This window comes from Daucus carota, chromosome 5 (assembly GCF_001625215.2).
Source record: "Daucus carota subsp. sativus chromosome 5, DH1 v3.0, whole genome shotgun sequence".
In the NCBI taxonomy this organism is placed as follows: domain Eukaryota; kingdom Viridiplantae; phylum Streptophyta; class Magnoliopsida; order Apiales; family Apiaceae; genus Daucus; species Daucus carota.
The window spans coordinates 39126010-39252330 of NC_030385.2; the positions used below are offsets into that span (position 1 = coordinate 39126010).

At 34.4% G+C, this 126321-nt stretch overlaps 17 protein-coding genes across 24 annotated transcripts in view; 10 read left to right on the forward strand and 7 right to left on the reverse strand.

The window, feature by feature from the left end:
* The first annotated feature begins 2678 nt into the window (after window positions 1-2678).
* Window positions 2679-9322, forward strand: LOC108220858 (mitochondrial hydrolase YKR070W). 2 transcript variants are annotated; one of them, XM_017394737.2, is made up of 12 exons: window positions 2679-2841; window positions 2982-3091; window positions 3793-3828; window positions 4102-4175; window positions 5331-5371; window positions 6996-7067; window positions 7159-7336; window positions 7587-7682; window positions 7773-7840; window positions 8186-8393; window positions 8480-8563; window positions 8873-9322. In XM_017394737.2, exons 1-12 carry the CDS (start codon window positions 2699-2701, stop codon window positions 8930-8932), a joined length of 1170 nt encoding a protein of 389 aa, XP_017250226.1. In that variant the 5' UTR covers window positions 2679-2698; the 3' UTR covers window positions 8933-9322. The 2 variants fall into 2 exon arrangements, with proteins under 2 accessions (XP_017250226.1, XP_063950893.1); XM_064094823.1 differs by lacking the exons at window positions 2679-2841; window positions 4102-4175 and having other exon boundaries at window positions 3011-3091; window positions 8873-9065.
* A 1170-nt stretch (window positions 9323-10492) lies between these two features.
* Window positions 10493-14635, forward strand: LOC108220124 (probable serine/threonine-protein kinase PBL7). The gene is made up of 5 exons (XM_017393802.2): window positions 10493-10849; window positions 11815-12104; window positions 12277-12466; window positions 12649-13034; window positions 14086-14635. The coding sequence occupies exons 1-5, from the start codon at window positions 10750-10752 to the stop codon at window positions 14329-14331; spliced, it is 1212 nt and encodes a 403-aa protein (XP_017249291.1). The 5' UTR covers window positions 10493-10749; the 3' UTR covers window positions 14332-14635.
* A 3085-nt stretch (window positions 14636-17720) lies between these two features.
* On the reverse strand, window positions 17721-19771 carry LOC108222629 (uncharacterized). Its single transcript, XM_017396516.2, has 3 exons — window positions 18774-19771; window positions 18148-18690; window positions 17721-18013 (listed from the first exon to the last, which is right to left on the reverse strand). Exons 1-3 carry the CDS (start codon window positions 19677-19679, stop codon window positions 17912-17914), a joined length of 1551 nt encoding a protein of 516 aa, XP_017252005.2. The 5' UTR covers window positions 19680-19771; the 3' UTR covers window positions 17721-17911.
* A 1680-nt stretch (window positions 19772-21451) lies between these two features.
* Window positions 21452-25737, reverse strand: LOC108221739 (putative respiratory burst oxidase homolog protein H). The gene is given in 13 exon segments (XM_064094437.1): window positions 21452-21642; window positions 21716-21794; window positions 21894-22022; window positions 22121-22249; window positions 22542-22701; window positions 22783-23033; window positions 23036-23219; window positions 23318-23433; window positions 23511-24506; window positions 24622-24735; window positions 24818-24866; window positions 24955-25117; window positions 25260-25737. Coding segments are annotated over 13 exon segments (2841 nt in total). The 5' UTR covers window positions 25621-25737; the 3' UTR covers window positions 21452-21532.
* A 4205-nt stretch (window positions 25738-29942) lies between these two features.
* On the forward strand, window positions 29943-35251 carry LOC108221994 (uncharacterized). 2 transcript variants are annotated; one of them, XM_064094282.1, is made up of 2 exons: window positions 29943-30129; window positions 30640-35251. In XM_064094282.1, exon 2 carries the CDS (start codon window positions 30683-30685, stop codon window positions 35006-35008), a length of 4326 nt encoding a protein of 1441 aa, XP_063950352.1. In that variant the 5' UTR covers window positions 29943-30129; window positions 30640-30682; the 3' UTR covers window positions 35009-35251. The 2 variants fall into 2 exon arrangements, with proteins under 2 accessions (XP_063950352.1, XP_063950353.1); XM_064094283.1 differs by having other exon boundaries at window positions 29949-30097.
* A 2758-nt stretch (window positions 35252-38009) lies between these two features.
* LOC135152910 (uncharacterized) lies at window positions 38010-43595 on the forward strand. 2 transcript variants are annotated; one of them, XM_064094096.1, is made up of 2 exons: window positions 38010-38408; window positions 39001-43595. In XM_064094096.1, exon 2 carries the CDS (start codon window positions 39040-39042, stop codon window positions 43351-43353), a length of 4314 nt encoding a protein of 1437 aa, XP_063950166.1. In that variant the 5' UTR covers window positions 38010-38408; window positions 39001-39039; the 3' UTR covers window positions 43354-43595. The 2 variants fall into 2 exon arrangements, with proteins under 2 accessions (XP_063950166.1, XP_063950167.1); XM_064094097.1 differs by lacking the exon at window positions 38010-38408 and adding an exon at window positions 38825-38847.
* A 140-nt stretch (window positions 43596-43735) lies between these two features.
* On the forward strand, window positions 43736-45996 carry LOC108221995 (chitinase 2). Of its 2 annotated transcripts, none has more exons than XM_017395869.2 (2): window positions 43736-44792; window positions 44901-45996. In XM_017395869.2, the coding sequence occupies exons 1-2, from the start codon at window positions 44732-44734 to the stop codon at window positions 45743-45745; spliced, it is 906 nt and encodes a 301-aa protein (XP_017251358.1). In that variant the 5' UTR covers window positions 43736-44731; the 3' UTR covers window positions 45746-45996. The 2 variants fall into 2 exon arrangements, with proteins under 2 accessions (XP_017251358.1, XP_063950169.1); XM_064094099.1 differs by having other exon boundaries at window positions 44904-45996.
* A 491-nt stretch (window positions 45997-46487) lies between these two features.
* On the forward strand, window positions 46488-47573 carry LOC108222447 (chitinase 2). The gene has a single exon (XM_017396366.2). The coding sequence runs from the start codon at window positions 46520-46522 to the stop codon at window positions 47492-47494; it is 975 nt and encodes a 324-aa protein (XP_017251855.1). The 5' UTR covers window positions 46488-46519; the 3' UTR covers window positions 47495-47573.
* Window positions 47574-48562: 989 nt separating this feature from the next.
* On the forward strand, window positions 48563-49714 carry LOC108222093 (chitinase 2). The gene has a single exon (XM_017395987.2). It carries the CDS (start codon window positions 48687-48689, stop codon window positions 49605-49607), a length of 921 nt encoding a protein of 306 aa, XP_017251476.1. The 5' UTR covers window positions 48563-48686; the 3' UTR covers window positions 49608-49714.
* Window positions 49715-50378: 664 nt separating this feature from the next.
* On the forward strand, window positions 50379-51163 carry LOC108219856 (histone H4). The gene is made up of 2 exons (XM_017393406.2): window positions 50379-50517; window positions 50652-51163. Exon 2 carries the CDS (start codon window positions 50680-50682, stop codon window positions 50989-50991), a length of 312 nt encoding a protein of 103 aa, XP_017248895.1. The 5' UTR covers window positions 50379-50517; window positions 50652-50679; the 3' UTR covers window positions 50992-51163.
* A 1828-nt stretch (window positions 51164-52991) lies between these two features.
* Window positions 52992-59531, reverse strand: LOC108223191 (calcium-transporting ATPase 4, endoplasmic reticulum-type). Its single transcript, XM_017397312.2, has 9 exons — window positions 59278-59531; window positions 57599-59027; window positions 57365-57437; window positions 57148-57269; window positions 56447-56728; window positions 55972-56349; window positions 55191-55300; window positions 53963-54191; window positions 52992-53865 (listed from the first exon to the last, which is right to left on the reverse strand). The coding sequence occupies exons 2-9, from the start codon at window positions 59012-59014 to the stop codon at window positions 53284-53286; spliced, it is 3192 nt and encodes a 1063-aa protein (XP_017252801.1). The 5' UTR covers window positions 59015-59027; window positions 59278-59531; the 3' UTR covers window positions 52992-53283.
* A 5197-nt stretch (window positions 59532-64728) lies between these two features.
* Window positions 64729-72790, reverse strand: LOC108221740 (uncharacterized). The gene is made up of 3 exons (XM_017395596.2): window positions 72318-72790; window positions 68955-69488; window positions 64729-68878 (listed from the first exon to the last, which is right to left on the reverse strand). The coding sequence occupies exons 1-3, from the start codon at window positions 72788-72790 to the stop codon at window positions 64729-64731; spliced, it is 5157 nt and encodes a 1718-aa protein (XP_017251085.2).
* A 3630-nt stretch (window positions 72791-76420) lies between these two features.
* On the reverse strand, window positions 76421-79569 carry LOC108223605 (receptor-like protein kinase HERK 1). The gene has a single exon (XM_017397943.2). The coding sequence runs from the start codon at window positions 79250-79252 to the stop codon at window positions 76748-76750; it is 2505 nt and encodes an 834-aa protein (XP_017253432.1). The 5' UTR covers window positions 79253-79569; the 3' UTR covers window positions 76421-76747.
* Window positions 79570-81509: 1940 nt separating this feature from the next.
* LOC135152685 (uncharacterized) lies at window positions 81510-83040 on the reverse strand. Its single transcript, XM_064093399.1, has one exon. The coding sequence runs from the start codon at window positions 82847-82849 to the stop codon at window positions 81632-81634; it is 1218 nt and encodes a 405-aa protein (XP_063949469.1). The 5' UTR covers window positions 82850-83040; the 3' UTR covers window positions 81510-81631.
* Window positions 83041-90645: 7605 nt separating this feature from the next.
* On the forward strand, window positions 90646-111298 carry LOC108223094 (DNA-directed RNA polymerase III subunit 1). 3 transcript variants are annotated; one of them, XR_001807146.2, is made up of 29 exons: window positions 90646-90784; window positions 91192-91283; window positions 91384-91513; window positions 92071-92220; window positions 93438-93612; window positions 94763-94938; window positions 95100-95212; window positions 96196-96295; window positions 96982-97197; window positions 97271-97419; window positions 97502-97643; window positions 97733-97873; window positions 99617-99805; window positions 100233-100425; window positions 101709-101802; window positions 102298-102532; window positions 103701-103892; window positions 104517-104615; window positions 105623-105826; window positions 105911-106183; window positions 106331-106478; window positions 106567-106718; window positions 107141-107296; window positions 107392-107505; window positions 107669-107745; window positions 109200-109398; window positions 109503-109705; window positions 110018-110157; window positions 111098-111298. XR_001807146.2 is itself a non-coding variant. In XM_017397164.2 (28 exons), exons 2-28 carry the CDS (start codon window positions 91210-91212, stop codon window positions 110064-110066), a joined length of 4143 nt encoding a protein of 1380 aa, XP_017252653.1. In that variant the 5' UTR covers window positions 90646-90784; window positions 91192-91209; the 3' UTR covers window positions 110067-110287. The 3 variants fall into 3 exon arrangements, 1 of the variants encoding a protein (XP_017252653.1); XR_010292066.1 differs by lacking the exon at window positions 111098-111298 and adding an exon at window positions 110620-110723; XM_017397164.2 differs by lacking the exon at window positions 111098-111298 and having other exon boundaries at window positions 110018-110287.
* A 2996-nt stretch (window positions 111299-114294) lies between these two features.
* On the forward strand, window positions 114295-115678 carry LOC108220908 (protein SODIUM POTASSIUM ROOT DEFECTIVE 2). Its single transcript, XM_017394797.2, has 3 exons — window positions 114295-115031; window positions 115218-115293; window positions 115406-115678. The coding sequence occupies exons 1-3, from the start codon at window positions 114405-114407 to the stop codon at window positions 115546-115548; spliced, it is 846 nt and encodes a 281-aa protein (XP_017250286.1). The 5' UTR covers window positions 114295-114404; the 3' UTR covers window positions 115549-115678.
* A 2387-nt stretch (window positions 115679-118065) lies between these two features.
* LOC108220608 (replication factor C subunit 2) overlaps window positions 118066-126321 on the reverse strand; it is a 9001-nt gene continuing 745 nt past the window's right edge. Inside the window, exons 4-13 of one of the 2 annotated variants that reach the window (XM_017394416.2) lie at window positions 124181-124300; window positions 124017-124086; window positions 123849-123922; window positions 123184-123304; window positions 123046-123108; window positions 122228-122287; window positions 119353-119478; window positions 119185-119268; window positions 118778-118906; window positions 118066-118483 (exon numbers count right to left, since the gene is read on the reverse strand). In XM_017394416.2, coding sequence (XP_017249905.1) covers window positions 118802-118906; window positions 119185-119268; window positions 119353-119478; window positions 122228-122287; window positions 123046-123108; window positions 123184-123304; window positions 123849-123922; window positions 124017-124086; window positions 124181-124300 — 823 coding nt within the window. In that variant the 3' untranslated portion in view covers window positions 118066-118483; window positions 118778-118801. Of the gene's footprint in view, window positions 118484-118601; window positions 118907-119184; window positions 119269-119352; window positions 119479-122227; window positions 122288-123045; window positions 123109-123183; window positions 123305-123848; window positions 123923-124016; window positions 124087-124180; window positions 124301-126321 lie in introns of those variants that run through there. The other variant, XM_017394415.2, reaches the window with a different exon arrangement.

A 126321-nucleotide genomic window follows, 5' to 3' on the forward strand; every position in this document is an offset into this window, starting at 1 on the left:
GCGGACTTTATGGAACTTAACTTTAACAGTATGTTTTATTTTAGTAAAATTCTTATGTTGTTTGATGATTTTTAAATTGTTAAAATAATATTCAAGATCAACACATATAAGTTCGTTTATAGCGTCTTTAAAATTGAATAAAAATTTAAAATTTTAAGTCGCAATTATTTTATTCATTTAATAGGCAACTATTATATATAATTTTAGTTGGAGTTTTTGTAGATCTAACCCTAGTGTTGTAGTTGTTTGATAAACTAATATTGTAATTTGACAAAATTAATTAACTTTTCAAAACTAATTTGATATCAAATATTTTGACGTATGTCTTGTGTTTCGGTTCTTTTATTATACGTTGCAATATGGACAATGACTTCATTTTTTTTGAGTTTCTATTTGTCAAGTCAGTGTTACCACCGGCTTATTCGTCTTTATCGCAATCTTCTGAAGAGCACTGAATGACAATCATTATTATTAAAAAATATATGACTAAGTTTTTTGGTGCTTTGGTATCAATATTGAATCTTGTTTATTTTAATTCTGAAATATGATAGAAATTTTATAGATTTGTTTCGTAAATTAAATTGTATGAGTTTTAAAAATTAAAACGAATAATTTCGTTGACATTAATATTCTATTGGTAGGATATTATTTTATTATAAAATCTATAATAGTATAATTATTATTACTGCCGAATAAAAAAATTATATGATGATAATCAAATTAAAGTTATTTTATAAAATAAATTATTTGAGTTTTAAAATTTAAAATGAGTAGCTTTGTTGACTGAAATTTTGTTGGTGTGATAATCATTATATTACAAAAATTCTGATCAAACATGGAAGTATTCTCATAGTTATATGATAATAATAATTATTATTATTAAGAATTATATGATAATAACCAAATTTTGGTTCTTTGATATTAAGTATTTTGATGATATTGATTCCGCTTATCGATAAAAACTATATATGGATATTATATTAGTATCAATATGAACTCCTTATTTGAACTCTGAAGCATGATAAAAGATTTACAGATTTGTTCCGTATATTAAATTATTTGAGTTTTAAAAAATTAAACCAATAATTTTGTTGATAATATATTTTTATTAGTGAGATAATTGTTATAATTTTTAAATAAAAAATAATATGATGATAGCCAAATTTTGATATGAATTTTATATTAGGGAGATAATTGTTAAATAAAAAATAATATGATGATAGCCAAATTTTGATATGAATTTTATAGAACTGCTTCATAGGTTAAATCCAATTTAACTGTGCGGATAGGATAGATGTTATATTACAAAACCCTAAATACTATAGAAGTCTTTTTATAGAATTAAATATTAATTATAAAATCTTAACCAATATTGAAATATTAATAATAAAATCCGAATCAATATAGTAATAATCTTTATAAAATCCTAAAAATGTATAATAGTAACTATAAAATCTTAACGATATGAAAATCTTTTCATAATTCTATAATGATTATTGTTATTAATCAATATTGAAATCTTTAATAATAAAATTCTAATCAATACAGAAGTCTTTCATTGTCCTAATGAATATCGAAGTCTTTAATGATAAAATTCTATTAAGTCTTTTGTAGTAGTATAATAATGATTATAAAATCCTAATCAATATGAAAGTGACCAAATTTTGGTACTTTTGGTACCGATGTTCCACCGAAATGTGGTTTCGCTTATTAATAAAGAATCAATATTGAAATCTTTAATAATAAAATTCTAATCAATACAGAAGTCTTTCATTGTCCTAATGAATATCGAAGTCTTTAATGATAAAATTCTATTAAGTCTTTTGTAGTAGTATAATAATGATTATAAAATCCTAATCAATATGAAAGTGACCAAATTTTGGTACTTTTGGTACCGATGTTCCACCGAAATGTGGTTTCGCTTATTAATAAAGGGTATTGATGTGGTGTCTATTAGGGGTGTACACGGATCCGTGAAACCGACCGAACCAACCCAAACCGATCATATTTCACCCGAACCAATCCGAACTTTTTTGACCCGATTGATAATTGGATTAAAAAATGAGTAACCCGATTTAATTGGGTTGGACACGGGTTTCGGTTTTTTTTAACCGATCCAACCCAACCCGATTAAAAAATATTAAATTACATATAAAAATCATTCACCCCACCCTAGTAGCCCATAATATGTTAGCATAGTCCATTTAACTGATCTATTGATTTGTTATACTTTGCTAATTGTTGATTTGTTGTGCTTTACTAATTGTTTCTGTTCAACTTAATTTTTAAATTTATTGCTATAATTTTGAAACTTCTGGTATCGAGCTTAACATGGTATCGAGCTTTAATTGTTTTGATAAGTAGTGCACGTTTTTTAAGATGTTATAGTGCTTAACTCATTTTGTATACACTGGGTATTTCACCTTGCTATAGTACATTCAGTTAAAGTTTTATTTTTTGATGTGTCGAAATTTGGTTTTGCTAGATCATGGAAACGAAATTATTTTATATTTCATAACCCGATCAAACCGATCCGAACCGATCCGAACCGAAGTAATACAAATTGGTTTGGGTTATGAATATAATTTTTATGGACTGGGTTGACAATTTAAAAACCCGATTTAATTGGATTGGGTCTTTAAATTTCTTTAACCCGCCCAACCCAAACCGTGTACACCTCAGGTGTCTATAATCAGACATGGAAAGTGAAAACAAGGTTTTTGTCGAATCCAAGAAAAGAATGAGGTTTCTGAAAGTGATATCCAACGGGTGTTCTCAGAATCGCAGGAGCAAAGTTTCAGCGTTTCCACAGCTTCATCGTCTTCATTCACTTTCCCAACCGTATGTACATTGATTTGTATCCGCATAAATATAATCGTATTACTATTATTATTATGTTCTTGACAGCAAAAAAAAAAAACAAAACATTATAACCCAGAAGTGAAATTTGTGATTTGATTGTAATGTAAATGTTTACACAGGGCGGTGCCCAGTTTTGGAATTGCTTTCGACATTGATGGTGTCATTCTTCGAGGCCACTCTCCCATTGGTGGATCTCCACAAGCTCTCTCTCGACTTTATAATCATCTTGGTATTCATTCAGTGTGTGTGTGTGTGTTTACTAATTTCCTAATGCTATGTTTTTGTTTGCGTATATGCTCTATATTTTGCTGTAACAACCTAGCAGACAATCCTCACTCTTGGTTGGGTTGGTAACAAGAGGTTGTGAGTTCGAGTCACTAGGAGTCATGAATGACATTGCTCGACAAATTGATTATTACCTAGGAGGAGGCGTGATTTATTTATTTGATGTAAATAACTAAAACAAGATTTTACGCATTTCTTTAAAGTTGAATTACTTTTTTGTATTGAAAGAATGGATAAAATAACAATTAGTAGGAATAACGACATAACGTGAGTTCCTGTAATACATCCTATGAGATGAGTAGAGGGTTTACTCGGAGTACTAGAAAACTTCGAATAAAAATTGGGGGTCCTAAATAATGCACTAGGTAATTGTTGATTATATAGTTATATTAATGCACCAAGAGGAAGCCAATGGTTGTGCTGAATTTGATAGAGCTATTGCTATATTTTAGTACCAAAAAGTGATTTTTGGTGATCTAACTAAATTGTTTCAAATAGTCACTATAAATTCACTGTTTGTAACTTCATCTTGATGTACTAATAGTCAGATGTATGTATTCGCTTTTCTGTGGCTATCCCCTCAATTTGATTGGCATGAACTAGACTTTCCTTCATCTTGATGTATTCATAAATACTTTTATGCAGGTAGCTTGAAAGTTCCTTATGTTTTCTTGACAAATGGTGAGTTGCATCTTTCATTTATTATTACAGATAGAATTACATTAACAGTGTTAAGCAGATTCCAACTGAATCAGATGTTTACCCCCTCTTGTATGTATGGGGTATATCTACTCTGGTATATGCTTTTAAACGCAGCAGGTGCAATAATCTTCTTGCTTCGCAGCTTTTCGAATAGATATTTGAATGATAAAATGGGAAAATATAGTTGCTTAGTAGTATGGTATGTGTTGAAAGCATATGAAATTTTTTTAACTAAAATAAACAAACAAACAGGTGGTGGTGTACCTGAATCGAAAAGAGCTTCTGAGTTAAGTAAACAGCTGGGTGTCAATATTCAACCCCAACAGGTACTTAACTTATTATGTTAAGATTTGCCTAGCAAAGCTCCATATTTTAGACAAAACCTGTTTCAGTACCTATAGCTTTGGAATTTAGAGCGACCAAAGAAAAGTAATTAACTAAACCGTCTTATTGGACTATAAAGTGTATCTGCCTGATTTCTAGCATTATTAATTCGGCTAGCCATTCTTGAGAAATACACAAGTTATATTAATAATATTCTACTAGTCCGTACACCGCATTAAGTTTTTATATTGCACCTTTGTAATGTGATGAAATTGTGCCTTCTTCTGGTAATATACTTGCTTCTAATAATATACTGTATCTCTAATATGTGCATCACAACCCTATTATAATTGACTTTGTGCGTTATATATTGATTATATATTGACTTTAGCACCTATGAATTTATTCTCTTTTATATTTTATTTTAAGCTAGTATAAAGTGTAAATAAATCTTAAAGTGTATCATAAATGACATTTGTGATTATCTAATTACTACATTCAATTAAAATATTAAAATCTCTTGTATTCACATCAATATCACTGATTATAATATTCCAAATTGACATATCATCAATATCATCTCATCTTTGATATCCAGTTTGATGTCTCCATCATTATTCTCGTATCAGTGTTTTAAAAAAAAAAAAAAATTAATTACATAATAACTCACAGATTCATTTAAAAGAATAAATTATCTAAAACAACAATATTATTTCATTTATTTTATTTCTCATCTCCAAAATATTATAATCCCCATATAAATCACTTTTTAAAATAAGATTTAATAATATAACTATATGCAGAATTAATTACTATATTATTTGATACATTATCTGTTCCCTTATCTATCTTTAATAAGTTTTTTTAGTTATTATAAATAAAATAAAACTTTTTTAATAGAATTCTAAAATCGGATTGGATCTGGATCCGAATTTATATAAAAAAAATCTGGATCAGATATCAGGTCCGGTTTCCGGATCAAATATCCGGATTTTTGAATTTCTTAAAAACGGATGCCGAACCGGAATTTCGATAATCTGATTTTTTGGATTTTTTTGCTCACCCCTGCTAATAAGTTTATTTTTAATACCTCCCACCTAGATCATATCTTTAACATTTTGGTACTAACGTTCCATTTCTTCAATACTGTAATGCAGGTTATCCACGGCCATTCACCTTTTAAACAGCTGGTAAATAGGTATAGTATCATACTCATTTAGTTGCTACCACAACCAGGATGCTTATATTTCAATTAAATAAGCTTAATTTATGTTTCAATTGACCTGTAATATAATTTAGTATTGTCAACCATTGCCGCAGCCTCCAGACATAGAGGTTGTTTACTTTATGTAGTGGTGTTGATATTGTAAAATAGTAAAAAAGAGGAATTTGATGTGCAACGCAATATACTGGAATATCACTTTAGATTGAGCTTGACATAATGTAAAAAAGTCAATTGAATAAAATAATGGCCTATAAAGTTGTTTCCTGCACAATTTTTCTCTTTGTTAGATGTACTTGTGTACTTAAATTTTATAATGAAAATTATAGAAAAAATTATTTATCTTACTTGTGTTCCCATCAAAAAAAATAAAATATATCTATATCTATATCTATATCTATATATATATATATATATATATGCCAACATTCCAGAGAGGGACTCTTTATATAGAGTTACATAGTGCGCTACTATAAATCATCAATTTTATTATAAATTCTGTTATAGAATACATATAAAACGTGTTTCTAATATAGAATACTATAAAATAAATCTATTTTAAGTAATTTAACACTTAATATTTGATTAATAAAAGTATATTTTCGAAACTGATTCTATAACAGAATAATTCTGGATGATTATTATTATGTTATAGAATCATGTTGAGATATTGCGTAATTTTAGATGATCTTTGGAATAAAAAAATTGTATAACTTCGTTTTCGGTTTAATAATCAAAATTTGCAATTATATTTCATAAAAGATATAATAGAATATATATTATGTATATATTTATAATGGTGTGCTACGTAACTCCATATAAGAGGGTATGCTATGGAGTGCTACCCTATATATATATATATATAATATGAGTTAAGTTCTATGGAGACCGCTACTTCATCGGAGACCGTGGAGAACATTTATGTTATGTGAAGAAAACATTACAAATGTATTATCTAATGATATATATATATATATATATATATATATATATATATATATATATATATTATATTTTAGGAAGACCACTATTGCATTAAATATTTTGAAAATTATGTAAGTTTTGCAAGCAAAATATTGCAAAACGGATTTTTCTGCAAAATATGTTTTACAAGTTACAATACATGTTATACTTTTAGAACATACATAATTTTTATGATTTTCAATGAAATAGTGGTCTTTATATAACATGTCTAGCAAAAGATTGCATTTCACAATATTTTAATCGAAAAACATATATGCTCTCCGGGGTTTCTAATGATACTTGGTCTCTATAGAACTTTTAAGATTTTAATGCATCAATAAAATATAGTTCTGCAACTTATTTTTAAGATTTTCTTTTTCTGTATAAAAATATAACATTCATATTTTTACACAAAAGAAGAAAATTTTAAAAATGAGTTCTAGAACAATATTTTATAAGAGTCTTAAAATGCGTGCCGAGCAGTGAAAAACAAAAGTATACAATTGAATGGGACGGAGAGAGTAATTTACAAGAGCTTTCTGGTAAATATCCATTTCTAAAAGACTGCAAGGTTTTGAAATTAGAAGTGGTGTATTTCCATAGCTCCGTCCCAGTTTAACAGTATTTTCGTATACAGATATGAGAAGGAGCTAATAGTTGCTGTTGGTAAAGGGGAACCTGCTGATGTGATGACTGAATATGGTTTTAAGTAAGATGCGCCCTTGTTTATAAATGAAATATCTTAATTGGTCTATGTTTTCTTTTTTATAATTTTTTCTGCTCCCTTAAATTTATTTCAGAAATGTTGTCTCCATGGATGAATATGCATCATGCTTTGACAGCATTGATCCCTTGGAACAATATAAGAATTGGAGATTGGATAGCCAGAAAAGCTCTTCCAAGACCAGCATTTCCTCACAAAGAGTGAAGGCAGCATTCATCGTTAGTGATCCTATTGATTGGGGAAGAGACATTCAGGTTAGTTTCATTATTTTTAACTGCATTTTTTCAATTTATTTTGCCAGTGTTTGATTGTATAATCTCATGAACAACACTATTTATTAAAATCCTTGTATTTTGTGCATTGTTAGATTGTCACTTCTTGACTTTTTTGCTTATTTCGAAATATGTTGGATTCATTATAGTCACTCCTGAGCTCTTAGTTCCTCAAATCCCCTATTTTCTTACTTTTACTAAGTATTTAGGCTGTGTTATCCTCTGCTCTTAGGTTCTTTGTGACATATTACGAACTGGAGGTCTCCCTGGAACAGAAATTGCACATCAGCCACATCTTTATTTTGCCAATGACGACATCGACTACCAGGTTGGTTACAAATTCGATTGTAGGTCAATTAAATTGATTCACTGGTTACAAAAATTTGATAAGATACTGATGAAATGCTACCTTAGATAGGCTGTGTTTCCGTCGGAAAGGCTTGGTATGGCTGCTTTCAGGATTGCATTAGAGTCGATATTTAACAGGTAAAGTTGAACACACCTTTCTGAATGTAGCGCCAGCTGCATAGTATTAATTTTTAAATGCTATGTTCTCTTTGTTCTGGAGTTCAAATTTAACATTCTTGCACAACATTTTCCTGCTTTATTTCCATTGGTTGTAGTTTGGATCCAACTGCAATGTAATAAGACTAGTATAATTTCTCTACTCTAGCGCCATTTACACATAATGTGATAATCAGTTATCAGGATGGATAAATGAGGGCAGTTTGCTAGTGGCTTCTCTGTTGACTGATAATAATAGAAATCATCTTTAACTCTATATTCCTGAATATGTGTTATCTAATTATTTCTAGAATTTGTAATATGCAGAATTCATCCAAAACCGCTGGAGTATACATCGTTTGGGAAGCCCAAACCGTTCGTTTTTCGAAATGCTGAGATAGTACTTAAGGACCTCTTGCCATTACTTGTTCATGACCCTCAGGATGCAAAACCTGGGAATATTGATAATCATTGTTTCAAGACCTTGTACATGATAGGGGATAATCCTGCCATTGACATTAATGGTGCACGTCAGGTTTGTTTACATTGGGCCAGTTTATTTGATGTTGATTTAATGCTTTGAGGTTAATGTGCAAGTTGTATATGTATGTCATATTTCAGGCGGGACAACCTTGGTTTTCCATTTTAACGAGAACAGGGGTATTCAAGGGAAAAGAAAATCATGCAGAGCACCCGGCAGATTTGGTATGTTTAATCCCTGTATTGTATGTTTAAGTTGCATGTTTAAGTTGCTCCACTTTTACGTACCCGAACCTGGTTTCAGAAAAAGATACCTTGACCTGATTTCAAAGGTCAGAAATGTGAAATGCCTACACATTATTAGACATGCACCACAACCTTTTAAACTCTCAACATCCACTGTCAAAGGGCTAAATAAGAAAGATCCTTGAGAAACCTATCTACATACCCATTGTTGAGGCTTTCTGGGGTATGTGATAATAGTTTTCCTTTATGGTAAAGGCTTTGATATAATCGCCTATATTATTTGTGCAGGTCGTTGATACCGTGGAAGAGGCAGTAGACTATATATTAAAAAGGGAGTGCATCTTGTAAGGTTTACTCCTTTTGCTGGGTGAGTTGTAGGATTTAGTACTCAACTTATTGGAGGAGTTCAGCAATCTTACCACAGAATGCTCTTAATGAGATATATACGGTAGCCACTAAGAATCTAGTTGATAGATTCAGCAGAGTGGAGAAAGGAAGTGCCCCTTGCAAATTCTATTTGATAACTTAGGCTTATATGCCTTACAAATTAGTATCTGTTCTAATACTTTTCGGGTGAGCCAGAGTCGAACCCGGGTCTCCGGGGACAACAGAGGATAAACCCACCACTTGGGACATTTAAATACCCTTGATGCATTTAAATATCCTTGATGCATGATTATGATTTCCAACCTTTATTATATGTGTGTATTTTGGGTTAATCTTATTTTGTTTATTGTACGGGTATTTTTCATGAAGTCGTTGGAAGTTGAAAGTTAGAATTATCCTGAAAGGCCGGAAGGCCCGAAGATGATATTTGCCCATACAATGCTGTCGTACACTTGGACTGGTGTGGATAATAAAGAATCCGACCCACTACCTTGATCTAGAAGACAAGAAAAGTTGTCATATAAAATTAGCATGGGCAAGATATATACCTAAGGAAATTTACTTATTTATATACTCTGATCAAATATTTTAGTCAAAATAAACAGGCTTGAAATTGGTGATCAAATTATTACAGCAACTGGTTCACTTCACTAAATTATTACTTACTCGGTCCCACCCAAATTTTATAGAATATTTTTACATTGATGGACTTGAAATATATTTTAAGGATTTTAAAAATATGTACCCATTTTTTATAGAATTTTTTACATTGGTGAACTTGAAATATATTTTAAGGATTCTAAAAAATATGTGTGCTGAACTATCAATCTCAAACATGCACAATTCGGTGGAATTGAGGAGTACAATGATGATTCAAATAATTATTTTTTTTTGTTTTCTATAACAAATCAATTAGACCAGGAAAAGGAAAAAAAATATGAGGGGCTACGGTCTTATAGTAAAATTATAACTCAAATTTTCTCGTATGAAATATTTCAAGAACTCGAGGCTGATGTCAGTGAGAAAAGTAAGAGATAATTTCCTGGGGGTGCTTGATAAAACTTGCTTTTTTAGTTTCAGTAATATGCATACAAATACTTTTTGTAATAACATCTAATTACGATATATAAGAATTTTATTTATTTATGATTTTAATTTTCCAAAATTTTTCTATATAAATTTCATATAAATATCTGCAATATACGATCCTTTTTTAAATTAGTATCGAAAATCAATTGTAGCTAAATTTTGTATGAATATAAAACTGATCCAAACTAATTTAAACCGATCTCAAATAAATAGAATTAGATCACGAATTTTTTTCTTAGCAAGATTGGATCAAAATTTTCGAACCAACTTAACTAAATGGAATTGAAATTGCTAAATCAGTCTAACCAAACCCATATAAAACATTTCAGTATTAGTCGAAGAAATTGGAGTAGTGTATAAAAAATAAATTTCCAAGAAATTGGGGTGACAAGAAAAAGACAAAAGCAGGGGCATAATGAGTTTGCCAAAAATACTCGGGAAATGAATCGTAGTGTGTGCATCTTTCTCTTTTAAAGCTATCACTTTTTCATCCTCCCTATGTGAATCCCAGTTCTTTCTCTTCTGGGTTTTGGCTGTTAGAAGAGAAAGAATATTTTTATTATTATTCTATTCTACACACACAACAACGTTCACACGCCATCTTAATTCTATTATTACATATACACATACACATTAGTGTCTGAAAATTACTTGGGACGAGGAGGAGGAGGAGGAAGACAAAGAAAGGCATGAATTGTTTTCCATGGGCCAAAGATTCTGCCAAAAAATCTAAGAACAATAAGATGAAATACAAGTCCCTGGATCAAGATCAGCCTAAATCACTATTAGGTATCTTTTTAATCTCTTTTTTTTATGGGTTTTTTCATGCACTTGTGTTTTTATAGAATTAAGTGTTTTTATGTGCCTGGTCTTTAATTTCTTTACGTGGGCCTTTCTTGAATTTCTTAATGATTTTGCATCCTCTGGAATATTTTTAATTTTGTTGTTTTGATCAACTTTTATTGTTTATGTGTAGATGGGCAGGGGCAATTCATACTGTAGCCATGTTTCTTGTGTTTTTATTTGATTTCTAGTAATGTGTAGCAGATGGGTCTTCAGGACATACAGATTTTAGATTGTTAGAATCAGCACAAATGGAGATTTGGAGTAGTTGTGCAATTCACTTTTGTCGGTGTTGTTTAAAATCTTTATTTGTAGAGGGAAAAATTAAGTTTTTCTAGTGTTTATGTAAAGCCGGGTTCTTTCTGGATTAGGTCAGGGGTAGAGGTAAGGTGTGTGTACTAATACCATCGTGCTCTACTGCTCTTCGAGCTGGATACATTAGTAAAGGCAAATATTAAGTCTTTTTTGATAGTATTAATATAAAGCCGTTGAACAGCCTATGAATGTTATTAGGTCATATTACCCTCCTGACATCCTTCTCTTTGAGCGTATGCTTTGTTTCGGATTTATTGCTTCTGTAATATCCTTAATTCAAACCTTTGTGTTAAAACATCATTTAGTGACATTAGACTACCTTATATTTTTGACATTATTCAACCAATGTTTTGACAAAGATTTTTTTGTTATTTTTTATTTTCATTGTTAATTCTGTGTGCCACTAAATCATTAGTGGCTTTTAATGTATTATTGTGGTTTTGTTTAAGTCAACTCCATTAAAATCATGCTGATATGGTGGAATAAATGTAGATGATTTGAGTCTGGATCTCTCTGTGCGTTATGTGTCTAGTTTTCTTTTTTCTTTTTCCAAATGCTTTACTCAATGTAGTCTACTTTTTTACTTTTTGGCTCAGATGCATTGAAAGTTGCTCCGGTTAAGAATGATGCGAAAGAAGATACACAGAAAGTTGCCCCAGCTAAGATTGATATGAAAGAAGATGCCAAGGATGCTGAACAATCTGCAGTTACTAATGATTTGGAGGTTGTTGAAGGGGTGGGTGGCGATCATAAAGAGAAGGGGAAGTCAAGGTCATTCAAATTAAGTGAATTGATTGATGCCACTGATGATTTCAATATGGAAAATTATCTTGGCGAAGGTGGATTTGGCAAAGTTTTTAAAGGAAAGTTAAAGGATACTGGCGAGGTCTGTAGAAAGCAAATTGTTTTTCTTGTGTTCTCAACGTGCATATGATCCTTTTCTTTTTTGTTTTCAACAAGATCTGTCCAGGGCAGCTTTTGAATCTTATTTAAAATTGAAGATTTGATTATAGATATGCGTTTTGATGCTTTTATTTATTATATAATTTGCTGGACAGCTTGTAGCTATCAAACAACTGGACTCTGATGGCACGCAAGGTGTTAGGGAATTCGTTATTGAAATGATGACTTTAAGTTTAGTCGATCATCCGAATCTTGTAAAACTAGTTGGATATTCTGTCGAGGGAGGCCAGAAGTTGTTGGTGTATGAGTACATGTCATTGGGTTCTCTGGAGAAGTATTTGTACGGTAATATTACATTTCTATGACCTTTGTCTTCCTTTACCTCTCCTGTAAGCATGAAATCGGATGTGTAGTTATGTTACCACCTTTTTGCATACTATAACACAAGTATAAATATATAATTCTTCCTTTGTTATTACATGCTGTCTTGTATATATTAGCCATCTTAATATTGTCTTGCTGCGTAGGCCATAAACGTAAAACACTTGATTGGAATACTAGAATGAAGATTGCAGCTGGTGCAGCAAGAGGATTAGAATATCTGCATGATAAGTTGAATCCCCCGATAATATACCGTGATTTAAAATCCTCTAACCTTCTGCTTGGGGAGGATTTTCATCCCAAGCTATCGGATTTCGGCTTAGCCAAAGTGGGACCTACCGGAACTAATACCCATGTGTCAACCAGAGTGATGGGAACAGAAGGTTATTGTGCACCAGAATATGCAATGACTGGCCAGCTGACTTTTAAGTCGGACATTTACAGCTTTGGGGTTTTTCTTTTGGAGATCCTTACAGGAAGGAAAGCCATAGATTCCAAAAGACCCTCCAAGGAACAAAATCTGGTTGATTGGGTAAGACATCTTCTTTCACTATTTAACAAACCATATTTTAATATATTTATATAGGTAACTCATACACTATTAAGTTTTCATACTGAATTATAAGTAATGTGTTGTACAAGTAAAAATTAGGCTAGCTCCTCCTTGTTGCTAGGGAGTGCTAAAGCACTTGCCTGATTGCACAAGAAAATTATTTGAATAAATTTTGTTTGTTTAGCAGTAATTTTGTCGTGCCTTGTAAAAGGAGTAATCTGTAAAGAAAATATTCCTTTTGTGTTAGGTTAGTCTGATTATAATCGGAGCAGAATGGTGGGAGATCTAAACTAATGCTATCCCCATTTGTACATAAACCATCATCTCTCTCATTTATTAAACTAACTAAACGTTCAAATCCTTCAAATCTGGACCTTGATTGAGTGTTCTGTGGTATCTCGTACTCGCTCAAATTACCTATCACTGCTCTTCCATTGGTAACTTTCTTCGTATACACCACCATTCTATTCTAATCAACTGGAAGCTACCAAGGTTGTGTCAACTTGGAAGGGTTGGATTGGTGGGAGATTGTAGTGAGATTTAGTCAAGAAAATAAGGTTCAAGAGAAGGATTTAGGGGCAAGCATCATCATAATACTAGAAGGATGGAGGTGAACACAAGCTTCCAGTATACCGACTCAATTTGTAAAATATTTGGCAGAGCAAGCAGGTACTAGATCGTCAAGCAGACATGGCCCGGTGCTTGTAGCATTGTGGTGACGACTATTATAATAACAGGCTGAGCACATTACTTTGGTGTTTAAGCACATCAGAGATCCTAAATAGCCACATTCAAGATTGCATTCTATATTGCAAAACTATTGTAGCATTTTACCTGTCATATAATAATGATTTAATAATACATCAACCACAACACTAACATTTTTTACTCATTACTTTTATGTGATTGGATTTTAATGTTAAAGCGGTTACATCCTAATAATAGCTGAAGTAGTTTTGGTTTCAATACTAAAATTGATTACGGATGACCATTGAGCTGATTAAATGAAATCATTGTATTGTGTTTACAGGCTCGTCCTCTTTTAAGAGACAGGAAGAACATATATCATATGGTTGATCCTGAACTCCGAGGCCAGTATCCACCAAAACAGTTATATAAAGCTTTTGCAACTGCCCTAATCTGTGTCCAGGAGCAACCTTCCACCCGGCCTCGTGTGTCCGAAGTAGCTAAAGCTTTAGATCACATTGTGTCTCAACTATATACACCACAAAGTCCTCCTGCTCAGACCACTCCGGAAATCCCTGTCATCTCATAGCTTCCGTGGGAAAATTCAGTGTCCTTGTATATTCAAAACTGTTCCAGAGGTGTTTGTATCCTAGCGTAAGCCTGATTATCAAGTTTTGTATCAGAGTCATGATGACAGGTTCTCAGTTTTGGAAACATTATCTTGATAGGCAGAACGTATCCCTCAAATTCTTTTTTGCAATGTAAGCTGCAGGAACTATAGCAACTGGAATTGCCTCCGACTCTGAAAATTGAATAACCCGTAGTCGGCTTCTTTTAAGAGAAGATCATTCAGTTCTGTTCTGTTGGTTCTTGGAATAATTTTTTTTGTATCAGATCTCTAGCGTCCGCAATTTTAACCAAAGAACGTCTGAACTCAATCGCTTGCTACTTCAGCTTCTGTTTTTATCTGTGATATTAGCCTCAAGTAACCTAAACTTATTATGTAAAGCAGTATCCATTTTATACAAAATCTACAACGATGAGAGTTAACACTCGGCGAAGCGTAAAGGATGGCTCTGCACACACTCTTTAAAAGCGTTATATTCAAGAGGGAAATTATGACTATATTTGATTGATATACATATCTGAATTTTAGCATAATATTAAAAAAAAAAAAAAGTATATTATACTTAGGGCCTGTTTGTTTACCAGAAGCAAAAGCTACTTCTGACTTCTGCTTTTTTTGACCCGTTTGTGTAAAGAAACATAAGCACTTTTAAGAAGCTGAGATTCCTAACTTCTCTCTCACAGCTTCTCCTTCTTTTCCAAACATTTTATTCACTTATTTACTTCTCACTTCTGCTCCACTTCTCTAGTTTAAGTAAGAAGTCACTTTATTTTTTTTTGACAAAGAAGTCACTTTATTTAAGTTTGCCCAAATGACCCCTTAATCTGCAAAAGAAAGGGAAAAAGAAATTATACTAAATTCAAATCAATCACGTGACTGTCACGTGCAATATATACACACCCCACACTAGTAATATATACTCTGATTTGCGCGCCTAAAACCGTTGGAAAGAATCCAACTCCAAACCGCCTATAGTAACAAACCAGAGAGGAAACGCACACATCCCTCTCTCTCTCTCTCTCTCTCTCTCTCTCTCTCTCTCTCTCTCTCTCTCTCTCTCTCTCTCTCTCTCTCTCTCTCTCTCTCTCTCTCTCTCTCTCTCTCTCTCTCCCTCCCTCCCTCTCTCTCTCTGTGCAAGTCAATGCAGCGGCTGAGTACTACATCACGAGTTCCGAAGGACCATCACTCAATTGATCTAGAGAAGCAGGGGGAAGAGGAGGAAGTTATGGAAAAGCCGCCGCGCTGGTTCTCTTCGCGCTGCAAATCATCTTCTTACAAAACGTCGCCGGCGTCGCTCAAGCTGATTCATATCCTTCCGCTCATTGTCTTGCTCTGTCTCTTCATCCTCTGGTACTTCTCCTATCCAGGTAAATACATTCATCATTCTCAATTTCTTATATATGTATATTTGTTTGTTAATTTTACTGCTAATATGAGGAAGTTGCTTGATTATGTAATTCCATGTAGTTCCTAACCGTAACATTCGAGAATTGAAATTGAGATCGCTTCAATTGAGATATCAGTTGATGAGTAGTAAGATCTCTCTTTATTGCATATATTGTGTCGACATATAGGTATAACGTATGTTTGTGCTACTATGTTAGGTCTTCTGCTAATTTGGAAATTTTGATTGATTTTGTGATTTTAGAATTGAATCTACTGAAAAAGTTGATGAGTGCTAAAATCCGTAAGATCTCTGTTTGCCGCATATAGACGTCCGAGTTTTTTTTATTTTTTTTTATTTTGCTTCTTTCGCTGATTTTATAGAGTTGCTTGATTATGATATGAGAATTGATTTAAGGTTGTTTTGATTGAAGTATTTATTTTCGAATTCTGTGTTTATGTACCTTGAGCTTTGTTTGGACTTTTGTATATGGACTTGTGGCTTGTAATAAACTATGATTCAGTGCATAACATGCGGATGAGTATTCATTTCTTTAGCCTTGTGTCCGTTTGCATATGTAGTCTATAAAATTTTACATTCTGAACAACAAGAATTTTTAAGTTGTTGGTTTGCGATTGTGATTCTTGGATGTTTTTGTAATATATGTTTTCTTCCTAAATCATTCGCCTTGTAAATACGCAGCTGTTGAAATTGTCATAAATAGTGCAGCAACTTCTTGACCTTGTCGTGAGTAAGTATCTTAAATACAATTTAAGAAGACTACATGTGCCTCAAAATCTCATCTAGGCTTATATCGTATAATGAGAAACAATAGCTGTTTGTGGCTCTTAAAATGTTTAAGTCTTAAATTGTTGCATAATGAAGTTGTGTGAGTGTGTTCACTTTAGTGTGATGTGCCCTTTATGCGTAGAGGGATGTCCATGTTCTATGAACATCATTCTATATATGTTTTAATGTTTATGTTCATGCTTTATGTTTCCAGTTTGTAATTTCTGCTTGCTATTTGTATTCTAGAATTTAATAGTTCTAATTACTGCAATCACAGGAATCTATAGCCAGACTTGCTCAAGTATTTAAATTTTGAATCTTATTGCCATCTTCGTGGATCATCTATTTATATACACAAATTTAGAACTATTTAAATACCACAGGGGACCTAAAAGATAGTATATATAAATATTCCCCAAAAGATTTTTTGTTGAGAAACGTGCCAATGGAAACATTGATCTCCATATACTCATAGTTATGAAAAACTGAGAATCTGATGTTAGGAAAGATGTATACTTGCTCAAACATGTAGGAAACCCTGTAATTTGTACTTGTGCACATTAATTTATTCTTCCACTGTTTGTCTTTCATGAATTGTTTTTAAAATAATTTCCAGTTTCCATTTACTGTTTCTTTTTTTTTGTGCTTGTAGTTCTTTCATCCCCGTTTAGCTATATACATGCAAGTAAGCAATATGTGAATTGGATGACGCCTTACAGTTCTGATTGTTGAAAACTCAAGTTCATATCAGTTATATTTGATTTTGCTTCACTCTTCTGATAGTTTTTTGGTTTTAAGCATCATGGTAGAATATTTGCAGATCATTTCTTTCTCTATCTTGCTCCCTCTCTATCATAACTTAAATGTTCATGTCAAAATAGTGAACCTGGAAATCAAAGATGGGAGGCTAACAAGGATTAAACCCGTTGTCATGTCACGTTCTTTGAATGAGTCTCGTGTTGATCTGACCATCTTGGCAAAAGCTGCTTCACCAAATGTCTCAGTTTCAGATATGCTGATAGCTTATACTGCAACTGCCCCACAGCCAAGAATCGGAACAGACTAAATTGCTGGAACAGCATCCTTCCGCTACATTACAGAAGTTTAGATGAAATTACACTACTCTCAGCCTCAGACAAGGTATATGTAAAAATATCTCAATTGTGCTGTAGTTTCTGGGGAAAAAACAAGTGATTTCTGAGTATAAAGTTACATACATACAAAGTTTGTATTACATTGGTACAAATGTATACACAATAGTGGCCGTTCTGCCTTTTGTAAAGTCCTAACTTCTTAAAAATCAAATCATCTGTAGCTTGGTTTACTCTGTACATGATCTTTGCAATGATTTCACCTTTCCTGTTACAGCTATAATTCGCTAATTTCCCCTTGTCTGCATTTGCCAACCCATATGTACATGCTTGAGTTTTTACCAGATGGCATAACCCTACAACAATCCCTCCTTGGTGACTGTAACACAGATTAATTTCTTTAATTAGGTTTGTCATAGTACGATGAAAGTTGATGAATGAAAAGATTCTGTTACATAGAAACTAAATCTCTTTGAATGCATCAGAAAAGTGAAATACTGGTAGGTGCTGTACCTTTTGCCAACGATCATTATCCGGCTTTTTCATGACGATGACATCATCAATTTCTTCAGGTGAGTCCATTTGCCATCTACAATTAGGGTAGCTATCTTTATTAAGAGAATGGAATGCAACGATTTGTCTCCTTTTCTCATCATATCTCATAGAAGTCATGTAATAAACATAGGGCTTCTGGCAGGGTTGCCTTGCGAACGGCCTAGTATTAAATGCATAGGCAGTGTAATCAGCCTTCTTGTACCAATTGAGGAACGTTCTTGTTGGCATTTCTAGCTCTCTGGGCGATAGTACTCCTCTTATGATCTGAACAACGTATCCCCATGAAACTGAGATAGACCATTCACGGTTCCTGTCGTAGCAGATGGACTGCTGTGCTATACTGGCACTATCATACTTGGCAGCTTCAAATAGGTGATGAATTGCCTGCACTCTTGTCATTTTTGGATATACTGGATCCAATACATCGAGGTGGTGTAGCGAAACCAGAGGAGTTACAGGATGAGCTCCCAAAAGTCCTAATAGATTCCCATACACGTCATACTGCAGAGAACATTAGTTAAATTTCTCTTTTAAGATACACAACTGGAATATTGTACAATTCAAGATATATTACATTGATTCACCTGATGAAATCCATGTTCCCTAGTGAGTGGCACACCTAGTTCTGCCATGCAAGCCTGCATTCTATCATCACTTCCATACAGTCCCGGATATCGTTGAATGCATCGATCGTGAATCCTCTCCAACTCCTTTGCCAATGGATAGCTTAGCGCAAATCCACCTCCACCAAATGCCATTGCATAGGAGAAAACTATGTTCTGAACATGACTCTCTGATATACACCCGATGTAGTAAAGCTCATTATGGTCATACTTAGACAATACTCTTACCACATTCTCAACCATAAACACGGTGTCATCATCTCCCATGACAAACCATCTAATATCTTTCATTCCCAGCCTCAATGTCTCAGAAACTACCCTTGCAATCCTCAATGCTGATCGGTCACCCTGCGTGTTGGTGTACTTAAACTGCGAAGTGTCACCAGAAATCCTTATTTCCGGCAACCCTTCATTCCTGTCCGTGCTTACATTCTTATCCAACCAAACAACCCCTCTAGTTTCCCCTGGCCTCCACCATTGTTTGATGTACTCTTTCCTATTCTCCCAAAAAAACTCTGATGCAGCAATTCCAAAAGCAATGTGTTTGATCTTGGTATCAAATCGTTGAATAGATGGTGGTGGTGGTGGTGGTGGTGGTGTTGTTGTTTGAGGAAGCATAAGGCTAGTACTATTATGATCCTCATCTGGAGACGTCGTGAGCGACGAATTGCTCAAATGTTCAACTGTTTGAAGAGCTTCTCTGGGGTTAAGAAGTTCAGAAGGTAAAGAACAGTTGGCTTTATCATTGTACAGAGCGACATTGGATGAATAAAGAAGATAAAGGATTAGGACGCTAATAAAGAACCAAGTGATGGGGTTTCGGAGAGCGCTCACAAAAGGCGGCAGGCGATGGTGAGGAGAGGGCATAATGCTGCTTGATTTTTATTACACAAGTATAATTTTGGTAAAAAGGTAAGTTTCATTAGCATGGTTGCAAGAAGATCAGAGCTCCAACAACACTGAGTGCAGGGAAGGAGGAATGTGTGATGGAGAGAAATGGTTGGACTGAGTGATGTTCGGATCATTAGATCAGACAAGAGGTTCATTTTTGTTATGTATTCACGACAATTAAGGCTCGTCTTATCTTGCATTCCTATGTCACGAGGTGAGGTGATTAGAGTAGCAGATTTTGTTGGATGCATGTTATGTTTTGTAATACTACAAGCATATGCATGCATGCACTACATGTGGCAAAAAAGGATTTTTTAAATTTTATTATGGCCATGTTTGGAAGTTAGAGGTTTGAAGCAAAATTAGAGGTTTGGCTTGAGTTAGAGGTTTGACCACTAGAATCCGCTAATACAAGTGTTTGGTAGTCAGCGGATTGAAATATAGGTTTGGACCCAAAAAGCTAATTTTGAAAAAGCTACTTTGAGGAGTTTTTTGGGTTAGAGGTTTTAGTTTGTGTCAGAAAAAGCTAATCAGCCAGCTATTAACCAAACAGTTTTACGAGAAACATCTAATTCAATCCGCTAGTCAAAACATCTATTTCAATCCGCTAGTCAAAACATCTAATTCAATCCGCTAACAGCTAACCGCTAACAGCTAATCCCCAAACAGGGCCTATATATGTGAATATATAGTATAATTACAGTGAATATACACAAAAATATTGGAGTATCAGTCATATGTCATAATATTTTAGTTTAATCATAACTAATATCTTTGATTATTCAAATTTATATATAATTTATCATTTATAAGTAGTCTTAAACTACTTACGATTTGTTGGTGCAATTTGTAGTAATACTTATGCTTATAAACTCAACTAAAGTCGGCACACTCCTCGATGGGGCTGAGGTGTTACATGTATGTCTTCAAATTATATGGGATATAAAATCCACACTTTTTTCCAACTGATTATAATCTTAGAGTATATCCATTGTTTGTGCTAAAATAGATGGAGATTACCATAATTTAGTATCAAAAGTGATTCTTGGTGTTAAAATAGTATCATGTCTCTAATAATTGATTTCAAATATTATTTTAATTTTAAACAATTTTTAAATACACCCTACTTTTAAATATAAATTTACACACGCATGTCGCTAATGATCCTAAAACTCGAATTTATTCTATACTAATGATTCCTATTTATTATCTTGTTAACTTTTGATGCATGTTATGATGCCAAATACTATTACATATGTTGATAGTTGATCTTTTTTCGTAATTGTCAAATAAATGATTTGATGAATCTGTTTAGATTATCCTGATCTAAGAAACAAGATAAGACATGTTTCAAGATTCATGATTTTGTAGAAGTTGTCAAATCAACTTTTCATATGATTGTATATAAATTTGAATATTTGTGGAGTGGATATATGCAAATTTACTGGCTATTAAATTTGCATCATCAAACCTGATTTATTCTCCAATTCTATCCGTCCAGTTCTATGTTACTTCATTAGGATGTATCATCATAATCAAAGTGATTGTATATTTCCTCAGCATATCCATATATGATGATTTTTGCTTTGTGTCCACCTTAAAATTATTAGATCTAGTCTTTTTATAAAATTGCTCTTGCTTTATAATACAACTAGACAACAATGATGGTTGGTAAACAAAATATTTTAATTAATCATACAAAATTAAGCTAAACTATTACTTGAATATTCAAAAGTATGTTGTGTGTTTACAAATATTATCTAAAAAAACTATCAAATTGAAGGTGAAAAGGATTGTTAGATCTATGTGTTAGACGTTGTCTTTGTGATTCAAAAGTTTTCCTTGTGAAACTCAAAACGAGTTGATGTTTCCAAGGTAAATTCTTCGCAAAGATCCCTCAGTGGTTTCGTAAGTGTGGCACTTCCACAGTAGAACACGCCTAAAAATTTAGTTAATGTCAAGTATGGGACAATAAAAAGTATCATATAAGCTACTAAAAATGAAATGTTTACCTATGCAATGTTTGTTATGACGTTGTGATAATTCTTCGAACACCTTTCTCCAATTAGGTCTGGCAAAATGAGTTATTATCTGTTGTGTTTATATATTATTAGAAACAATTAAGTTGCAAAAAAAAGTCCATATGAATACAAAGTAGACAGATTAAGTGAAGAATAAGATAGATAATACCTTACTATTTGAAACAATGTCAACACCTTTTTTAGCGCGTTCTAAGGACTGAACCATGGTTATGAGTGCTGATCGTGCATCACCTTCTTCATATACACTAGTCAGATAATTATGCATTTCAATTATATGCTGCAATATATAGCACAATATTGCTTATTAGTTCTAAGAGCCAAGGAAATATAGTACAGAAAGTAAAATTGAGGAGTTGTAGCATTTCATAAACATACATTAAAATCATGTTCTGCAACATCGTCCATCACGCCTTTGAACCATTCAAATGAGGCTTGTTCTCTTGTTATCCAATAAAAGTATGCTCGTTCTGGAACTTTACCGCGAAAGCTGCCTTCATTCGAACCCTGCATTAATACTTGATCTCTTAATAATAATTTCTTTTTTTTAATCTTTTTCTCACTCTCGATAGTTAAACAGTTTGTCTAGTGTGTGCTAATGGGTACATGCTAAGAACTAAATCCTATGCATTTAGTTTTTTTTATTTGGTGTGGCTGTTGTATATGCAGGGGTCCATCATTATTAAGTGGTAGCCAATCAAAATGAGTTAAATGTATACAATTTAGTTGTTAGCATATGCCCACGGACACGCCATAAAAAAACTCATAGTTAAAAATTATCATCATGCACTTGACTTACCAAATCAATGTAAGATGGCGTAATGTGGTTTAAAAGATCTTTTAGGATGCTGATAAATGGAGTTGCTCCTATTCCTAAACCAATGAGTAAAAGAATATCGTATTCTTTATAGTCTTGAGCTGGTGCTCCGTAGGGTCCTTTGATGAAAATTTTTGGAAAACTGCATCGAATATTATAAATTATCAACAGTGAAATAAAATATAGCTTAATTTATGTATAGCTTAATTCATATATAACTTACATTGGTTCTGGCAAGTCTGGTTGTTCATGAATTGATCTTGAGTTTTGAATGACATCTGAGATTGATGCGACTGAGAGTCGCTCTACATTTGAACTTCTTTCATTAAATGTTGCGTTTGACATTCTTGCAAGAGGAGCTACACTTGAAATTCTTCCCAGAGGAGTTACATTTGAAGTTCTTGCGTTTGTTCTAGTTTCAAGTCTAACAAGATTTCCTTCTCTTGGTTTCGCGTCTTGGACTTCACAGATCTGCAATTCGCATATGCTAAAGGCCATAATCGAGAAACTAGAGATGATTTGAACAAGTCAATAGCAAAGAAATGAGTATGTATTACCCTCTCAAATCTGTCTTTAAGTTCATTAGTCCAATCTCCCAGAGCACGAATATGAATACTTAAATAGTCATCTCCCGGTGCTGAAGTGATTGAAAAGGGATGCCTGTTTTTGTGGTTAGCGAATGAATGCTTGATGAAACGTATCATATGTGTGTGTGCGCGCGCATAATACATATGTTGTCGAATGATTATAATACTGACCATTCATAATTTGATAAATCTGGGCACTTAACGAAAAGGTACATCCCACTCTTGTACTTGAATGGTGGAGGTCTGCTCATGTATAATGCTAGCACATTTCCTGTGTAGATAACAGCCTGCATTGCCTATGTAGTTACTTCTGTTGGTGTTATTATAATAGTAAATAAAGTGAATGAGATGTGTTAATCCTAACCTTAATGATGTGGACTTCATAATTAAGATCATACATAACCAACAATCTTTCAGTTGAGTAACACAATACAGGAATCGTGATGTACATCCATGTCTGCATAGAGAGTAAATCATCATCAGTGATATAAGCTTCATTAATGATTATGATATATCGAGTTTCAGGCAAGATACTAATGAACATTACCGTCTTCTGCTTGCCAATGATCAACATGGTGCCGTGAATGTAGAAGAGGATATAGATTACAATCAGAAGATGATGTGAATACCAGAAGGCATTAAAGCCCGCTAAGCGGTCAAATTTCCATGGTAATTTCACTACTTTTCTCCTGAACGAATGTGTCGCGAGAGTGAATGAAAATACCATAATGCAAAGCATAATCACACCAGTTATACCGGGAACAGTCATTACAATGTCCATATATGATGGCTGCTTGTAGTCGAAAGAACTCCCAAGAGTACTCATGAACAGTGGCTTCGGACAAGTTGATATTCTCACAAGATTGCAAGTAAGATGAAACACTGTATGTAGAAGAACCCCTATTGCAATCCCCAATGCAATGATTTTGTGGAAGTTTATGTTGTCATCAAAAGGCACAAAGGCCCCAAGAAATGTTTCACGAAGTTTAGTAAGTGTTCTTCTGCATACAGGAAACAGAATGAGAGCCATGTTCAACTTAAGTGTCTCGGCTGCCCCCTTGGCAATACAAACACAATAGCCACACACTTGAAAACCCGGCATCGTTTCATATTGTTTAAACTTCCAAGTAAAGAGGATAGCATTCAAGAGCAACCACAAGGACATTACCCATATTTGCCTCCAATTTTCATATGCTTTTTCCTTAGCCAAGTTTCCATATTTACCAAATTTACCTCTATATCTCGTCGGTATCATAGTTCTTGTAAGTGATTGTGATTTCTGCATAGATGAGCTCACTGAGCTGTTTCCTCCTCCAGATGTGTGACCTATCCCTCTTAATAGTGCTTCAAGTTGCCACATCTGTGTGCACATTAATATAACAAGAGCTTTTAGGAGATTGAGAACACATTCCCTAAGACCATCACTCTGAGGCCTAATTAACTATATGATTCTTCTATATCAATATATGTGCTACCTCAATATATCCTAACTGATCTGGGTCTAGTTCTTCCATGATGAGAGCTGCATAGTGTCCCGCATGTTTCTTAAAGTTTCCAAGTTTGTTAGCCGCGGCACTTATCAGCAGTATCTTGTTAATGACAATAATCAGATAATTTCCTTAAGATTGAGAACATGAATAGAAAGAGAAGGCAAAAGAAGAGAATCCTCACCTCTTTTACTTCGTCCACGGATAATTTTCCATCCCCATTCCTGTCACACCTGAAACACTACCATGATCACTTTTAGTCCATAGATCATGCCACACTTTTAAGGGAGACATATATTTGGTTACAGAAGAGTTCCTTACATATCGAAGAATATATGAAGCCTTGTATCACTATCTTGAAGTGCAATGTCTTCCCAGAACATCTTAAATTGTTCGATATCTATGCCATTCTCTATATCTAGATTCCTACGCCTCACTAAGGCATCAAACAACTCAGCTGCAAATTCGCTGTTATCTTGTATTCCTTGTAAAACCAAAAATGAAGGCAAAAATTAAAACATACATCACAACAAACAAGGAATCTAACCAACACTGTGACAAATATGTAACAAAAGAAAAGAACCATTTTATATTTTATCATAATTATAAATATATATTGGTAATACCAACACAAATTCCAAATTTATCTCTCTTGAGCTTTCCATTAACTGCCATTTGATGAAAACGATGTTCTGCATCTTTCCAACCATCTTTATTTATTTTTTTCTTATCGATAAATTTTACGCTCTTAAGCCCTCTAAACGCTCCCGATTTCGCTCCAGGGGCTCTCCTTGGACCATAGCCTTTAAGTCCCTTGGTGGAGGCTTTAAATTTACTTCCAAGCCTACTAAAAGTACTTTTGCTTGTGCTTGGGGGCAATGTAGAAGGCCCATGATCTCCAGATGATCCTGAATCGTCTTTATGAATCTTGACGCTCTCAAGATTGACATGCATATTACTTGATCCTTTAAGCAGTTGTTTTTCCATGTTGATTCTATATTGATTTGAATATTAAATTTCGGATTTCGACCAGAACAAAAGAGAGTTTCCAGTTGCAGGTGTAATGTGAAATGATAGAGGTGAAAACAGAGAGAAGAGAAAGGAGGAAACATCGCTCAGACAATGAAGAAAAAATTCATCCAGGTATAGTGTTGGCTTAGTTAACATCTTGTCCAAAGATAGAGAGTAAATAACGAAAATTCTGCATTTGCAAACATGTACTTTAATGTTGTCAACATTTTGCATGTAGATTTGGTTCTATAAATTCTAGTATTACGTGGGTCAGCTGTAACTTGTATAGAGGTTTGTGTCGGGTTAATTATTACACATAATTCAAATTTACATAAATATAAATAATTGTCATAAAGTTTTTATAAATTATGATTTAATTATCAATATATGATTATTTATAATGCATTACCGTCCATCCGATTATGTGAAAAAACCCTAAAATGAGCTACACTTGCTAAAAACGAGGATGGGTAAAAATACAACTTTATCACTTATTTTTGTTACTCAATGTAAAATACTGTGATTTTATTTATTTATTTAAATATTTCTATATAATTAGTATTGTTATTATGAGTTAGATTTGAGATTTAAAATTTGTTTGTATTTATATTATTAGATGTTAGCATTAATTGGAAGCTTCTAGAATTATTTTGTGTTAGTTATTTGAATAATAAAATAGATAGAATTCTTTATTAATGGAAAGAAGCGTAGAATTATTTTAGAAAATCGAAATCTTTGTGAGAAAACCTTATATTTGGAAATTGGTTTATGAGGTGGAGAAAATTTTGACCCAAGTTTGGAAATTCCTATTTTTGATTAGGTTTTATGTGCTATATAAGAATCCCTTTAGATACCGAATAAGTCGTTCAACAATTTACGTGGACGGGTATGTTTTCTTCGTCTTCGATCCTTGCAAGTATATATTGACTTGATATATTGATTTGTTGTTCCTTGTCATGTGTATTTGATGTGAGTATATCTTGTTTGCCTGTTTGTTTATGCTGAAATTCGTATATAGTATTTTCTGTGAATCAGTTGGGTTGTAAAAATCGTAGTAAATTGAAAATTGATCGGATTTTGTTGATTCTGGACATTCTGAAAAGCTCTCTTCGATACCTACAACTTTTGTCTCAGGACTTATTTCGAAATTAGCAGTGTATCTATGCTTAAAATGATATTCTTTGTAACCCTTCAGTTCTTAGTCGCGAAACTTTTTTTCCATGTTCAAAAATTCGCTATAAATTGATCATATGTCGAAAATTTACTCCTGATACCAATCTGAAAAGCTTGAGATATAATCTTTAGTTATCAGTCATACCCATAAGTTGTTTAAATTGATTTAATTGTCTAAACTGACTTACAAAGATTCAGGGCTGTTTATACTTTTCTGCTGAGTTGTTCCGTGTTTAAAAATTCATATCTCCCTCGTTATTTGCCATAAAATTGTGATATTTACCAATTAGGAAACCTCTGAGAATGCTCTTTAAGTGTTTAGTTATAGTCTAGTTGAGATCAGTTTGTTTGCTTCGTCAAAATCTGCTTTGAATGTAAACTGCTACTGAGTAAAATTCTGCTCTGTTACTTGAACTTCTAAAATTCATAACTAATTCGTTATCTGTCCGTTGGTTATGAACCTGGTCATTCTGAAATCCTTGTTGAATTTACTTTAATTCTCTAGTTGATTATTTTCTCATATTCAGAAGTTATCTTTAGTTAATATTGAAATTTGTAACAGCATGCATGTTATTTATCTTATTCGATAAATGAAATTATGTTAATTGTTATTAGTTGTTAAAGTTTGTATTTTGTTAAGACTTGTTATGTGCCTTGCTCTTGATTGTTTAAGAAGTGTTATGTGTTAATTATGTTTTGTTTATTAATTAAATGTATAGGCTTCGTTCGTGTTATTAATTTCGGATTTTAAGTGTCGACTTTGAGGTAAGTACTTTTTGACTTACTTTTATTTTCGAAAAGATATTTTGATTTTGTGAATTTCAGATTTTTGTTATGAGATATAAGAAAATTTTGTTTCGAGATTTATAAGAATAAGAATTTTGTTTCGAAATTTATATGATATAAGATATGAGAATCTTTGAAGATCCAGTCTCTACGTTTCGTACCCGTTCGTAATCTACGCTATAGTTCCGGAACTAGCCTTAGATACCCTTAGTAGGCGCACAAGTGTGCAACTTCAGATACCTATTAAGGGCGCGTGATTATTGAACTTTAGATCCCGGTCACTGGGTAAGTGTGGCAAAAGAATAAGAATAAGATCCCGGTCATTGGGAAAGTGTGGCCGTAGAGTAAGACTGTGGTATCTATAAGATTTTTATTTCTGTTTTGTTTTAAATTCTGTTTGCTTTTAAAATATAAACTGTGGGTTGGATTTGCTTTTACAAGTGTTTTAAAAATTATTATTGTTTTGAGGTACAAGGTTTTATAAAAACACCTACTGATTTCGAGATTAATTGTTAGTCAAATTGTTGCTTGCTGAGCTGTGTAGCTCATCCGATTTTCCATATTTCAGGTTCTATCATGTGGAAGGATTTTGAGAATAAGATTGAGGACTTTTGGATTTTATGCTTTGTGAATATTTGCATTAGTGAATAAAGACTTAGTGTTTATTAAGAATAATTTGATGAATTTATTAGTTATTGGTTTTGGATTATGGAGCTGCGTCTCCAAGTTTATGACTTTTGATTATTGGGTTTGACCGCTGCTTTGACTTATATATTATTTGAGGATTTTGATTTAAGTAATGATATTATTTATGTCGTGAAATTAGTTTTTTAATATTCCGAAAATTCGGGATGTTACACTCTATCTCATTTATGTGTTCTATTTTGACTATTAAGAGATCAATTTGACCAAATTTTGACCATTGATTAAAGAAAATTTATTAATTATTTTAAAAATCTGAAAAATGGATATTGAAGGGGATTAGATATACTTTCTAATAAAACAACTTTTTTAATATATAGTATTTGTAATTTGTGATTAAAGTGTAGCCAAATTGACTCTTCAATAGTCAACATAAGACACATAATATGAGATGGAGAGAGTACATTTTATTAGAAAAAACTGTTAGTTTCCTTTTTCCTTATTGTTTCTCAACACCAACAAACAATTAAATTATAAAGAGGTTAATTATGATCTATTTTTTCAGATTTTCTTTATATCATAAGAATAGGAAAATAATCAAAATTTAAATAAATTGACCGAAATTTAAGAATTTTTTTTTAAGAAAATTAGGTTATTTGTTGTGCTCATGTGTGGTTTATATATTTTTGAAAATAATCTCTAATAAAAATATTTACATATCTGCTTAGTTTCATTAATAAATTGATTACCATTATAATTGTTATTTTATAATCTTGCCCAAACATTTTAAGCACAATCATTTTTGTTTCATAAAAGAAAACAATACTACGCTTGGTTTTCTATATCTCATATTTGTAACACACACTGATACAAGATTTTTTTTTTTTTTTGTAAAATTTAATTTGAACACAAAGCTTTAAAAATCTTATCAAAAATTCATTTTATCAGGATATACATATTTGTAGATCAATTATATTAAAATATAATAATTTGTATCAATAAAATTCTTTCACTTGAAAATTTTAATATTTAAAAAAAAAGAGCATATAAAAATCACCACCTGCCGCACCACACCCTAATCGTATCTCAAGTATAGCTTCTACCACACGTTCGTGAAGTCGCTGTTTACAGACGGTTTGGAAAAAAAACATCTTCCCTTACAATTACTCGACTGAGTCCGAATCTGTCTCTATTTGAATCATCATCTGATTCGGTGAGTTCACTCGCCCTCTCTTCTTCTTCTTTCTCGAAACTACTAAGAGCAAGTCTAATCGTGGTGTTACGGTATGTGCTATTGTTATAATATAGCACCAAAACAAAAAACTCAACTTCAATGACGTGCTAAACCTGAATATAAAATAACAAAATGCTATACTTGATATTAAATATAGAATTAAGTATAAATGATGTTATAATTATCACATTAGCATTCAAGTGAAAAAATATATTAATAAAGTAAGAGTGTCAAATATAGTTATGTACTCTAAAATTGTGTAATTAAAATATAACTTCATTTAATTATATTTGGTTCTATTTTATATTTACAGATCATAAATTTTATTTTAACATCAAAAATCACTTTTTAATTTTAAATTACAACAACAACTATATATCTATTTTAACATCGACTTATCACGTCGTCAAACCAACCCACTCAGTTTGTCTTCCCATCTTAAAACAAAACAAACATATTTCTCAATCCGCGTGTGCCCTTTTCCGTCATTTCGCACCCTCCCTCAGCAATTACACACTGCTCATCATCGTCTTCCTCATACACGCATATATAGACACGCATATTATCTGTGTATTATTATCGATTATTCGGCTTCTCCAAACCCTAGCTTTCGCCGAGGTGATTTCTCATCCATTTTTCGATTTTGAATGGTATGTAGCTGTATGCCTTACTTGATATTCTGTTGTGATTCAATTCGTTACTTGTTAATTTGTTATGAATCAGTTAGTTGTTTATCTCACTGTTTTAATTAGCTTTTAATTTGGTCTTATATTTGTGTGAGAGAGAGAGAGACAGACAGGGAGGTAGAGGGGGGAGAGAGAGAGAGAGGGAGGGGGGAGGGTAGGGATGGCAGATTTATCCGACCCGATGGATATCCGCCCAGTTCCGAACCGATTGGATCTGGATCTTAAGTATTCTGAACCGAGACCCGACCCGAAACCCGATAAAAACCCGATACAAAATATTCATGTCTTTGAATTCGGTTTTTTACTTGTATATTCATGTCTATGTAAGTGTTTGCATTGCTTGATCATCTGTTTTTTAATCAATTAATTTTTATAGTCTTTTTTTTTTTGATAGGGTTTTGAATTAGGTTTTTATTTGTTGTGTGTTATTATTTTTATATGTTTTGACAACTGAAAATGTGTTATTTTTTACAGGTAGGTTGATATTTGTATGACGAGTGGTGATTTGTTATGTTGAATGGTGATTGAGACACGTAGAGTAAACTGTTTAAGATTTGATTCCGAGATGTCCTCTAAGAATAGGGAGAGTATGTCGACTGATGAAGATGAGTTTTTGGATGATGTTTTTTCGGATGAGGAGGATGACGATGATGATGAATTTAATGATTGTGATTCTGGCGCGGGTTCTGATGACTTTGATTTGTTAGAATTGGGGGAAACTGGAGCAGAGTATGTACAAGTTGGGGATCAGACTTGTAGTATTCCGTTGGAGTTGTATGATCTTTCCGGGTTTGGTGATATTTTGTCTATGGATGTGTGGAATGATGTTTTGACAGAGGAAGAAAGGTTTGATCTGACAAAGTTTCTACCAGATATGGATCAAGAGATGTTTATGCGGACGTTGAAGGAGCTGTTTACAGGTTGTAATATGCATTTTGGTAATCCCCTTGATAAGCTTTTTAAATTGTTTAAAGGTGGGCTATGTGAACCACGGGTTGCACTTTATAGGCAGGGTTCGATTTTCTTTCAGAACTGCAACCATTATCATCATCTCCAGAAGTATCAGAACTCGATGGTCACTAATTTTCATCAGATAAAGGATGCTTGGGCGAATTGCAAGGGATACAGCATTGAAGAGAAGATCCGAGTGTTGAATATTATGAAAAGTCAAAAGAGCTTAATGCATGAAGATATGGAAGACTTGGAAACTGACTCGGAAAGGGAAGAATCGGTAGATGGCATTTGGAATAGGAGGCTGATGAACCAGAAAGTAGGACAGAAAATAAGTCATTATTCTGAGGAAAAGCTGAGTTCAGCCTTTGGTTACTCTTCTCGAGAGAAGCAGGTGGCACTTGATACAGCACATTATGAAAGGCAAAATCCAAAAGGGACCTTGAAAGTAACTGGGTCGAAGAAATCTGCTTCAAAAGAATCAGCAGGTTGTTACTCTGCTGGTCGTCAGGGCATGAAAATGAGGTCAAGCCCTTATGGTTTTGCATCAACTTCTTCAAGATATGACATGGCTTCTGGAAACAATTCACACGCTGCTTTCAGGATGAGAAATCGGGTACCAGATGATAATACTGACGGAGAAGCATTGTATAAAGTAGCTGTCCAGAGCAATCGGAGTTTCCTAAGCACTAGTCGAAAGGATGATCCTGCTAACTCTAAAGTTTCGGAGAAGTATGAAAATTACGGAGGTGATAAATATTCTGATATCTTCACAGGCTTACCTTTGTCTTCAAAAAAGGATTTTTCTGCCTACAATAGGAACAGAACTGTGAATCAGTTATCAGATATTGAGTTGTTAACAACAAAGCCATCTAAATCTGTGTTTTCTCATGAATACGTCAACAATCTTGAATCCCCTGATAACATGCAGCACTTAAATGTTGGTGAGAGAGTGAAGTTTGAGAAAGGGCACTCTTCAAATTTATTGTTGAAAGGAAATCGGGCTGAGTTATCAGATAGAGGTGATCCCTTTCGGCATGGGATAGCTAAAGAAGAGCATTTCTCAACTGATTTATCACCTAAATATGGTAATTTAAATGTTAAAAGCAAGTCCAAGTTTGAAAAGAACTCTCCTGATATTAAAGTGAATGATAGATCTGGTTCAGGGTATAGAGAGAATCCAAAACATGAGGACAGGGGCGCGATATCTAATCAGGATGGACGACGAGTTGTGCCAAATGTAAAGCGCCGAAGAACTTTCACTTCAGATTCAGACTCATCTGAGCAATATGAGGATGACAATCCTTTGATGAGGAGCAAGTGGGCTTATCCCGGTGGTGCCTCAGGTATGAAATCTGTTTCATATCCAAAGCAGGCTAAATTTGTCAAAGGGGATGAAAAGATTGGTGGATGTGGTGATGAAATTTCCAACATCCAGAAGAAGATGGGTTTCCATGGTACACATTCATATATTTCAGAAGACATTTTCAGCATGAAAGCAAAACAAAAGAATAAGATGGATGATATGGGCAGAAATTTTCCTGGACCAGGTAGGAGCACTGGTTATAATTACAATGATGATTGGGGAGAGTGGTCCAAGTTTGGAAGGAATGGTCATGTACAGGATGAACAGAGCGAAAGGATTTCAATGGCATCCATGCGTCCTTACAATGTTGGCAGGATGGAGAAAATAGAAACCATGCCTGGCTACTCAATGGCTGACAATGAAGATGATTCACTTAAAAGTATATTAGCAAAGCATAAAAACACTTCTGGTAAGATGCAAAATAAAGGTAAAGATATTGGAGCAAGGGACCGACATTTTGAAAGATCTGACATGCAGCTATTAGAATGCAATTCTTCAATGAAAAAAAGGAAAGTTAAGGATGATATGATGATAAACGTACCTGAGCCAAATGAAATTGGTACTCCTGAAAAAGGAGTTTCTGATCTATCTTCTACTGTAGTGTTAGCTGGAGATGATGTCGAAAGCAAATCAGTAAAGAAGCAATTTACATTGATCACTCCTACTGTTGATGCTGAATTTTCATTCTCAATCATTCATCTTCTTTCAGCTGTTCGTATGGCAATGACAACCATACTTCCTGATGATCCTGTGGACATGGGAAAGCATAATGGCAACAATAATGGAGTGCTGAAAGATGATGAGGAGGAGAGTAAGCAGGAGGGCATTGGTGGGGAACTATCTCACCTAAACAGGGATATAAAGAACACTGCGAGAACTACCGAGCTGAATCTTCCATCTCTTACTGTTCAGGATATTGTTAACCGTGTAAAATCAAATCCAGGAGATCCTTGTATTCTTGAGACTCAAGAGCCACTTCAGGATTTGGTCAGAGGTGTTCTTAAATTATTATCATCTAAATCACCTCCTTTAGGAGCAAAAGGTTGGAAAGCAGTTTTGAAATATGAAAAATCTACAAAATCCTGGTCCTGGATTGGTCCACGGAGTCCTTCAGATCAGGAAACTATCGAGGAGGTGACATCTCCTGAAGCTTGGGGTCTTCCACGCAAAATGCTAGTGAAGCTAGTTGACTCATTTGCAAATTGGTTGAAAAGTAGTCAAGAGACCCTCCGACTAATTGGAAGTCTTCCTGCCCCTCCGTTGACATTGATGCAGCTTAACATTGACGAGAAAGAAAGGTTTAAGGACTTGAGAGCTCAAAAGAGTCTAAACACCATAAGCCAAAGCTGTGATGAGGTAAGAAGTTATTTTCGCAAGGAAGAAGTTCTCAGATATGCAATACCTGACAGGGCCTTCTGCTACACTGCTGCTGATGGTAAAAAATCCTTTGTAGCTCCCTTAAGAAAGTGTGGTGGTAAACTAACATCAAAAGCCCGAGAGCACTTTTTGTTGAAGCAGGATCGGCCGCCGCATGTTACAATTCTTTGCCTTGTCAGAGATGCAGCTGCTAGATTGCCTGGCAGTATTGGAACAAGGGCAGATGTCTGTACTTTAATTAGAGATTCCCAGTATGTAGTGGAAGAGGTCTCTGATGCACAAGTCAATCAAGTTGTTAGTGGGGCCTTGGATCGTCTGCATTATGAACGTGATCCTTGTGTTCAATTTGATGGTGAGAGGAAATTATGGATGTATCTGCATAGAGACAGAGAAGAGGAAGATTTTGAGGATGATGGGACGTCATCTACTAAAAAGTGGAAGAGGCCAAAAAAAGAAGCTCCTGAGTCATCTGAACGGGGATTGGTGACTGTGGCTAATAATGTGAGTATAGAAGGGGGCCAAACTCAGATTGAACCAAGCTCTAATCTTATTGTTGACCCTACATGCATGGATGAAGATAAAAGGGCGGATCATCTGTATTATAATGATGGGCAGAATGAAGTCAACCTTGAGGGTCTTGACCAGCCTGGGATACATTATAGCTCTGATCTTATTGTTGACCCTTCAAGCATGGTTGACCATAAAATGGTAGATCATTTGCATTATGATGATAGACATATGGAAGTCAACATTGGGGGTCTTGACATAATTGGGATTCCTTCAGGCTCTGGTCTTAATGTTGATCCTTCATGTATGGATGATGGAAGAAGGGTGGATCATTTGCATTATAGTGATAAACATATGGAAGTTAGCATTGAGGGTCTTGACCAAACTGGGATTCAATTAAGCTCTGAAGTTCGTGTTGACCCTTTATGCATAGCTGATAATAAAAGAATGGATCATTTGAATTACAATGACAGAGAAATGGAAGTTAACATTGATGGTCTCGAACCTAAGCAAGGGATCATGGACCAAGGTCCTCCAATGGTGTGGCAGGCTCATGGCCTAAATTCCATCCAGGAGAACAGCTTGTTATGCATAGAAAATTCCAGACCCGGTGATTTTGACAATGGGAATTTGGGCAGATGAAACCAGCTTATGTTAGGAACATGCTCGTCCTGAATAATGCTCAAAGTGAGCTAGTGTTTCTCAGCCCCTACTCCAAATCAGCTGGTCGTAGATTTAGTTGGATTTGGCTGTTGGTATTTTTGTGAACCATCTTATCTTTAGTGTCATCCATTTTGCCTTTTTATGTGATATATACTATGTAATGGAAGCAAGCAGCAATAATATCTCTGGTGGTAATAAATAAAAGAAGAACTTTTACACCAAGTTTGTTATGTCGCATATTGCAAAATTTTAATTTCCAGCTTTGAACAATTCTCTTTTGGTGAGCCTCAGTTTCTAGCTGTTGGCTTTCAAAATAATTCGAAAAATCTGATATTGAATGATTGCATTAACGGTATGGCTTTCAAAATAATTCGAAAAATCTGATATTCATTCGAAATATTTGTATCTTATTCGAAAAAAAATGGAAATTATCCGTATTTGACTTGAGGCGGATATTATCCGTATTTGAATCCGAGTATTTCGGATACGGATATGGCACATCCGAATCCGCAAATACAATACGGATTTAGGTGTTAATGAGTAAATCCGGTGTCGTCTCTCTTATAAATTCGTTTTTTTGAAACATCTTATAAATTCGTTTTACTTAAATTGTTGAACATGCATCATAGCACCATATGAAAACAGGCAGCACATAAGACAAGAGATGACTCAACATATTATTCTGGAGCTAAATAGTATCGCTTGCATGTAACATATATATTCTTTCGAAACTAAATAGTATCATCTTGCATGTAAAATTGTCTAGTCAATGAAACAAATACCTATATATATTCTTTCGAAGCTAAATAGTATCACCTTGCATGTAAAACTGTCTAGTCAATAAAACAAATACTATTTATCACAGCACATACATTGACAGCGTAGAGAATCCATGTCAAGCAGTTGTTTTTATTCGCATAATATGTACTCCCTCCGTCCCCCTTTAGCTATATACGTTGGAGGACGGGGACGCGGCACGGATTTTAATGCTCCGGTAAAGTATAGCTCTATAACTTATTTTTAAGATTTTTTTTAATAAAAATTTGGATGTTATATTTTTATTCAGAAAAAGAAAATTTTAAAAATAAGTTATAGATCTATATTTTATAAAATCATTGAAGTGCGTGTCGAGCAGTGAAAAAGAAACGTATAGAATTAAATGGGACGGAGGGAGTATATGATTTTCTGTTTTTTAAAATAATGCAAGAGTGCCTTATGATCCTTGGTCAAGATATAGTCAATTTGACCAATAAAAATAGAAATATAACAATTAAAAAAAACGGAGGGAGTATTATTTTAAATCGATATTAAGAGGTTGTTTGGTAGACAGGAAATTAGTCAGGTATTTAAAATACCTGGGAAGTGCTCACATATGCAGTTGTTTGGTATACCTAAAATACAGGAAGTTGAAATCACCAGGAAATTACATTAGCAGTAGAACGTAGGAATTTACTTACCCACTCCCCCCTCGGTTAATATAACATAAAAATATATAATCCACTCTAAAATAATATACTAATACATATAATATTAATAATAATTAATTAAATTTAAAAATTATAATTTTTATTTATTTATCATGTGTAACTCAAATTATTATTTTGGAATAAACATAAATTTAATTTTTAAATAATATACCGGGGAAAAACATAAAATATTCTAAAATAATATATTAATACATATAATAGTTGAAATAATTAGTAAAATTTTGAAAAATTATAAGATTGTTATTATTATTTTTTTATTTTATGTAGCTCAAAATATTATTGTTGGATTATATTTCTTAATTAACAAAATTCTAGAATATGTTCATTTAATTTAATAAAAGAATAAAAAAATGACAAGATATTAATAATATTATTTTGTCAGAACTTTATAAATATCAAAAGTCGGGAATAAATTTGAATACTTAATTTGTTTAATAAATTAATATATAAATATTTATATAAAATATATCTTAGGTCAAGTTTATGATAAGGAAGAATAATATATAAAAAATATTGATCAATAAATTTTTATAATAAATTAACGAATAAAAGTATTATTCAAAATTATTAATAATAAATTTATAATTTAGTTAAACAAAATAATGAACATAATTAGAATTCAATTATCGACCAAACATGTTTATTACACTTCCCATATAATTTTGTCAACCAAACATGTTTATTAAATTTCCCAGGTAGTTTTTATGGAAGGGAAGTATAAATCTCTCAGGGAAGTTACTTCCCACATCCAACCAAACGAGCACTAAGATGATTCAAAACAGTATTTATATACTTAATTTGTCCATGAATTTTGCTCACCCGTCACCACCACATGCCGCACCAGGCCCTGATCATATCTCAAGTATAACTTCTCGCAGACGGCCGATCGCCAGAAAAAGTCTAACTGTCACAAACCGAATTGGCGTTGAACACAAAATGCAATTTTGATTGATGTTTTAATCTTTTTTAATGTCAACTTAAAATTGTGTTTCGAATATTATTTTGTTTAATTTTTCAAGATTAATTTTTTAATCTGTTTATTCGGCTTTAGGGTCTCACGGAACCAAAATCTCGAATTAATTAGGGTATAGTTCCTAAACCTTCTGTCATAGACCCTAACCGCCCGTCAATTTAATTTCAAGTATAAAGAGTTTTAAAATTCAAATGTGAACCCTAAAATGTTAATTATTAATTTACATTCCAATATCAACATTACCACACCGTTTCTTCACACAGCCCTAAAATCTCAAATTAATTAGGGTTCAGGACAACTCTCGAGTTTAAATCCTAACCGTCAGTTTTAATTTCAAATATTAAAAAATTATTTTAAAACCCAAACACGAAACCTAAAAATGTTAAAACTGTTAATTTCAAATATTTTTTATAAATAAATACCTAAAACATAATATTGTGTTAAATTTATGCTTATTTCGTATTACATTTTAGCGAAGATTGTAAAATTCAAAAAGTTAGTAGTCATTTTCGTGCACGGTGACATTTGAGGCATTATTAGTTATTACTCGTGGCTCTCGGATCGTTTATGTCGTCGGTTTATAGGCCGTTTAAACAAAAAATGGAATCGTCTTCCTTTGCAATTACTCGACTGAGTCCGACTCGGTCTCTGTTTGATTCCATCATTTGACTCGGTGAGTCCACACGCCCTCTCTTCTTCCTTCTCGAAATTATTAACGTCGTCAAACCAACCCGCTCAGTTTGTCAACAAACATATTTCTCAATCCGTGTGTGCCCTTTTCCGTCATTTCACACCCTCCCTCAGCAATTACACACTGCTCATCATCTTCTTCCTCATACACGCATATATAGACACACATATTTATATCTGTGTATTGTTATCGATGATTCGGCTTCTCCAAACCCTAGCTTTCCCCGAGGTAATTTCTCATCCATTTTTCGATTTTGAATCGTATGTAGCTGTATGCCTTACTTGATATTCTGTTGTGATTCAACTCGTTACTTGTTAATCTGTTATGAATCAGTTAGTTGTTTCTCTCACTGTTTTAATCAGCTTTTAATTTGGTCTTATATGTGTGTGTGTGTGAGAGAGAGAGAGGTAGAGCGGGGGAGGGAGAGAGAGAGGGGGGGGGGGATATGGGGATGACATATTTATCCGACCCGATGGATACCCGACCGGTTCCAAACCGATTGCATCTACCCAAACCCGATTTTTTTGGATTTGGATCTAATTTTTAGATCCGAAAAGTTTGGATCTGGGTCTGGATCTTAAGTATTCCTAACTGAGGTAGAGGGGAGGGTGGGAGAGAGGGAGAGAGAAGGAGGGAGGGAGCTCAAGACTTGTATATTCATGTCCATGTAAGTGTTTGTATTGCTTGAACGTCTGTTTTTTTAATCAATTAATGTTTATAGTCTTTTTTTTGCTAGGGTTTTAATTTAGGTTTTTACTTGATGTGTGTTGTTATTTTTATATGTTTTGACAACTGAAGATGTGTTACTTTTTACGGATAGGTTGATATTTGATTGACAAGTGGTGATTTGTTATGTTGAATGGTGATTGAGAAACGTAAAGTAAACGGTTTAGGATTTGATTCCGAGATGTCCTCTAAGAGTAGGGAGAGTATGTCGACTGATGAAGATGAGTTTTTGGATGATGTTTTTTCGGATGAGGAGGATGACGATGATGATGAATTTAATGATTGTGATTCTGGCGCGGGGTCTTTGTTAGAATTGGGGGAAACTGGAGCAGAGTATGTACAAGTTGGGGATCAGACTTGTAGTATTCCGTTGGAGTTGTATGATCTTTCCAGGTTTGGTGATATTCTGTCTATGGATGTGTGGAATGATGTTTTGACAGAGGAAGAAAGGTTTGATCTGACAAAGTATCTACCGGATATGGATCAAGAGATGTTTATGCGGACATTGAAGGAGCTGTTTACAGGTTGTAATATGCATTTTGGTAATCCCGTTGATAAGCTTTTTAAATTGTTTAAAGGTGGGCTATGTGAACCACGGGTCGCGCTTTATAGGCAGGGTTCGATTTTCTTTCAGAACTGCAACCATTATCATCATCTGCAGAAGTATCAGAACTCGATGGTCACTAATTTTCATCAGATAAAGGATGCTTGGGCGAATTGCAAGGGATACAGCATTGAAGAGAAGATCCGAGTGTTGAATATTATGGAAAGTCAAAAGAGCTTAATGCATGAAGATATGGAAGACTTGGACACTGACTCAGAAAGGGAAGAATCGGTAGATGGCATGTGGAATAGGAGGCTGATGAACCAGAAAGTAGGACAGAAAATAAGTCATTATTCTGAGGAAAAGCTGAGTTCAGCCTTTGGTTACTCTTCTCGAGAGAAGCAGGTGGCACTTGATACAGCACATTATGAAAGGCAAAATCCAAAAGGGACCTTGAAAGTAACTGGGTCAAAGAAATCTGCATCAAAAGAATCAGCAGGTTGTTACTCTGCTGGTCGTCAGGGCATGAAAATGAAGTCAAGCCCTTATGGTCTTGCATCAATTTCTTCAAGATATGACATGGCATCTGGAAACAATTCACACGCTGCTGTCAGAATGAGAAATCGGGTACCAGATGATAATACTGACGGAGAAGCATTGTATAAAGTTGCTGTCCAGAGCAATCGGAGTTTCCCAAACACTAGTCGGAAGGATGATCCTGCTAACTCTAAAGTTTTAGAGAAGTATGAAAATTACAGGGGTGAGAAATATTCTGATATCTTCACAGGCTTACCTTTGTCTTCAAAAAAGGATTTTTCTGCCTACAATAGGAACAGAACTGTGAATCAGTTATCAGATATTGAGTTGTTAACAGCAAATCCATCTAAATCTGTGTTTTCTCATGAATACGTCAACAATCTTGAATCCCCTGATAACATGCAGCACTTAAATGTTGGGCAGAGAGTGAAGTTTGAGAAAGGGCACTCTTCAAATTTATCGTTGAAAGGAAATCGCGCTGAGTTATCAGATAGAGGTTATCCCTTTCGGCATGGGACAGCTGAAGACGAGCATTTCTCAACTGATTTATCACCTACTTATGGTGATTTAAATGTTAAAAGCAAGTCCAAGTTTGAAAAGAACTCTCCTGATATTAAAGTGAATGATAGATCTGGTTCAGGGTATAGAGAGAATTCAAAACATGAGAACAGGGGCGCGATAGCTAATCAGGATGGACGACGAGTTGTGCCAAATGTAAAGCGCCGAAAAACTTTCACTTCAGATTCAGACTCATCTGAGCAATATGAGGATGATAATCCTTTGATGAGGAGCAAGTGGGCTTATCCCGGTGGTGCCTCAGGTATGAAATCTGTTTCATTTCCTAAGCAGGCTAAATTTGTCAAAGGGGATGAAAAGATTGATGGATGTGGTGATGAAATTTCCAACATCCAGAAGAAGATGGGTTTCCATGGTACACATTCATATATTTCAGAAGACAATTTCAGCATGAAAGCAAAACAAAAGAATAAGATGGATGATATTGGCAGAAATTTTCCTGGACCAGGTAGGATGACTGGTTATAATTACGATGATGATTGGGGAGAGTGGTCCAAGTTTGGTAGGAATGGTCATGTACAAAATGAACAGAGCGAAAGGATTTTAATGGCATCCGTGCCTCCTTACAATGTTGGCAGGATGGAGAAAATAGAGACCATGCATGGCTACTCAATGGCTGACAATGAAGATGATTCACTTAAAAGTATATTGGCAAAGCATAACAACACTTCTGGTAAGATGCAAAATAAAGGTAAAGATATTGGAGCAAGGGACCGACATTTTGAAAGATCTGACATGCAGTTATTAGAATGCAATTCTTCGATGAAAAAGCGGAAAGTTAAGGATGATATGATGATAAACGTAACTGAGCCAAATGAAATTGGTACTCCTGAAAAAGGAGTTTCTGATCTATCTTCTACTGTAGTGTTAGCTGGAGAAGATGTCGAAAGCAAATCAGTGAAGAAGCAATTTACATTGATTACTCCTACTGTTGATGCTGAATTTTCGTTCTCAATCATTCATCTTCTGTCAGCTGTTCGCATGGCAATGACAACCATACTTCCTGATGATCCCGTGGACATGGGAAAGCATAATGGCAACAATAATGGAGTGCTGAAAGATGATGATGAGGAGAGTAAGCAGGAGGGCATTGGTGGGGAACTATCTCACCTAAACAGGGATATAATGAACACTGAGCGAACAACCGAGCTGAATCTTCCATCTCTTACTGTTCAGGATATTGTTAACCGTGTAAAATCAAATCCAGGAGATCCTTGTATTCTTGAGACTCAAGAGCCACTTCAGGATTTGGTCATAGGTGTTCTTAAATTATTATCATCTAAATCACCTCCTTTAGGAGCAAAAGGTTGGAAAGCAGTCTTGAAATATGAAAAATCTACAAAATCCTGGTCCTGGATTGGTCCACGGAGTCCTTCAGATCAGGAAACTACCGAGGAGGTGACATCTCCTGAAGCTTGGGGTCTCCCACGGAAAATGCTAGTTAAGCTAGTCGACTCATTTGCAAATTGGTTGGAAAGTAGTCAAGAGACCCTCCGACTAATTGGAAGTCTTCCTGCCCCTCCGTTGACATTAATGCAGCTTAACATTGATGAGAAAGAAAGGTTTAAGGACTTGAGAGCTCAGAAGAGTCTAAACACCATAAGCCAAAGCTGTGACGAGGTAAGAAGTTATTTTCGCAAGGAGGAAGTTCTCAGATACGCAATACCTGACAGGGCCTTCTGCTACACTGCTGCTGATGGTAAAAAATCCTTTGTAGCTCCCTTAAGAAGGTGTGGTGGTAAACTAACATCAAAAGCCCGAGAGCACTTTTTGTTGAAGCAGGATCGCCCGCCGCATGTTACAATTCTTTGCCTTGTCAGAGATGCAGCTGCTAGGTTGCCTGGAAGTATTGGAACAAGGGCTGATGTCTGTACTTTAATTAGAGATTCCCAGTATGTAGTGGAAGATGTCTCTGATGCACAAGTCAATCAAGTTGTTAGTGGGGCCTTGGATCGTCTGCATTATGAACGTGATCCTTGTGTTCAATTTGATGGTGAGAGGAAATTATGGATGTATTTGCATAGAGACAGAGAAGAGGAAGATTTTGAGGATGATGGGACGTCATCTACTAAAAAGTGGAAGAGGCCAAAAAAAGAAGCTCCTGACTCATCTGAACGGGGATTGGTGACTGTGGCTAATAATGCGAGTATAGAAGGGGGCCAAACTCAGATTGAACCAAGCTCTAATCTTATTGTTGACTCTACATGCATGGATGAAGATAAAAGGGTGGATCATCTGTATTATAATGATGGGCAGAATGAAGTCAACCTTGAGGGTCTTGACCAGCCTGGGATACATTATAGCTCTGATCTTATTGTTGACCCTTCCGGCATGGTTGACCATAAAATGGTAGATCATTTGCATTATGATGATAGACATATGGAAGTCAACATTGGGGGTCTTGGCCTAATTGGGATTCGTTCAGGCTCTGGTCTTAATGTTGATACTTCATGTATGGATGATGGTAGAAGGGTGGATCATTTGCAGTATAGTGATAAACATATGGAAGTTAGCATTGAGTGTCTTGACCAAACTGGGATTCATTTAAGCTCTGAAGTTCGTGTTGACCCTTTATGCATAGCTGATAATAAAAGAATGGATCATTTGAATTACAATGATAGAGAAATGGAAGTTAACATTGATGGTCTCGAATCTAAGCAAGGGATCATGGACCAAGGTCCTCCAATGGTGTGGCAGGCTCATGGCTTAAATTCCATCCAGGAGAACAGCTTGTTATGCATAGAAAATTCCAGACCCGGTGATTTTGACAATAGGAATTTGGGCAGATGAAACCAGCTTATGTTAGGAAGAAGCTCATCCGGAATAATGCTCAAGGTGAGCTAGTGTTTCTCAGCCCCTACTCCAAATCAGCTGGTCATAGATTTAGTTGGATTTGGCTGTTGGTATTTTTGTGAACTATCTTATCTGTAGTGTCAATTATTTTGCCTTTTTAAGTGATACTGTGTAGTGGAAGCAAGCAGCAATAATAATATCTCTGGTGGTAATAAATAAAAATAGAACTTTAAGACCAAGTTCATTATGTTGCAGCTTGCAGATTGCAAAATTTTAATATCCAGTTTTGAACATTTCTCTTTTGGTGAGCCTCAATTTTTATCTGTTATATATATTAGATGATTGCAATAATGTAGAGAGGAAAAATGAACCAACACATAAATGCTGTCTCCCTTTTATCTGCTTAAAGAGCAACATATAGTTCATAGTTTGAAGATAAGAATCTTGTCATAGATTCTGTTTCTGCATGAATAATTGAATATCCAGATTCTACAATTCACATTATTCCATCTTGATTAAAATCATCATATACGGTGAGAGTAATGATTATTTTTATAGATGAATAATTTTTGTCAAGCCTCGTTCCTTTCAAGGGGTGCTTCTACTCTTATGTGTGATCCATATTTTCCCACGAAACCAATGGAATCACATTAGTCCTTACTTGATTGTCACTTTGCTAAGATAGGGTGACAATTTATTTATTTTTGCGTTGTTCATTGAATATACAAAATACATGGAACAGTAAAATGACAAGATAAGTCTCAATTAACACAGCTATTATACACTTTGTTGTGGATTTTTGTACTATGCTGTTCTTGTTCATAAACATCAAGACATGTTAGAGAGAGTTATTCGTTCGGCTACGGATTCCATAGCATCTGTGTTATATTTTCTACTCGATAGATTTATGTAATGACAAAAGATTCAACACGTGTTTGCCCGTATTGCACTTAGTAAAAGATCTCGAAGTAGAACAAGAAGAATCCTAACTCACTTGTGTAAATTTACTCTCTCGAAATCTTTAGGTCTTAAATGAGTCTCTCAAAATCTTTAGATGTTAATGAGTAAACCGATATATCGTCTCTTTTATAAATTCGTTTTACTTATATTGTTGATCCCAAAATTTATTCGTTCTTGTTATTCATAACTTTTTAAAGTCGTTTGACTCATAGTGGTGTCGGAAATTTGTTCGTTCCTTATTATCTATAGTTTTGAAATTGTGGTTCTGATATCATTTTAACTCTATGGAATATTTAGGCATCCGGGTGTATGTTGTTAATCTAATAGACAAGGTATCTAAATTTTCTTATAAATATGTTGGTTCTATTACTAGTACATATACAAATTTTAGCTCACTAAAGAAGTCGGAGTAGCTATGAAGGCCTGGAACATACTGTTGTTCACTATCTGTTTTCTATATGTCCCTTCAAGCCATGGTAAGACCATATGTTTCTTTCTCTGGTTGAACAATTATTACAGTGTTTCTTGATATACTTAACCTTATAAACTTACTCCATGTTTCTTGTTTTAATATCGATTAACAGCAGCAAATTCAAATCTTTTCCGGGAGTACATTGGAGCAGAATCTGACTCTGTCAAGCTGTCCGACTTGCCTATAAACTCTGACGTCGAATTTCACTTCATCCTCGCATTTGCCATAGATTACACTACTGATAGTCTTGCACCTACTGACGGTGTTTTCAATGTTTTCTGGGAAACAAAAAATCTGGGTCCTCATGACATCGCTTCGATAAAAGATAAGCACTCAAACGTCAGAGTTGCAGTTAGCTTGGGAGGAGATACTGTTGGAAGTGGTCATAAACATGCAAAATTTACGCCAAAGTCTATAAACTCTTGGGTCAAGAATGCAGTTTCTTCTCTGACCACGATCATAAAACAGTACAACCTTGATGGTATCGACATCGATTATGAGCATTATGATTCAAATTCGAATACAGACATGTTTGCAGAATGCATTGGACAACTGATAACTAAACTTAAGGACGATAAAGTCATCTCATTCGCCTCCATTGCGCCTTTTGATGATGGCGGAGAAGTTCAGAGTCATTACTTGGCCTTATGGAGGAAATACGGGCATGTCATCGACTATGTTAATTTTCAGTTCTATGCATATGATAAGCTGAGTGTTCCGCAGTTTCTGCAGTACTATAACCAACAGCTTCATAACTATGAAGGTGGTCAGCTTTTAGCTAGCTTTATCATTGATGGTAATATTGGCTTGAAGCCCGACGACGGGTTTTTTGAGGCTTGTAAAGAATTGAAAGGACAGGGAAAGCTTGGGGGAATATATGTATGGTGCGCTGATGAATCTAAGAACAACGGGTTCAAATACGAGAAGAAATCTCAAGCATTGTTGGCGTCGTCTTGATCAGAATGCACAGAAGCAGAATAATGAAGATATTACGTGTGATGACTAATGCAAGTAAATAATTTGTCTCGGCCAAGTTTGCAGATGTTCTGATTTAAGCCAGGGGTTGTCTAATAATCTATTTGTTCATCCTGTAATCCCCAACTCTCCAGATACCGAAACTTTTACATAATATCAGGAGAAAGATCTGTTATATATGTCTACTGTTATGTGTTGGTTGTTTTTGTTATTTATTTGGCCTTGTTTGTTGATTTCATGCTATAATTCTGATGGATCACTTGATCCAAAAATGCCTGATGTACCTGAGGGGAGAAGTTGTCTTAATAATAGAAAAAAATATAATGAAACAGACAAAACTGTTTTCTGTGAAAAATATAACAGGCTGCAGGGAGACAGCTAGGAGTTCAAGATGCAAGAACCTCAAAGTTCCGCTTGTTTGGCAGAAACCAAGAAAGATAAGATGTACGCAGACCTTACATCTGCCTCCAGACATAAAGAATTTTTGACAGGGTAGGAGAAAGGGGCAGATCAAAAACATGAATCATAGCACCATATGAAAACAGGCAGCATATAAGACAATATATAGATGACTCAAAATTATTGTTTGAAAGCTAAATAGTATCACCTTGCATATAAATTTGTCTAGTCAATGAACGATAAAATTAACCACTGCAACAACGTACGTGTGTTAATAGCGTACAGAATCCATGTCAAGCAGTTGTCTTTATTCCCATAATCTGTGAATTTTGCATCTCTGAATTACTATATATATGGATGCTCACTGAGTTGAGTTCATCAAGCCTTCAACATAATATCATTTACTTACACATAATGGAGTTCTTCAAGATTGTCTTCGCACTTTTCTCTCTTCAAGCTCTCCTAATCGCCTCAGCAACACAGTTAGCTTCCGCGCCAACCTCAGACATCTTCCGCGAATACATAGGTGCAGAGTTTAACAACATAAGATTCTCAGACGTACCAATAAACCCGAATGTTGAGTTTCATTTCATCCTTGCTTTTGCAATAGACTATACCACTTCATCGTCTCCTTCCCCTACCAATGGAAAATTCAACATATTTTGGGACAATGACAATCTCAGCGCTTCTCAAGTCTCTGCAATCAAGAACAAGCATTCAAATGTTAAAGTAGCACTGAGCCTAGGAGGCGATAGTGTGGGAGATGGAAGCGCCTACTTCAGCCCATCTTCAGTAGATTCATGGGTTTCTAATGCTGTATCTTCGCTCACAAATATCATCCAAGAATACAACTTGGATGGCATTGATATTGATTATGAGCATTTTCATGGAGATCCTGAAACATTTGCAGAATGTATCGGACAACTTATAAAAGCCCTTAAGAATAACGGAGTCATTTCATTTGCTTCAATAGCTCCATTTGACGACGATCAAGTCCAGAGTCATTACTTGGCTCTCTGGAAGAGTTATGGTCATCTCATAGACTATGTCAACTTCCAATTCTATGCATATGATGCAGGGACTACCGTTTCACAGTTTATGAACTATTTCGAGACTCAGACAGCCAACTACAAAGGTGGTAAGGTCTTGGCTAGCTTTAGTACTGATGGAAGTGGTGGTCTGTCTCCAGAAAATGGCTTCTTCACTGCATGTCATAGGCTCAAAAGCAAGAAGGAACTTCATGGCATCTTTATTTGGTCTGCTGATGATTCGATGTCGAGAGGATTTCCCTATGAGAAGCAATCACAAGCATTGTTAGCCATATCTCATTAGTCTTGTGTTATCCTAAATTGCCAGCTCCAGTATATGTAATTGATCTTTTTATATATAATTATTATTTGTAAGAAAGTAACATGTGTGCTTGTTTCAGATAAACTTATATAATGCTTATTCATTTTTCATTCCAACATTAACTTAAATAATAATGAAAAATGGAAGGAAAAGAAGTAACAAATCTAGGACAGAGCCACTCTGTTATAGTTAACAGTTAACACCAGTGTACTTCCCCAGGTTCAGTGAAAGTGAGAAGAAGATGAGAATAATTAGATTAATTTTCATTTAAATTATATAAATTTTTCATTTGAGTATTTGCATATACGGGCTATTTATCAAATAAAAGTCACTAAATACAAATCTTAAATACAAATGAAGAGAAACTAGGCTTAGATGTCATCATCTACCCGAGTGTCATCCTCGATCCTACTCAATCCATCTCGGGTCCACTAGAACCTCACTATGACTCCGGATAGCCCCAGATGACCTCGAGACAAGCTCAAGTGCCAACACTTGACTCCACTCCCGTCCCATTGACCCCACCCCTGTCCCATTAGACCCCAACCCCACCCACTAGGCCCCACCTAAGCCTTGACAAGTCTCAGCTCGAACCACAAATCTCCTCGTTATCTTGCATCTCAGTTTTGTACTAGAGTAAGATTTTGTCAATATATATCTAAAGAGATTCTCCTCTTTTATTGGCCAAAACCCTGTCAGGGCACGCGTTTACCAGTAAACGATTCAGAGCTGAAATACGTTTATAGCTAGTCGTAAGTGGCAGGCATTGCTGAATGCTGAGCATTGATTTATCAAAAAGGATCAAGCACACTCTAAAGCAAGTGTGTCAAACAATAACCAATGTGACCACTGCCCATAACATGTTGTTCTGATAAGTCTCTCCTTCTAGATGGTAGCCACACAATAACCAACTTGAGCACTACCTCTGCTCCTGTGGGCTTCATAGTTTTCCAATGAAACAAATGACTCTCTACCTACTCCATTCACTTAGTGATACTCTACATAGTTTATATAAACATCAGAACTTCTTAGAGTCAAGTAACATTTATATAATCTCACAGAAACAAAATTTTCCTAAAAACTCTGCGTAAATACAGGTTCACAACTGCTAGTGGCCTGCTATATCCAGCCAATTTATATATTGACACTCGAACCAACTAAGAGAAACAGATCCATGATCCATCATTCATCAATGATAATGAAAATCCCCGATATGCTTCTCACCCTTACCATGATTCTTGCTCTAGTCTTGTACAATGTTGACGCGGTGAACTCAAATCTTTTCAGGGAATACATTGGAGCTGAGTTCAAAACTGTCAAATTCTCTGATGTCCCCATAAACAGAACCACCAACTTCCATTTCATTCTCTCATTTGCCATTGATTACACAACCTCATCAACTCCCTCTCCGACTAATGGAAAATTTAACGTCTTCTGGGACACTGATAATCTATCTCCAGCAGAAGTTTCTTCCATCAAGAAATCCCACCCGAATGTCAAAGTTGCGCTGAGCCTGGGAGGTGACACTGTGGGGGCTAAATTTGCTTACTTCAAACCTTCTTCAGTAGACTCATGGGTCTCCAATGCTGTTTCTTCACTCACCAGCATCATCAAACAGTATCATTTAGATGGTATTGACATCGACTATGAGCACTTCAAGGCCGATCCAAGTACATTTGCCGCGTGCATTGGGAGGCTCATAATGACACTGAAGAAGAACAAAGTTATCTCTTTTGCTTCAATAGCTCCTTTTGATGATGATCAAGTTCAGCAACATTATATGGTTCTCTGGAGGCGATACGCGCACCTAATAGACTATGTCAACTTTCAATTTTATGCTTATGATCAACAAACAAATGTGTCTCAATTTCTGAGTTATTTTAAGACTCAAATGTCGAATTATAAGGGAGGTAGGATTTTAGTGAGTTTAACAAGTGGTGGTAGTGGAGGATTATCGCCAGAAAATGGTTTCTTTACTGCATGCAAGATGCTAAAAGCTCGAAAACAACTCCATGGAATCTTTATTTGGTCTGCAGATGATTCAAAGTCTCAAGGATTCAAGTACGAGAAACAGTCACAAGCTTTGTTGGCATGATCACACTAGTATGTAGTATTATTATGTAAAAACTTGAACTCATGATCCTTTTTGTTCTGAGTCACTTACAAAATAAATCAAACCAAACTTTAACAGGGTTAGATCAAGTTTTACAAGGGACCGACAACAATACAGCGAATTGTTATTGTTAATGATGGCCTAGCAAGTGTAGTGTATACTGTGCGTGCTCGGATAAAACTACTACTGGCTTAACTTAAAACTACTTCTAGCTTAACTTTTAATAAGAAGTACAAGAATTGTTATTTTTTGTTTCAAAATTTTTGATTTTTATCTCAAACAGTTTAATTAAAATTATTGATAGAAACTGACCTGAAAATCAAAACCAAAATTGTACAACTAAAAATAGACCGAGAGAGTATTTGATTATTATACAAATTATTAATTGGTTTGACTAATTTTATTCATTGAAATAATAATAAAAATACACGACTCTATATATAAGATAAAGCAGATTAATTAATTAATTAAGTCCTCACTTTTTATCATAAATTATCTTTTTTCAGAAATCATTTTAAACAAAGCAGCCAACCCCAGTATTTTTTATTATTTTTTTTTTTTTGAAACTAGCCAACCCCAGTATTGTTCATTAATTCCTCCAAACGAAATCTAAAAATAAAGTTTCACTTTAACCCTCCCGCGCGCGCTTTTCCAATACACCAAACCAAAAATTTCGACAATTTTAGGCAAACAAAAACAGCCAGGTCACCTATCCGTGCGCCTCCTCCTCTCTAATCCTCACTGTCCATGTATACCCATCAACGGCCCTGAATCACTTTCACAACACACACGGATCGAGTACCAAACCTATCATTCTATATATTCACATCCCCAGATCCCCTGCTTTCTCATTCTTCTTCACTCACTCACAAATCTCCAACTTAATTTTAAGGTCTGCATTTATTTCAAAACTTTCTTGAATTTACTGTTAATCATTGCTGTGTGTGTGTGAATTTACATTAAAATCGTGTTGTTTTTTGTTTTGTATTTGAATCTCCTCAATCTGTTTGATAAAATGTCCCGCAGAAATCAAAACTAGCTAAGAAGCAACACAATGTCAGGAAGAGGCAAGGGAGGCAAGGGTCTGGGAAAGGGTGGAGCCAAACGACATCGTAAAGTCCTCCGAGACAACATCCAGGGTATCACCAAGCCTGCTATTCGAAGATTGGCAAGAAGAGGTGGTGTGAAGCGTATAAGTGGACTGATCTATGAAGAAACTCGTGGGGTTCTCAAGATATTTTTGGAGAATGTGATTCGTGATGCGGTCACTTACACCGAGCACGCCAGGAGGAAGACGGTGACTGCCATGGACGTTGTGTATGCTCTCAAGAGGCAAGGAAGGACCCTTTATGGTTTCGGTGGTTAGGGTTAGTTTGATTGGGGTTTAAAGGTCTTGCTGTCAAGAAATCAATGTGGGCTGCTGTTTGTTATGTGTAGTGTTTAACTTTTAGGTTGTAGTTTGTGAAAGGTTGATATTGAAAAGTTGTATGGTGTTGAAATGGTTTATGGAATGAATGATATGGTCCTTTTGCAACTTATTTGAATGCTTTTGGTTGTGAATTATTTGCTTAGTTTTCATAGCTATATTGTGCTTGTTTAGAGCAACCTCAAGATTATTTGTTCCGATCATAGGTGTTGTTCATAGTCCATAGATTTCAAGTGAAATCCATTTGTTGCGTGAAGAGAGATGATGTTATAAAATGTTTTTTGATTTTTGAAACCTGTTGATTATGAGGTTTTTAATAATTGGATCATGACTTTGTACTGTTGGGAACTTGTTAATGCCATATATGTATTTGAGAACCATATTTGCATATAGCTATGTTGCCTAGGTTCGAAATAAACCATGTCCATGTATATGTGATTGTGCATTAGAGCGGAGTGTAGTGCTAAAAGTTAGGGAAGTTAAAAAAACAAAAAGAATCTAAAAACAAATGAAATCTAAACAAGAACCAATCTCTCTAGCAACAACTTCCTCCCACCACCAATCTCTCCCCAGCATCTCCCACCACTTTTTCTCCGATCTTGACACTGAATCTGCCGCTCCTTCTTCACCGATCGCAGCACCTCTCTCGGCACTCTGATGGGCGTCTCCGCCTTCTGTCCCATCATCTTCTCCACCCCTTCTCACAACCGGAACGCCGCGCTGCCGGTGAACAACCCCGGCAAATCGAAAGAGATAAATAGTTTCTCGAGGTCGAGCGGTGGTTCAGTGACGGCATGATTTTTTCAGTGGATGAGATGGGATGGAGGTGGGGGGCTATAATTAGGGGGTTAATGGTGATGAGAGGGTTTTGTTTGCGGATAGGGGAGGATTGTTCGGTGGCAATGGGTTGTGTATATTCTCTGTTTGTTTGCCTGGGATCTGCAATCAAGGGAGTAGAGGATAAGATGGGGGAAGAAAATAATGGATTTTTAATCAGAAAAAGCTAGAATAAATGTTAACTGACGTTTTTTTAACGGAATTTGACGGGAATAGTATGACATAGAATGTTAGAATAGCATAAGTATACCAACCGGAAGTCAAAATTATTTTGCATACCATCTGGAAAAGCCAAAACCACAGATGTACCATTTAGAATTTCCCAAAGTTAAAATGGTTGTAAGCATAGTTACAATTTCAGATCAAAAAACAGTTTTTGATTTTAAAATGTAATATTTTTTTTGATGAAATTTTAAATTGTAATTAATGTTTAAATACACAGTTCTAAAATGAGACTGAAGTTTTCCGTATAATTTGATTATGAATTTTTCCTGTTTTTCAATTTTTCACTGAATAACCTGAATTCATTTTTTCTCCTTTATTGACACAGTGATCCTCGTTTGTATTTCACATCGGTATTGCGAAAACTAGTTCAATTTATAAATATAAATACTGCTACTAATTGAGATCATGATTTGTTGATGCAGACCGGGTAAAATAATGAAATCAATTCGATTCTTAAATTTATTCAATATTTCGATTATTTTAATATTCACTATTTCAGATTGTTTATTATCAAACAATCATGCATCTATCACAAAAATTATTATACTTGTAAATATAATTATTATACTTATAAATTTTTTTTATCTGCCAAGGTTTCACGAGACCTTCAGATACATATGCATCAATTATCTAAATTTTTTTATCTGCCAAGGTTTCACGAGACCTTCATATACATATGCATCAATTATCTAAAAAAGAAACATAAAATGATGCCTATCTTAAATATAAAGACACTAAGAAATGAATATCAAGATCATCAAAATTAATACTAAAATTCAGCACAAAATTCAAACACCTGCACATAAATTATGAGTTTAACATGAATTGCATCCAGGTAGTGATATTTACACAATCAAGCTATGAAAACAAAAACCAAATAACAAATGAAGCAACATATTAATTCAATTGCCCAAATATTTGAAAAACAAACTTAATGTCTGAAAGGTTCCATTGAATGTAAAGAGATCTTTAATAAACTAATATCTAGTTAATCCTGTCACTAGTTCTACAAATATGTTCTTATCAATTAATTATCTCGTCGTGGTCTAAGTAACCCTTGCTGTTGTTAACATAAGGGTTAAAGGACCAAGATAACAAAGTTCAATTAGACTTGTTGGTGTTTTTATAAGTAAATAACAACCTTCCTTGCCTAGTATCTTACCTACAACCTTACTCTGCCTTGTGCTTCAATGAACTCTTTGACCGTGACCGAGCCCCACTTGTACACCTTCCCACAAACTTGAGAACCTCATCAATTAAAATCACAGGGAAAGCAACGGCCACTACCAACAACCACTCGTTCAGGCTTAGTGGAACAATGCCAAATATTTGAGCAAGGAATGGCACATAAAGGATCAAGAAATGCAGTCCAAAGGAAACTGACATTGCCAGGAGGAGCCATGGGTTGACCCAAGGAGGCATACTCAAAAGACTCACATCCTCGGAGAGGGCATTAAGGGAATTGAACATCTCAATGGCAACCAATACAGACAGCGAGAGAGTCATAGCTTTGATCTTTCCAGTCTGAAAATAGTCACATGGATTAGCATCAAAATTGAATACTTGCGATCCGGCAGTAAAAGGTGAAGCAGAGAAATTCCCCCAGGACGTGCATTGATCCCAGTTAGCAAGTTGAGAATAGGAGACAAGACTGTGGCCATCTTTGCTTAGGTCAATTCCTAAGAAAGATTCTTGCGTGAACCAGATAATGAATACACCTACAGTAGCTATTCCTACATAGAGTCCAATAACCTACATTGAAAATATCAAGGAAATGTGAGCAACACACCAACACAAATAATACATCTGAAGTGTTTCTATCAAGGAGAAGGTACCAAAATATAAATACCAGATATCGAAACAATATCCATGCACTGATAAGAGAGTCGTCACTTCTGCGAGGAGGATTCTTCATTATGTACTTGTCAGGTGGATTAAATCCTAAAGCTGTTGCTGGGGGTCCATCGGTAACCAGATTGACCCACAAAAGCTGAACAGGAATAAGACCCTCTGGTATACCTAGAGCAGCTGTGAGAAATATAGAGGCAACCTCTCCAATATTTGAGGAAATCATATACCTGAAAATATCAGATGAAACCAAGTTCGCATGATTAATAAAGTTGCCATTCAGAAATTATGATACTTCATAGAATCAGAACTAATTTGCAGACAAGAAAGCGCACAAGCTTTAATACTCTGTTGGCCAGAATGGACATGAATGGAGAATTGAGAACAATATTAAAGTAGAAAAAAGGAGGAAAGAGTAAAAAAAAAAGAGACTGCATTTGCAAGGAAAAAGAGTAAAGATGAAGAATGAAGCATTGCTTTTTATATTAGTGGGTTTGAGTTTTAGATAATTTAGATAATTGTCAGGGACAGAATGAAGGAGAGAATGAAAATCTTTGGCATTAACCATAAACTAGTAAACATTCAGTTCCATTCACCCTAACCAAACACAAGTAGACAACAGAGATATTTCTGCTCAGAATGTAATATTTAAGTTTCTTCCGAAAAAACAGGGTTAATTAACCTCCGTTGTAATTATATTTCAACAACCAGAGCCAGTCTATCCTGCATTCAAGATTTAAGAGAAGATACTTCTATTAAAGGTTCTTTTTAAAGGAAAAGTGAACAGTAGAAGCTAGCTGCATAATATACCCCTACCAAGACCACATTCATTATCCTTGTTGATAAATTTTACATCATTGTTGTTTTCTAATAACAGAAGGAAACAAGAAAGAAAAAGGTGAGAGCCCATGGTCTGAGTGTATCTTACAACCTAGTAATTCCAACAGAGTACTTTTGTTTGACAGGGATAATAACATATGTTGCTAATGAGGTTATGCGTATTGACGTAAACAATTATTATGATAATAATATATATATGAGTAATCAGAAAGTGAGTCAGTGAAAACAAATTTCCAACAAGAAATGAGGAAGAAGAGAAGCGGTCGAAATGGCTAGTGATTCTGACTGATACATCAAAATTGTGTCCTCATAAAACATACGTGTAATCAAATATATTAATTTGCTGCATACAGGTTAAGAAACAGTGAAGCAGTAAAGAATATATTCACCTAATAAATGCCTTCATGTTGTTATAGATAGACCTGCCTTCCCCAACAGCAGCAACGATTGTACTAAAGTTGTCATCTGCTAACACCATATCTGACGCTTCTTTGGCAACCTGAAACAGATAATGTTGTATATCAGAGGGTAGGACAGACATACAGATAAAGTAAAATACCTGATATGACTTGTGACGAAATAGGTCATAACCCTTTTGCTAATATATTTATACCTAGCAGCATCGCTAAACAGTGAATCAATTGATTGTTACTTATGACGTATATTCCGATCAGGAGAATGCAGACTCAACATAACCCAGAGGCCAGAAGTAAAAGTGGAGCACTAAATAAGAATACCAAGTTGCTTAATTATAATTCAATAAAAAAAATTTATGAATAACAAATAATTAATTATATTTAATTTAACTTCTGGGATCCTGTTATATTTAATATTTAATTATTCAGCCACTGCCATTGCTTGTAAAAATATATTACACATAAGTTCCTTTCTAAATTTTAAATTTAGAGGCATGACCGTAATTGAATAAATAGTGGGCCCTGCAATTTATCTCCATACTTTACACTCTACGCATCTTTTTTTAATTATTTTCTTCCCGGCCTTCCACCTAAAACTTCTTTCAAACTGTTATGAAACAAATATTCTACTCTGACAGAATGTTTAGAATTTGAGGAAGATGACGTCAACTATGTGAGTTTAAGGGGAGCAAGGAAGTAGAACTCTTTTATGCATGGAATGTTTCTATGATAGAGAAAAAGAGATGAGATGTACCTCTGTACCCGCAATGCCCATTGCAATACCAATGTCGGCCAATTTCAGGGCAGGAGCATCATTCACTCCATCTCCAGTCATTGCAACTACTTCACCATTTTCTTTAAGTAGCCTTACTATCTCTTGTTTATGCCTCGGCTCTGCCCTAGAAAAGAGGAGCCCTCCGCTCTGCCTTAAGTGATTTTTCTTGTTACGATGATCCATGAACTCTCTCCCTGTTAAGCTCTTCGAACTGATGTCCTCATTCGGTTCGAAGACCCCTATTTCACGACAAATAGCTTCGGCAGTGTTCTTGTTATCTCCAGTAATAACCATGACCTGAATACCAGCTATTCTGCAGTCCTCAATAGCTTGGCGAACTTCTTTTCGAGGTGGATCCTGTGAGAAGCATTTTTTATTAAAGCATCAGTTGGGGAATTAAGATGAAAAACCCATTTGTAGGTTTAACAATATTTGAAATAACTTTTTAACTTACTCTTAACCCAGCCAAACCAGCAAACACAAGTTTACTCTCAATAGATGAGTAGTTAGATGGATTGAGTAAAAGCTCATGAGCTGGATGGTCTTCATCACCAGTATATGTTGCAAACTCCGCTAGATCATCCTTGTATGCAAAACCCAATACACGTAATGCACTTGATGACATTTCATGAAGGCTTTCTAAGATAGCTTTCCTGGACTTTTGGTCAAGCTCTACTACAGAACCATCTTCTAATTGAATGAAAGAGCTTCTTTCCAACAAGTTTTCTACTGCACCCTGTCAAAAATATCATAGACATCAGAATACTTTCACAGAGGCATTACGCTATATAGATGAAAGCATTAAAAATAGCACAAAACCAGAGCATTCTGATCTAATTAAGTTGTATGCAATAATCAAGTGTTTCATAGAACATGTAATTTATGGACATCATGGATAGGCATAGGATATATAAAAACCTCGACAATTCCTGAAATACTGACATACAGAAAAACTGTTCAGCATATAATAATCCATTAAATATGTGTAGAATAATTAACTGACAGGAAACTGAAAAAATAGAGGGTGAAGGGAAGAGATAAAGGTCATGTGTCTAAACATTTAAGTGTACTGCTATTATTGTGTAAATCAGTAAATGGTATCTTTAGTTTTAGTTTCCAATAGCACAACTTGAAGGGATGGAGTGAAATAGGTACCTTTACGAATATTGAATTTTTCCCAGAGCTAGAACTAACAATAACTCCCATTGACTTCCTATCACGATCAAACTCGAGTGTGCCGATTCGACGTTCAACGTCACACCATCTTCGGCAACAACCTTAAAGTGTAGAGGTGAAATTATGTTGTTACTAACAAAGAGAAAATGTAAATGCAAACAATAGTGCATAAGCAAACACTTCAATAATGACATACGTTGTGCATCACTACCAGTTGTGGACAAACTTGTATCTAGTCCATCAGGAAGCCCCATTTTCTCGACAAGAACCTGAAACAAATTACAATGTGTTTGTAAAATGAAATTAAGTCAATGTCTTATACAGTTCAAGATAAGCTAAATGAAATTGGGCAAAATGTTTCTACTAGTGGTGACATTAAATCTGAAAGTTAGACAGAATGCAGATACGCTTATATTATGTTACCACTTACCTTCAATGCTGCTTCAGTAGGCATCCCACTAGCAACATAATGACTTCCATTGTGTTCAATACCAGCATCGTTGCAGACAGCAGCAATCTTTGCAATTGTTTGAAGGTTAGTATCCAACTGACCAATGGGCCAACTTTGTATTTTTCCATCAAAAGGATTGTATGTAGTGCCATCAACACTAAAGGATCGGAGAGCATGTCCTTGGAGACCCACAGCGACAAGCTTAGTCACTGCCATCTGATTAGTAGTCAGAGTACCAGTTTTATCAGAACATATGACAGTTGTACAACCAAGAGTTTCAACACTTGGAAGCTTGCGTACAAGGGCATTCTTCTGAGCCATCTTACGTGTACCAAGGGCCAAGCATGTTGTAATAACCGCAGGTAAGCCTTCTGGAATGGCAGCGACTGCTAATGCAACAGCAATTTCGAAGTAATATGTGCATTTTTCAAATGAGAACTGAAAATTCGTTGGCCACCCATCAATGTACTCCCAAGATAGAAAATATTTCACATTAATAAGCCACACTAGGGCACAAATTAAACCAATTAACAAAGTCAGAACCTCTCCAAACTCATTCAGTTTCTTTTTCAATGGCGTATCTTCCTCATGTTGGGATGCTTCATGAATTTGTGAATGCACCTTTCCTATCTCTGTATTCATACCAGTTTGAGTGACCAAACAGATACAATTTCCATTGACAACAGTCGTTCCAGCAAAAACCATACATTTCTTCCCCTGAATTTCACAATCTTCTGGGACAGGCTTTACTGTCTTGCTAACAGCCTCACTCTCGCCCGTCAATGAACCTTGCTCAAGCCTTAGAGTAGAGCTAATCAAACTCAGAACCCTCATATCTGCAGGCACTTTATCCCCAACCCTAAGCTCAACAATATCTCCTGGAACAAGCTCTTTCGCAGGCAAATTTGAATTCTTCTGCCCATCACGAATCACCGTCGCATGTTCCGACTGAATTTCCTTAAGAGCCTCTAATGCTTTCTCCGCATTACTCTCTTGCCAAACCCCAACAATCGCATTCACAATCAAGATCAAAAATATAACCAAAGGCTCAACAAACGCCGTGATCTCCATTTCCCCACCTTCGTCCCCATCATACCACGCCAAAACAAACGAAACAACAGCAGCAACAAGTAAAATCCTAACTAAAGTATCGTTAAACTGATCCAAAACCAATCTAAATATCGATTGCCCTTGGTGCTTCTCCAACTCATTCCATCCATAAATCTGTCTCCTCTTCTCAACTTCCTCTACCGGTAATCCACAATCTCGCCTCACCTTCAACTCCTCTTCACATTCATGAGCATCTTTCGCCCACGCCGCGAAAAAAACTTGATTCGACGTGCTATCAGTCCCTGAATCCTCTCCCCTTCCTTCATTCTGCCCTCCTCTACCCATAAATCTCAACAATCTAATCCAAAACCACAAAAATTTCACAAAGCACATAAATCAGATATCACAACAATCAAAATTCAATAAACCTAACAATCTGATCCAAAAATACACAAATAAATCATCACACACGACCTAAAATCTAAACAATAAATCAGATCAACAGGACGCATGTGTGTGTAGGTTTGTGTGTATACAACAGTAAACAACGTGTACATATGTATGTAAAACAGTTATAATTAAAAAAAAACAGCGTGTAATGAGATTACCAGGGAAAGGTAATGGAGACAAAGGAGTGAGAGTGAGAGTGGGGAGCTTGATGTGGTTTCTCTCTCTAGAATGACGATTCTCTCTCTGAAATGAAGAGAGAGAGCTGCGGTTCCGTTGGGGTTATAACGGGGAAAGAAGATGAAGAAAACAAAGGGAGCTGAGCTATTCAATCTCTTGCCTTCCTCCCACTTTCCTCTTTTTATTCTCTCTCGATCTCTCTCTCTCGCTATCTCTCTCGTTAATAAACGTCAGTGTCAAATCTTGTTTGTTGTTTCAAAATATATATTATCCAAATAGTGTAGTGTGTGATAAGGAAACTACATATTTATTTACAAATTTGGGAAAAAATGACCCATGCTTTTTATTAATTTTTTTCCTAAATTAAATTTTCGATTATATATTTTTATTTTACAAAAATAAATAAAAATAACATTTTTAAGTAGCTGATCAAAATACTTAAAAGGTGTGTCAGAGAATCAAACGTCAGATAGGCAAACCGAAAGATATAGACTATGATCTAACAATCTAAGAAATTTAATACTGGAAGTCTGAAAACTGATTACAAACTATTAATTTCAGAAATGGGGAAAATGATTCTAGACTATTAAACAAAATTTAAACGAGATATTAATATGGATATGGCGCTATCAACTAATAGATTAATCTCCTAAGAGCAAGTCCAATGCAATGTTATAAGTGGTGCCATTTCTATAATTTGAAATCAAATGCTAAAAATCTCAACTCCAATGGGGTTCTATACTTGGATGCAAATATGCATATATGCATCCTTGGTTCTAAATTTGAAACCAAGGATGCATTTATGCATCCATGCCACATCATCAACTAACTATAATTGGTATATATAGTGGTGAACTTTAAACAAAGTTTAGGAGAGAGGGACTAAAGTTACTTAATTTTGGAATTATTTGGATGGAAAATGCATCTAGCATTGGAGTTGAAGTTCTATTTTAGCAACAAAAAACACTTTTTGGTGCTAAATTATAACAATAGCTATAGCTATTTTGCATCTTGCATTGGACTTGCTCTAACAAATGCTGAACTCCCCGCACAATAATTCAAGTTCGACACAAACAAATTATACTTAAGAGAATAGTACTTCCGTGGATGTTGTTAGCTGCTGATTTGTTTTTATATAAATTGTTTAAAATAGGTCATGTGAATGTGATTAGAGAGGGATCAGAAGTCATATAGTGATGTAATTAAATATTTCTGATAATTATTTTCATGCAGATGAACTTCTCCGGGAGAACATTAGAAAAGAGGTGGTCGAAGACAGCATATTCTGATATTTGTACCTGTGTCTCCTGCATTTTTTATCCTTTTTAATTTTAATTTACCTTTAATGCATGCATGTGAATTTATATGATATATTTCTTTCGCTTCTTCTCCCTGTGATGTCTTTGTCACAAATACGACAGTTCTGTTCACAGATATAAAATTCAAATTGAATTCTCATCATAATTTGAAAAACTTATGACATTCCATATTTCAAATGACCAGAGATAGTTTTCTGGTTTGAAACGTTTTACCAATTACATAGATAAAGAAAATTGTGACTAATACTTAAATTCAGCATAAAATACATATTTATTTTAATTTTTCTTTTGAAACCTGTTAAAATACGTTTCATACACATTTGTTGAGATCTTACTTATACCTTTGATCTGAAAAAATAAAATATTTATACTGCATGAAAAAAATTCCCTTCCAAAACAATGAACTAATGATTGTCCAATTTGGTTTGTTCGAAGTTCGAACATAAAGTCTCGTTTAGAAAATGATTTGATTCTTTTACTAAATAAAAATTGTTTTATTTTTAATTCACGAAATAAAAAAGACTTTGAATACCATATATTAATATTATAGAGTATATTTTGGACTGCATAGGAGTATAAAGCAAGCTTGTGACTTCTGCGTCAAAAGTTAGAATTGTGACAAGTAGGGTAGCAGTGCTGCGTCAAACAACAGCCTCCACCGTAGACTCCTCTTGTTTTTATATGTTTTATAAATAGCCTTGTCTTTTACACCTTTGATATGATAATAAAATTAATTTTATCACTAATATTTAAAATATGATATTTTACATCATCATTTATATTTTATCACTTTATATTTAAAAGAGTTATATGCAATTGACACCCTTTATGTTTGGACATAATGCACATTGCACCTAATAATTTTGGAAAATACACTTTGCAGCCCCAGACTTTTAACCCGTAGACACTTTGCACCCTTTCCGTTAATTTATACCGTTACTGTTAACTTTTGCAGGGGCATTTTGGGAAATTTAATTATATTTAATTAAAATCAGACTTTTATTTAAATTTTTTAACCATCTAAACGATATTTTTCGGAAAAACTTAAAGAAGGAAAGTTGTAGAGAATAAAAAGATGTTTTTAGAACAATAAAGTCCAAAATTTAAATAATTATTTAAAAACGATTGTTCATTTTTACAAGATTTCTAATTTTTGAATTTTTTTTGAATAATTATAAAAAGAATTAAGAAAATTTTGAACCTTAAAGTTTTAAGAAGATTTTTTTATTCTCTACAACTTTCGTTCTTTAAGTTTTTCCGAAAAATATCGTTTAGATGGTCAGAAAATTTAAATAAAAGTGTGATATTAATTAAATATAATTAAATTTCCCAAAATGCCACTGCAAAAATTAACGGTAACGGCAGAAATTAACGGAAAGGGTGCAAAGTGTCTACGGGTTAAAATTCTGGGGATATAAAGTGTATTTTCCAAAACTATTAGGTGCAACGTGCATTATGTCCAAATGTAAGGAGTGCCAATTGCATATAATTCTATTTAAAATATAATATGATCATGACTTTTTGAAAAATGATCATTTGATATAATATTAAAGCTCATCTTATACGAGTTAACTTTATGCAAGGTCCAATATTATTACTAAAATTTGCAAGATGGGAAGAGAATTGATACTAGAATTTGTAAGATAGGAAAAGAAATGTTTTCATCAGTTGTTAGTCTCCTACTGAGTGTTTTAAGAGTAAAAATTGTCAACAACGTTGTGCTGTATCTGGCTTACTCAATCATTGTACTACAGTGTGCTTTCAATTCTAGAGCATGACAGCCTCCTAGTTGGCTCCTAAATATAATATAAAAAATATGAATTTTAGTAATTTAGTGTAAAGTTAAGAGCATGAACTCTAACAATACTCTTTATATTTCTTTTCTATATCATATTTTATTCATGTTGGGCTCCAATAAAACAAAGTTTCAAATTCAAAAGTAATAATGAATTGGTGAAAAGAATTTTTTATTGACAAAAATAAGTTAAGAGCCAGGTTGTGACTCTTAAAAAAAGAGAAAATGAACTCTTAGCTTTTTGGAGAGTGAAGAGCTTCTTGAAGATGCGCTCTCCAAGAGGATAAAGTGATATTTTAGTGTTGGACGTATTTTGATACAGTATTGATGTTCTCCTATTCCGACTCATTCTGATTACGTACAAATTTGTCACTGGTGCACTGGAGTCAACGGCTTCTAGACAGTAACGCTTCCAAACACCCGTGGGATCAAACAAAAATAGCAGGGCACCATAAAGTTGGGAACTGAGGTGTTTGGCAAAAACTTACTCTTCTTCTAATGTGCAGGCCATAGTCAATTTATTCAAACCTCGTAAAAAAGAAAATCTTAATTTCTCTTTTGAGGCAACTTTTTAATAATTTAATTTAACAAAATTATATAGAATCATTTTAGTAGATGATTCATAATATTTAATTATTCTTTTAATAATTTTTTATCTAATGAACTATAAATGTAACAAATCTAAACATATAAATTGAAAATTAATAAATTATAAATATATAAAAGTCATGACACATAAATCAAATATTATTTAAAATTACTTTTAGTCTTATGCCTCACTCCTTCAACCAACAACTGTATCAAGTAGTATAAGATAATACAGTACCAATTATTGACTAACTTCATTCTTCAAGAAATTTTTTAGAAACTTTTCATTTATTATATATCTCAATTTATAATAGTCTCTCCCGTCCAATCTTATGAGACGGTTAATATATTTTTTATTTTAAAAAATGTGTTTAACTCTTACATTTGCACAAATGAGATCAAGGAGGTAAGATAACCGATGTGTGATCTTAATAAATTTAAATTACTTTAATAAATAATAACTTTATGTTCAGATATTTAAGAAAATGTACTCCTTAGTCCCAATGAATAAGTATACTGTTTCGTTTTTAGAATGTTTGTATACATTCCAAAAATATTAAATTTTTATAATGTAAAACATTATTACACCAATTATTTTCTTCCGCTAACTTCATTTTATAATAATATAAACATCATTATATCCACTATTTTTCTCCACTATCTAAAATCTATTATTAAATATAAACGGATCCCACCACTATACCATTTTTCATCTAATTTTATTTATTTTTTATCTAATTTTTTGATCTCCGTCTCCAGACCATTTATATACAAATGACTGGGACGGAGGAAGTATGAAATAAGATGCACATCGGAGGGCCTAATTTTTACAGAAGCAGATGCATACATCAGGCCTGAAGTTGTGTGTGAAAATACAGACATGTACACACCAAATCCGCATCGGGAGACGAAATATAGTGAAAATCAAACAACGTACATCAATCTGCATCGGGATTCCAAAATAGAGTTGTTGTCCAGAAACTTCCCAGCAACTGTGTAAGGAAAATTGAAAAATGAAAATACTAAAGAAACTTCCTCGTAGGTTACCTAGCTAGCAAGGGCTCCGTCCCACCAGGTTCTTTCTTTAGAGTTTCTTTTTTGGGATGTTCCATCCAATTCTTTACATTCCAAAACTTACTAAATATAGTCAATGGGTCCCACCACTTCCCAACTTTTCCTTCCTTTTCACACTACTTTTACTCCCTTTTCACACTACTTTTACTCCACTATCTCTCTTTTATTCATTAAAAATTGATGGGTCCCACCATTTCACCCACTTTTCTTCATTTTTTCCACTACTTTATACATATTTCTTAACCTCCGTGCCCAAACCAAACGTAAAGAATTGGCTGGGACGGAAGGAGTAGCATTTACGATGGTGGAACAATACTTATCGTGCTTGACCAGACAGTGTAGTACAGTTGCTACCATATTCTTTTCTTCCAACACTCACTCTCACTGTATTATATATTTTTTTTTTTTTGAAAAGCAAAGGAAATTTCATTAAAGTCTCAGAGTATCTTACAATGCACCAAAAGGATGGATCAAAAAACATGAACCATCGAAACCTACCCTGAAGCCTATTACAAAGGAACTTTAACTTCACCAAAAGAGGAACTAATCCCTAGCATGGAAGAGAGACTGAGACCCTGAAACTAACACCACAGAACACTAAACTCGACGCTGAGCTGAAGTAGAAGCGGGTCCAACGTTCTCTGAGATGGAAATAGTTAAACAGATTCTAGAGAGCTAGGTCCTGCAGAGAGAGATACATGAAGATCTTCTCTAGATATGGAAGACCCCACAACCTTCTGGAGCAAATTAGACCTGTGAATACCCTTTTTTGCCAACTCATCTGCCCGTTCATTAAGATTCCTAGGGACAAATTGAATAAATATTGACGAATTTATTTTCATTTGGTGACTAAAATCCAAAGCTTGAACAGGAAATTTAACTGAAATTCCTTCATTGAATGCATTCACCACCACAGAAGAGTCAGAGCAAATAACTGCTCTCTTAAAATCGAGATTTAAATTAATCATCCAGTTTATAAGAAACAAGATGGCCTCCACCTCCGTATCTTGAGCACTAATGGAATTTACAGGACCCGAAAAAATGAGGACCAGCTTCCCAGAAGAGTCTTGAAGATATCCACCAATACCGCCTTTGTAGCTAAAATCGTCCGCCAAGCCCCAAGCACCATCAACAGCAGCTACATAATCAAACTGATCCCTTTTAAATCTCCAAAACGTGTTCAGAATTTTGTGATGTCTTATAGCAACAGCACCTGACGGGTTAACCCGCCATAGAGGATCAGCCCCGAAGTCCATGAGGCCCGCAGCACTTCCCCATTTATCTATTCGAATGTGAATGATATTCACAAAGCACTTCTCTTGAATTTTATGTTTACCAAAAATCAGATCGTTTCTAGCCAGCCAAATGGTCCATAATACAGCTGCCACTATTAACTTCCAGATTTCTTTCAAGCTTGCTTGAGCGAACAAATTTAGAAGCTTTGACAGAGAAAAAATTCCCCTCCGATGAACAAGGCCAGAGATATTCCACCATTTCCCCAAATAGTTCCATCCCCATTGAGCCAACGTACATTCCCAGAATATATGATGAATTGATTCACAACCATCCTCGCACCAGGGACAAATACTCGAAACTCCAGGAATTCTATAACTGATAAACAATCTAGTGGGAAGAATATTCCACTGAAGTTTCCATAGAAAAGCTAAAATCTTCGGGGGGGCCTTGATTTTCCAAATCATTCGCCAGATATAACTCTGACTTCTATCAGCAGAATTTGATGATTTAATCAAATCAAGACACACTTTCGATGAAAACGTAGCTTTTCCAGGAAGCCATACCAACACATCTGATCCTATAGAGAGGGAGACAGAATCCAGGAGTTGGACTAGGACAAAGAACTCATGTTGCGAAGACAAATTATTGTTGTCCACCCATAATATCGCATTTAAACAGTTGACTTGCCATGCAGACATGAAATTTTTTACCTTTATGTGTTTGCATCTTACCTTTGCATAAAGAGATGGCAGGAGAGATTGTAACGTGCCATTACCCACCCACCAATCCTCCCAAAAATAAACCGTAGCACCATCTCTAACGTACCATTTGAAGTTGTCTCTAGTTAGATATGCACCGATTGTTTGATCTGAGATTAGGCTCACAATTTGGCGAACAACAGGAGAACACTTCTTCGATTCCAAAAGAGATAGGTCATAATTCCAAGCTTTACCATATCGCATTGATAGACAATTGTTCAACATACTACCCCTGTCTGCATATGCTTTCCAAATCCATTTCGCTAGAATTGCCAAATTCTTTAATCGAATTGAAGTGATACCCAGACCACCAATATCCTTAGGAGTACAAATTTTGTCCCAACACAAAAGATGCAGTTTGTTCCCCCCATCCTTATTCCGACCCCATAGAAACGATCTTCTATTTTGATCCAACTTGTTTGCGACCGTAGCAGGAATTTTGAATAAAGAGAACCAATATAAAGGAGTGCTGTCAATCGCAGCACGGAGCAGGACCATCTTCCCTGCCAACGAGATCTTTTCAGCCTCGTATGAATTTAATTTGTTGATGAACTTTGATACCAACGGATCCCAGAAACGAACGTTTCTTGGATTAGCACCAAGGACAGCCCCTAAGTAATTTATTGGACCCTTATCAACCTTGCATCCTAAGATTTCAGCCCACTCCTTAAGATGAATTCTTGAATTGCCAAAAGCATATAAAGAACTCTTCTGGAAGTTTATTTTAAATCCCGACAGAATCTGAAAACATTGGAGAACCCTTTTAATACCTATGATAGAATGAAAATCATCCTGAATGAAGAGGATCACATCATCTGCGAATTGCAGATGAGTGATTGGGTTTGTGGAGTTTGGAAGAAGAACTCCATTTGTCAATCTCAGAAGAGAGGCCTTTTTCAAAAGAGCTGCTAGGGTTTCTCCCACCAGATTAAATAACAAAGGGGAAAGCGGGTCTCCTTGCCGCAGTCCACGTGTCGGAGCGAATTCCTCACCCGGGCTTCCGTTTACCAAGACAGAGATTTTAGAAGAACAAAATAGTTCTCTAACCCAACTAATCCACCGGCTGTCAAAGTTCATGATCCTTAACACCTCGTAAACATATTCCCAACTTACGCGATCGAATGCCTTTTCAAAATCAATTTTCAAAACTATTCCTTTGGATTTCCCATCTTGTAATGCAGAAACCACTTCATTAGCTAACATTATGCTATCTGTGATTTGCCGGCCCCTGATAAAAGCAGACTGAACCTGGCTTACCACCATTGGCATAACCAATTTCAAACGCCTAGAAAGAACTTTTGTTAATAACTTCATGGCTGAATTCATTAGACTTATCGGCCGATAGTCCCCTGGTAATGAAGCATTTATCTTTTTCGGAATCAGAGCTATGAACGACGAGTTGTAGCCTTTCGGGACCTGTTTAAGGTCGTAGAAATCCTGAAAAAACTGCATAACATCTATTTTGATAGTGTCCCAAAGTGCCTTTAAGACGCCCGCATTCATCCCGTCTGGACCCGGAGCTTTATTAGGATCAGAATCTTTTAAAGCTTCATAAACCTCATGTTCTGAGAATAAATTTACCAACAAGCTACTGTTATGAAGAGATAAAGTGGAGAGAAAACCTACCGGGAGACCAAAGACTGCTTGAGCCTTCTTTGGGGCCAGGATGCCCTTGAAGTGATGTAGAAAAGTGTTTTTGATCTCCTGTATTGAAGTGATGACTGAATCCCCCGAACATAGACTAAGAATGTTATTTGATTTCCTTCTCTTGGCCAAAGCTTTGTGGAAAAATCTGGTATTTCTTTCACCATGAAGTTGCCAATCAACTCTTGCCTTTTGGCAAAGCATGCTTGATTTAATTGTGTAAAGCTTTTCCAGATTGACCATTATCTCGGCCCTTCCCGAAGACACTAAGCCCCCTTCATCCAAAGTGTTTTGATCTTTTTCTAGAGCCTCAATTCTGCTGTTTATATTTCCATACTTTTTGTTGTTCCAGCACCTTGCTGCTTCTCTCAGCTCTCTAAATTTCCCTATCATATTATGCGAGGCAGACTGAGACCATGACCTCTGTAGAGAAGCAATCAACTCCACTTCTTTCAGTCCGAAATTGAAAAATTTAAACGGCTTCGGGCCCCAATCATTTTTGGCAGACTTGAGAATTAAAGGCCTGTGATCCGAGGTTTTCCTATGTTCCGCATATACCATCCAGTCGGCTTCTAGCAACCATTCAGATGAGAGAAAAAATCTGTCAAGTTTGCTGGATCTTGCATCCGGTCCATACCACGTGAAATCTGAATTAATCAAATTTACCTCACACAATCCAGTGGAGGAGATGAATTGATTGAAAGCATTAGCATCTGCTTGTCGAAAAGAACCATTCGATCTCTCTTCTTTAGACCTCACTGCGTTAAAGTCCCCAACCAACATTATATATTTTTCATCCAGAGAGCTTATTAGAGAAACTAAAGTCTCCCACACCTCCTTTTTAGCTGAAATTGATTGAGGGGCATAAACGTTAATCAGCACCATCCCCCCAGGCATACCAGTAGAAGAACCCCGTACCATAATCCAGTTTCTAGAACTTTGATACGAGCTTAACTCAAAAACCTCATCTTTCCACACTGTAAGAATTCCCCCTGATAGACCTCTCGGAGGTTCCTCCACCCAACTGACATTTGCACCCAAACCCAGACTTAAAATTGACGGTCTATCCCACCCCGAACACTTAGTTTCCTGGATGAAGATCACCGATGGATTCACCTTATTGACCAACTGCCTAATCAAGAACCTACTAGTAGAACTAGACGCACCCCTAATATTCCAAGACAAGTAATTTTGTACTAACATAAAAAAGAAGACAAATGAGTTCTGAAAGTTAGGAATCTTACAACAGGTTTTCCTTGATTAGTTTTAGCGAATCCGCTTTTGAATGGAGAGGTAGCAAACCCATCATAACCCCGGTTTCAAAGATCGCCTCTGATTCATCGAAATTTGAGTTAAGGAAGAAATGGGAAGCTTGTTGGAGACCTTCACCCTTTGCCTTCTTTTTCCTAGGCAGTTTGAAATGCTTATTGAGATGCTTTGGATTTGCCTTCCTAGGACGACCTCTCTTTGATTGAACTTTAAGATTTTTCAGACCCTTCAGAATGCTTGGGTTGGAATGACACAAGTCAGAGAGATCATCTTGAGGATTGCAATCGGAAGCTGAATTCTCCTGATCTGAAAACTGATTGTCAAAGGAAATGGACGAATCTTTCTCCCTAGGCTTCCAGTTTGCAGTTTGAAAGACCTGTACCTCCTCTATAATCTCACAACTTTTAGATTTTTGAGGCGAGGATGTAACAGGACGAGGGGTGGGAGGATTCAATAGCGAGTTCTCCACTTCAACATCAGAGACATCATTAACTTCACTTACTCGATCACTTGCTATATCAGTTTTATGAGAATCATATATATTCCTACTTTCTTTTCAATATTTATCTGAAAAATGTTTGTGGGTTAAGGCCTAAGGGTTTGGTTCTTCCACAATAACTTAGAACTACTCCCATCCCTCTGAATGCTTTATATATTTTTTTACATTGTTTAATATGTATTTTAAGATGTATATAAAATATATTTTGTAATTTTTTTATAAAAATTTAGATAGTAAAGATTTATTCCGTTTTTTTAAAAAAATAATTTATCAAATTATATTTTATGAGAGTATTAGAATGCTTGCGGAGCTCCCGTCTCTCAAAGTAAACAATTGAGGCGGATGAAGAAAGTAATAAATTCATTTTTACATTCAACGCATTTTTTGAACTATGACAGTCCAACATAAAAACACATTTTTGTGTTTCTAAATAATTTTAAAGAAAATACTCTATATTATTTCTGGATTTAAAATTTCGGGTTGCTGGCTGTACCCACCCATCTTCCAAGAGAATCGATCAAGATTCGATTGTCAGGTTTCAAAAAAAAAAAAAAAATGATTCGATTGTCATTTACGCGCAACAACTGTACCAAGTACCAACCTGTGTATCAAAAATTTGTTGGGCCTTATATTGGGCAAAGCTCTTTTAATAATTCCAGATTTTCGTTGGACCTTATCTTGTTTTTTTTTTTTTTGCAAGGGACCTTATCTTGTTTAATCCATTAGTTTTGGATAAAAGCCTATCACAACTTGCATATTAGTATCAAAATTAATTTCCATGAACACAATAAATTAGTTAATAACTAAAATAAATAGATATCAACATATCAATTGAAATGAAAATTTATAAAAAATTATACAGAGAAAGAAAAACTATGAGATAATAGTAGTTAAATACGAGTATATTTAAAGCATCATCATTTATCCTAATTTCATAAACTACACGGACTAGAAGTACTTCAAAAATCACAGAGACATGCACATATTTTAAAAGTAACATTAATATACTACTCGGCAAAAATAGAAAATGTGGGCCGAAGTTTACAAACATGTCCATAACAGCTCCTGACAAAAAAGAGTCCATCACAACTACAAACAGGCTTAGCTAAATAACAACACCTTAAAAACAAAACTGGCCGGCTGGCCTCTGAATGTTTCTTTAGCATAAACTTTCCCGCGAAAGCCCAGAAGAAACTAGAAGGGAGATTTCGTAAGCACAGAATCTGTCAAGATGCAAATAGCAAATCTACCTATATGAATTGATATAATAATTATATATACAATAAAGAATTAGTTTCAATATATATATATATATATATATACAATAAAGAATAATAGAAATTTGCATACATTTCAAATTATATTATCTAGAAATTATTTTTTTCCCGTGAATCAAAATTTTGATTATATATTTTTTTAAGAAATTTTTTTAAAAATATTTTTTAAATAATCAGTTAAAATACTTAAAAGTGTATATAAAAATTAAAGTGTCAAATGAGAAAAAACAGAAGAAGTACGTCGAATTGGTCCCGAAATAATTTTGCCGGTTGCTCTCTATGCCATGGGTTGAAATATTCTGTTTGCCGTTAAGAACTGCTATTATTTAATACTCTCTCCGTCTCCATCATTGGTATACATTTTGAGGTTCTAATAAAATATGATTTTATAATGTTTTTATAAATTTTTTTATCAAAAATTTAAACATTAAATTTTTATTCAAACAAAAAAACTTTTAAAATAGCATTATAAAAATATACTTTAAAAAAATCTTAAAAAACGTGCCAAAAATAAAAATTAAGGGGACAATCAAACGTGCTTCTAATTTATTTTTCTTCCTCGAACCATATAATCATTGTACAAACATGTTCAAACAAGACGAAAAGGACATGGAGCTATTTAATATTATATATTTATATTTATATAAATCATATATGTATATGTTTCTTTTTGCACTTTGATCTTATGGAAACATGGCCTCCTCTTCTTTCTTTATCCTTAAAAAAATAGGTAATCAACTCTACCTAAACGTAAATAAGAAATATCTCCAAACTAAGCTAACATCAAATCGATTCATTCGAAATTTTAAAATAATAAAGTAGATGGTAATCGGCTACCCATGAGGAGATGGATTATAGTACCGTATTAGCAACCTTTAAGTGTCTTTCTGGTGTACAGCCGACCTGCCGAAAGACCCCTTGACTTTTCATATTTTAACCGGAAAATCAAGGTCTGTTTACAGGATTGCACTTCACCTAGGCTATGCAGCACTTTTTCTTTCCTACGTTTTCATATATCCACGCATTCATTTTATTATACTGATGATGCTATTTTTTACTTTTACAAAACTAACTAAATCACACAGGACAAATTAGAATTATATGAAACATGATCCTTATCACATATAATTGAATTATATTAAACTGTGAGATATTTCCACTTACAAATTATTTAAACATGTGAAATGACTTTACATACGTATGGATTTATTCATGTATATATTGAGGGGGGGGAATATCCAATTAAACTTTATATTGAAAATATATACGGGGTAAAATAATTCTAATAAAAGATCGAATCTTAGGATAAATCTTCTTCTTAATTCATGAAATGTAAATTTATTTTAGCTATATAAATACGAGTCAAAAAAAAAATAGTATGATGATAGTTACAACCTCGCATTTATCTTAACAATAATTACAGAGAAAAACGAGAGGTGAGATGATTATTACTTTGCACCTCCTCATGTATGTAAATCAATATAAACATAAACCAAGAACAAATCAAAACAGAGAGGACGAGAAAATGAAATATTATGACTATAAATTATACAAAAAATTACCCTACCACGTCAACTTTCGTGGTGCAAGACAACAACCGCCGGAAAACCACATTCATGGCGGCGCAAGAGACCTCCTTGGCCCTTCTGATGACCACAATGCTGCCGTGAGCCTCACCGGAAGCTTTCCTCGGCCGTCCACGAGACGAGACTCTTTCTTTAATACGGCAAGCACATTTTCTTGCCTTTTGAGGCATGCTTTCTTTTCTCGAGAAAGTGTAGCTTCTCAAGTAAATTTGCCTGCATGACATGCTATCCACAACCCTAGGGTGACTAGGGCCATCCAACAGCCCATTCGTACTCATTGATCTCGTAAATGGCCGCGACGACGGATCATTATCCGTCGCACGGCCATTACTACTAACCGATCTGACGAATTCCGCGTCGGATTCGGGCCACTTGTAGAGGTTTTCGTAGGTGGCACGGACCGGAATCCAGCCATCATCGAGGCAATTGGGAATGCATGTTGATGCCATATGTTATGGCTTTTTTGGTTGGGGAAATAGGTTTATATGTGAAATGTTAGTGGGGGTCTTTATATGATGGAAAGGAGAGCTTAGAATGCAAGAAAAGGGAGGGAAAATAATGGTGTGTGTCTATGAGGATTGAATAAATGTGTGTGGAGGGTTGTGGAAGGGAGTAGTATTCAATGGCATCAAGTGAGGATAAAAAAGAATGGCACATGATTAGTGCCACCATGTGGATTATTGGAGTTTACAAGTTTAGCCAATTTTAAAGGGGGTAATTTTGGGTCCATTCAAGTTGGTGCTTTCAACACATTTCCCTAGAGTATACACATACAACCACTATTTGACCTTTTTCTAATATTGAGCGTAGGTTTGATTAGGTTTACAAATTCATGAATATCAGCTTATTTCTCCCGTAAAGTTATAAGTTTACATTAGAAAAATCTGAGCAAGTTAAAATTTTCAATTTATTTGATTGATTTATGTATATATAATTTTGAAACTATAACAACATAATATTTATTTTAGAAATAATTTATAATATTTATTATATTAATAATTTTTATACCTAAACAAGTTATAAATATCAAAAAAAATCAAAATATATAAACTAAAAATAAATTTCGCTTATGAAGTTATATTTTTTTAAGTTTAAAAGCCAAACTGCCGCTTAAATATAGTTTATGTAACTTATATACGTGTTATCAGATGTTTAGTAAATTACATGTGCCATGTAAAAATGTATGATGCTATGCTTAAATTTATTTTTGTCAATAAGAATGAATTGTGTTCTTGTTCAAGACAAGAAAAGAAATTAGGATTCTAGAATCTAGTTGAATGAGTGAGTAAAATTATAGACGGACAAATGCATAACTATCTGTCACTAGCTACCACAACCGTATAGAGTAAAGAAAAACTCAAAAGTATCAATGACGCTTAGCATCTCCAAGGGTTAGAGAACTGTTAGCTAAAAATCTTATGTGTCATCCTATGTGTCATCTGTGTCATCTAGTTGGTCCTTTTAGATAATATGTAAAAAAAGTTGCACTCCAACCATCACCTTTTAGCAAAAAAATTATAGATAACAAAGTATCATTCAATAAATTTGTTGATCCAAAAATGCTATTTGGTATAATTTTAGCTTATAGTAATTATAGATAACACTATTGGAGTGAAAATCTTTACTGTTAGCAAAAAATTTGTATAATCCATTTAGATAAGCATTATAGATAATGAGTTTAGATATTACCTTGGAGATGCTCTTAGCCGTACCAATATAAAAAGTGTAGAAGTCATCGTAAAATCCAAATGAATAATAACAAATTAGCAAATTTCACATAGCAACTCCTATCCATCTGTTTTGTAAAATTGAAAAGCGGTTATATTTTTATTGTTGAACGTTTCTTATTCACAATATAAAATTCATTTGATTGAGTATAAAATTATGATTTATAATTAAAATGATTTAATATGATAAACTAAAAATTTAAAATATCATCTTAGGTTTTTATTTATTAATTATTTATGAGTTATTAAAAGCAAAATAAAAAAATAATTTAAGACTAACTTATAACTTGCAACTAATAACTTTTATTAAAAAGAAAGTTTAAAATTTCCAATTCACAAAAACAATTAATAGTTTTATTCTAACTTATTTAAACTTAAAACAATTTTAATCCCTGAACTTGAAACTAAACAAACAGGCTCATAAACGATTCTTGTGTATATAAAAATGATATTCTTGGATGACAGTTAATATATAGCAATAAGTTGACGGCTAAATTCAACCATTTTTGGTTAAAAATATAAATTCGACCAGAAACGGTCGCAAATATGCATTTCGCCTAAAGTCAATTGAATTTGTATTTTTCAACCGATTCTGGTCGAATTTATATTTTCAACCAAAAACATTCTCAAAAAGTTTCAAATGCAGAAGTTCGGCAAAATTTCTGCCACCAATTAATTTCGACCGGAGCTTATTTTCGACCAAACATGTGGACGGGAAAAACTGAGACACGGAGTCAAAAAGAGGCGGTCGAAAATAAATTTATTTTCGTCCGGCCTTTTTCGACTAAAACTTTTTCAACCGGAGTTATTTTCAATCAAAAACAGTCGAAAATACCGATTGAAAATAACCGCTTTTCTGTAATATTTTGAAAATGTAATATTGAAAATATAATTATTGTTTCAATCATAAAACCTACAACCTCTGCATCTTTTGGCGCACTTACTCTGGCTAAACGTTGAATTTAAGAGCACACTTGGTACTAATAATATGCAATTATGCTTTAAACTTTTATCATTCTGTCTCAGTTTCTCCTTGCACACTAACAGCTGCAGGCCTGCAGCAATTGTATTTTACAAATTGTATTCAATGAACAAAATCTGCATATTCAATCCCTGTAGAAATCTACATGAATAAATGAAAATGTACAAAAGAATCCTGATTTAAATTCATCGTGCATTACTCAAATTTTGATCACCATAAATTTGGTGATAAAAGATTGTTGTACATATCTTAAAATATTTCGATAATGATATTTAAAGAAGGAGCTCCAGCTCAGAGAATTCGGATCAAGTTGGTAAAGATTATTACTGCACTAATTTATTATAATTTTGATTAATAATTCACATGTAGAGCATCCGCATACAAAATGGATGTATTGCCACTTTGTGAGTGTGATCGTATAGAATTCAAGTTGCATGTAGGTAGATAAACACGGAACTTCCAAGTCTAGTATGTATTGTTTCCATCGTCAGACTGCATTTGTCTTTGATGAAAAAAGAATATAAAGACAGATTAATATCAAGGATGAAATATACACGCACGTAAACACACTTTAGTGTATACGGGGACAGCACTCTGCTTGATAGACTAATACATTTGCTCTGATTATGATCTCCACTTATCAAGATTGGGAGGGACCAGTTATGGATTAATGCTTCTTTTCTTGTGTTTTACTAAGACGGTGTTTGGCAACCACTTTTAAGCCGGGCTTCTCGATTTATAAGTTAGAAGCACTTATTCGTACCGTTTGTGTAAAAAGTCGAGAAACACCTATAAAAAGCTAGGAATGCTAGCTTTTGTTTCAGAGTTTCTACTTATTTCTCAAACACTTTAATCATTTATAAATCTTATTTTGCTTCTAACTTCTACTCCACTTATTTATTTTAAGATCACCCAAACGGCCCCTAAGTTATGGCTTAATACAATTTGAGTTGCACTCTACTTTGACATGAAACATATGCGACCCATATGTACAACTAAATTTGAGAAGTAATCATAAATTCGACTAAGATTCGATTTAGATTTAATTTTTTGAATCTGTGTCACCGTAGGAATTTATTTTTGATTCAATTTCACCCTAGGATTTCACACGAGTCCTCTCCTCTACCAAATCTTTTGTTTCAAATTTCTTGGACATTCAAAACCATGTTTTTACCCTGAAAAGAAAATATATTTTTGCGAGATCCTTTTTGTCAGGTATTTTTACGAAGATTTGTGGTCGAGTCTGCCCGATAATTGCTTAGAAACAGTCTAAACAGATGGAGAAGTAGAGTCAAGATATTTGAAAGACCACAGTGTAATGTTGTTGCAGGTTCTCAAGTTCTGTTTTTGGTTTATGTAAAACATCAGTATGAAAGTTTAATCACATAGCTAAATATATTGTATCACAAATTCACAATACAAGTTTACCCAGTTGAAAGACCATCAGGTCTCTATGTCTAAAACACCTCACTGCAAGAAACAACTCTGCGCTCAGGGTCAGGGACAATGTAATGCAATGACATTATTTCACCGCAGAGCATCAGCCATTCCGACAAGGCTGGAATGCATCAGCGGAACTCGTATCTGCTATAGTGTCCTAAGCTCTATATCAAGACAGCTGATAGTGCTATACTTTACAATACCACAAAAATTTAAGTGCTTAAAATCGGCCTGTATTGCATATCATCGTCAAGAAGTTACCTCCCCTCGGACTTTATTAGTTGAGAGAACACTTTGCTCATCGAAACATCTGAAAGATCATCATCCGTGACTGACATTTCGTGTTGCCTAGCTGATGTGGTGGAGTCAATATGACTGAAGTTATTGACCTGAGGAGAGAGGTCACTGATGATATTGGTACTGTTTTCTTCAGGGTCGTTATGAAGAACTGCCTCCTGAAGTTGAAGTGCATACTCAAGATTCCAAAGGACATCTCCCATTGAGGGCCTATCAACACCATAATCAGCTAAACATTTTTCTGCTGTTTCAGCAAACTTTCGAAGAGAATCTGGTTTGATTTTCCCTTCAAGACTAGGATCTATAATCTGGTCCAATTGTCCTCGCTTCTGCCACTTCATTGCCCATTCAGCCAAGTTGACCATCTCCCGAGGGAGAGATGGATCTATAACAGGCCTCGCACAGAGAACTTCAAACAGAACAACACCGAACGAGTACACGTCTGATTTTTCAGTGAGCTGTTGCCTTCTAAAATACTCGGGATCAAGGTACCCAAAACTACCTTTCACTGCTGTACTCACGTGGGTTTGATCAATCTCGGGTCCAGTTTTTGATAGCCCAAAATCAGCAACCTTAGCCAAAAATGTCTCATCAAGCAATATGTTTGCAGATTTTACATCACGATGAATAACTGCTTTGGCATATCCAGTGTGAAGGTAGTGAAGTCCTCTAGCCGATCCGATGCATATCTCGAGCCTCTCTTTCCAGCCCAAGCTAGGAAGACCAGAGCCATAAAGATGACTCTTAAGAGTTCCATTTTCCATGTACTCGTATATCAAAATCATCTCACTTTTTTCATCACAGTACCCAATTAAGGAAACAAGATGACGATGACGGAATTGAGATAGCATTTCAATTTCAGTTCGGAATTCTGTGAAACCTTGCTGGGATTTGGAATTACCCCTTTTAACTGCAACTTTTGTGCCATCACTGAACTCTCCCTTGTAAACCTTTCCGAAACCACCAACCCCAATAACCCAACTTTCGTCAAAATTATTTGTTGCCTCTTGAACTGCTGCAAATGGACACCTAAAGCCAATGTCAGAGCCCGCACTAGCAGTTGTTTTGTGGGAGTCTTTGCTTCCCATTGTGTAGGAAGCATTTTGAGATATAGGGACCCATGTTTTAGAATGATGAAGTTGTTCCAGTCTTCTTTTCCTGCGAATATAAAATAGGAGTCCGACAATCAACAAAATAATTGCAACCCCTATTATTACACCAACAATTACTCCGACTTTTGACTTTGATCCTGATCCTGAAGAAGATGGTAAAGTGGCCATCCCACCAAGGTTTCCCAAGGAATTATTCATTTTCATTATCTCTAGTCCATTAAGGATTGCATCAGGATAAGCATCATTTACAGGAGATGGACCAATACTAACACGAAGCTTGCTGCTCGATATGGATGAAGTAACGAAATCCATATATATAGCAGTTGCCAGAAAATTGAGATTTCTAGTGGTCAGATCTAAGTCGGGCAAAACATTCGATGAATCAAGGAAAACATTGAAGTAGATCTTAGAAGGAGCATCACTTACAATATCGCAAAAATGAAACCGTACAACATACCGGAACCCCGGATCAACAGGGAAAACCCATGTAACATTAAAATTGCTGTTGGGGTTATCTTCAGATTTCATCTTTGTTGCAGTGCCATAAACAGTTTTTGGAGCAATATCGTCCGTAGCTCCTCCAGGAGGGTACCTGACAGAATTAATCTTTGAGACACTTTCAGCAAGATTTTGTTCCAAAAGAAATTTTGTGTCAGGAACCCAAGTTCGTCCCAACGTATCATTTTTAGAAGTGACAGTTGGTCCTCCCATATTTACCCTTGCAACGGTCTCCAAGGCCTGCGTCAACAGACCATTAAACTTCACCGCAGGATTGACACTTTGGGCATCATCTGATATTAGAATATCTGGGGCAGAAACAACTTCTAGTGCATTCAAGAACGCAAAGGAATTCTCTGAAGGCGACAGAGTTATTACAAGTGAACCGGAAGTCACATTCACCAAGAATTCTTTCCTAACAGCTTCACTAGCTTTAAAATTACTAAGCAACATGTGGTTCGGTATCGAAACTGAAAAGGCTGCTGAATTGGGATTGTAACTGTCATAAACAAATGGTGAAAGATAAAGCCGAATCCAAACCCTCCCCTTTCGGCTAATCGGAAACGTGTACTTGGACTCTTTAGTAAAAATTCTAGCATTCTTATAAAGACCAGACTCATCTGACTGTGGAATAGAATTCGAACTGGTAGTGCCTAAGATATTATCGGGACTAGAAAGGTATTTCGAAGCTAATTTATCACCAAGAAAAACCTGACTACCAATAGTAACACTTGTAGATGATCCACAATTTATATAATACTGATCAGCAGGGTCAAAACCCCAAGAAAAGCAAGCCAAATAGAACAATATGCAAGAACCCCATATGAAAAACTTAAACATACAACTATCCATCATTTTAAGAGTTAAGGAGCTAAAAAGATGAGATCTTTAAGCTAATACAGTGTAAAGCCAAGATTTTGATCCAAGAATTAGCAACAATCAAGCACAAACACTGAAATTGAAAATACCCATTAGAGAATACTAGATAAAGAAGAGAAAGATTGCACCTTTTGGATCATCTGAGGCCAGATAGAGAGGAGTGAGTGAAGCTTAGGTATGAAACAGTCAAGAAAAAATAAAGGGGTTTCAATACTGAGAATAAATGCGTTATGAATATGATGTCTCAGTAATCAATAGCCGAAGCAGAGTGCTGAGTGTACAACTAAAATAAAGACCGACTACCAGACTGAGTTTTAAACTATAAATTCGTGTGTTAAGGTGGTAGGTCAAATGATCAACCAGATTGTAAAATTTTAACTAGTTAAAATTTTAATAAAATATGGAGTGCAGTGATGTTGTAATATAATTAGGTAAAATTAATATGTAAAGACTTCTATAGAAATAGTCAATAAAATCGAGTATAGTACTATAGTTATTAGGTACGGTAAAGTTGGAATGCTACCTAAACAAAATGGTAAAGTTGGAATGCTATAACATAAACAAAATATAAACAAAATAGTGACACGCAAAATTGATACGAGGTAAAAAGATATTATAATTAAAATTGTGGATATTATATAAAATATTTTATTTCAACATCTGTGTCTATGAGTAAATTCAATTATATAAATTCTTAGCTAAAATTAAATAAAATATATTATAAATAAAAATTATAAAACAGTTAATTTTAGACTATATTCGTCCATCTCTAGGCTTGCAGGGTGATAGGTACCATATTTACATACGAGTAACATATTTTATTTATAATTTAAAATAATAAAATAATATTATTACTCAAACCTACCCAAGTTCCAGATATTAAACTTATAAAGAAAAATAAATTCGAATAATATATACTAGAGTAAAACAGGCGGTTGATCAGCTTAAGTTAATGAAGATTAATTTGGCGGGGCTTATATACCTGATTTTTAAGTTATTTTTGATTTTAAATTAAATATTTATTTATGTAATAAATCAAAATTCTTTAAAATTATGCTGAAAATAGACTTAAAATCAAAAATTAACATGATATATTTTTTCATTGGACTTATTTTTTTTATACTTCTTAGAGAAAACTTATTTTCTTTTATAATTTGAAAAATTAGTTTCAATATTAAAATAATTAATTTTTTAAATTTATTTTATTTTAATAACTCATAAATCATTTATAATATAAAATTATACAAACATACCATTTAACCTGAAGACTTAGGGTCTGTTTGGGGGTGCTGTTAAAAATTGCTGTGCTGTCAGAAAAAGTGCTGGTAAAATAAGTGCTGTCGTAGAAATCAGATAACTGTTTGGTAATTTTTTGATATTTACTTATTTTGAGTTATAATATAAAAAATAATAATGATTTTGGTGAGGTTTTATAATGAAATCTATAACAGCATTCTGCAAAAGCTGAAAAGCAGCTTTTTCTAAAAGCATGGGAGGACCTGCTTTTTCTAACAGCAGCTTTTCAGCTAAAAACTGCTGTTCGGGAAAGCTGCTTTTAGATTTACCAAACAGTTTTTCACCTGCTTTTCAGCAAAAAGCTGCTGTTGGTGTCAGCAACAGCAACCCCAAACAGTACCTTATTACATCAAGTGAGTGTAAGTGACAACATCATAATTAAGGCAAACCAAAATACATATACACTGCCACGTTTAAACTCATACCTAGCCTGCCAAATTTAGCAGTCATACAATGTCACACAAAAACTTCCCAGCCCAGACTGAATAGAGAGCGGGATTTGTTAGAAACCAACTGCAGAATAGACTTTAACTAGCCGATTAGAGTTTCTTAGCCAATCTTGGCAGCAAATTAAGGCTTCAGCTGTCTTGTGTGAAAGTGAGCTACGATGTGCATCAAGCCAGCAAGATTCACCTGGCATTGTAAATTCTTATGTACATGACTAATATACAGCTAGCCTTGGACCTATGCATTAAAAACAATTACTACTTAGTAAATAAGAAATCAAAACACGCTATGAAGAACTCAAGATCAAACTCCTAATTTTACACCTTCTCTTCTCTGGACAACAATTGTCGAGGGTGGGAGAGGCTAAATGTTCACATTAGCCTGTGAATATTTAAATTTCAGCAATCGACCATCAAAAGAATCATCATCACCATCATTAGTACACCGAGATGTGGAAATTTAACCAATACATCAAGTCAGAAGTGGCTAATTTTTCCCTTTGGAGAAACAGAAAGAAAGAGTCATGTTAACATTGATCGTCATTAGTTAATTAAACAACTTCTAATTATAATTGCTGCTGAGGGATGAATACTACAAGTTGTGGTACATATGTCACCCCAACACAGATGATGCATATAATAATTGCTCCCAATTATTTGATACATTAACACCACCGTTTCCATTAGTTGCCCATCCAGTGGTGAATTGTTGATCCGGTGACCAAATCGTTGATACTCCTCCGCACACAGTCAATTCTGCCTCGTTGACCACTTGATCCGCGACACCATATGTGACTGGAATGTACTCAGACATCATATCCATTTTACCATTCATCTTGTTACCATTTAATAGTTGATTATTGAAGTAATTACTATCAGTGTAATGAGACATATGTTGATCAATCATAGCGGACTGAGTACTTGCCCCCGAAAATTGCCAGGGCAAAGTAGGAGAATCACCAAAGAAGGCATTCTGATCTTGTGGAATATGCATGTTGAGATCTGATGCCGCTTGCCAAGGCATGTAATTACTTTGCTGCTGCCACACCATCGCGCTTGTTATATCTGTACCTTGGTTCTGCCACTTCATTCCACCAAACTGTTGCTCATGAATAGCCATAAAATCAATCGGACCATTCGGGAGAAAGCTATTATCAATTTGTTTGTGAGACTGTTCAAAGCCAGAGGGAAGCATGAGCTGATTCAGAGAACTCCCAATATTTGCAGTAGCCTTAGCAGGAGTCCCCACAAAAGGCGCAGACATAGACTGATGATCTCTTTTCGCGACATGATTCTTCTGCTGTGAGACTGCAACAGCGTGACTAGATTGTTGTTGCTGCTGCAAAGCAGGCAATGAAGTAGTAGAATTAAGCTGAGGGCAAATTAAAGAACGCAAATTATTCCCATCATAAAGCTTGGCCTTAAGCGCCCCAAGTAGGCCTTCCTCGGCCTCATGCTTCCCACAGGCCTGCTCAAAAGAAAACGGCTCAGCATGCTCAGGCAAGCTGTTCCGAGCCAAAGATTGAGGGTGCTCAAAGTTGGTTCTAGCATTAGCACCACGAAGAGCCCGTGCAGCATCATCATAAGCCCGGGCAGCATCCTCTGCAGTATCGAAAGTGCCAAGCCATAGCCTAACCTTTTGAAGTGAGTCCTTGATTTCTGCAACCCATCTTCCTGAGGGCCTTTGTCTAACTCCCACAAACCTGTGGTGCCCCCTGGATGTCGCGCTCTTCTTCCTTCCCCGAAGGCCTTCCGGTCCATTGCTAGGCTGACCCATTCCACCTCCACCTGCAGCTTTTGAGCCAGAGCCTGAGGCAGAGTCATGTGCCATTTTGAATGGACTTATATGCACAAATACTTGTGGAGTTGTGTTAATGACTTGATGCAGATAAAGGTTTCAAATGTGTAGTAAGGATGGTTGTGAGTGCAACAACTGGAGGCATGGCATTTTATGTTGAGTGAGAGATGTTTAAGTAAAGAATAGAAGAAATGAAGAGATGATGCATGAAACAACAAAAGGTATATTAAACTCCATGTTCAACATTACTTAGCAAAGGTGACAATGTTTAATCTACAAACTTATATAAAAATTCAAACCATTACTTAACTATTTTTTAATCATTTTTACAAATTAGCAAGTGAAATGAAAAAGTTATATAAAATTTATTGGAGAAATTTGAGATATATATGCTCAGTAAATATATTTTACACAGAGTATATATAGTTTTCAGAGTCTTCGATAATTTTTAAAAGAAACTAAACCTATGTGTTCCCATATGAACGAGAGCTAGATTCTTAATTTTAGTCATTGGATACTTAATATAATATATATTTTTAATTTAAAATAAAATTGAAGCTTATGTTGCATATTTTAAATGACGAATGTCATCAGTGAATTGTTCAACCCGACATAAGGATTTTCTTTAATCGTTATTGGTAGGTTCGGGAAGAATTAAATCCAATCATCTAAAATCGCATATAACAAAAGACTGCCTTGTTTCGTTATAGAATAAAACAACTACAGTAACATAGACAACAACAAAAAGTCAATCTATGTACAAGGAGATGAACAGGTCAACATCCATCTACAGTCTCGACCATATAATCCATGACAATATTTAAATGTTGCATTTTCTTTTAAGATCGACTTAAATATAAGGATCGGTATATTAATACATAACCTTCGTGGTCGATATACTGTATAAGCATGCGCCTCACAACTTTAAAATTATTAGTATATAGTAGGCGGAGGTGTGGCATGGAGGAGGTGTGGGCTGTGATGATGGAGGTGGAGTACTGAATATAAATATTGAAATAGCAAGGGTCCCGTTGAGATGTCAGAGATGGATGTAGAGGTATGGTAAATTTGGGACTGAGATGGTGGAGGTGTGGCAGAGATAGGGGTTGGGATGATGCACCCAAATAGAGGTGCCGAGATGAAGGCGGTCGATGACAGAGTTGGTGGCGGAGATGGAGGTGGACCGAAAAAAATAATGTTCGTACGTTTAGAGATTAGTGACATTCAAGCTTTCAATATGTAAAATAAAGAAATTTGTAGTAGGATGAAATTACACACATATGTTAAACCAAGATTAAGCGTATAACCTATTTATTCATATATTTATGTATAATTTGATCATATGTGCATCATTGGAGTTCACAAAAGATCTTACTTTGTTTTTGTACTTGTATCATTTTTTTACCCAAGTTAGTTGCATGTTGTGCAAAGAGTATGATTTAGAAGTTGGCTAGAGTACAAACCATTGATGTGTGCCCTTTATTATAATAATAATAATAATGTGCTCTGCGATCTCTTAGTTTATATAAGTTGTCGTTACATTTTCGTCGGGCGGCTTGTTTAATGTGGTATAGTGCAATATTAGCAAGTTGATTTTGTTGCTATCTATTGATTGATGTGACAGATTTAGGACTTTACGCATGATAACAACAATATTTATGTTCCCTCCTCCCGAGTAAGAAACAACAATTTGACATTCAAATATGGTTTTAAGACAACTTAAAATAATTAGCAGATGATGTGTCATGGAGATAAGCTAGTATTACTGTGTTTAATTAGCATAAACAAGAATTTATGTGTGAACTTATGCCAATGTCGTTTGCAATATGAATAATGGCTATCTTCTAACGAGCCACTGTTTCATGAACTGTGGCCAGTACTGTTGACATAAAAGTTTATTACTATGATATAAAAGCAAGACCAATGTTAAATGTTATATATCTATTGTTATGGCTATAATATAGGAGTAGCATCAAAAAAGTGTTTTTTGGTGTTAAAATAAAACTTGCACTCCAATTTCTAGTTATTGATGATGTGGCAACATGGAAGGATCCATCCTTGGTTTCAAATATAGAACCAAGGATGCATCTATGCATGGATGCATCCAAATATAACACCCCTTTGGAGTTGAGTTTTTTTACTTTTGATGCTATAATATAGCAATAAAATCAAGAATAACATTGCATTGGAGTTACTCTAATAGAGTAATTTTTTTATATTATGTATATTTTGGGATTTGTTTGATTGGGTTTGTGTGGATGAAAATAAGGTGGCCTGCAGTAATTATTTCAGACCCTTGTTTGTGGTCAAGATGATTACTTGGCTCGGCTCTCTCAGGTGATGAGCTGTATTTGATTCTTAGTGATGATCAAGGAAGATACGTTGTTAATAATAAGTCAAAATAATTTAGAGTGATTTATAAATGTGTTTCCTGAAAGCAACTTGGAACTGTATTTGAGGTCAATTGTTTGTTTCCACTGAATCCATCTCAAATTAAATGACCCTGTTGATTTTGGGCACCCAACTTTAGGTGTATTGACCGTCTACTTCTGAATTTTTTTTTCTTTTGTAAATGAAAATTTCATATTTTAATTTTTATTTGCAAAAATAAAATTTTAAAAATAAGTCATGTAGCTATGCGGTCAATGAACTTTAAATTACGTACTCAAAATCAACAGGGTCATCTAATTTGAGATGGAGGGAGTATTTTATATTACCACTGACACGGTGATGAATATGATTGTGAAGGTGTGATTTTAATACTTTTCTATTTTAATAAATTTTAAGTTACAGTTTGAAAATTTAAAATTGACCATTATACTAGATAATGAGGCGTGTTTCTTGTTCAAAGTAAAAAGTTGAGTAGAAATTAGAAGTTATTTAACACTTTAAGTGATTAAGGTGTTTGTGAAAAAAGTAGAACTCATGAAACAAAAGGATTTTTATAAGTGCTTCTTATTTCTTTATACAAATAGTACGAATAAGTACTTCTACTTATAACTCCGGAACTTAAAAACTCCACTCAAACAACCACAATATATAATTTTACTCCGTGAATATATTAATAAAATGTTCAGAGAAGCAAGGTATATGAAAGATGTTGGAGGGTCCAGGAGGAAGCGAGCGAGATTCAGAGAGAGTTTTTCTCGACTTCAAGCCTTTGTAACTCTGAATTTAAAATATTTATTTATATAATATAATATTCTCTCTGTCCCTCTCTTTTTTTACGGTTACTGTTTTGGGATGTCCTTCTCATTTCTTTACGTTACTATAAATAATAAGTTTTTCTCATCATTACACCCACTATCTTCCCCACTATCTCATATTTAACAATAAAAACTACTATTACACCCACTATCTCAAATCCATTATTAAATATTGATAGGTCCCACCACTATACTCATTTTTCATCCAACTTTACTCATTTTCAATACATTGTCTTGGTCTCCGTGTTCTCAGCCAATGTACTCCCTCCGTTAAGGGTGAACAAAAAACCGTTTAACCCGCAAAACCGACCCAACCCGCATCTTATTTCGGCCGACCAAACCGAACCGTTCCAAACCGAGAAGTAATTGGGTTCGTTTTTTATTAACCCGAGTAGATTGGGTTGGGTCAGGGTTTTTAATTTTTTAACCCCCACCCAACCCAACCCGTTTAAAATAACAAAGTCTACTTTTATGTTAATTTCTCTATGCTTCTAGCTCATAACTTCTTATTATGTTAATTTCTCTATAAATATTGATAAATTTATGAATGATAGTTCGTAACCATCCTTAGATTATTATTATGCAAATGCAAGGTGTTTGTTTATTTAATCACAATCTGTATGTAACTTAGTAGTTTAAATCTGTTTGTCTATTTTGTACTTATTAATCACCACAGCAGAGAGTGGAGTTGAAAAGCAAATGCTGCAATTTGCTACTAGTACATCTATGTCTCTGGGATTCTCAATTTAACACCTCTACTCCCACTGCCACTGGAACCACCATACTAAACACAGTCTCAAACACTACAACAAACAATGATTTACCTGCCTCTCAAAATGATGCATCTCCGGTCTTCTCTAGACAAAGATGTAGACCCAATAAACCCGACCCAACCCGACGTATGAATAATAGGGTTGGGTTGGAAATATTTTTGAGGGTTAACGGGTTCGAATTTTTATAAACCGATTAAATTGGGTTGGGTTGAATTTTTGCCACTAACCCGGCCAACCCAACCCGTGTTCACCCCTACCCTCCGTCCCCCTCAATTGTTTACATTGGAGGGGGACACGGACACCAAGACAATATATGAAAAATGAGTAAAGTTAGATGAAAAGTGAGTAAAGTGGTGGGACCTATAAATATTTAATAATAGATTTGAGATAGTGGAGAAAAGTAGTGGGTGTAATAATAGTTTTTATTGTTAAATATGAGATAGTAGGGGAAGATATTGGGTGTAATGATGGGAAAAACTTACTATTTATAGTAACGTAAAGAAATGAGAGGGACAACCCAAAATACTAACCGTAAAGAAATGAGAGGGGCAGAGGGAGTAAAGAATTGAGGGGGACGGAGAGAGTACGTAATTAATTTATTTAAAATCAATAAGTCAGAAGTTAGTTTGATGTCTTTTTTAAATGATATAATTTTTAATTATATATAAAATTTACATAGTCGTAAGTTATATTTTAAACTCACGGTTTATTATATTAAAAGTCCTTTTGACAAAATTTAAAGTTGAGCTTTATCACTTAAAGTAACTTAATGCGATAATATGGGAGGTTAAAATGTATGCTTGAATAATTTTGACTTAATAATAATATATAAATTACCAAAAATATAATAAGAAAAAGTGATTTATAGATATTTTATTTGTTGATAAATTTTATAAAACAAAATTAAAAATTAAGTTACTCAAAAAAAATACATTAAACTAACTTTTGATTTTTTGTTAATTTTTTATTATAGGAACAAACATTTTGCATCTAAAAGTTGAAAATGGTTTGAAACCCGCATTTCAAATCTAATTATATTATATACAATATATACATTCAAAATAATATATTACAAATTTTGATCATTATATGAAAGATCACATAATTTAATGTATTCATATATTTTTAGTTGATAATTATATCATTATTTAACATAATTGAATCCTGAAAAAGAATCAAAACTGGATAAACTAAACTCGTACATTATATTCTACATCTGAAATTTAAAATAAATATCAAATATTATTTATAATTAAATTTAAAGTTTTTTTTAAATTTTTAATGACATTTTTTACGTTTGATATTTACTATTAAAGACGAATTAGAAAAATAGATTAGAGCTATTTAATAAAGTAACTAATATTATTTATAATTCAATTTAAATGTATATATATATATTACAGTTTTTCTATCATAAAATATGTTTTAATTTTGAAACTTAAATTTAATAGATCTCTCTTCTCATTTGCAAACTTTCCACCGTATTTTTTTTAATATTAACAATTTGAAAATCCATTTCAATAATTTAGAAACCGGAAGTTGTAGTTTTGGAAAAAATTTCAATATATTCGAAACTTAGAAATTTCCTTTCAATAATTTCTAGACCGAAAAAAGCAGTTTTATAATTTTTTCTTAATATATCAAAACTAAAAAGGATAATTTTTATTTTTGATATTCAAAAATTAGAAAAATATAACGGACCTCATAGAGAGGCGCTACGTCAACGCCACTCGCTTCTCGTTTATTGATTATTGATTGATATCGGTGATTATTGTTCCAAAACAAAAAACGATAGTTTTGAAACTTTTTCCCATATATTCGAAACTTTGAAATTTCCTTCTAATAAGTTCGAGACCGGAAAAGGTAGTTTTGTTTCTTCCAGTATATAGAAACTAAAAAGGGTGATTTTTATTTTGATATTCAAAATTAAAAAAATATTATAAAGGAGCTTCACGTGATGCGCTACACCATCCCCCATCAATTCTCATTTTATATAAGTATATTGATATATTGATTGATTGGTTGATTATAATTTCCAACTATTTCTCACATTTTTTTTGTAAAAAATACATTTAAAGTTATCACTTTTAATATTATATATTCGAATTAGATTATTTTTTATGTAAAATGGTTGATAATTATAAAACGCGGTTTAACAGAAAAACAACATGTTTAAAGTTTAACATAAAATCAATATCAATATACTTATATAAAGGAGAAGCGAGAGGCGTGTATGTGGCGCCTCTCACATCGCTCCGTTCTATTATTCTAGTTTTCTGGAATTTTTGGATGGAAAATATCAAAAATTAGAACTACCTTTTTTAGTTTCAGGTATATTAGAAGCAAGTTTCAAAATCTGATTTTGTTTCAGATTATTTATAGAATATAATAGCTTGAAGGTTTTAATTTGATTTTGTTTCAGATAAAGAGTAGCACACAAGTCTCTCTGCACCTAAACTTATATAAAGGAGAAGCGAGAGGCATGTAGGTGGCGCCTCTCACATCGCTCCGTTCTATTTTTTTAATTTTCTGAAATTTTTGGATGGAAAAGATCAAAAATTAGAACTACCTTTTTTTAGTTTCAGGTAGCAAGTTTCAGAATCTGATTTTGTTTCAGATTATTTATAGAATATAGTAGCTTGAAAGTTTTAATTTGATTTTGTTTCAGATTATTTAATTATGGGAAAGAGCAGCACACAAGTCTCTCTGCACCTATAAATACCCTTACAAATTGTAAGGTTTTAGATCCCTACCTCTCTACGGTGATAGTTCTCTTGCTTGATTTTTAACTTGGTGGTGCCATTCTTCTGCAGCGATAAGTAAAGGATGTTTATACAATATTAAAAAATAAAAGTTGTTGCAAGCAAAGTAGTTATAGACCGCTATGTGGGAGTCGACAAATCCAAACACAGGAAAAGAATATAGTCTTGACATGATATTGATGAATGATATAAATAAATTAACTATTAGTGATGTATGTTTGTTGGTTATTCTTTTATAATATTTGTTTTGTTCATCGGACATGTTTGCTGTTAATTTTTTATATGATTTACTTTGTATACAAGAAAAAATTATTCATGCATAATCTGATTGCTCCGTTGAAGCAACTTTTAAGTGAAGGCTGTTTATACGATATTAAAAAATAAAGATTTTTACAAGCAAGGGTAGTTACAAACCGCTATCTCACGGATTTAAGTTAAATGTTCTTATGCACAATCAAGATTTTAGCCATGAATTATATTCTAATTTTGCAATTTTATATATTAGTATCGGTATTATATCAGGATTTTTATGATTTAAAATTCATTTCATCCTACAAATATTAATTTTGAGACATTAATATACATTTTATAAACAGCCACAAAATTATTTTATTCTACAAATATTAATATTAAATTATTAATATAATTTTTATAGGCTGCCGCAACGCGCGGCTTCTCAACTACTAAACAAATAATACATTACATTTATATCAAATAACCGGTTATCAAGTTTTAAGTAGCCAAGATTTAGAATTCAAACAAAATCAAAAATTAGATAACAATCTAAATTATTTACTTTAAATAAATGTACGATTAAACAATAACTATACATAACATATCTAATAACGGCATCCAATTTTTTGTAACAGAAATAGTCAATTGATATGATAATATACTTAAATCACAATATTTAATAAAATTATAAATTGATGAAGAATATAAAACAAATATTTTTTTGTAAATAAATATAAAAAAAACAAAAAACAAAAAACGAAGATATGCGTGTGTTGCAAGCTGATATTCCCTTATTACGCGGTTATATAATTGGTAACTTGACAGAATTACCCAGTTAACGGTCTGAACTCATTTTTTATTTTTTATAATATATATAATAATGAAATACAGACACAATATACAAAGAGTTTAGGGGTTTAGGGTTTTGAGCACCCATCGGAATTGTCCATACAAGTTTCCGACAGCAACGCTGCTCCTCTGCTCCTCTATCAGGTTCTTTACTCGTTCGATGCGCGCACAGACACACATGTAATGCACACACATGCACCCACTTAGCCAATTAATTAAATTGAAATTCATTAGTTTAATTAATCAATGGAGATCGTATGTGTAGTTCAGGACTGATTTTGACTACTATCGAGTTGTTACCCAGAGAGAGAGAGAGAGGGAGGGAGAGAGAGAGAGAAAGGGATGGAGTGAGGGAGGGAGAGGGAGATTCTGTCATCTTATTTTTTATGTGCTTTTAAATTCCAACCGGAGAGAGAGAGAGAGAGATTTTGTCATCTTAGAGAGAGAGAGAGAGGGAGGGAGGGGGGAGGGAGATTCTGTCATCTTATTTGTTACTTGCTTTTAAATTCAAACCGACCTGGTTCTGATTCTTATGTTAGGTTTTTTTTCAGTACATACATTACATTGCAATGTCGAAGACATCCGAAGAAGTGGTTCAATTTACGAAGCAGCCTTACATTGAAGATGTTGGCCCGAGAAGAATGTATGATATTTTTATTATATCTATTATGATTGTTTTTACAACTTTCTATGTGGTTATTTTTGAAACAGAATTGGTGAATAGTTATTTTTGTTGATAACAGTAAGAGCATTACATTCTCCACCTTTTCTGAAGCCGATATATTTAAAGCAGCGGAAGTTCAAGTATACAAGGATAAATATTATGATGAGAAGAGAAAGCCTGTAGAGGGAGGCTTATTGGACCCTCGTATGGTAATCTTATCTGTCTATATCTACATGTATGAGTATTAATTTACAAGTAATAAATAGTAATTTTTGATCTCTCTCTCTCTCTCTCTCTCTCTTTTTTGATAATAAAGAGGAAAAATGCATTTTGTCAGTGGATTATCTCTGCACAAGTTATCTTGTTTCCTGTTTATCTTATTGTATTTTATATGATAACTGGTTTGAGAGATCGAGGGTTTATCAAATTGAATTGTTTCTTTAAAAGCATGCTTTACTTGTAAATTTTAGCCGGAGATTTAATTTTTGTGAAGTAGGTCTGTTTTAAATTAAAATGTATATTTTGTGATTTCTTTTAAATTAGATAGTTTGTCGAGAATGTTTGACACATAATGTGATATGATGAATGTCGTTGCTATACATGTTATATGAGTTATTCTCTATATTGTGTTGTGTCAGATTTTTTTTTTTCATTTTTTGTTTTTATACGTGATTAGAAATATACAATATGGTCTTGATTTACTGTCATTATTTTCATTTCTGTTTTCTAGCTGAACTACTTAAAGGGACTATTTTTTGTGTTTTAGGGTCCTACAAGCAAAAATGGGTTTTGTGCAACCTGCGATGGAAGCTTTCGAGATTGTCCAGGGCATTATGGTTGTCTAACTCTTTCAGTTCCGGTTTATAATGTTGGATATTTAGGCACTATCGTGGATATTTTAAAGTGCATTTGCAAGGTACGTTTGCTTTCTATAGAGGATCCCACCTGGCCATCTTTTTAGCCGTGTGTTTATCTGTTTGCAAGTTTTGAATGCCGCCAAAGTTCTCTACCCAATTAATACCTCACTCAGATAGTAAACATATACCTAGGCATCTCAAAACGTCTTACAAAGAAGTTCTAAGCGTTTGCGTGCTACTACGAACTCTAATAAAAGTGTTTGCATGCTCCCCGTCCTTCGCATAAATTGATAGGGAGTTGCTGACCAAATTAGGAATTACTTCAAGTATTCCGTCCTTCCAAATGTAAGAAGTTGCGTAATGTATTCAAATATTTAATACATATGATAAATACAATATACGAAGTTCTATAAAAATAGCTAGAAAGTCAAAAGGCCAAATCCTTATGTTAATACTACAAGCAGTATTTTTGGCGGGAAGGCAAGTCTTAGATGTCCTCTATTGACAGTCGCATTTTTTAGGCTGCTCTGAGTTTTTTTGCTTCTGTGCTGTAAGTTGATTCTTTTCATATATCAGATGATGGAATGCAGTTTATTCATCTTTAGTTTTAACTTTTAAGCCACTTGTAGTGTGTGTGTGACATAAGTTTAGAGAAACTATGGCCGTTGACATTCTGAAATCGAATATAAAAGGCATGTACGAATCTTAAAAAACAAGCTCATCATTGTAGTGCAGAGATGGAAAAATTTTGGAAGGTTGCTTGATCAGGTGTTTTCATTTATGGTTGGTAACAACAAAAAATAAGTGAGCCATTCTTGTCTGTTTCTGTTATCTTTTTGTATTTCTTCTCATAAAAATACTTTCTTACAAGTGTGTATATCTAGCTTAAAGTGGTCTTGCTCCTATTTTCTCCTGTATTATAGTTCTGCAAATATGGAAGTTTTGTATTTTGAGCAGCATATGATATCTCTAGCCTTGTAATTGAATATTTTCTCTATCTAGAACTTTTTTATAGTACTGAATTAGCAAAAGAAATGCCATCCTATCAAATTATGATTCTGATTGACTGTGATGAGCTGCAAATTGCCAATAGTGATTTAGAGCCATCATCAAGTAAATCATGTCTTATTATATTTTAGTGCATTATTTATTTTTTAAATCGTCACCAGGCCTTTCTCTTACAAGATTTCTTGTTTAAGTTTGGAGATGGCGAATGCTTTTTCCTTCTGGTATTAAATGCTATAGATTCAGTTTGTCTTTCACGTCTTCATAACAGAGTTGTGCCTCCATACTGTTACCGGAAAAAGAATATGCGGACTATTTAAAGAAGATGCGAAAAGATATCGATCCTTTAAAGAAGAACGAGCTTTTCAAAAGGATAGTAAAAAAGTGCACTGCAATGGCAAGCAGTAAGAAGGCGGTGAAGTGTTTAAAGTGTGGATATATAAATGGTTTGAATCTTCCCTTATCCCGCTAATCTTACCTTTTGTGTGAATATGTTTAACATTGTAAATCACGTTTGTACTGATTTTTTCTAAAAGCCTTGAACAATGTAAGAAAGTACAGTAGGATATAAATATTAATATTTTAAGTTCTGTGTGTACCAAATATTAATGGGCTCCTAAACATGATGAATTATTGCGAGTTGCGACCCACCTAAGAAATAAGCACTACTCAGTACTTCTAAAGGCAAACTTATTTCAGCGTCTTAATCCTGTAAAGTGATGGTATACATAATACATGTTAGGTACCAGCAAAAGAAGACGGCGAAAATTAATCAAATGAGCTAACCTTTAAAGCTCTGAGCCAGTTTTACCTTTGTTTTAAAATCTTATGTGTACTACCAAAGAACTTTCCGTCTTAAGTTGAGAGTACCTTTTTGAAAGCCTTTTGCAGCATACTTGGAGGCTGTAACAACATTCTTTAAGCCCTAAGAGAATGAAAATATATTGCAAACCTTAAAACATGCTTCATAGCCACAAAAGCCGTACTTAAAAAGCTTCCAGTTCCTGATGGGTATTGCAGAAACAGTGGGAATGAGGACCAGTTGCTCAGTGGCAAATACTACAGTGGTCAGGCTGTATCCATTATATACTCTTGGTACTATTCCCAGTTAGGACTTACATGAAACTGTTGATTATGTAAAGAACTCTTGACCTCTTGGTATTAAAATTTATGAGATATGATGTCATTCATAAATTAGATGAGGATCCATAATGCTTTCAACAATGAATTTTTTGAGTAATTCGTGCTTTCCACATGGACATCATGGAATAATAGAAAGGATTCTACTATTTTTAGTATGATCTCTGACTGTTTCATCCTTAGGGGTCAGCATATTAGGCATTTGAGCCATATAAATGGCATGCTAATTTTTTTTCGCATGTATATATGTCAATGGAGTATTATTTATTTTACAATAATTTCTATAGATGACTATTAAGGTGTGAGGGATACTAAATTTGTTTTCATAATGTTTATACTAATATTTCGTAGTTACTCAATTTGAAGAAAAAATATGTTACAATGTGTGTTGGGTAGCGTCTTCCTGAAAAAACTGTTTTTTTAATAGCAGGAACTTCCATGTGTTATGTGTTACAGGTACGGTTAAAAGGGCTGGGTTGGGTGTGGAACATGATCGTTCAAAAGTTACAGATAGTTCTCTAGAAGAATCTCGTTCAGCTATATCGCATTTAAAGGATTCCACAGGATCTAAGTCGCCTTCCATTATTAACCCCGACAGAGTACTTTCTCTTTTTAAGAAAATACAGGACAAGGTATGATCTTATGTTTATTATCATAATTTTATTTTGAGACGCTTTTGCACTCTATTCTTAAGAATATGTACTGTGTATTTGAAAATCTCAACTTTAGCTTCAATGTTTTTATTATTACTGTTCTTGATCTCAGTGAATAAATTTTTTAATCTTTCCAACAGGTTTGTGACTTGCTATATCTGAGTGATAGACCTGAGAAATTCCTAATCACAAGTATTGCTGTGCCTCCAGTTCCTATTCGCCCTTCTGTATTTGTCGATGGTGGACAGATGAGGTGAAATATTTAGATATATATTTTCTTGTGTATTCTTGTAGTTTATATAATTATATGGACATTATCATACAATATAATCTCAATTTATGCTAATAATAGAAGTGGGTATGGGATTTCAGTTTATATGCGGTCCATAACCTCACCCATACTTAAATAAGCAGTGACAGATACTAATTCCCTAAGTGGTGCTCGTGGTTGGCAATTCATACTTGAAATGAATGACTCTGTATTGTTTCTGTTTCTGTTCTGTTTTTTTAGTATTGCACTATCTTAGTTGACATAATTTAATGCTTTTGTCTTAATTCGCAACATGTATAGAATAAATCCACAGTGGCATAATAACCAGTTGCGTCACATAGACTAGGCCTGTTAGATAATTGGATCTAGCTGCTTTTTGGAATGTAGATGGAACATATTTATATTTTAAGGGCTTCCATCAGGAAGCTTAGTGTTTAGAATATCATTTAGGCATCTCCATTTTAAAGTTCTGATTGACATACCTTCTCTAGCTCCTGGCATTGAGCCTGAATTTTTTTCCACTCCGTAGTCTGGGAGAGCCTAAATCCTTGCTAAGGCATTTGACTCCTCCGCCCAATTGCTTTAACAAAAATTTACTGTAAAAATGAATAATATTTGGCAAATTTCATGTACGTATAAGAAAATTGCTTGAAGTATAAATAATTTACCATGAATGTTTATCCTTTAGAAACCATATTAATGCTGTTGTCTGTATAAGTTGGTAGAACTGTAATTGACCATTGCTGGAAAATTACCTTAATTTGTTACAAGGAAATTTGAAAACTTATAGTTGTTTTTAAATGTATTGTGCCTAACAGTAGTTGTTAGCTTGGGCACTAGACTTCAAACCAAAGCTAGTTTCCCTAACAGAGTTTTGCTACTCTTTTATTCAGTTTGCATAAATCATATCATACTTATGTACTACTGAAATAATGTTATTCACGGATATTTGTGTTGCGCAACAGCAATGAGAATGACATATCAGAGAGATTGAAACTAATCATTCAAACAAATGCTACTCTTCATCAGAATTTAACAACAGCAAGTTATGCACCCAAAGCTCTTGTAAGTTTATGGTTTCTAACTTTTTCAATTGAATTTATTAATTCCTTGTCATTATTCTTCTATGATTTTTTGGTTAGGTGATGGGATCTGGTTGAATTACATTAATGTGTAATTATCCATAAAAGTTCTTTTCTATTAACAAGTACCTTGATGACTTCTACTAAATTGTTATATGGACGTTCAATAAGGAGGTAGCCTCTTTGATTAGCCTTTCAAGTCTCGAGTCGCTCACAGTTGAGTTTTGACTATTGGAAAAGCTGCATACTAGCATTATGTATGTAGCGGGATGTTTTAGACGATCTACAAATATAAAATATAGGAAGTATGATATAAAACAGCTGTTAAATGGCACAGCTGTTGAATGTATTAGGAAGTTGGAAGTGATTGACGTAAGCTTTTAAAATAGAAGATATTAATATGAAATCCCTTGTAACCTCTTGATTGAGGTGCATGATACCTGTCAGACCCTAGTATTAACTATCCTTGTTTCATGATATAAATGGCATAAGCAATTCAGGTCGAGTATTATCCAATGTACTAAGAGTTCTAAGTAGGGTCTTACCTGCCTAAGAACCACCAAGTGGTGTATGGCTAATTTAAACGTTAGAATCCAAATACCATTTTATTTATACAGGTTAATTATTAGGATGTTATGCATGATGTTATTTTTTAATGTCTTGGTCAAGGAACTGTGGCCTCTGTTGCAAGTGGAGGTTGCACGGTACATAAACAGCGATGTACGTGGAGTGCCACTAAGTATGCAAGAATCCAAGCCCCTGAGTGGTTTTGTTCAACGCCTAAAAGGAAAACAGGGACGCTTTCGAGGAAATTTGTCTGGGAAACGAGTGGAATATACTGGGAGAACTGTTATATCGCCAGATCCGAATCTTAAGATTACAGAGGTTTAGTTTTTACTGCTATTAGATTTTCACAATTCAACTGCTTATTACATGTTTAACAGTTGTATGGATCTAGGTTGCAATTCCTATCCTGATGGCCCAAATTTTGACTTATCCTGAGCGTGTATCAAGTCATAATATAGAAAAGCTGAGGCAATGTGTTAGAAATGGATGCTACAAGTACCCTGGCGCCAATTTTATCAGAATGGCTGATGGAACTTTAATGTATGTATTCTACTTATTTTCTTCTCTGTTTCCTGTCCTTTGTACATTAAATTTATGAAGTGTGTTATATGTTGCACTGCAGGGTGTTAAAGTTCCCTTCCAGAGTGCGCCTTGCTGATGAACTGAAATTTGGTCAGATTGTCGAACGTCATTTAGAAGATGGTGATATTATTCTTTTCAACAGACAACCCAGCTTACATCGAATGTCAATCATGTGCCATAGGGTGAGTGCATATACAAGTTACTCTAATTACCTGGTTACTGAAAGTTTGTGTTACTCATATGATTAGGTTCTTTATGCATTTTATTGTAGGCAAGAATAATGCCATGGCGTACATTGCGATTCAACGAGTCAGTTTGCAATCCTTACAATGCTGATTTTGACGGTGATGAGATGAATATGCATGTCCCACAAACCGAGGAGGCTCGAACAGAGGCTCTTATGTTGATGGGGGTAAAGACTTTTGATTAGTTACTTTATGAAATTATTTTTTTAAACAAAGTTGAAGTGTTCTATACTTTTATGTTATATTGTATACATTTGTTGCTCAGACTCGGTTAAGTACAGAGTCTCAAACACAAGTAATCTGAGTGTTCCTCTTCATAAGTTTAAAAGTTAGCTACACAGGTAGGTACATGAACATGCCATAAGTTGCAACCTTGAAAGAAGGTAGTGACACAACTTGTATGCTTTAAAGGATATTCGCCACAAGTTTATTATCATTTTATCTTGTTTAAGAACATTAGAAAACTTAAAAATAATTCCAAAACAATCAAGTAGACATGGGATAGCTCTGGACCGTCTATATATCTGTGTTCTACAACTTGTTGAATATTCATTATATAATCGATAACTTGAGCGATCTAATTAGCTTCTCATTGCTTAAAAAGCAACAGGTTTTGTAATCTCTTGTTGCAATTTGTGTCCTGCATTACTCAACTAGCTGATAATCTTTTAAGCTAGTCTTCCGTTGTACAATCAGATCATAGATCATCATACTGTGAACCATTTAATATTTTTTGATATACATATTACAAAACAGAAGAGAATTCGAAATAATCATTTGGGTTTCTGGGTATAAAGTATTTCAATATCAACAGCTGTTGGTGCTTGTTGTAGGGACTTGTTTTTTTGGTGCTACGAGTGTTGAACCTGTATAATTATGAAAGAATTGGGGGTTGTTCTTTTAGAGTAGAAGCTTTACGGGAAATTTTGTAAATTTCTGACACTAGGGAACAATGTGGTTGTAACAAAGTTCAGGCACTATGACTAAGGTACACACTCTGCAGTTAGGTCAAACTGCAGGTGCACAAGGTGTAATTTTACTTTATATATAACAGTAAAATTTCAGGTTTTAAATTTCAAGCTTCTGACACTTTAAAGTGAAAAATAAAGTTCACTGGTTCTTGATGAACACAGTGCGATATCCATTTTTGTGATGGATATGACTATAGGCAATTATGATTTCTGTTGCAGTTCACACTCCTCTCTTGGTTCAGTTTGGTGTTGATTCTCTAGTGAACTTTGGCTAATTGGTGAGGCTAGAAAAGAATTGGCAGAGAAGGAAAGAAGGTTATATGAACTAGTACCAGCGTTTTAGAAATTTTGGCTCTGGACTTAGGTATTGCTTGAGGCAGGGCACGACTAATAAAGTTAGGACACACGTATCTATGTAGAGAATCGGTAGGAACACTGAACACAAATGAACACGCAAAGTCATATTGTAATGATTCCGTGGAAAATGAAAACAACAAAACTACCACATCTCTTTGTATAGATGTAAACCCTAAATAACTAATTATAATCGTAATAAAAATTAAATTATTTTTAGTCAATTTCTACTTACTAACTTTTTTATTATATTATGTATAGATATATTATAATTACTTGTTCCTCATCTTCCTTATGTCCCGCAAGCACAAATAAAATTTTAAAGCATTGTGGTCTCCTGTGATAAATAGTTTGTTTTGTGAAGTATAAGGATTTGTACATCATAAAACTGGTGTTAGCCGCTTGGTTGATACTGGTTTTTACTTCTTTGTGCCGGCTGTATCCAGTCGTGATGTCATTTGATTGCTAGATTAATATATTCCATGGTATTATATAAATTAACGTAATGTTTAAACTGGTTGCTAAATGTGTCCAATACACTGATTCTGTTATTTTTGAGATGTTTTTACAATTTTGGGTCTTCAGGTGCAAAATAATTTATGCACACCAAAGAATGGAGAGATTTTGGTGGCGTCCACACAAGATTTCTTGACTTCCTCTTTTCTCATCACAAGAAAGGACACATTCTATGACCGTGCATCATTTTCTCTTATGTGTTGCTATATGGGGGATGCAATGGATCATATTGATTTGCCAACACCAGCAGTAATCAAGGTGAAATAGCTTTTTTCCCTTTGTAATTATTTTTCTTATAATGTCTGAATTTTTTAAGTGCAATGCCGTAGTCACTTCTCCGATTATCTACTTTGTTCTGTGACATTTTGTACCTACACTCGTTCTTTTCTTTTCCGATCATCAATTGGTTATTTGTTAGATCTGGATTATATGAAGTGAAAGTAAGATTTTGGAATGCTCGAAACCCAGAATGCCAAAGCAAAATGCCTAAATAAGATATAATTAAAAAGAAACAATTTTAATGTATCAATCATTAATAAAACAACCCCCCACCCCCACCCCTCAGGAAAAAAGGAAGAAAGAAAAAGGATTGGTTAGTACTTGGTAGTTCTGTTTAGTGTACAAGAGCATGTTGTAATTTTCAGTTAGTATTGTTTGCGAAATAAATTTGAGTACTTTTTTGCAGCCAATAGAACTCTGGACGGGTAAACAATTATTTAGTGTCTTATTGCGCCCACATGCAAACATGAGAGTTTATCTGACTCTCACTGTAAAAGAGAAAAGCTACACCTCTGGGGAGACGATGTGCCAAAGTGATGGATTTGTGTATTTTCGTAATAGTGAGCTAGTGAGTGGCCAACTTGGGAAGGCAACCTTAGGTTAGTCTTCTTTTATATGCAATTTTTGAAATGCTTAATGGCTTTATGATTTCCCCTCTGATATCTTAAATTTATAATTTGTTGACTCTTCATTGTCCCATATTTATCTGTGCTGCATCAGTTGCTTGCTAATTGCTGTATCGTCATGGAACCTGTCTATAATAAATTCTTTACACGATAGCGTTAAGAAGAGAGGGGCTCCTATCACACACCCCTATAGTTAACACAATTACTGACATTATGAATTGGGTGTTCAGTTTTCCACTAATATGATAATGAGTTGATATTTCTTTTTAAGATTTAAAGCTTATATAACCAAATATTATTAAAAGCTACAGACTACAAGACCAAACAGGTTCTTTTTTAGATCATTTATAATGGGCAAGATCTTTTCTCTCCATATTAAGGGTCTGTTTGGGGGTGCTGTTAAAAATTGCTGTGCTGTCAGAAAAAGTGCTGGTAAAATAAGTGCTGTTGTAGAAATCAGATAACTGTTTGGTAATTTTTTGATATTTACTTATTTTGAGTTATAATATAAAAAATAATAATGATTTTGGTGAGGTTTTATAATGAAATCTATAACAGCATTCTGCAAAAGCTGAAAAGCAGCTTTTTCTAAAAGCATGGGAGGACCTGCTTTTTCTAACAGCAGCTTTTCAGCTAAAAGCTGCTGTTCGGGAAAGCTGCTTTTAGATTTACCAAACAGTTTTTCACCTGCTTTTCAGCAAAAAGCTGCTGTTGCTGTCTGCAACAGCAACCCCAAACAGTACCTAAATTGAAATACTCTTTAGTTTTACAAAACCTGAACTTTGATGCTACAATCAGTTGCATCTGTTATACCTCTCTCCAAAACCAAATTTTGTAGGACCTCAAATTTCATGTAATATTGGTTTATATCACCTTGGATCTTAGTTCTTCAGCCTGTTTTATCACCTTAAACATTATTTAATTGATACCAAACTTTTGAGATGAAAGAACTAAATCCACAACAGATAATGTCTTTGACTCTCCATGATAAAGAAATTTAATTATTATGTGAATTGATGGAGTCATCAATTAGTTTGGGCCTAATGATGTAGCATGTAGTTGTGAACTGTGGCCATTCTCTATCACGTTGTTCTATGGGTTGTTAGTTGCTTTGCCCACTTTGGCATTAGTAGAGTATTTACTCTCTTGTAAGGAGGACTCTCGTGTAAATGGGGCCATAAACAGTTAAAATGTTATAGCGTTTTCTTATCCTACATTTTCCCTATATTTGCTTACTTAATTATGATGCATAACAGGAAATGGAAATAAAGATGGTATGTACTCTATTCTTCTTCGGGACTACAAAGCACATGCCGCTTCTGTATGTATGAATCGTTTGGCCAAGCTGAGGTACTTCACGAATAAACATATGTGACTAGTAATTGGCCACATTAAACTTAAATCATACCCGAACGAGTTATATCGTGTGTTGTTATTTACATGCTTGTCACTGCTGCTAGTTCTTGGGCATGCAATTTATAAGTCTTTACAAGTAAGTATAACTTTTTGGAGTATATCTAGGCTGAAGCAATTTTGATTTATCCATCCTTGATCAATTTTTTTAGTCCGATACCTTATTTATATTTAGCTATTATTTAAGACTCTAGTTGCCGCCTTTCTGCTCTATTAGTGATAGTTAAAAATCTGTTCTAGACTTTTGAGTTTTATTAGTTGGCTTTCAATTACTAGCATCAGTACTGAAAGAGGAGGGAGTTGCCATTAGAAGTAACATGTGTCAAAAATTAATACTATCATTTTTTGATGTGTACAGTATCTTTATATATCAACGATGCATATTTTGTTTCAGTTGCACGAACAGTAGTTTAAATTGTTATTTTGTTACAGTGCACGGTGGATTGGTAATCACGGATTTTCAATTGGAATCGACGATGTTCAGCCCGGAGATCTTTTAAATAAAGATAAAGAGGGTAAAATTACTGATGGTAATGTACAGTGTGATGAACTGATAAATAAGTACAACAATGGAAAGATTGAACTTCTAGCTGGGTGTGATGCTGCTCAGACATTAGAAACTCTGATAGCCAAAGTTTTAAATGATATTCGAGGGGAAGCTGCTAAGGTATATACTTAGACTGCACGCTCTGTAGCATTAGACATCTGTATCTTGTATTATTAAGTCTGATGTTTGTTGTAATTCGATATATTTTAAATATTTAGGAGTAACCTATATAGAGAATATTCTTTAGATTTCTATTAGATCTAATGGTCCTCGTCTATTTACTTAAAGATTTGATGGTCATTATTCAATTCAAGGTTAACATGTACTAATCAACTAAATTAAGTTGTGTTTGTATTATTTAAGAAGTATCTGTATGTTTAGAATTAGTTGGTATATATGTGTGTAAGAGGTTGTGTTATGGTTGGAGAGTGAGTGTTTATAGTCAAGGACAAACTAACTATTATATTGATAAATTTAAATAGTGTTTATATTATTATGGAGACTGTTAACCATGGTCTGGACTAAGACAGTTTGGATCGAGAACCTTCAAAAGATGGCTAAAAACTTGAAAAATTTAGGTTGATCATCTTTAGGAGATGTCTATTAAAGCTTGTGTTGGCCTTAGGTGGCCCTGAATACCATTTACCATGATGATGTGTAAGTAGAATTCTTTTATTGTAAAAGCACGGTTCTCTGCTTGTTTGATAATTGTGGATGTTGGTTAGGGGAATACAATGAAGATACTACGTTAGTTCTTTAACAGTTGGTTCCGGGATATAACTGTGCATATTGCCTTTTAGATTTACGATTTATAAGATAGCTACCACTCAATCTTTTTGATGATTTCAGTTGCAAGATTATGCCAAAAAGTCGTTTTGATTCAATCAGTTGAAGTGGTATGCTGGTGGTATCTTATAACTTAGTTCACATAATTTATTAAATTAATGTTTAATGCAACACTTGATTTTAGAAAATCAAAATGAGATGGTCATATTGAATTGCAAATATTAATCTTTTTAATTAAAGATATTACCCTGCCATGTTGTTTTCTGTCAGCTTTGTGGTTTTACACAATTTGGTGGATAGGTTGCTTTACTACACATTTATCAAAAATCAACTCTGATATTTTTCTTGGGCATACTTATTTTATATTTTGTTCCACTTGGTAACTGTAGCTGGATGATCAAGTTGTAATGTATACAATATATGGCGGCTTTATGATTTGCTTTTAGTCAGTCCACAAATGGATATATCAGAGTACATTTAACTGGCCTTTTCTACTTGACAGCTTTGCATGAAAAGCTTGCATTGGAGGAACAGCCCCCTTATTATGTCACAATGTGGTTCTAAAGGATCGCCCATCAATATTAGTCAGATGGTTGCCTGTGTTGGTCAGCAGTCTGTCAGTGGTGGACGTGCACCGAATGGATTTCTAGACCGGAGTCTTCCTCATTTTCATAAAAACTCAAAGATACCTGCGGTATGTTTAGTAAACCATCTATCTTTCTCTAGTTTTCGTATGCTCTTGCTCAATAATATGTTGCAGTTTTGCTTTTTTGATCCTTTGTAAGATAAGCAAAGTGGAATTAATTGACTTACGTTCCAAGTATTTTAAAAATTCCAGATGTTTTACTGTCTAAATATATAGGAATGATTGAGATTTTTTTAAGCTCAATTCCCGTCCCAGGTTTTTTGACATTCTTTGATTGCCTTGAACTCTCTTTTCTACTCTCGAGGAACCCATAGAGTCGTCACTAAAGTGGCTCCATGAAGATGTGTTTATTGATCTTTGTTTAGATATGTGGTAAATCAACTGATTTATAAAACAAGAACCTTATAATAGGACACTACTATGAAAGCACCTGACTGATATCAACATATATCATGTGCCTGTGTATTGTTACTAAATGAAATCAGGAAGGACTGAAGTATGGTTTGGCAAATCAAGTGGAGGCCTCGCTTTTAACTCAAACCATGTGACGGGGGATTTTATATAGTTGATACTAAATATGTCATATACTATGATCTTTAAATTGTTATAATACTATCAAGTCAAAGTACACATGATTGCAGAGTTTTTATGTGTCTTTAAATTTTAATGCAGGCCAAGGGCTTTGTTGGAAATTCATTTTATAGTGGTTTGACTGCTACAGAATTTTTCTTTCACACAATGGGAGGTCGAGAAGGCCTTGTGGATACAGCGGTATGGCAAGTTTATCCTTTCATTAATAGTTTATTTAGATTAAGGCGATCTTGTTACATTCTTACCCATCATTAAATTGCTTAATGTGTCTTGGCAATGTGTGTGGTATGATATAAGTTATTAATTCTTTTAGGTGGTAGTACTTTCTGCTTTTGTTTAAATTTTAATGCATGCAAGTATCAGCTTATGTCAACCTTTTTTTCCCCTGCTAAATAGCTTATGTCAGTTTGATACAGTTATTATGGAGCTGGATAGGTACCCTACATCTGAATAGAATTTTTTCTGGTTAAAAATCTTTTCTACTTGCTCTGGAACAATTAGGAGAGTCTCTTGAAGAAATATGGGGTTCTATAACGGGCGCATTCTTCTGCTTTTTACATGCCCATTCTCTTTATAATTGAATCTGGCCAATTCTAACATGAAAACCTAGCTAGTATCTACTTGTAAATTTCCTAATCCGTCAAGTTTTCAGGTTGTTTCAGTCGTCACCCCAGTACTAAGAAATGTCTATGGCAATATTCTTGACAACTGCAAAAGTTAAGATAATAAGTTAAGTGTTTGGGAAGGTCTGGGGCTCAATACTTGACAACTACTAAAAAAATTTATAAAATATTTATTTATATAATCAAGTCTTAACAGTGCTAAATTTCCTGATTTGCAAACTCACTGATCTCAAGTTTTTTGAAGTATTCTAGCAGGAGGGGAATGTTTCCAGTTATATGATAATTTTATTTTATTTTATTTATGCTTCTAACCATATCAGTGATTTGTTATTGTCACTACTCCAAGTAGTAGGGATTATAGTACTAGGCCGTTTTACCTCTTATATGTTCTGTTCTTGGCATAAGGCTTCTTGTCTAATATTATACTGATGACATAATTTGGTATCCTGTTCAATTCTTGTAGAATAAAGATAAGCATTATGTTCTCTGATAATGACAGCAGTTGTGCCTGGTGATAAGTTCATATATATTCTTAATTAATGGCATAAAATTTTCATATTGCAGGTTAAAACGGCTGACACTGGGTACATTTCACGTCGATTAATGAAAGCTCTTGAAGATCTAGCTGTTCATTATGACAAAACTGTACGAAATGCTAGTGGATGTATTGTTCAGTTTACCTATGGTGATGATGGCATGGATCCATCACAAATGGAAGAAAAAGGTGGACTGCCTCTCAATTTTGACAGATTATTATTGAAAGTCAAGGTCAGCCTCCATGCAGTTTAGAATCTTTCAACTTTATATCCTCAGTTGAAATATTAAAATTAGTGTACTTATTTCTTTTGCCAGGCTGCATGCCCTCCTGAAGAACATATTGGCATGCCGTCATCAGAAATTGTAAAAGTTGTTGATGAAACACTCACAAAGCACGTTATGGCTTCGGAAGGGGATTGTTCAAAGGCCTTTAATAAATCATTATCTGAGTTTCTTAAAGCGTGTGCCGAAAGATCAAATAATACAAGGGTAGCTCTGAAATTGGAGAAAGAGCTGAGGAGTGAGGATTTCGACAACCTAGAAAATGTTGCTAAAAATATATCTGGCATTACCCACCAGCAGCTACAGGTATTTGTTCTTCGGAATTGTTAAATTTTTGCTCTAGTTCATTGTATGTACTTCTGCTTATAACCTGTGGAATGCACAAATATTTTTGTAATTTCATTTAATGTTAGTGAATATGATGAACTTATGTATCTTATACAAATATTGTAGGTCTTCATGGAAACATGTATTTCCCGCTATCATCAGAAGGTAGTTGAAGGTGGAACAGCAATTGGGGCGATTGGGGCACATAGTATTGGTGAGCCAGGAACACAGATGACTTTGAAGACCTTCCACTTTGCAGGAGTTGCAAGCATGAGTATCCTTTTCTACGCATAGATTCTAAATTGTAATTTCGAATAGCTATTACACTTCATGCCAATGTGTAACCTTAATATGACTGTCAGATGTTACACAGGGAGTACCTCGTATTAAGGAAATCATTAATGCAGCCAAGAACATCAGTACACCTATCATTACTGCCAAACTCGAGTTTAGTGATAGTTTAGTAAGTGCGAGACTGGTGAAGGGTCGTATTGAAAAAACTGTTCTAGGCCAGGTAATTTTCATTCTCTCATTATCTTGTTCAAATTGATGATCTCGATTCTCGGGAATTTTTTTTTCTTTCGCTCTTGGGCCATAGGCAACTCAATTTACATTATCAATTCAGTATGATGTCAAATTTATGGTGTATGACCGAACTATTATGTTACATATTTCACCCATTTGCTACAAGAAGTATTCTAATCGGTCTTTTTGTTTTTGAGTTTGCATGTCAGCAAGTCTTCTGCAGTAATGTTCCCTGTGTCTTAATGAATTTAGTTGCTAGAAGAAGAATTCTTATTATATGATCCCTCAGAAATCACTATCTCTCTCTCTCTCTCTCAATACCTCCACACAAGCGCGTGCACACACACAAAGGGACATATAGAGTGCTTGATTTTTACTGTCCTTTGACTAGGGGATTTATTCTGTATATAGGTTGCAAAGAGCATCAAGATTGTCATGGCATCACGATCAGCATCTGTTACTGTCACCCTTGACATGGATGTAATTCAAGCTTCAGAACTATGTATAAATGCACACACAGTAAAAGAATCAATATTAAGTACTCCAAAGATTAAACTAAAGGAACAGGTATGATATTTCATCTTCAAATAGTTTCCCATTTTTGTCAGATTATGAAAATGTAATTTTTTGACAAAGATTATGTAAATGTATTCAAACTGCAGAACATACATGTTCTGGATGCTAGAAAGTTGGAAGTCATTCCTACATCTGATAGAAGCAAGCTTCATTTCGAACTCCACAGGCTAAAAGATAGACTTCCAACAGTTGTTGTGAGGGTGCGAAGTTGTTTTTAGTCCAACTCATAACGTGTTAAAATGACTTTTATTGCCATCACACCAGTCCTGCAAATATGGAACATTTATTAGATAAGCTTTTTTTTTTGGCGACTTGAATATGATACCAGGATACATAATATATGTTTTCCCCTTTGGATGGCAGGGAATTAATTCGATTAAGCGTGCAGTTATAAAGGAATGTGACGGTAAAAAAGGCACGTATGAGTTGGCCGTTGAAGGGTTAGTTATCTTAACACAGTTACTATATCCATGTCACTGTTTTTCTTTCAAATAGTTTTGTCTGTAGTTATTATGCCTGGGTTGTGGACATAAATAGTTTCACTATTAAGAAACTGAATGATATATGACAGTGTTTGGTTTCACTATGTGATAACTTCGTGAAGCAATATAGCAAATTACTCCTGCAATTATGGGTAATAATGTGATATATACTGATGTCAAACTACTTAGCTTAAAACATATTTAAAAGGCTTTTAACAGCACCTTGCGGAAATAAATAAACAATATTATAGGAAGATAATATATTGGGCAATGCTAGGTACACCAAATGATTTTCCCAAATAGGTGATGTGTCAATTTGGGATTATTATATTGGTGAGGTTGATGTAATTGCAGGGGGGTCCATGTCTGTTTAATGGCTCGATATCCAATCAGAAGATGACACGTGAAATTTTGGAAACTTTTGGGAATTTTTTTGGGGGTACCTAGCATTTTCCTAATATATTTACCTAGTCACTTTGACTATTTACTGCCATTTTAAAGTTCAATGTTATACGAAGATAAATATATTTACTCTGTCTATGTAATGGTGTTATGATCAAGGGGCAGGAAGAGAGGTGTGCTATATTTCATTGTCATTCCCTACACGTTTATCTGACGAACAGATCTTCTTAAAAAAATTTTTTTATTTCTTTACGAGATAGTACAATTTTGAAGGCGCCTGTATAGTGACCTCATAGCTGCAGTGGAATAGGAGCAATCATCACTATGAGACCTAAAGATCATTTAGGCCATGAATGAATGTATATGCTATGAAGAGATTGCGAAAATTTTATATTTTCTGTCACTATTACATTTTAATTTTTTAACACTCCTTGTAGGAACTACCTGTACATTAAAAAAAAATCTCTAAATAATTTACAGCCTAAATTTTGGTCAAAATTGAAGCATTATTACCTGATAAACTCCTCAACCAATTCTTGATTACCGAAATGAAATCTCCTAAACAAGAACATTTCATGACCTTTCATTTTGAGAAAACTAGTTATGTTCTAATGTTAGGCCCAGTGGAGATAATTTTAAGGCTGTCATTGAGTTCAAATGGAAGAAAAGAGCAGAACTTATTTATAAGGGAATGTCTAGCCTCTAGAAAGTATTTTAAAGATTAGGAAGTAATAGTATAGCAGCAAACAGCATTTTCTCTAAGGTTTAAGAAATGGTTGTAATTTTGAACTTCACTAGATCGAATCCGTACTTGTGCTTTTAGTTCTTTTGTGTTTGTTGGCAGTATAGTCTGTTTTCAGTACAAGGGGAAGCTGATTAAGGTTTCGAACCCATGACCTTGCCAAGGCCTCATGGGGGAAGGGACGAACCTTTTCCACTTCCCTGAATCCTTGTTCTGGATATTGTTATTATTTCATACCTGTTTATATATTAATCTTTTGCTTTGTCAGTACGGGTCTTGATGCTGTCATGGGAACTGAAGGAGTTGATGGGCCTAAGACAACCAGTAATCACATCATGGAAGTTCAGAAGACTCTGGGAATAGAAGCTGCAAGAAAATGTATAATTCTGGAAATTCAGAAAACGATGAAAGATATGAGTATAGATGTACGTCATATGATGCTTTTAGCAGATCTGATGACATATAAGGTGTGTGTGTTTTCTTTGGTTCAAATGTTTTCAATTTTTAATGCTGTTGGTTACATGCAACTTCGTAGTACAATATAGTTTGATTTTTATGGTTTCTGCATCAGGGTGAAGTTTTAGGAATCACGAGACATGGAATTCAGAAAATGAAGGATAGTGTATTGATGCTTGCTTCTTTTGAGAAAACATCTGATCACCTTTTTAATGCTTCTGTAAATGGGAGGGTTGACAAAATTGAAGGAGTAAGTGAATGCATCATCATGGGCATACCAATGCAGATAGGCACGGGAATGCTAAAAGTTATGCAAAGGTATGAGACACGTTTATTTTCCCAAAATATCCCAATCTGCATGTGTGACCTTTGTAGCACAAGAGTGACTAATTTTATAACACTTCTAATGTATGTATCAGAGAGGAAGTAAGGCAGTCTGGTAAATGCAAGCCAGATGGGTTACTTCCCCAATCTGCAAAGCATCTAATAAAATGTGCACTAAGCCAGACGTGCCGTAGATTTTTTTTTTTTTAAAAATGTTTTTAATTAGTTAATGAGCAATATGTGCTAATTTTGTGGATCTTGAGTTCCCATTTCTAAACTGGTCTTTCTTTTTATTTCTATTATCAGAGTTCCACCGGTTGAACTGCAACGTGGAGCAGATCCAGTAATAAGCTGATAATTACTATAGGAAGTTGATCATGACTATAGGCGACTTGTAAAGAATTTGCTCCGACCAGCCAAGAATGTCTCAAGTATACCTTTTGATGGTAAGGCTGGATGCAATTGAAATTTTCTGTGTAGTTACATAGGCCTCAGCTTAGTTTTGTATGTGGTACTGTGGAATTTATCATAATATTGCTGATGATAAAGCTGTATATATATAAATGGTTTATAGTCTGGAGCTGATGCCTTTTCTTGCCATTATCCTTGCTTCTCCAGTTCCATGATAAACTTACATGTCACATATTGGTACAACCAAAACACCTTGCAGACGTAAAATGACTCAGGTACAAGTATAGAAAGGCTCCCGTTTGTGGGGGGAACTAAATTCTTTTAATAAGTTGCGGAGCTAGTTTGATAATAACAAGTTTTTGTTTGAACTTGAAACACACAAATTTTTCCTAGTTTGTATGAGGTTCTACTTGAACTTGGGGATTGTTAATGTGTGCAGATTGTTGTTTATAAAAATATTGAGCTCCTTTATTATAATTAGATTATATAATTTTTAGATGTCAAGTCTTGAAGTATCATTTGTAAATCCTCATGACATCTTCCAAAAATGGTAATAGAAGACATCATGCGTTCATGGATGGCAATGACAAATTTTTGAGTGTAACAAGTAGCGATTGGCTAAAGAAAAACTTTATATATTTTTTTCTTTATTCTTTATTAAATTAATATCTTAATTATTGAGGTGTATATTATATGTTATAGATATCTTACTACTAATATATATTGTATATATTCATATGCATATGGACATATTTGACATTGGTGATTGGTTGATGTTTTTCATATTCATTTGAATATCCATCACTGTGAGTCTGTGACCTTTTGTCTTTTTTTAAGGTCTGAAATCTGGGTTTTAAAGGCTACATAATAATAGATTGCAATTTTTCATGTTTTTCTTCTAGTAGTAATGAATTATGACAATTGTGCCATGATAGAAAGATCATTATTATTGGAATCGTTTTAACCTTGCTGTAGTTGCAATGGAGGAGACCATAAACTGGGGACTGAAGCAGAAAAACTGAGGGAAAGATGAAACAGATTAATGGGAGAGAGGAGAATGTAAGTGAATTTCGGTAGGTGGTACAGGAGATAAGAACCAGGGTATATTGTCAAAGTTGAGTGATTGTGGCAGATCAATACAATGCATAAATTTGTACAAGTAAACGAAATAAGAAAGGAGTTTCGGCCTTTGATTGATGAAATTATTTAGAAATGCTATGGGGACATTCAGGTCATAACATTTTGATTGCCTACAATCCATTACAAATTGGGAGACTGAGTAGTGGTAGTCATGTGACAGGAGAGCAGCTACTTCCAAAATTTACTAGTGAGGGTAGTTCTACAGTCTACGTAGTGTAGTTGGGATGTTTTTCACTTAAGTTTTACTACTGTATATCATTCAATCTTTCTTTGGTCTGATGTTTTGTAAATTAATCAAGCAGCAGTTTCAGCAGAGCAGGTCAATGCATAGCTATAATTATAACTATAACTGGTTATATAGCTATTAATATGCTGTGTAATTGAGTTTGTAAAATCACCACTTCAGTGTCTAGTTATACCTGCTTTTATAAATATACATAGATATAAATGTATAGTTGGTTCTATATTTAAAATTAAAAATGATTATAGTTAATTTTTCTACATCATCCTGTCAATTAGAATATACGGGGAAAAGTGAAATACTTTAGCATAAAAAGATACTAAATTACAATTAGACTTGAATGTGATTGGTCATATTTTAGAACTATACATTAGAGCACCAGTTATATTTTAAAATTAGAAACTACTTTTTGATCTCAAATTATAAAAATACTATAGATCTTTTTAACTTTAGCATTGGGCTCACTCAAAACCATTTAACTGAGCAGATGTCAGTATGTGGATCCTTTTCCCAATTTTTAAAATGGTCTCTTGTTCTTTTATTAGAGTTCCAGCCCTTAAATTGCCTGTTGGATGAGATCCAATATTAAGCTGACCATGACTACAGCTGCAACATTTAAACAATTTTATTAGAGTTTCGGTTTGATGATTTTGTTATAATCTGCCGAATGTAACTTGTCTCGTTTTTAGGCCTCCAGCTATGTTTGCAGACTGCAGAAGAGGATGCCTTTGCTTGTATGTTCTTCCCATTTCAGGGTAAAATTTATGTAATTGCATGTTGGAACAACTGAAACAAGTTACAAATACTGGACAGTGGACACCCTCCTCTGTCTGTGTATGTTTCATATGTGAATTTTTACTCATGTCAAAGTTTACAACAGTAAGTCACCTTTTTTTTTTTTTGTATTATGTATGCCATTTTATTGTCAAATACAAAATAAAAAAATTAATAAAGTTTATGTGACATGTTGGAATTCATAAAAGTTCTAAATTTGATGTGAATTTTAACCTGGCACTAAATTGAATCTTAGTATGTTTTACAGTACACAAATTAAAAATCTCATAAGAGTATCTCCAAGAGTCTCTTCATTTAGGCTCCTAACTTGAGATTTGAGGAGGGAGAGGAAAAATGTTGCTCCAAGAGACTCTTAAGTGGCTCTTAAATCACTAAGAGCCTCTTGTTTCTCTCTCCTCTCTCCTCAAAGTTAAGAGCCACACATGGCTCCTAACTTATTTTTTCACAATAAAAAAAATCATTCCCTCCAATTCACCTCCATCTTTCCCTCTCTTTTGTTATAGTGGAGCCCAATATATGAATAAAATATGAAATAGAGAAGAAATGTAGAGAGTATTGTTGGAGTTTACACTTTTAACTTTGTCCTAAATTACTAAGTCATATTTTTTATATTATATTTAGGAGCCAACAAGGAGGCTCTCGGAGATGCGACAATATCACGTGCGCTTGGCCAGTAAATTGCTCTGTCCCAAATTATAAAATATGAGTATCTACAGGGAAAGATATATCCTGTATGTATATATGCACTGATCTTAATTTAAAATTCACTGCCACAATACATTAAATTACCAAAAATTATCTGTATTTTAATACCTGTTAAATGTTGGTCATATGAGCTACATAGTTAGTAATCCAAGATCTGCTACCAACTCGCAATAAGGAATTTGGGCTCCCGTGAGCTAATTGTCTAATTTTATTCCTAGCACAATTCGCATTATAGTTTGAGCTGTCCCTCACAACTTGCCACTTTTTCTCTTGTGTTTTTGGTTTTTTAGTCGTTTCATTTAATTCATTTTTTTACAAGCTGCCAGACAAAAAAGTAAAGAAGTCATCCATACTTATCGTATTTGATTCTCACTCAAGATTTGTAACCCATACCTACTAAAAAAAACATTAATCTTAATGGAGCTACATAATATATTTTTCATGGACTTGGGTTTTTTTTTTTTGAAAAAAAAAAAAGAAGAGAGAATCAGATCCTTTATATAATTATGTGTTGAAACAGTTCAATAGCATGCATATTCACAGATGATTGGGAGCATGTCAAATAAGCAAAGCCGAATTGACGATTAATTGACAAGCAGAAGAAGAATATAGAAATGTCTTATAGAGAAACCTTGTGTGTGGCCGGTAAGCACAAGTCAAAAATAGTGGGCTAATTATACCAATATATTCAGACTTGTATTTACTGCTTAATATTAAAATCGAATAAAAGTACCCTAAATTAGCTGGAGTTGTTCGAATCAGAAGAGTAAAAACACGATTAGGTTTACCAATTGATGAATTATATACTCTCACTTCCATGTTAACATTAAAGTGTGTCATCTGAACTTTTTAGTGATCAAGATTTTGATTTAAATTTTTATATAATGTATAACTAAAAAGAATTATAAAAATTATATATTAGAAGACATGTTTAATCTATTTTATCTGATTATAAAAGTATAAAAATAACTTAATTAAACAAAAGTTTAATTAATATAAATATATTATATAATACTTAACCAAAGTTTAATATTTTAGCCCCACGAATAAAATACGAGTGCAATTTTTTTACAAAAAAGAGAACCTTGCTTTATGTGGTCGATTCCGCTATTAGTGGTAGTAATCATACTACACAAAAGTCTTAAAGCTTAAATGCACTTGTTAATCCACATCCCAAAATAAAAGCTCCACGGAATGACAGAAATATTGGTACAGAATTCAAAGCTCCACATAAGTCACAAAAATTGTAGTACTCTTTTATTTTCGTAGGGCCCTTCCATCTACTACAATTTTATAACCCAAAAATCAAAGTGGCCAATCCAATCCTTATGTTAGTTTGGTTCTCATAAGCCAGCCAGAGTTTCTGCATATTCAACAAGCCCTTGTTCATTTCTCACAGACATGAAGTCTATAGACTTGTTATGCGCCTCTCCAGCTTCCACAGCTATATGCTCCAGCACGGATCTTCGTGCCATGGTCCGTAGCCATGGCACGAGATCCGTGGACCGTCGTAGACATCACTACATGAGTGATCACTATCCAAGAAAATCCAGGAACAATGTTCCTGTCATTCCTTGCTCTTCACAGCTGCCTAGCATTCCTTCTTCGTACTATCAGAAGAGCAGGAAAAGCGCTTCTGATCACTCTTCTGCTGCTCGAGGTGATCGAGAGCTACGGAGAAAAAGCTCCACTGATATTATTAATGATCTAGCAACCACAACTCCTTATGGATCTTCTAGGTATCTTTTGAGTGACAGGCCTTTTGATGAACTCTTACCGCAGACAGATAATGCATTGGCATTGGTTCCTAGTGAGCCTGTAGCGCCTCGACGCGTAGGAGAGAATGATTCTGCATTGGTTTCTGGCAATCAGGATCCACGGCCCCGTGCCAGAACAGGCTCTAATGACAGTCTTGTTCTAACATCTAATATTACCAAGCAGAAGCAGCTGGTGCTTAGCCAGCCTGCACGCAGACACGAATCTTCTGCTCATAAATCTTCGTCGGCTCGGTCTCAGACCCGTCACCAGGTTCTTCATCATCCCTCTCTAATCTTCTTGATGCAGATTTATTATTTACTCATTCTTTAGCTCAAGACTCCTACAAGTAGAGGGTTAGGAAAGCTTATTTATCAACTAACCTGAAGATAACTTCAATATAGAAGTAGAATTAAATTCGAAATCAGCTTCTGTGATACTGAAAAAAGTAATTCACAGGTGGTGGAGCTTATGGTGTCGATTCATTGCAAGGGATGTGAAGGGAAAGTGAGAAAACATATTTCCAGAATGGAAGGTAATTAACTAACCGATAACTAATTACAGTTATAATTGCTATAGAGTTGATCCTTTAATATATAAGTAAGATTAGTGCTGATGTTAAAATTTGATTAATCACTGATGTGCAGGAGTGAGTTCATTCAGTATTGATAGAGCAACAAAGAAAGTGATAGTGATCGGAGAAGTAACACCCTTTGGAGTACTTTCAAGCATTTCAAAAGTGAAGAATGCTCAGTTCTGGCCCTGTCCAACTTCTTTATCTTCTTCCTAGTCTCCCTAACAACTTATTTCTTTGCTTGTTCTGAGATTTGGATTCAGTGTTAATTCTGTCCGTAAAATGTTTATGTATATCTGAGATTATACTTTTTTATATGAATCTTTTACTCTCTTTTTTCTTTCCATTTTCTGTTCATAAATAGTATGAATCACAAGGGGGTCTTTAATTTCTCTTTCCATAGATCTCACTTCAGTAAACTCAGGGTTATATAATTAGGATGAATTAATTGTGTATAATTAGGAAATATTTATGATCTATCTATCTATAGATAAAAAGTGAAACTTAAAATACAACCCAATTAAGCACATAGAAGATTGAATGCGGATTTGTATTAATAATGAAACACGAGAATACTCGCTCATTTGAATCACTATACCGGTTGCTATTCATGAACTCGTACGTTAAATATACTACTCGCTCATTTGAATTACTGTAACGGTAAAATGTAACTAAGCTGTGAACTTAAGATAATCTGCAGCGGAACATAATCAATTTTTGACACATGAATATGTAAGAGAGAGAGGGGGAATTGTTGTGTGGTCGAAGCAAAAACATGGAAGACCTTTATAAATATCCAGAAAGCACTTAAAACACGAGACCCACAATCACAATGATAAAATGCATTATTGAACGAGACTGGAAGAAGAGTTGTTGTAGGACATTATGATGGTATGTGTCTATGTGATGAAAGAGTAAAGTTTTGCATGCGTTGGCATTGGTCGGCACTACTTGAAATCATACACACATTTAGTCAAGACTGAAGAGCTACACGTATCACAAATATACACTTCTGGAACTCGAATTTGTCTTCAAATTAGAATTATAAATCTTAGTTGAGTTCAGTCAAGTCTCACTTGATTACTGGGCAGTTCCACTGCCAGTAACATAAACACGCTTACCCGGCATGTCCCGCTCGTAGATAAGGGTCCAGATTACGGTTACGATAATGCATTAAAAAAAATGTACATATACAAATGAAATTTATCGGAATTTTAAAATAATCAGAAAAACAGTGGGACTGAACATGGTATAGTGTGACAAGTCCCGATCATCGTGACATGCATTTAACTGGTGTGTTTAATTTTTCACTCTTTTCATCTTCAAGGTGAAACCTTATGATGGAAAGAAGGTATACTTTTTTCTACCAAGTCCACTTCAAATAGTGGGCCTGACTAATTCTTTACTGTTTTTTCTTTGTTCCTCCTTTAAAGATAGGAGGAAATATTGGTAGATTCACAGAGAAAGAAAGATTCAAATCCCTATCTGGATTTGATACATTAGTTTAACATATGCTTTTCTTATTTTCCTTGTTTATTCCTTCTGCTAACTTTTAACTTATTTGACTTAGACTAAGGGACGGCTGTAAAAGTTTCCTATAGTCCAAGCACATAGTAAAATTTGATTTGTAAATTAGCAGAAAATAAAATCAATGAAAAAAGATTTGTTGGGTAGCAGAGTACTTGGTTTCGTTGTACATGTATGACTTTATCCATATGGCCCCTATTATTGCAGATTGTGAAACAGTGAATTCCAGGTGGAGTATGCACAAAGAGTACAAATCTGTTTTTACCTAACATTTTCCAGAACTATTTCGTGCACTCCAGAACTGTTTTAACAATAATGAATTCAACTAGGGAGGGGAAGGTGGGTGAGAATTTTAAGTCACTGAAATTTTTCAAAACCTAGCAACCGGCATCTTTGCTCTTGTTCTGCTTCTAGTTTGTGTTTGTTTGGAAAGTGTCAAACACAAATTTGCTTTACTACTAAACTAGATAGGTAAAGGAAAATGGGAAACCCCACAGAAGTCTGGTACTTAAACAGCCGATCAGAACATACAAATGTTAGTAGTATACATCCAGCATAAAATAAACCGTTGGACATGAAAAACCCTAGAATGAGGTAATTTTACACTGAATGATACTGTGACAGTTCCTATATATACATCAAAAACTTAAGGTTAAGTGTCTGGCGCATTTTCCGCTGTACATATACTACTGTCATACTGACATACATATGTTAGGGACCCAAACCCCGGGACTTATTTCCTTGTTCCTAGTGATTACTAAAGTGTCCTACGTCATAGAACAGCGAAAGGCAGATTTCCTGGCTCTGAACGAGGCAATCTAGAGATGAAATTCAGCTCCCACTAATGATATATAATTACTCATGGTCCTCTAGCCATATCTAAAGTGACATATCTATAATTGCATAACCATAAAAGAAAAACTATTACGAAAAAGCTGTATTGAACTAGTACACAGACAAGCAGAAGCAGACACTCTTGGTTTAATATTGGTGGTGTGACAAGTCCCAATCATGGTGGCATGCATTTAATTGGCGTGTTCCATCTTCTATGTGGAACCAAATGATGGCAGGGAGATATACCTTCTGCTACAGAGTCCACTGGGTGTCGAATTAATTCCTTTCTGTCATTTCCTTTTCCTCCAACAAATTGTGGGGATTTGCTAACTAACAAAAATAAGTTCCAACTCCCTATCTAGATGTGATCAATTCTTCCAAAAATAAACCCTTTCTTACTTCCTTGTTCTTCCAAGAGTTTGTGGTAAATATAACATCTATTAATACATAACTTGATGATCCTTCCACGAGGATAATATAATATAGCTGAATTATATCAAATACTATACTGGGATACTAGCTATTATGTACACTAACAATGAAATGCAAGGAGAAAAAAAAAGATCAAGACCAAAATGTGGCGAGAAATAACTAGAAGATATAGTTTCCTAAGAAACAATTTAAATCAAAAACTAATAGAAAAAAACATCAAGCTAAAAGTCGAAAAGCGTACAAGAGAACCTTAAATAGCCTTTTAAAGTCGAATCCCAAGTAAGAATAGATTGGAGACCAAGCTTCTAACACCATAACTTAAATCATCATTATACACCCAGTCACTCGATGCCTTTTCCTGTATATGATGAAGATGAACCACATCAAAAAATACCTAGTTCGATTAATGTATCCACTTCAAGCAGTCTTAAATTCAGTTTGCACTTTGCTTTAGATATATACTAGCAATATCAAAGTGAGAAAATACTGGTTCAAGAACACTAATCAAGTCGAGGGATGTGCATACAAGATAATCAATTACTTCTAATTAAAGACAAGAGGTTCAAGCATATCCTTCCGAAAGTCTGAATAGTATAGGTCAAAATATAGCAACATATTTTGCTATGTACTCTAGGCTCCAGCAAAGACAAACCTCATCTTTCTAGCCACCTAATTCTTAGAACTCAGAAGGAAATTCTAGTGGCATGTTACATAGTGCTCGCATTGCATTGCTGGCCACATCCAACAGCTGCAAGTACTCGTCTGCTCCATCAATGAGACACTGCAGGTACACAAGAGAAGGAATGATCATGTCATGTGGATGCAGATAATTCGTTCAACATTCAACTTGCTACTTGTTTTATTCAGTCTAACAATCTAAAATTTTCAAATTTAATGTCCAAGAAATTGGTGTTGCTAAAAACAAAAAATTGAAATAGTAATAATCGAAAAATCTAAATAATAGGATGCAATGCCACTGGGAGGGTGGAGGGCATTCTTAATTTATTGATTTTATAACAGGGAAGAGCTACCACAAAATATGAATACTAAGAGAATGACCTTATCTGCTTCACCCATTTTCTTAAATATTCTTGCTTTCTGCTCATCTGATACATCATCCAGTCCAACAATGAGGTCAAACAACTGCAAAAAATAAAAAAAATCAGATCAGTACTTCAGATTTTCACATTTACATCATTGCACGACATTAACAACCACTAAAAGAACCTGAGAAATTATCTGAGAAACTGGATATCCCTCTGCAATTACATTACTGACTTCCTTCTCGGCTAATTCAAAGTTACCACTTTTGCAAGTGGAATAAAGAGCCTGTACAACTTCCTCTGGGATGACCTGATCAGTTGTAATATCCAGTTTGTTAACCACTTAAAAGGAAACAATGTAATTGAACAAAGGTACCCTAATATAAAATAATCTCTGGCAGTTGTACAGCTACAAAAGAGATGCCAAACTGGTAGAGCTTTCAATATACAAACATACACATATATATAATAAAGACTATGACCAAGTATTACTGATGTAATAAAGTATTTACAAGGGCTCATATATATCCTACAGAGGGTCAGGCGGATACTAAACTCAGAACCAGATATATATAATACATAATATACACGGAATGCAACTTTTGAGGATAACCATACGAGACTAAGGCAAAATTACCATGTTTAGTTCTGAGTAGAACAGTCGACAAAAAATCACCAAGACTACATGTACATGACACCTCAGACTAATGCCATGACTAGTTGTAACTCAACAAAACCCCACCAATACAGTGTCCATGATACATGATGCACAATGAGATCTCAAGAAATCCATGTCTAATATACTACCTTTATTGGGTGGGACTAAATATTCAAATATTAACATATGCAGCTACAACTGCAACTTTACTGAATTATACTTCCTACAATCACAGTGCTGATGCCCGAAGATGCACGAATACTAAGCTTACAGAACTAGATACAGGCCTATAAAGTACAAAAGGACTTCTCAAGGAAAGAAAAGAGGTCCTGCTTAATAAGCGTATACAACTTTTTTACCTGCTATTTCATCATGACAACTACGGATTTACTTTTTATCATCTGTGGTTTATCACACATAAAACTCATTTTCAGAACCAGGCACTGATAAACATTCTTAAACTAACTTAAAGAGTCAATGCAACATAGTTTCCCCCAAACTACTTCACATATTTAAGAGGTGGAAATATAGAGGTACTTATATGTTGATCCAATTCATAAGCTAACTTTTGCAATCAGCTTGACAGTGACCAGGATATAACAGCTGATTTAAACTCGGCATACTTCAAAAGCTACAAGTTGGCAGCAGTGGTTATGTTGGGATCTATCACTTTCTCTTTTGCCCAAGTTATTTAAATGAAAGAACTGCTCGCAAGTAGAATTGGTTAGTGCAGACAAAAACACAACTACTCTACTAATTTAGCATAGAATTCTAAAATATATATATAGTGGTGCTTGGATATTTGTGGCCATGGTTGTCATGGCGGTAAGTCGAGGCGAGTCGATAGACCCCGGGCTAGTCGACTAGTTGTAGACTAGTCGCAGACTAGTCGACTAAAAATATTATACATTAATACACATATATTTATATAATTATATATTATATATACCTAGTTACCTACCAAATGTAGTTGACTAACAATAACACTGTATCAGGTAAGCCTGTGCTAGGCAAGTATTCATATTTAGTTATTTGCGTGCATCTGGTCAGCAGATATGATGAATGCCACTACTTTTAAGACATATATGGACAGGGGTTTCAAGGTGTACACAGCGAAAAAGCCAGGAATTTAGAATAGGGTACACGACATATAGAAGATTAACATCCAATCATTAGCTTACATAAAAATTTATACATTTCTAACACATTAAGCAATCTTACTGTAAGATGACAATTTTATATGATGTAATGTTATTCTGTGATATTACAATGAGTTGGCTATAATCTGTGGACGATATTAAATTGGGCTGCATTTGCTTTATGGGCAGGGTCATGTTATGTTAAGTATATGGGTCAATGGCAGAAAAAAAACTTGACTAACTTAAACATAGAAAAATAGACCTTGTTTGGAAGTTAGAGGTTTGGGCCATATTAGAGGTTTGACCAAGAGAATCATCTAATTTTGGTGTTTGGTAGTTAGCGGATTGAAATAGCGGTTTGGAATCAAAAGCTAATTTTCAAAAAACTACTTTTGGGAGGTTTTTCATTTCGAGGTTGATATGTGTCTATTTAAGATGCAAAAAGCTAAGTAAACAGCTATTTACCAAACAGTTAATTCAATCCGCTAGCCAAAACAGCTAACACAATAATCTAGTCAAAACAGCTCATTCAATCCACTAACAGCTACCCGCTAACCACTAATTGCCAAAAAGACCCATAATAATTTACAAGCAAGGGTAGGTAATTGCTCGCATGGTACTTCCGCTACTGGATGTTTATATATGCATTTTTCACAATGTTAATAAATCGATAGTTCTTAATGAGTAATAATAATGACTTATTTCCTTTGCTAAATATGAAGTCACCCCTGAATCTTCATTCAACAAGATACTTATCACTATCTAAGTAAAACCTCATTAAAATAAACACTGAGCATTGTGTGTAAAATTAACTTCTAAAAAAAAAACAAAGCTAATCAACTGCAGCATACAGGTATCGCAGACTCGTTACGTCAACTAGGATCTGTCTGAGGTTCAGGCTTGTTCTTGGATTTAAACATGACAATAACATTCCTTTATACCAATACGATTACGTTGAAGAAGTTCCTAAATCTGATTTTGCAGTAAGGATGATGCGTTAAAACTTTGTTCTGATACAGTGATACATAGAAAAGAGCGAGATAAAATCATTTTCTTAGCAAAGCAAGTTTTATTCAGACTAACAGTGATACTTCATAAATACCGTGAAAAATCATTATTTTAGCAAAGCAAATGTTAGTCAGACTACATAGACCACAGTGATTTGGCAATCCAAAGATTCAGTAATCAATACAGATCATAAGGAGATAACTGTAGTAGAAAAGCTAGCTTTGCAGATTAAGAACATCTTGCTCATGACTCACCCCAGATACTGTAACCAAGTCCGTGGATAAAATTGAAGATCCAAATAAGCGAGCAGCTCCCTGTAACAAATTATATGGCAATGAGTCAGCAGTTATAGTGACAGGAAAAAGTACTGGTAATAAATTGACAAGTAAGATTAGCTATCAAGTACCATCATCAAAGACAGCCTGCATTTCACTCGGAAAAAACTCTTTTATATATTTATAAGCAACCTACTCCCTCCGTCCCACCAGATTCTTTACAGTTCCCTTATTTGGCCGTCCCACCCATTTCTTTACATTACAAAACTTTCCTAAAATAGTTAATGGGTCCCACCACTTTCCTACTTTTTCTTCCTTTTCATACTACTTTTACTCCACTATCTCTCTTTTATATATTAAAAATCGGTGGGTCCCACCACTTCACCCACTTTTCTTTCTCTTTAGTCTTTTCTCCTACTTTATACATATTTCTTAACCGTGCCCAAACCCAATGTAAAGAATTGGGTGGGACGGAGGGAGTATATAACAATACATACTGAAAAGTGACTAGCAACAATAAAAGAAAAACATATCAGATTCAAATCCCACAGCCCCCCCCCCCCCCCCCCCCCCCCCCCCCCGAAAAAAAAAAAGACTCCCCAAGAAAGAGATATCATGAATATAGCTGCAGATAGTGATGCACACAAATAATTAATCTGATCTCACACTACAACTGTAAGTGATACAAATCAATTCATAGCATATGACAAAATCGTCTCTATTTAAACATTCTATTGTCAGATTAAGCTATTGCCAATATAGCAGTACAGTAAAGTGAAATTCAAATTTGTTCTTACCTGCAGGTAGGTTATTGCCCGGCGTAAATCACCTTGAGAGATAGAACTCAAGGTCGAAAGAGCCTGCAAAGCACATAATGTGAATTAGAACCAATAAATTAGCATATAAACAAGCATTTTAAGTTACTGGGTCCAAACCTCTGGATCCAGATCAAGGCCTTCCGCACTGCATATGTATGCTATACGATCATTCATTATTTCATCAGTAAGTGGCTTAAATCTAAACTTTGCACATCTAGAAGCAAGCGGCTCAATGATTCTGTATGAAACAATTTTATAGAAATGAAAAAATCTTGAATTAGGCCATCAAGCCATCTAAAAAATACACATGCAAAACTAATTATAAAACGGAATTACACTGATGAAGTTTTTCAGACATCCAGGCAACACAATAGTATTGCAATTTGTGCTTTTCTATCGACAGATTACGTTGTCAGACTGGGAAAACATATGACCATTTAAGCATTTATGTTATTAAAGGCAATGATGAAACATGAGTTTGAAACAGATTTCTGCATTTGCACATGCATGTGATTAATATGAGATGTAATTCACCAAGGAAAAGATAGGGAACGAAACAAAGAGAAGCAACACTGAGGCAAGTTACATGATGCATTATATTCTATTCTATTTGCATACTCTAACATTATAAAGTTAAAAGATATTTGTCTAGACACTGAACTTGTTTGTTGCAAATTAAAACATACAAGCCGATTTTTATGGACTGTGAATATCACCACAATCTATATTACAACACATGGAAATGTAATTCATAGGTGCAGAGATAGATATGAGCAAAGAACCTGCTGATGTAATTGCAAATGAAAAAAAATCTTGTAACTTTGGAGTATGTTTCCATGGTTCGGCGCAAGGCATTCTGCAAAAAAAAAAAAAAAAAAAAAAAAAAGATGTTTGGTAAGAGCCAGAAAGCAATTCCACAGTTATAGACAGGTAATTAACCAAAGACTTGCCTGCGCATCTTCGGTCATGGAATCTGCCTCATCCAGGATGATTATTTTGTAAGGGGGGCAAGGGTAATTCCTGAATTACAGAAGAAAAGACATCTCAGTCACCAGTAAAAATCACCCAGCTGTTTTAGGCACTAAAATAATGTGACTTGTAAGATAGGATTTACCCATGACGCTGAGTTCCTACAGCTACAGCAGCAAAATTTTTTATTTTTGTGCGAACTACATTGATTCCACGATCGTCACTCGCATTAAGCTCCAGCACCCTAGACTTGTAAAGTTCAGGTCTGCCAAAAACACATGCTTTCTTCAGTTGATCTCAGTTTATGCCAAAGTTGTTTTCAAAAAATCATGTCTATCAAATTGGAAATCCGCAAATTAAAGATTTGCAAGATATCGTCATTGGGTCGAATGAGTAGATAAATGACTTCTTCCAAAGCGTTGTTTCATACTCGCAAAAGCAAACCCCATGAGAAGTAAATTGAAACATTTAAAACTTCTTTACCCGGATCAGGTTCAAGGCACAAAGCCAGACATGAACAAAACAGAGATAGCATATGCACAAAAGCTTTAAGAACTAAACATATCCAAACATAGTAGAGCAGTGCAGCATTATTATTCGAATTTCTATAATATAATACAATGCATATCATCATATTTTTTACACAATAGTAGAGTATCTGACAAGCTTTAACCACACATATATGTTAACCACATATATATATATCTATCTGTTCAGTTTAACATTTATATGTGACACTGAACAGAAAAGGTGTAGTACTGCTGAAATATTGTATACAAACTACAAAACGTGTATATACTGTACATATATGTGGTGTTCTGAAAGTGGATTGGCGGATGCTTAGGCGATTTCGGACGCTTTGATTTTGTGCTGATTGGATGATTAAGCGTTTTTGAAGATGAAGCAGTCATTACGCAAATTAAGAGGTCAGAGAGATGTTGGCAAACTTTTTTTTTATTTTAAATTATTAATATCTATTATAATATGACTATAAATCTATAATTATAATTATTTTTTTTATTTTATATAAGGTCATTTTATGTTTAGATTCTTATTACTTAATTATTGTATGGCCTTAATTTTCTGTTTTTCATATAGTAATATTACACACACACACACACACATACATACATACATATGTGTGTGTGTGTGTACGCTTAGTGTCACTTAATACTCCACTTGCTGCTTAAGGACCAAAAGGTCCTCCCAATGCTTACAACCGCTTAGCACTATTTAGAACACTAAATATATGTACTAGGGTGTGTTTGTAACGATTAAAAGAAGAAAAGAAGAATACTAGAATAACCTAATAGAATACCTTTAAAATGAATTTTGACACAAAATAATTCTTTTCCCTTTAAATCGTTGTAGACTTCTTTACTTGAGACTGTAATGTTTACAAGACAACAATATTCTTTATAACTAGTTTATAGCTTGATCGACTAGGTCAAAAAGATATTAGGCGAACTAGGTGGACCTACTGTCGCCTATGCCTTGAAAACTGTGGCGGACAGATGCCTAGCCATATTTTACCTGGGCGACGCCATGGAATGGCTTTAACAATCAATATACCTCATAATACTTTGCCAAAATGGCTACCTTATTATTTTTTCTATGTTCATATAATTACAAACATAAGCTTCCAATATGATAACAGTCATGCCTTGTATATATTGGAAAACACCAAAGTTGGTAAGTTGATATTTTACAAAAACTCAAATTTCCATCTTGTGTTAATTAACTTATTATGGCCGTTATTTTTAATCTTGTAGATGAATATCTCAAAGAAACATATTAGTTGTCAACTCTTTCAACAAACCGTTGGTTGTTTTTTATTGTGAGTTCAAATATATCAATCAGATAAGCAAGATGGCAACTGGCAAACAAACTATGAATGGGACGATACAATTTCTATTCACATATTGTCCTTGCATGTGGAGCATAAGAGCAAGTCATAGTTGTGCTAAATTAAGACACGGGGACACTATCATATTTTTTGGACACGGGTACTGGGACACCACATAATAAATTACTGAACAGACGTTGTGAGTAGATCAAAATTACGATCAAACACAAAATTGTAGGGAATATAGCGAATTAGGTATATCCTATGCTCTTTTTTTTTTGTTACTTACTTTCTTGCTTTTTTTATAGGTTTGCATTGTATATATAACTTAAATGTGGTCTGTTAGTCGGTCACATTTCAGTCAAAGGATCCGACACAAAATAAGTATGGTGTCCTAGTGTCCAAGCGTCGGACACAGGTACGACTACCTAAATATAAGT

Bases quoted from the DNA above. Each gene is read 5' to 3' on its own strand.
- LOC108220858 (XM_017394737.2), top strand. From the start codon at position 2,699: ATGGAAAGTGAAAACAAGGTTTTTGTCGAATCCAAGAAAAGAATGAGG. The intron at 3,829-4,101 runs GTGAGTTGCATC...ACAAACAAACAG, and splicing joins TTATGTTTTCTTGACAAATG to GTGGTGGTGTACCTGAATCG. The intron at 8,564-8,872 runs GTATGTTTAATC...TTATTTGTGCAG, and splicing joins CAGAGCACCCGGCAGATTTG to GTCGTTGATACCGTGGAAGA.
- LOC108220124 (XM_017393802.2), top strand. From the start codon at position 10,750: ATGAATTGTTTTCCATGGGCCAAAGATTCTGCCAAAAAATCTAAGAAC. The intron at 10,850-11,814 runs GTATCTTTTTAA...TTTTTGGCTCAG, and splicing joins TCAGCCTAAATCACTATTAG to ATGCATTGAAAGTTGCTCCG. The intron at 13,035-14,085 runs GTAAGACATCTT...TTGTGTTTACAG, and splicing joins AACAAAATCTGGTTGATTGG to GCTCGTCCTCTTTTAAGAGA.
- LOC108222629 (XM_017396516.2), bottom strand. From the start codon at position 19,679: ATGCCCTCTCCTCACCATCGCCTGCCGCCTTTTGTGAGCGCTCTCCGA. The intron at 18,691-18,773 runs GTGAATCAATGT...TGTTCTCTGCAG, and splicing joins GGGAACATGGATTTCATCAG to TATGACGTGTATGGGAATCT. The intron at 18,014-18,147 runs GTACAGCACCTA...TCTGTGTTACAG, and splicing joins ATAATGATCGTTGGCAAAAG to TCACCAAGGAGGGATTGTTG.
- LOC108221994 (XM_064094282.1), top strand. From the start codon at position 30,683: ATGGTGATTGAGACACGTAGAGTAAACTGTTTAAGATTTGATTCCGAG.
- LOC135152910 (XM_064094096.1), top strand. From the start codon at position 39,040: ATGGTGATTGAGAAACGTAAAGTAAACGGTTTAGGATTTGATTCCGAG.
- LOC108221995 (XM_017395869.2), top strand. From the start codon at position 44,732: ATGAAGGCCTGGAACATACTGTTGTTCACTATCTGTTTTCTATATGTC. The intron at 44,793-44,900 runs GTAAGACCATAT...ATCGATTAACAG, and splicing joins ATATGTCCCTTCAAGCCATG to CAGCAAATTCAAATCTTTTC.
- LOC108222447 (XM_017396366.2), top strand. From the start codon at position 46,520: ATGCTCACTGAGTTGAGTTCATCAAGCCTTCAACATAATATCATTTAC.
- LOC108222093 (XM_017395987.2), top strand. From the start codon at position 48,687: ATGATCCATCATTCATCAATGATAATGAAAATCCCCGATATGCTTCTC.
- LOC108219856 (XM_017393406.2), top strand. From the start codon at position 50,680: ATGTCAGGAAGAGGCAAGGGAGGCAAGGGTCTGGGAAAGGGTGGAGCC.
- LOC108223191 (XM_017397312.2), bottom strand. From the start codon at position 59,014: ATGGGTAGAGGAGGGCAGAATGAAGGAAGGGGAGAGGATTCAGGGACT. The intron at 56,729-57,147 runs GTACCTATTTCA...TATTTTTGACAG, and splicing joins AAAATTCAATATTCGTAAAG to GGTGCAGTAGAAAACTTGTT. The intron at 54,192-55,190 runs GTGAATATATTC...TGATATTTTCAG, and splicing joins AACATGAAGGCATTTATTAG to GTATATGATTTCCTCAAATA.
- LOC108221740 (XM_017395596.2), bottom strand. From the start codon at position 72,790: ATGGCATCAACATGCATTCCCAATTGCCTCGATGATGGCTGGATTCCG. The intron at 69,489-72,317 runs GTAATTTTTTGT...TGATATAGCAAG, and splicing joins ACGAAAGTTGACGTGGTAGG to TGATCGAGTAAGTGAAGTTA. The intron at 68,879-68,954 runs GTAAGATTCCTA...TTGGAATATTAG, and splicing joins CTAATCAAGGAAAACCTGTT to GGGTGCGTCTAGTTCTACTA.
- LOC108223605 (XM_017397943.2), bottom strand. From the start codon at position 79,252: ATGATGGATAGTTGTATGTTTAAGTTTTTCATATGGGGTTCTTGCATA.
- LOC135152685 (XM_064093399.1), bottom strand. From the start codon at position 82,849: ATGGCACATGACTCTGCCTCAGGCTCTGGCTCAAAAGCTGCAGGTGGA.
- LOC108223094 (XM_017397164.2), top strand. From the start codon at position 91,210: ATGTCGAAGACATCCGAAGAAGTGGTTCAATTTACGAAGCAGCCTTAC. The intron at 100,426-101,708 runs GTTAGTCTTCTT...GATGCATAACAG, and splicing joins ACTTGGGAAGGCAACCTTAG to GAAATGGAAATAAAGATGGT. The intron at 106,184-106,330 runs GTATTTGTTCTT...CAAATATTGTAG, and splicing joins TTACCCACCAGCAGCTACAG to GTCTTCATGGAAACATGTAT.
- LOC108220908 (XM_017394797.2), top strand. From the start codon at position 114,405: ATGAAGTCTATAGACTTGTTATGCGCCTCTCCAGCTTCCACAGCTATA. The intron at 115,032-115,217 runs GTTCTTCATCAT...AGTAATTCACAG, and splicing joins GGTCTCAGACCCGTCACCAG to GTGGTGGAGCTTATGGTGTC. The intron at 115,294-115,405 runs GTAATTAACTAA...ACTGATGTGCAG, and splicing joins ACATATTTCCAGAATGGAAG to GAGTGAGTTCATTCAGTATT.